Source organism: Corythoichthys intestinalis, chromosome 16, assembly GCF_030265065.1.
Source record: "Corythoichthys intestinalis isolate RoL2023-P3 chromosome 16, ASM3026506v1, whole genome shotgun sequence".
Classification (NCBI taxonomy): Eukaryota; Metazoa; Chordata; class Actinopteri; order Syngnathiformes; family Syngnathidae; genus Corythoichthys; species Corythoichthys intestinalis.
The window spans coordinates 8,779,094-8,923,272 of NC_080410.1; the positions used below are offsets into that span (position 1 = coordinate 8,779,094).

Here is a 144,179-nt window from a genome sequence, read left to right on the forward strand (position 1 = left end):
TACTCACTCTAATAGCTCAAACCCCTCTAATTTAACCAGTCCTCCTTATAACTTCCTTTACATAATCCAATCAAAAATTTAACCAATCAGGTCAAGTGTTCGTCATCCGCCAACCACGCCCCCTGCATGAGTACTGCGGGCCGCAGTAAACTATTCCACTTAGGGAATTCCGCAGTGGGTGCTGGATTTCATTCCAACAAAACAAGACGATACCTTTTCACCAATCTGGTGTCTTACGAGTGTAATCAGTTGATTGCAGTCAGGTAATGCTCATTTTAGCAGAAACCTCATTGGTTAAACTCTCTGTGCTCGATTGGTAGGAACAAAAACAGGATCCACAGCGGCCCTTGTGGACCAGTTTGGACATCCTTGCTCTAAAGTATTCTATTTTTTTCCCCCTTCGCTTATTTTTTAATTTTATCAAATTCAACTATTTGTATGCCATTGACGGCGATAGACATCCAATCCATTTAAACTGGGGGGTCTGGATTTGAATGCTCATCTTTCAGTGCCATTGATGCCGCTAGATGTTTGATGGAAATGGATTGGACTAGTGCCTTCAAGGGCAGCCGATGAGTTAAATGAGTGCACTGTAAGGGTAAAAAACAAACGAAAAAATCTCATAATTTGTGCATGAAAGGGTTTAGAGAACATAGAGCTCCCTCTTTATCTACAATTAAAAAATACATTATTATGTATTTCTATTTAATTTGAAGCTTTTGTATGCATGTGTATGCATGTGTCTGTCTGTGTGGGTTTCCTGACCTAATAGGCATATAAAAATGATTTATACTGACAGTTCTAGTTTCCTATTGCATCACAATGAACAATCATTTTGAAAAGGATCTTTAAGTGTGTGAATCTGCGCCAGTATTTGTGTGTCTAAATGCATGTGTGTTATGCGATAAGTAGTCGAGAATGAAAATGGATAGTGTAATTTGCTCTGCAGTTCAAGCTCTGTTGTTAACTGCTTATGATTATTACACTGCTGCTGTGTCTCATTAAATGATCTCTTAAGTGACACTTTGATTCTGCAATATTTATTTCTTTTAGATATACACATTGACGCTCATGGCTTCAAGAGACCTCACTAGTCCAGGTCTGTACAGAGAAACAATACTAAGCTTTTTTTTTTTTTTTTTTTCCCCCATGTATAATATTCATGTTTTCCTTGTCTATTTTTTCAGAGGCCCACACACATGACAGATTCTAACAGCTCCAACTTCGAAACGTACCAAAAATTCACACGACACAGGCTCTTTTAATTTTGCCTCTAACGTTTATGGTTGTGACAAAAACGAAAGTTTTTTTTGAAAAAAAAAAAAAAAAAAAAATCGCCGTTCATTTCTAAAAGCAAAAACATATAAATTTGCAAATTTCAAAATGTATCTCATCCTGCACTTTTAATCCAATTTACACATTTAAAAAAAAAAAATCTGAAAATCAAAGCACACAAAAATGGTGGTTTTAACCAAAAACGCACAGTTCCACCAAAATTTGACAAAAAATATTTATTTCCAATGGCCCCATTCATGTCCAATGGGAAAAAATGACTCCATATAAACAGGAAATGACCTGAAAAAGCCGCAAAATCTAAAGGAAGTGACCCCGACATGCCCTAAAAGTAATAGGAAATGACCCAAAATCAACTGGAAGTGACCTGTAAATTCCCTAAAATCAACAAAAAGTGACATAAAATTACCTCATTGCCGGTACGGACAAAGACGTCCGATTTGTTTAAACTGAGGGGGCTGGCTGTGAATTCTCATCTTTCAGTGCCATTGACTGTGCTAGATTCCCAATTTGTTTTCACTGTACAGTGGATAGCTACTGAAACGTACCTTTCTCTTTAATGCATTATTTTTTATGGTTGTACCGCATAGCAACCAAAAAAGTGCTCTCTACTGTCATACTCTATTGATGTCAGTGGTCAGTTGGTGTAACTGCAAGTAAATATCCTTTGAATTCAAGCTAGCCGACAACCTCCCACACGTGTCGACTAACCCTAACTTGTGTATAATATATAAAAATTTATAATTAACCATGTGTCCAATGAAATATACATCATGCACCCCCCAGTATATTTTTGAATGTTAAATAATTGTGCGAGTGCACATTTGCACGTTTGTATTACTATATGCATTTAATCTTATTTGTAGTTTGCATTACTATATGCACTTTATCTTATTTTGTAGACTTCAAAAGCAGCAAAGAATAAGGCAGTTTACAGAAAAGCCCAGGAAATTCAACCCAGCTTCAGTGATGGTGACTGTAGTGACAACAGTGATGATGAGTGGCTGCCAGACAACAACAGAGACATTCATGCTTCGGTGTATGAGTCACAACTCGAAGTTTCATTGCTTTTCTTATTCAGGCCTGTGCATTGTGCCTATAGTGTTGAAAGTGTTGAAAATCCCCCCCAAATTGTTGAAATGTATATCAAAGCATAAAAAGAATCAAGGGTTTCTATATTCACAATAGAACACAAGTTAATTCATTTTTTATTGTAAATATACATTGTTTTATGTTGCCTATGCATGTGCACGAGTCCACTGGAATGGACATGTCTGTAATTTCATGATAAAAATGATACTTTTGAAAAATAAGACACTGAACTTGAATTTTCAAGAATAAAAATACATCAGAAAAAAACTTGAAGAAGGATTTCAAAATTCATGCATCACAGGGTTAAAACGATATATCAATTATTGGGTTATAAAGTATCTTTATCACCGTATCGAATAATTCTCACAACCTTACTTAAAAGTGAACCTTGGATTTGTCCCATTTACATCAATTTCTCACCTACGGCACGTTAAGTGCATAGCCCACAGGAAAAAGATGAGAGAACAAAGCCTCAATGATGATGTCAGTGAAGAAGCCACTCGCTCTGTACACTTTTGAGTGAACTCACTTTCTCTTTTTGCTGCTTTTGTGTGTTTTTTTTTAAGTGAACACACAATCATTGATTTGCCTCTTCAAACAATTAACTCTGTTTAAAAGATCACCCATCATCCTGATGCCCGTCACATCAATTCCCTACGTGTCTTACACAGTTAGTTTAATGCATCGTTGAATACCCATATCCGAAAAAAAATATGGAGTGGGAGTAGAAAAGAGAGCTTTGCAAGAAAGGGAAGAAAAAGTGATGGGAGAGAGAGAGATTATCTTCTCATCCACAACCGTCCTCTTTATCAGAGATGCTTTGGAAGATAAAATGGTAGACATGATGGGATGCACAATTGGAGGACAAGACAATGAGGAGAAATGCACAATAGGTATGACAAACAGGAGATGGTGGTGGTCAGTGGCGTTAGCCTACACGGTGCCCTGGGCGATAAGATGCCTTGGAGCCCCCCCCCCCCCAAAAAAAAACAACAACAACAAAAAGAAAAACATTCGCCAAAAACCAACAACGGATGACCCACAAAATACAGCACATGAAGTATACTTAGCACAACCCAACAACCAAAATACATTATTTGCTAAGAATGTTACATTTATCAAACCAATTGAAATGGCAAATTTGTTCAGATGCATACAGGAAGAACTTAATGAAAATGCCTTAAGAAAATACTTAAACGTAATAATATCAAATAATGGTGGTTTGAATACACTACGTGACTAATGTGGTCAATAGATAAACAGATTTAAAGCTACCACAAGAAAACAGAATGCTTAAAAGCTATCAGAGGAAAACGCACACCAAAATTATTTTGAGGCAATGGAAAGGTAAAGAAAGAACGGTTAATGAAGCAGTCATTCATCCACATATCAGAACACCTATTTGCAGACTTCAAAAACAAAACCGAGATAATACAGAAAATCAAATGCATGGCTCTTGCACTAAGACAGTGAAGGAAAGGGCCATAAAAATGGCTGGCAGCATACCTGTGATGAGTCGTGTGATGTGATCGATATTTAACACCATGCGCTTTTATGCAGGTATGTGAACTCAGATTATGTACTTTACCTTTTCAAAAGGGTGCTGTTTTATTTTTTTTTAAATCAGGCTGCATTTTGTTGCACTATGTTTGTTGCCTAGATAAGGGGCACGTTAAGCATATAGTTTTTTTTTTTTTTTTTTAACAAATCTTCAAAATATAAAAGATATCAAAATTTGGATATCTTTAATGCATTTATTTAATTTTATCAAAGCAAAGGGGAACTTTAAAGTAAGGTTGGCCAACCATGTTTTTGAATAATGTCATTGGCTAAACAATTATAAGCATATTTTCATTATTTTTTTAACGCAACCCTTCCAGATTCTTTGTTTAACCCATAGCAACGCCCTTGACAACGAAAATGCTTTTCTTCGGCAATCTTCGGAAATCTTCGGAAATTACGTCACACCTAGACATGCGAGGGAAGGCCACCATAGAACAGTATTGTTTGTTGCATTGCTTCTCGGTAAGATGCCACAGCGGTGTGTGGCGATGTTTTGTTCTCGCTCAAACGAAAAGTTGTATGAGTGGCCAAAGGATAGCAGGGCACGTAAATGGACATCTTTCGTTCGCACGAAGCGAATGAATTTCACGCCATCATCGAGTAGTGTTCTCTGCTGCAAACACTTCGAAGATGCCTGCTTCCTTAACCGGTCTGCTCATGATCAAGGATTTGCCAAAAAGTAAGTGTGATTTTTGGATAGATGACTGATGACTTTGTCAAAGCATAGCTGCCTACTGTTGTGGAATTGAACAGTATACAGGACTGTCTCAAAAAATTAGAATATTGTGTATTCTAATTTTCTGAGACAGTCCAGTATATTTGTCTTTTGTTATTTTGGCCAAATATGGCTCTTTCAACATTTTGGGTTGCCGACCCCTGGCTTAGGGGTTTGATTTTTTTTTTTTTTTTTTTAATGCCCTCCAGTTCAAAATTTTTCTTCCCCCAGAATATTGAGATTTTAAGCTTTCCAATGATGTATCACTCATGCGTATAGGACAATTTTGAAATTTGGTTCAGATCCAAACTTCAAGTCACCTGAGTGTTTTCCACCACATATATTTTTCTTACAATATATAGCTATCTGCATTTTCAGTTGAATATAAAGCAATTCTATCATAAATCAGCTACAAGATGAATATCCAGCCAAAATAAATCCCTTACTAATATTCGGGAATATAGTGTTTTTTTTTGTTTTTGTTTCTTTTTTGTATTTTTTTTTTTACATCTAGCGTCTGGTTGCGGAGTACTCAACGCCACAAACTATCAGCAGAGCACATTTAATTTGCTACATGAAACCGTATAGTTTCAAAGCCTACTGCGACCTTGCAATTCCAAGAGACAGGTCTTTTTCCCAAAAGATGGTTGCCTGGCACGGCCAGACTGTTGTCCCTGTATTTTTCAAACACTGTGAGAATACACTGTGAGACCCAGCTCCTTAACCCTTTAACACCTAAGCCTATTTTGGCCGAATTTATATGCATTTGATGTTGCCTTTATATTTCAAAGAAAAATTTGTTTACAATGGCCAAGCTGGGTCCTTTTTTTCAGGTCACCTTGAACTTCATGTCCAAACTGTTGTTTTCTTCACTGACATTTTAATCCACATTTTGGACCCAAAAAGACAAAAAAAATCCCAAAATCTTTTTTCAAAATTTGTAATGTTGACGTCCTACTGACAACCAAACATGCTCGACCAACCGTTTTGAAGCTTGATCATATTTATTCAACTTGTTAGGTTAAACATTCAATAGAAAAAATAAGATTGAATAGTTCTATATTTGACAATTCAACACAAACAGCAGGTATGGTCATAGGCGTTTTTGGCCTTTACACATACTAAATGTCAAAACAGGTTATATACAGTGCAAAATAGTGAGAAAAAAAATTATATATATCATCTAACACAAAAAGGGTTTGGAGGATATCTCTTTGTGAAGTTAGGTGTTGTACCCATCACCTTATCAAAAGTATATACCTACATGCAATCAAGCTTCTCGAACACACATATACATAAAAATTGAAAAGATTATAGTAAAGAAAAAATATATATAACATTGAAAAAAAGTATTTTAAGAAATATTGACTAGTATTTCAGTTCTATTCAAAATTTACAGGCATGCGACCCAATAAATGTTTTTTTTTTTTTTTCTGCGCACTGACTAAAGCTTGAACAGGTCACGGAGCTGCGTCACACACAACGTCACACAGCCTACTCTTTCGCCGTTTGCGCGCTGCCGTCACTTCTATTTGCCGAGACGCCGACTCATGCAAAGAAAAAGACGACAAATACGGCTCATCTTCCTCCTTGAGTTAATGAAATAATGCATTAGCTTGCGCTAAATGTAGTCTTATATTCATTCTGCACGTTTCAAAGTCGCTCGCTCAAACCAACCGGCCGTTGCTTGCGTCGCATGCCTCCCTTTCATTAGTTGGGGCCTCGTTCGTAAATTTATTAAAAATGATCACATTCGGTTCATCCTTCTTGACATCACAACGGCTCTTGGGATATGTAGTCTTTTGTGCTGCTTTCGGTTTTGAAAAAGGACAAGAAATGATGGAAATATGGAGATAGATACATGTGGTCCATGCAGCGTTTGAATGCATATTTATGAGTGCAATAAAACTATAAACTCAAATGACATTATCTCCCGTTTTTCTTGGTCGATTGACTTCAAATAAAAACTGGTGTGGACATCAACTTCCGCACTTTCAAATGAGACAAACCAGCGGCACGTGGGTGACGTAATTACAGCGTGAAGAAGCTTCAAAGACGATATGCGTAAAAGCGTTGCTGCCGACACGTTCTGTGTTAAAGGGTTAATGACCTCTCGATGCGAACAAAACCATCCGTCCAATCAGATTCAATTATTTGTGTGACGTGTTCTTAACGAGCAACGTCACTCTTGTGCGTCGGAAGTCGTCTCCACAACAACACAGATGGCGAACGGGAGAGCCAAGAATATGTTCCAATCCACGGTAAAATCAGTTTTAAATGACCAAAAACACATCGACACAAGTCATTGACAGCAGTCTGTCTCGCGCGAGCCATGTTGAATAAACTTCTCTGCTCGCGCTAGTTTCTTGTCGCTTTACCAAAGTCACATCCGCCCGTCGCTGATTGGTCCACTCCGCTGTCTTTTTGCTGTGGCTTGCTCCGCCCTGGGAATTTGATCCGCCGGACAGTCGCCAGACTCAATTGCTGGAACATTGGTGAGTCTGGAGTTCCAGGTTAAAAAGATGGCACTGTCGCCTCCACAATCAGGTCGCACTTTCCATGCTAATTTTTTTTTTTCATGCTAATTAATTTTCCACACTAAATAAAATCCTACAGAAATCAATCCCATCTATGGACACTCCCAGACACATAAAGTAAAATTGTGTAAGTTTCTTCAAAATTCCATAGGGAACAAATACACACATCAACACACACGGACAAAGTTCAGTTTATATCTAAGTATAGATTAGTACCGATATAACACTAGTTCACAATATGTGTGACTGTGGTTTCCAAAAGAATCGTTTGTCCAAAAGTGTATTTCGTATTAAGTTTATTTAAGTTGTTCTGTCAAGGGGTTTTCATAAAGCGCAATTGTCTGCCTCCAAAATGTGCTTTTTGGATTACATGCATGAAATCATGCATTTTTGGGGAACAGTACTTTATCAGATGTTGAAAATGCCGCTTGGTTGGCTTCACATTATCCCGAAAATTGCTTCTTTAGTTTGTCAAATTGTAATACAAAGAACAGGAAGTAAAAGCAGAGGACAGAGAAGAAGAGTACATCACACAGATGTTGGAAATAAAGTTGTGGATGCAGCAAGGTGGAAAGTTATACCATCTTTTTTGGCAGATGCTGTCTTTAAAAGACATGGTCGGACACATTCAGCCGTGCAAAGTGAAAATGAATGTTTACATCACTTATTAATAATAAAATATGACATTTTTCTACTTGTTAAACACCATTGCTGTTTGACTTTTTTTCAGATAGTGCCGTTGTTTGAAAGCATATTAGCTTTTGTTATTACGGTTGGGTTTTCATATTATGCTTTTAGCAAGACATTCAACAAGGTGTCCTTCTTGTTGAATTGGTACGTTTTTGTGAATGTTGGTTTGTATCACGCAGCCGACCCAAAAATTCAACTGAAATTACAGTACATACTGCTGTACATACATGCTGCTGTGTACAAATACAGTAAATATAAAGCATGTCTATTATAATTTTATTATGTAATAATTTTTTATCAGTTAATTAATCAGTTTATTAGCACTGTTGTTATCCTAGTTATTTCCCAACCAGTCGGTAACCTGACATTACATTTTGTAGATGCAAATGACACTATTTGTGGTTGTAAAATGTTGAAAATAGTATTTACCGTAATTTTCGGACCAAAAGCCGCTCCTTTTTTCCATTTTGAATCCTGTGGCTTATAGACCCCAATCACATGATGTCACAACTCCGCCCCCCTGACTGGAGCCGCCATATTGTCCGTCAGCTCGTCGTGTTTACACATTACCGCTACGTGCATGCTTCCTATTGTGGCGTATTTTTCTTCTCGTTAACATTAATAATCAAATGGTGAAGGCGTGTGTGGCGGTTGGACTTGAAGTTCTACCGTATTCCGAGAGACCCGAATAGGAGAGCGAGATGGACTGCTGCAATTCGACGAGAAAACTGGGCACCAAACGATCACCACAGACTATGTAGTAGTCATTTTATACCTGGTAAGATGCATTTAATATATATTTAGAGGGTTTTGGGCTGACAACCACAATTAAGATCATTGCGAGGCTAATCGCCGACAACATACAGTTTCAAATTCAAGATGCTTATTTCTTCCGCCATCATTATTTTTTGAGCAATATTTAGCTTGTACCAAGTGAAAGAAGCTGGCCTCGTCTACGGATCATCAGTTAAACAGGGGTGTCCAAACTTTTTGCAAACGGGGCCAGATTTAGTGTGGTAAAAATGTGGGGGGCTACCTTGGCTGATTTACGTAGAACAATATATTTAAACAAATTTTAGCAAGCCCTTCTATGTGTCACAATTGCTTTAATAATAATAAATTGCACGAAAAATTGAGACCATTGAGAATACGGACACACAATGACGGACAATATGGCGGCTCAATACAGCGACACGTCCAGGGCCGGAGTGGGACTCATTTTCGGTCCTGGAATTTCATGCCTCAGACCGGCCCACTCATTTAAAATAATGTTATTATACATACACGTGTTAAGTTCAGTGTTCTCTAAAGCCGTGTACTGTAATTCTGTGTATATAAAATGTGTATAATATGTAATATAAATGTGTATGCATATGTAAAATATGCAGGTCAATTGCATCTAACATTTATCTATCACTTTCAAATGTATAGTTTGATTGCAATCTAATTTTTGATAAATAAATGAGCCACTATTATCATTTGGGCATAAAATGTGACCATATTAGAATTGAAGCTTGCTTGTTCACACTGTTACAATGCCTCACCTGTTTTTTCAACACTGACACCATCAATGGCAGCAATCCCATCCTCACCACTTCCCCCTGTGTCTGCCACTGACATTAAATCACATATTAAAGAAAGAGTCAATTTTGAACATGACAACAATGCATTCTGATCAATTCAAGTCAGATTTATGGAACTTTAAAAATGCCTCGTAATTGATTATATTAATTCTAATTTTCACTCACTGAACAACATGGCAATCCTACCTTCCAGCTCTGCACCTATTGTGTGTTCATTATGGCTAATGCTTTCTGCCACATATCCCTTGTGAGGTGCTACAAGAAGCCAAAGTTTCCACAATTACATATTGTCGTATCACACGGTGCAAGTTGCATTTTATTCGCCATCTGGCCTTACCACTTTCGTGGTAATCCTCTGTAGTTTGAGGCAGCGAGGTCGCTGCATGAAAAAAATTAGCTATTTTTGCGCATTTTGCAGATTCTTTCACGAGTGCTTTTCTCTTTTTAATTATTTTTTTCAGCGCCACCCTTGCTCTTTTTATCAATCCGAGCACCGATATAGCAGCTAATTTGGCTCAATACAGACTACAATTAGGGGGCGGAGTTGCATGCTGTATTTTTCGTCTGCACATGTGAGGATGCGTCTGGGAAAAAAAAAAAAATATATATATATATATATATATATATATATATTTTTTTTTTTTTTTTTTTTTTAAGACGGCCCACAGGGACAGCGGTAACAGAATGTAAGTTATACTCACTGACACTGTCATAAATAAATACCAAACAAAAAAACTATAACAGTGTAATTTTTTTTTTTTATATATAAAACCCGGACTGGCCCATCTGGCCGGCCGGCACATCGGGAATCGTCCAGAAGCTCCCGATTAGTCACTCCGGGCCTGGACACGTCATTGTGTGACGTTGGTGATTGGGGTCTATAGTCCTGTGTGCCTTATTTGTTGATTTATTTGGGTTGATAGGTAACACTTTATTTGTCAGCGGTGTCATAAGACTGTCATAAGACCTTGTCATGTCAAGTGTCATCAGGCAAATTTTGTCACTAACTCCATTTATGTCCAGCTAGGATCTTTTACATCCTTTCAAAAGTTAGATATTTTGCCAGACGACACTAAGGCCAGGTTCATACCGCAGGTCTTAATACACAATTCCGATTTTCTGTCATATGTTTTTTTGGCATGCCCGTTCAGACTGCCTTTATCCATTGAGCCCATTCAAGTATTACGCATGCGCGCTAACTCGCATCCAACACGTGCTGAGCACTGACCCCTCATGCGCAGAAGCATTAAAACAAATGACTACACATGCTGGCTTTACGTCATTCTAGGGTGATCATACTTTGATTTCCAATAAGAGGAAACAAATAACAGATACTGTATAAATAATCCCCTTTTAATATTGTATTCGAAGTTTCTAAGAGTTGATAGAATGCATGCACGCACAGTGCGTGCATGACACGCACACATAAGGTCAGTTTGGCCCACCCGACTCTAGGCCATGTAAGCAATATTGAAATATTGGTCATTTGGCGCACAGAAAGAAAACCGAGCATTCCCTTATCTATTTTTCCATTCTATTTTATTTATGACTGGTCAAGCCCGCCTTCTGCCTAAAAACGGAGTTCAAGCTAACAGTAATGCACAGCTCCATCACCGCCGTCCTCTCTAAATCCCCCGTTCTTTGCTGATGTAATTGCCGCATGAATTCCGATTTGGGAGACGAGAGTTCAGACTGCAGCCACATTCTGTAAAAAAAGGGGGCCCAAAATCAGATTTTAACCACATACGAAAGTGACCAAGATCGGATTTGAAATGGTCCACTTCTATTCATCTTATCCCTTTCAGACCGTCAAGTTAATGCCTTATTCGAGTCGGAAATACACGAAAAAATCGGATTCAGACATTAAGACCTGCGGTATGAACCTAGCCTAAATCTGCCATATGCATTCATTAATCCTTATGACAGTGTCATGTCATAATTATGAGTCTTATGACGCCACCGTCAAATAAAGTTTTACATATTAATATCTTTTGGTATAAATATCACATAATACAGAGAGGACAGCTGCTGCTTATAGTCTGGTGCGGCTTCAACAAATGCCATTTTCAAGTCAAATTTGGTGGGTGGCGGCTTATAGTCAGGTGCACCATATAGTCTGAAAATGACGGTACATCTACATGGATACATTAAATAATTCACAAAGGTACAGGACTAAAAGCCACAATCTTCTTGAAGAAAAATCCATTTGGTTACATTCAACACTAAATAACAAAATATGTATTGACTGGATAGCAATATTAGACAACTTTATGTGTACAGTAGCTACTGTATGCATGTGTATTATGCTTGTTTACCTTTCTCCGATATCTTTAGGCAAAGCCAACTCAACACTTTCGCTTGCACTTGCATACCAGTGTGTACAGGCTCATGTGGTCATCAATACTGAATGAATATGACAAGGCTGTAATTTTAGTTATGCTGACTCGATGGTGATCTCTACATCTCCCTCCTACCCGTCTGGCCTATGATCACAGGGTGGAGTACATCACCTCCTGCCCTCACTAAAGTCTGTTAGGGTATTTAGAATGCAGCTTCTTCTTGGCACAGGTCATAAGGTCTTCACATCATGCTTGAGATGTGAATACTTAATGTAGTCCCAACTCTCTTCACAACACATCATTGTGATTAAAACATCAGCCTGCTGCCTGCACATCACACAAAAATATCCTTTTGTTTTTTATTTTTTGCCATTTTGTGGTAAGCTGCCATTTCTGTTCAACGTGTTTTCTCCTGTTTTGTTTATTGTAGGAAACCAGAGTAGTGGCTGTCTTTTTGATCTGTCTTTTTTTACGATCAGGGTTTAGTTAGGGGGTGGGGTTGATGTGTAGATTCATTTTGTTTGTTGTTTTGGCCTGGGCTTACCCTGAAGCTTTGTCACAAGACTGTTATAAGACTGTCATAATTATGACATGACCCTGTCATGACATTTAATGAATGCGTATGACAGATGTCATTAAGTGTCCTAACCCTAATACCAGTGTTGTTTTCGTCAAAGATGACGATAACAAAAATATTTTGTCAACGAACAATTTTTTTGATGACACTGACATGATAAAAAAATGTCTTGGGAGACTAAAACATAACGAGATGGATGCCAGTTTTCATCTGACAAGAATGAGATGAAAATTCGCATAGTTTCAGTTAGTTAGTTAGTTTCAGTTAGTTAAGTTTACAATGTGTGACATTTTCAAATCGTATGTGTAGTTAAAACGCATTGTATCAGTGTTTGGTCGTGTGACTCATGTGAGGTGCTGGTGCTGCTTACCAGCCAGTGACTAAGCGTCTGTCCACTCTAGGCTCCTTTTGTGAAACACGTGTGTCAGGTGCTGCTTATTTTCTTATCTTGGCCAGATATGCCCTGTTGCTTTAGCCTTTAAAGGTCTGTGCTGAGTGATCATCACACACTAAATGTTACTTGTAGAGTTAGCATAGTTTTCACATTAGCATAGCGTTCGCATTAGCATTTAGCATGGGGAGTGCAGTCTTAAACCCTTGGAAAACGTTGTACATACAGTCCGTGAGGCCCAGTTGAATTTAAGTAACAGAAAATAATGTATTGCTTTATTGCTGAGTGTGTATTATTAACACGAAGATTTTGAAGTCCTTGTAGACTCTACATTCACAGTGTGTGCTCGTCTGTCAAAAACCATTCGAAATTCTTGGAAACCTTTATTTATTTATTCATAGACTAAAACTTTTGAAGTTACCGGCCAAAACATTTTGAGTAATCTTCTACTAAAACTTGACAAAATTTGTCTGAGTTTTTGTTGACTAAAATTAGACAAAGACAAACACATTTCTATATGACTAAAATATGACTAACACTTATAAGTATTTTCGTCCAAAAGAATAAGACAAAAATTAAAAGGGCTGCCAAAAACAACACTGTCTAACCCAGTTCTTAAAATATAATACCAAAGACATTTTTTTTTAAAAATGTCAATATTGCATCAAAAGTGGCATACATTTACTGAATGACACTCAGTGACATCGGTCATAAACCCCCATTCATTTTCATGATTTTATCATTATGAGTTTCTTACGACACAGAGTTCAAATAAAGTGTCATGTAAAGTTTATTTCCAGTTAAACATTGTAAATAGAATATTTGGTGACTAGAAATAAACCATTTGTTTTACACATTCTTACCCAGGGGTGAAAGTGAGTAGAATAACTTGCAGGAACTCCCTGACATAAAGGTCGCCACGAGTGAGAATTATTTATTTATTCATTTATTTATTTTTTAGTGTTGGTGTCGAACCTCCAAAAATCACTGAAATGCTAAGAAAACTGCTTTTGGCAGTTATACCTATAACACACACTAAAAACACAACGGGTTTTGCATTAGGCTACTGCATTACACTAACTGTAACAAAGCATACATGAGAAACTGATTTTCATTCAATTTTTTTTTTCACTGATGTGAAAAATAACAGTTAAAAAAAAATACCATAAAGTAACCCCAACCTCCATCTCCTAATTTTATTTCAATATTAACTACATAAGAACATAGCATGTACTGTACATTAAAATTGAAGATAATCTAAACATTGACCTATGTACTGTATTACTGAAAAAGAAAAGTAACATACATTAACAAAATAAGTACAAATGACTTACATTATGCACAGAGAAATTGAAAATATTTTGAAGATAACGCAAACATGGACTTTTTTATATTATAAGGAAATAAATAAGTAGCCTAACATAGGTAAATTAATAAAAATAAGTAAGAAAATAATAAGTGCACGTTAGCTATATTGCCAAATGTATCACATTTGAGACAAGCATTTCTGGGCCTGTTTGCAGTAAATTAAATAGTTTAAAACCTTATTGTGTTCAATCTCACTTTATTTCAACCAATCAGAGCTAACTAGCCATGCTAATCACATGTCAGTATGTCAACTAATTGAAGGACAACTGGAGTCCAGGCAGGGAGGTTTGCATACGCATATCGATGCAAGTCGAGTTTCTCGTTGGATTCATCAGATACACTCCCTGGGAGAACTCCGTGGCTTCCGTGGAATAAATAAATACTGTAATTTCCCGAATACAAGGCGCACCCGTGTATAACGCGCACCCCAAATTTACTTGTAAAATCTAGGGGAAATTATTGTACCCGTGTATAACGCGCACCCTAGCACCAATAAATAGAAGAATACAAGAAAAGAGAGCTCATGTACAGATACAGAAATGTCATTTTACTACGGTGGCCGAGAGGTGTCAGGCGAAATCCAAAGTCCAAACACTTTGCAAATAGAAAAAAAGCACGAACCCAAATTACAAACGCTTTGCAAAAGAAAAAAGCACGAATGCAAAATGCTAGAACACGATCCCCAATTCCTAAAGCGCGATTGCAAATTGGCAAAAGCACGAACCCCAATTCCTAAAGTGCGATTGCAAATTTGCAAAAGCACGAACCCCAATTGCCACAACACGACAGCAAATAGCTCGTAGCACAATAGCAAACGGCTATCAGCACAGCAGCAAAATCACGCAACACAACGGCAAGAGGATGACCCGGAAGTTTAAAAAAAATAAATAAATAAAAAAGGATGACACTTTATACACTTTAAATGTGCTTTGCGACCATCTATACAGACCTCCATGAAGTTGCCCCCCCCCCCCATCAGACGCAAATTTATATAAAAATGATGTCAATCGTTTGTGATGCAACGGTTTTGTTGATTAGGCTCGAGCGTTTACGTCACAGCAGCACGGGATCATGCGAGATTTGCGACAACGCAACCATTGCGGAAGCATCACGGGACATTTAAACTTAGCGGCAACCAAAGATGGAAAAAAGTAAGGAATACTTGCCAGTTCGATACAGAGACAAACTTGTTACCACGGCGAAGGACAGATATGTGAGCAATTTTAAGGATGTGAACAATGTTGACCCTCACGAGCAAGCCGAACACAAATGGAATAAAGATGTCGACAAGCTTCCACCACTACGCGAAATGGACATCATGCTGTATTTAGTGTTTGGTATATGTTACTACACTCATCAGCAATTCCGAAACTACAAATCGCTACAAAGCTACGAACAGTTTTGCTGGGGATGGGTGCAGGATCTTCACTTTATGACCATAGCAAACGGCAACACATCTTTCTAGCAAAGGTAGGCAATGTGTGTTTACATTAGTCTGTGACCACGGATGTACAAATCTTTTGCTGCATAAAATGTAGCCTGTGTACAAATTCTTTGCCACTCTCTCACGTCAAAATATTACAGCTTTTTCATTTAGCAACGACATGAATTATGTCTTATGAAGACAATGCACATGTATGCATGCTAGTTGTTTAGCTTTAGCAATAGCTAACAACAGGCCGACTTAGGGCGTAAAGTTACTGAAATTTGCGTAAACAAACGAAATTAACTTACCGGAGTGGAAGTGCATAGAGCAAACTCAGTGTGTAACTGGAGAATCAAACGTTATGCCCTTCCTTCTGATCGAGGCCACCCATGCCATTCTTCGACGTTTGGTAAGTTCAGATATGAGCTTTCCCTCGCCTTTTCTCCATGTAGGGATCCGGAAGAAACTCAGTGGTGTTCCGTCGAGCTGTACATTCTCCTTTCTATTCGATCGGTTGTTGCAATTCTTTACCGCACAATAATTTCCAACCATTTTTAAAGAGCGACCTGTGTTGAAATGCCTCATTGCTTATGTTTCTCGCTTCCACAATGGCGATAGCGGCGGAAACCTCGCGAGTGCCACGTCATACGCTCGAGCCTAATACAGTATTATGCTTTTATAGAGATATTAATTTCAAGTGGTGACGTCACTCGTAGCTTTTCCTCAGTTTAGCTCCCGCGGCTAATGGAGCGTACCAACTCTCTCAATCAGAGAGGGGTGTCCGAATAACTAGCACGATCATAACACAAATTTGGGTCAGTTTTGCAGTAAATTGGGGGGCTTGAAATATTGATTTCGAGTGATGACGTCCCTCTAAGTCCCTCATTTACTGCAAAATGTGTTATGATCGTGCTAGGTATTAGGACACCCCTCTGTTATTGAGAGAGTTGGTACGCTCCATTAGCCGCGGGAGCTAATCTGAGGAAAAGGTACGAGTGACGTCACCACACGAAATTAATATCTCAATAAAAGCATAATACTGTATCTATAAAACCGTTGCAGCACAAACGATTAACATCATTTTTATATAAATTTGCGGGGTGGGGGCAACTTCATGGAGGTCTGTATAGATGGTCACAAAGCACATTTAAAGTGTGTAAAGTGTCGTCCTTTTTTTTTTTTTTTTTTTTTTAACTTCCGGGTCATCCTCTTGCCGTTGTGTGGCGTGATTTTGCTGCTGTGCTGTGAGCCGTTTGCTGTTGTGCTATGAGCTATTTGCTGTCGTGTTGTGGTAGTTAGGATTCGTGGTTTTGCCAATTTGCAATCGCGGTTTAGGAATTGGGGATCGTGTTGTGGCAGTTTGCATTAGTGCTGCGAGCCATTTGCTGTCATGTTGTGGCAATTGGGGTTCATGCTTTTGCCAATTTGCAATCGTGCCTTAGGGATTGGGGATCGTGTTCTGGCAGGTTGCATTCGTGCTACGTTGGGGTTCGTGCTTTTGCCAATTTGCAATCGCGCTTTTGGGATTGGGGATCGTGTTCTGGCAGGTTGCATTCGTGCTTTTTTCTTTTGCAAAGCGTTTGTAATTTGGCTTCATGCTTTTTTCTATTTGCAAAGTGTTTGGACTTTGATTTCGCCTGACACCTCTCGGCCACCGTATTTTACTGACTGGTGAAACACAGCACAAGCATAGTACATTGGTAGTTCAAAACATTACCGTAAACTGACAATATGTACGGTAATAATATGATCTGATTACTTGAACTTACCAGAATCCAGGAGAAAACAAAACAGATGTGACTTTTCTTTTAAAGGCTGCTGTATAACTTGCTCGTTTCATCATGATGAATAAATGTTTCCTCCATGGATTGATACAGTAAAATAAAAGTTAGAACATAAGTCGGAAATCCGACAGAGCTCATCGCTGTCGACACTGCAGTAACAATAGGAACTATTGTTATTTGGGTTTGAGTTTCCCGAGGGACAGATATAGTTGACGGACACAGGAAGTCTGTGATATGTTACGTTTGTTATGGACCCAGTTGCGGAGCTGCAATAAACGTTGACTCAAATGAGTTCAAGAAACTAAATTCTGTGCTTTATGAAGAGTGAAAAAAGCAGAATTTAACACAGACGAAATCATTCAACCGAACAGAGTGAAGTATTACCGAAACAAAATGGTGACGTCACGTACCGTAACGGTCGGCAACGGATCGCCGCATACGTTTCTTCAACACAACGCGGCAGTGTCAATAAAAAACATAAATCTGTTTATATGTACAGTATATATATGATATATATATATATTAGGGCTGTCAAAATTATCGCGTTAACGCGCGGTAATTAATTTTTTTAATTAATCACGTTAAAATATTTGACGCAATTAACGCACATGTCCCACTCAGACAGTATTCTGCCTTTTGGTTAGTTTTACAGCAAGGTTTTTTGTGCTGTCTAACAGCGAACTCTTGTGGTCGCTTTGCGACATGGTTTATTGCTTTCTTGCCAGTTCAATATGGCTGCACGACGTCTCGGGCTGATGCCTACATTGTAATGTTGTGCTTATATGATCCTTGGACAAGATTTGTCCGTAAGTATGGTTGTTGTAAAGAATGTACGTATTATGTTAGTAAGCGAAATGTTATATTTTTTGTATGAGACGGTTTTTGTTTATGTTAAGTGAACCTGTATAGAGTGCTAAGCTAACGTTGTTGCTAATGCAATGCTTGTGTACTTTTTTGTAGTAGTTTCACTACGGTCTAAAGAGGACAATGGTTTGAGGCCATTTTATTAATAAATCAGATAAAAAAGGAAGAAGTCTGATTATTAAGGCGTCGTTCACTAGCTGTCTAGCTTTGGAAAAAGTAGACGCTTCGGAGTGAGGACAGCATAGATAGATTTAAATGACAGTAGAGTGAAATGCCCACTACAGTCCTTATGTACCGTATGTTAAATGTATATATCCATCTTGTGTCTTATCTTTCCATTCCAACAAATTATTTTACAGAATATATATATAATTTACAGAAAAATATGGCATATTTTATAGATGGTTTGAATTGCGATTAATTGCGATTAATTACGATTAATTAATTTTTAAGCTGTAATTAACTCGATTAAAAATTTTAATCGTTTGACAGCCCTAATATATATATTTCTGTCTCCATCCCTGTACCTGTGCATAATGCTCACCATGATTTTACAAGTTGATTTTAGGGGAAAAAAGTGTACGTTATATTCGGGAAATTATGGTAATTAGTACAGGTGGAAAAGGATGATGCTCCACAAGCACTTTATTAGACTTGTTATTAACACTTGTGTATGTAAAAATCTGACGATAGTAGATTGTTTTCTTCCTGGAGATGCGTGTGTGGCACCCTGGCAGGGTTTTTTTTTTTCATTGCGGTTTGACAGTAGCCGTCATATTTTCGAATCAAAGCACCATCCCACCTCCAAATTTTATACCGGACCGGCATTCTGGACCGTTCCAGCCCACTTTCACCCCTGGTCTTACCTTTTCCCAGAGGAGGGTAGTAAAACAATAAATTTACTTGAGTAACTTTTTGAGAAAAATGTACTTCTAAGAGTAGTTTTTTACAACGCCATACTTTTTAATTTTACTTGAGTAGATTTGTGAAGAAGAAACGCTACTCTTACTCCACTTCCACTATCTTGGGCTACACTGGTCGTTGCATTTTTCTTCTTTATTTTACATATTAGATTTGACTTCTTTTAATCGCATACTCCATTATACCAATCAGACTCAAGACTGCCGTTCTATGCTCATGCCAGCCTGTTCAATCATGTGGCGTCTTTAAAGCAAGTAAAAAATTAAGTATTCAACATACAGCACCGCCATCAACATGACTCGAAAGTATGGATTTTAATCTCTCTCACAGTTTTTATTTGGCACTGATTGAACACAGATAGTTCCATAATAAGAAATATGTTTTCTCCACGAGAGAGTGCTTATGCTGTTTGGACGAATAATGCTCAATTTCTGTAGATTTTTTTTTCTCTCGCTGGAATTCAATGTTTTTTGTATTTCTTTGGATTAATGTGGTTATGTAATATGTTATAGTACAGTATAATAATAACAGTTCATATAGATAACTTTGTGCTGAGGAAAAAAAAACAAGCATTTTTTTTTTTTTTTTTTTTTTTTAATAAACCTGTCCTGTTCAGCTGTTTGACACAGAGAATGGAAGTCTTAGTGCCCGGGTTGTCTGAACAGTTTTAATGTTTCACATTGAGAATCTGATATACTCCCATTGTGATCATTCAAACTCCCTTTTTATTATGACAAAGCAGCGAACAGGAAGGGATTATGGGGGGACAGAAGAAAAGCAACACAAGAGAAGAAAGAAAAGAAACACATACACAAACAACAACAAGAAATACATAGAACATCTAGACTAATGATTAATATGCTGGTGCCATCGTCAGCGAGATGTATTTCCGGTTTACACCATGTGGGGGCCTATTGGCCAGTGAAAGAGGGGGAGAGGGGTGGGGGTGTCTATAAGCTAAGTGATTGAAAGAGGTAGAGTGTACACAAATCAGTTCTGTGATCTAGAACCCAGTAATCATGTGAATCTCTTATGAATGTAAGCCCGTTGGCGATCAACCCTACGCCGCCCCATCGCCAATCCCGGCACCAAGACCCCCAACCCGAGCATGCACTACCGCATCCCGCAGCACGTGAGCCCCACCGGACGCGCGACAGCCACGCAGACGGGCGGAGAAGCCGCGCGGGAGCCAACCCAGGGCCACGGCCCCCACCCAGCTAGCCAGGGGAAGGAGGGTGGGCGGGGGGTCAAGCGCAGCCCATCCCTCCTCCCGCAGCCCAGCAAAGGAGCCATCGCCCCCCCCCCCCCCGGGATCCAGGGTGGTCCCCCGGGCCACCCGCACACCCATCAACCGGCCTTCAGGGATGGCAGGAGGGGACGCACCACCAACCCCACGTCTATCCCCACCCGCCCGCCCACCCGGGCCACGAGCCACAGCCGCAGCCCCCCAACCGGCACGCCACGGGAACCCCAGCGGCCCACTAAGCCCAAGGCAGGGCAGGGCCCCCCGCCGGTGCAGGCAACACCCCGCTGATACACCGGCGCCCAGCCAGCGACCCGCGACGGAGCGCAGGGCGGATGCCCAGTCAGAGAAGAGGGGAAGGCGGAGGCAGGAGAACGCCGAGGAACCGCCACGGGGCGATGCAAGATTGGAGCCCCGACCCCCCCACCCCACTCCCTGACAGCCCAGGCAGAGGGGAGGCCACACCCCAGGAGCCACACCATGAGGAAAAAGTGTGGGACCCACCTACCACCCTATTACTGTGGCTGCCAGGTTCCCGGCTGGCAGCCATCACCCAGCACCGTGATGGGATTGTGAGGGGAGGGTAGTGCAATGTATGCATTAAAATAGGAGAGCTTAAAAAACAAGCATATTAAGCAGTTACTCACAATGTTACTCATTACTTGAGTATTATTTTTACCCAATATTTTTTTATTCGAACTTGAGTAGATTTTTGGATGACTACTTTCACTTTTACTTGATTAATATATATATATATATATATATATATATATATATATATTATTTACTGTATATTTTGAAATAACGCTATTACTTGAGCAAAATATTTGGCTACTCTACCCACCTCTGCCTTTTCCATATTTAAAACTAGCTACGGACAAGCTAACAGACATGGGCATTGTTTGATGGCTTCTAATTGTAGCAGTAACAACATCCCTTTTTAAAACCTTGTAATTTAATATTGCAGTATCTTATCTGGATTTACATGAACTGCTCTGCTGAGGTATGAAATTGTTTTTTTGTTTTTTTTTCCCCCAGATATAAGGTCATCCTATAGAGAGATGCTAGATAAATCTCATTTGTGTCACATGTTGTCTTCACTACTAACACTAATATGATTTCATTTTTAGGATTAGAAAGTCTTGTCTCATGCAGTAGTTTTTTGGGGGGTCTTGACATTTGGCATAACTGCAAACCTCGTGAGATCCATTACAATAGTGTTGAAATATTCTGCTTCTGCAAAAATAATTACAAAAAATGGATTTTAATAATCTCAACATCCTCCACTTTCATGTATTTAAATACTGCATTAAAGTCGATGGACGTTTTTGTCACATGTGGGTAAACTAGATTAGGTGGAAGTGCCTTAGCAGGTCACGACGGTTCTCATTAAAATGCTGAATCTGTGGCGTATGTATGTAACATTTATGTCTGTGTGCAATTTGCATGTGTGCATGCAGTATAGTGTGTTTGCAATTGAGTGTCTGATCCTCCCTGCTAAGGCCATGGCTGTGTTTGTGTGGCTCTAAATAATGACTCTGTCTAAGCCACATGCCTTCTGGGCTCTCCTGTCCAACCCCTCTACCGCCCAATCCTAGCCCCTCAACAACCCCACACCCACGCACATACACAAATGCTTATGCTGACTGGGTATGGCTGGCTGATTCTTAAATGTCAGATGACTTCACTCCTGGAACAATATTTGTTGGCTCCAGTTTATTTATTTTTTTTCTCCTCTCGTCTTTTCTTTCCAAAGTAACCTGATTAAATCACTTGGTGGTCACTCTTTCCTGATAGATGGACTAAATGTGTTTAAATGAAATGATTTACCAAGACTTAAAAACGTATCTTAATTAATGTATAGTTCCTCTGTTTGTCTCAACTTTTCATGCCTTTTTACGAGCTAGGTCATTTAATCACAAACTCATTTTTTTCCCCTCTCACCTCTATCTGTACCATTCATCACTTCCACAGCCTTTCGCACATGGAAAATGACAGCTGCTATTCTTTTTACAAGCACATATTCACCTTCCACTACCCACAGTTCCTCAGTGACAGGCAGATAACATTATGGACACTGGATTACTTTCTTTATAGAGCCTCTCATCTCCTGCTGCACCTCCTGCTCTCCCACAGTCAGATAATAACTCCTGATAACTTTCATATTAAAGCTGCACTAGACACATATTGGTGTAGTCTAAATTGGGCGTACCACCTAGCTCGCCCATCATGATTTATATAAAAGGACACAGAAGGGCCAAGAATGACAAGTAGTATAATGGCTCGTGGCTATTTCAGCGCCTTACAGCTTACTAAATTGTGCATTTATATACACTGTATATGCCACTAAAAGATGATACAGGAAAAAAATAGTTTCATTTAACTGGCTGGTGTGTACCATCATTGCCGAGAGCCTATGACATTCTGCACATTACTTTCCAGAATGAAGAATATCTTTTTCTTTGACTTTTTTTTTTATACCACAGTATTTTATACTTAAGAAAAACGTATTTTGACCATTTTTAGTAATGTGATGGAGTATGTTTACACACCCGAGAAAAAGTGTCACAAAATGCTGTTTTGACCCCCACCTCATTAAAAAATTGAAAATGCTGAAAAACGTTTAACACAATAGCTCTGCGAGTCAATAAAATTCTTTGAGCAATTAATTATCTTCAAACATATGTAATCTATGAATTCACTTAACAAAATGGGGGTTTCAATGAAATGTATCAATAACAGTGTTGTTAATCTTATTTTAAAAAAGTAGTTACAGTTAGAAATGAATTCTTCCTAAAAGTAACTGAGTTAGTAACCTCATTGTAAGAGTAATTAGTTAAGCAGCAAAGTAACTGACGTTACTTTTCATGTTCTACTCATTATTGCATTATACATTCTGTAACATCCTTTACATTAAATATGTTTATAATTACTGATTGAATTGAATTGATTTTTTCCCTTTGAAAAAAAAATATTGGTCACACTTTTTACTTTTTTTTTTATTTTTTATTTCACCTGTACACAGTAAAAGTGAAATGTTATACAAACTTTAAAATGTGAGAAAAAAGCCATTATGTTTTTCTTGTTGTTCTGAACCCGCACCGAACCATGACCCCCGTACCGGCATACGTACTGACTTGTGTGTATAGTCACACCCCTAATACAGTGGGGCAAATAAGTATTTAGTCAACCACCAATTGTGCAAGTTCTCCTTCTTGAAAAGATTAGCGAGGCCTGTAATTGTCAACATGGGTAAACCTCAACCACGAGAGACAGAATGTGGAAAAAAAAAACAGAAAATCACATTGTTTGACTTTTAAAGAATTTATTTCCATATTAGGGTGGAAAAAAAGTATTTGATCACCAACAAACAAGCAAGATCTCTAGATGTCAAAGAGGTCTAACTTCTTCTAACGAGGTCTAACGAGGCTCCACTCGTTACCTGTATTAATGGCACCTGTTTTAACTCATCAGTATAAAAGACACCTGTCCACAAGCTCAGTCAGTCACACTCCAAACTCCACTATGACCAAGACCAAAGAGCTGTCGAAGGACACCAGAGACAAAATTGTAGACCTGCACCAGGCTGGGAAGACTGAATCTGCAATAAGTAAAACGCTTGGTGTAAAGAAATCAACTGTGGGACAATTATTAGAAAATGGAAGACATACAAGACCACTGATAATCTCCCTCGATCTGGGGCTCCATGCAAGATCTCAGCCCTTGGCGTCAAAATGGTAAGATCGGTGATCAAAAATCCCAGAACCACACGGGGGGACGTAATGAATGACCTACAGAGAGCTGGGATCATAGTAATAAAGGCTACTATCAGTAACATAATGTGCCGCCAGGGACTCAAATCCTACACTGCCAGACGTGTCCCCCTGCTGAAGCCAGTACACGTCCAGGCCCATCTGCGGTTTGCTAGAGAGCATTTGGATGATCCAGAAGAGGACTGGGAGAATGTGTTATGGTCAAATGAAACCAAAATGGAACTTTTTGGTAGAAACACAGGTTCTCGTGTTTGGAGGAGAAAGAATACTGAATTGCATCCGAAGAACACCGTACCCACTGTGAAGCATGGGCGTGGAAACATCCTGCTTTGGGGCTGTTTTTCTGCAAAGGGACCAGGACGACTGATCTGTGTAAAGGAAAGAATGAATGGGGCCATGTATCGAGAGATTTTGAGTGAAAATCTCCTTCCATCAGCAAGGGCATTGAGTATAAGACGTGGCTGGGTCTTTCAGCATGACAATGATCCCAAACACACAGCCACGGCAACAAAGGAGTGGCTTCGTAAGAAGCATTTCAAGGTCCTGGAGTGGCCTATACAGTCTCCAGATCTCAACCCCATAGAAAATCTGTGGAGGGAGTTGAAAGTCCGTGTTGCCCACCGACAGCCCCAAAACATCACTGATCTAGAGGGGATCTGCATGGAAGAATGGCTTGTGAAGAGTTACAGAGAATGTTTGGCCTCCGTTATTGCCAACAAAGGGTACATAACAAAGTATTGAGATGAACTTTTGGCACTGACCAAATACTTATTTTCCACCATGATTTGCAAATACATTCTTTAAAAATCAAACAATGTGATTTTCTGGGTTTTTTTCCACATTCTGTCTCTCATGGTTGAGGTTTACCCATGTTGACAATTACAGGCCTCTCTAATATTTTCAAGTGGGAAAACTTGCACAATTAGTGGTTGAATAAATACTTATTTTCCCCACTGTACATATACAGTGGGGCAAATAAGTATCTTTTCTGTTGCTGTGTGTGTGTGGGGGGGGGGGGGGTCGGGGGGGGGGGGGGGTTGGTGTGTGTGTTTGTGGTTAAGCGACACAGAGAAAGTCTTAAATATCATTCGTCTGTCTGTCAGTGTCGTCTTGGGTCACAACAATATGGCACAAGAGGACAAGAGAGGAGTAAAACTGACAAATGAACCTGTCGATCTCCCACACAAACTTACTCACACACACATGCAGGTGTCTCATACATCAGCCACCTGATGGAAAACTGACTTGCACAAACCAACTGGGAAAGTGACCCCCTGTTTTATGGAGTGGCAAGCACAATGAGAGGATGCAGCAACTGAGTAATGATGAGTGAGCAAAAAACAAAGTCAAATACCATTGGATAGCTAAGTAAAAGTATACCAGTGCAGTTTAGTTACTTTGTTATGAAGGTACCAAAACAACTGCCTCTAACACTTTTTACCCCAACATCCAATGCATTAAACTGCAATTGGTACCCAACTCTGTCAAAAGCTGAAAGGGCAACATTTCACTCACCTGCTGATATTGGAAACCAAATGATGAATGGATGAGTTTTTCTTGGATTATTAATGGTTGTTTTGTCGTCATCAGTATCGGGGAGTATAAAGATATAACGCGCCGATGCTGCGTAATATGTACTTTAGTCGCCAACAGTTGGTCAACCTACCGATAGCCGTTGGCTACGCAAGCCGCTGTGAAACAAGGAGTCCTGTCGACCTTCCCAACATGATGATAGACTTCCAATCATGTGGCGTCAAGTCATCTTCTGCTATGAATTTCAAAAAGTTTATCATTTGATGTCCAATTCATTTGAAGCGAGAGGGTGGCAGCAGATGAATGACCCTCTGTATCTGACCTAGCCATGATATCAATGACTTTATATTCAAGTGAGTATACAACAATTTAGTATTAAATAGTGGATATCTTTTTCAAAATCATGGTATCGGTACATTGTTGGCATTGGCCAATATCTCAAAGCCAGGGTTGGAATCGGTACCAATAGCTAAAAAATCGGTGTATCACTAATGGGTTACTTAGTCATTTGATGTCACACTATCCACAGAGTTGATGCCACTAATACCCCTTTGAGAAAAGTCAGATCAAATCAGGCTAAGAACTAGGGCTGGAACTAATGATTATTTTAATCATCAATTAATCGGACAATTATTTATTCCATTAATCAGTTAATCAGATAAAGGTCACTTTTTTCAATTACCTTTACATTTTAACCCTTGAGAGTCGAAGGACGCGCCGGCGCGTCCTCAGCGCACGTCGTCTTTGAAGCGCCCTCACGTTTTAATTACGTCACCCACATGGCGTTGGTTGGTCTCGTTTTAAAATGCGGAAGTTGCGGTTTACTCTCGTTATTATTTGAAGTCAATTGACCAACTAAAACGTGAGATATTGTCATTTAAGTTTGATAGTTTTATTGTCCTCTCAAAAAAACATTAAAACGCTGCATGGATCATTTGTTTATGTCTATATTTCCATCATTTCTTATCCTTTTTCAAAACGGAAGCTCCATGAAAAAAACACAAATCAAACGAACCCTTTCGAAGTCACAGTGGAAACACAAAATGTGTTTTTTTTTTTATAAATAAAACTGCCGTGCGAGGTTCCACCGAACGAGAGGGAGGAGTGTTCTGAAGCAGCGAGGTGGCGAGCGACGGCCGTTTGGATCAAGCAGCGACTTTGTGTGACTTTGAGAATGAACGGAAAACTAAATTTAGCGCAAGCAATTGTGCTTTTTGATCAACTTGAGGAAGAGGATGGTCTAAATTCGTCATCATCGTCTTCTTCGGAAGAGTCCTCGAGTGAAGATAGTGACGGATTTGAACACGTGGGTGACGCCATCGACGAGCAGAGGTAAGCCAACTCACTTTTTTTTTTTAATGCTGAAAAAGTTTCTTTTGAAAGTTTCTTTTGATATTGCAAGACAAAGTTAATTTTGATGTAATATAAGTGTGTGTTTGTGTATATAATAATAAAATGTGCATATCAGATCAAAGTCATACGTGCTCTGTGTGTATCCCAGGCAGGAATTTATAATTTGTGTTCTTTTTTCTATATGAAGATTAGGGATGTAGCACATATTCATCAGCTATGGTATTGCTATGGTATTCTTTTGTATTGTCATACATATAGATTTCCATTATTATTTATTGCTGTATATATTTTTATTTTATACTTTATTATTTTCATAAATACTGCCTTTTTTTTCATGTACATTTATAGTGACAATGAAAAATCTACATTCACTGCCCGAATAGAAAGAGGACGAGGGAGAAGGGGTCATCACGGAAGAGCGATGAGATGTTAGCGGAGGAGAGGCTGGAGAAGTCAGCGCGGCAAAAGCCGATCACCACTGGCTCAGCCTGCACCTGTGCCATGGAGCACAGAGCAAGACACAGACACTGCCCCACAGTGCAGCCGGTTCACACCCCAGAGACCACCAGGACCTCAGGTGAATCGTGACCATGCATACACCCCAAAAGAACTTTTTGACCTGTTCTTCACCTCATTGACAATGATCAATATGTGCAAACACACAAACCAGTATGGCAGAGTCCGAAAAGGGATTGGGAAAAAGTTTGTGTGGACAGACACTACAGTGGAGGAGCTTGAAAAATTTATTGGACTCGTCTTGTACATGTCTTTGGTTTCACTTCCAACTGTGCAAGATTATTGGAAGGCAAGGAATTCCAGGACGAAACAGCTTTTCGGAGTGGCATGCCTGAAAAAAATGTAACTTGTTTATTGTAAATATTTTTGAAAATACTTTTTTTTCCAATGCTATATCCCCCCCCCCCCCCCCCCCCCCCCAATCAGTCTTCTCAATTTGTGTATATAAATGTGTGTTCAAGATGCTTGATTGTGTGTACATAGTTTTCATCAGGTGATGGGCCGCAATACCTAAACTCATAAAGAGATGGCCTCTAAACACTTTTTGTGTTAGATGGTATATATTTTTTCACTGTTCTTCACTGTTTGGTCTGCTGTATATAACCTGTTTTGACTAGAGCATGTATAAAAGCAAAAAACGCCTATGGCTATACCTGTTGTTTATGTTGAATTGTCAAATATAAGACTATTTATTCTAATTTTTTTTGGTTGAATGTTCATCCTAACATGTTGAATAAATATTATAAAGTTTCAAAACGGTTCGTTACGCATGTTTGGTTGTCAATTGGACATCAATATTAAAAATGTTCACAAAACGATTTTGGAATTTTTGGTCTTTTTGGGCCCAAAATGATGATTTATAATTGGTCAGTGAAGGAAACAACAGTTTGGACATGAAGTTCAAGGTGTCACAAAAAAAGGGACCAAACCAGGCCATCGTAAACCATTCTTTCTTTGAAATATAAAGGCAACTTCAAAGGCATGCAAAATCAGACAAAATAGGCCCAGACCTTAAAGGGTTAATTTGAGGTTGCTTTAGGCATGTTGTAACACTGACCACAAAATGGATGACAATTTCCTTCAAAAATATTTTATTACAGCTTCCTGACTTTACTGTAGCCCACAACTGTACTGTTTTAAGTACATAAAATTAGTTAAAGTTTTTAATAAAGGTTCTGAGTATAAAACATAAAATGAATTTCTCTGTGAACAAATCAGACAAAGGTCCTATTTAGAGATGTCAGATCGGTCGGGTCCGATCACGTCATTTTCAAAGTATTGGAATCGGCAAAAAAATATCTATATATATATACTGTATATATATATATATATTTTTTTATTAAATCGTTTTCTAATTGTATTTAACGTTACAGACATAATATGTGTTGAGATAATTATCGGGGTTTGATTTATTAAATATTTGCTTGGTTGGTTGATTGAATATTTGCTTGTGCTCATATATACCATAAATAATACATATTGCCATATTTTTCTTACGTATATAACCAGTAAATGATTATTGCTTGCTATACCAGATTGTAGTATAATGCTTAAGTGTTACAAAGGGTAAAAGAGGGTCGGGGTGGCTTCATGGCCGCGTCGTTGCGTAACTAGACCTTCCAGGCATCCTCAGCACCTGGGGTTTGGACTTTCGCCTAGCCCTTCGAGGACAATTTTCCATCCGAGGACATCTTCCAGGGCCACAGCGGTGCATAACTGGAAGTGTTTGGACTATTTTGCTGATTGTTTAACGTTGCATAACTAAAAGTGTCTGCATTATTTTGACTGTTTATATATTATTTTGACTGTTTATATGATTGTTTTGGTTGTTTACATAAGCTCTTGCTCCACACACGTGTATCACTTAATTCCACCTACATGCGCACACATATCCAATAAAAACCCACATGGGTGTCGCCAGCTTGCTCTCCCTTCCCTGAGGGCGGCCCCAATCTTGTTTAGGGAAAACCCCTAAATAAAATACCAAGGAGGTTTTTTGTCCTTTAGATCAATCTTGGTGGCTCACGAGTCACATGTTTGACCTCCTTGGCCAAGAAAACTGAGTGTCTTCTCTCCTTATTTTTTGGTAATTTTACAATGTCTACCTAAGGATCTATTTTTGAACTTGACATATGTTACACTCATCCAGAGTCTAAGTTTAGGCATAAAGTAGGGTTATCAAATTTATCCCAATAACAGCGGCATTTAATTTATTAAAAAATGTGTCACGTTATATATTAATGTATGCGCTGGACGACCCTCTCACTCATTGTCGCGCTCAATCTGTACTGACACCGTTTTACCTATATAGAGAGATAAAAGGCAGCGCAACATGAGTAGAGTGAATTTTGGCAGCCTTTGGAGCTAAAGCCTTGCAATCTCTCTCCCTATGATTAGAAATATCATGGGATGCAAGGTGGGGAAGCAAGGTGGCAATTGATCTTTGTCTTAACACCTTAAAGAGCATATGACACGAGAAAAAAAGTCTTAAATGGCATTATTATGTGAATTAGAATCATATTTTGAGACCATTCGACTATATACAACAATTTAGAAAAGCACAGATGACGAGAAATTAGTCTTTTAATCTGCCGGTTAGCCATGCCTACCATTATAGGGCTTTAGCGTCCCCAACAGGTGGATGACGTCAGCGGTAGACTGGGCTCATCGGTTTTACTATTCAGCCCATTGAGGGGGAATTATTCAGAACGAGGAAAACGCGACGAAGAGAGCGGCAAAATGTCATTGTTTCTGTCTCTTTACTTCAATATTTTTACAGGATATTCTTTTTATCCAAGTATTTTCCCCAATTGCTAAATAAATGGCATGTTCATGACAAATAACAGTCTTGTGCTGAATGGAATATAAAATAATAAAGATGCATTTATTCAGGACGACATGGCAAAATTACTCCATAATGGTCAAAAATGTCGACTTCACCTTTACTGTCGCACCTCCCGAACGATATTTTATGACACCTAAATCGGACATATGTCATTTCCCTTCCCCGGCTTCGGAGAATGTAAACAAACCAGAAGCCGTGACAGCTAGCCGACATGCTAACCCGAACCGAGTGATGTTTCAAAGTCTTCGAAGTGGAAAATCACGCATAACTATCCTGGATTATTTGACATGACGACACGGTTGTCGATTGTCTTAGTGGATCGGCAAACCGCCCGGCGGAGAGCAATTTACAGTTTGTTCCCCGGAGGAGGGAGGCTGGATTTGTTGTGCAGCTAAGGTGCTGCTGCTAATGAGCATTAGGAGAGCTTTTTACATGCCTATCAATGATCAAACGTAAGTAGTCCTTCATTTAAAGGAAGTTTGTAGTGTTTACTTTGTAATCGCTCTATTCGTATTTGACATAATACAAAACAAGATGTTTACTCACTTCCTCGTCAGTCCAATGGTCCCACAGTAAATATCCACAGTGAATGGGAACCTTTTGAAACTCCAAAAAGTCGCATACGCCTCTCCCTCATACAGAATGATTTTTCTGCAGCCGTTTGGCTGGCGTGATGCGAAAAATAAACGTATTAATCCGCAAAATCAGCTGAATCCTTCGTCCTCATACACAACAGTACACTGTAGCGTGAAGAGGACGTCTTCTACCGTACACGTCACAGCGCCCTCCTCCTCAATGCAAGACCGAAGCCGGAAGTCACTCATTTTCATGGCGCGGGATTCAAAACACTAAATAAAAATAGCGATCGCTTCCACACACATCCAAGCGGCCCATATCATTCAGGGGCATAAAATACCGCGTGTATTATGAAATAAACATGCTTTTTCGTGTCACAGGCACTTTAAGTTATTTCCCAACGCAGAGAAGATATATCAATTGCTAGCACGACGCACAGTCATGGGTGCACTTCCCATCATGCATTTGGGATGGCCACAGTATCATTTACTGAAAGCTCAACAAATACACTAGCTGGCAATATTTAGTCACAATACACAAAGTCACAAGTCTTTCTATCTGTGGATCCCTCTCACAGAGAGAATGTTAATAATGTAAATGCCATCTTGAGGATTTATTGTCATAATAAACAAATACAGTACTTATGTACTGTATGTTTAATGTATATATTCGTCCGAGTTTTATTCATTTTTTTCTTAATGCATTGACAAATTGTATATGATCGGGAAAAGTTATCGGGAATGATTGGAATTGAATCGGGAGCAAAAAAAAGCAATCGGATCGGGAAATATCGGGATCGGCAGATACTCAAACTAAAACGATCGGGATCGGATCGGGAGCAAAAAAACATGATCGGAACAACCCTAGTCCTATTCGTTCAAATAAAAAGCCCACCTTCTTTTATAATAATTTACAGTCTAAATGGGAGTTTGTGTTGAAAGGAGATTCTAAACTGACACTTACACACTAAAGTGCATAATCACTAACTAGCTTAGCGCTCCTTGTTAAATAGTGGCATCCCATCAACAAAGAATAAAAACAATACAATTGGCTTCATTTACTCACCTCTGACGGAGGCACACTGGTTTTAACAACACAAAAGACAATCTAACTCACGATACTTTGTGATAATTTTGATTCAGCAACCCAACCTGATTGTCGCATTGAACTCTCTCTCTTGCCCTAATCACTGGCGAACGTGCGCACACACAAGCCAGGATCCAAACGGGACTGCTCATAGCTGCCGCCAAAATTCGATTATGAAATTCATTGGCAATTAATTTATTAATCGATTTTAATGGACTAGTTGTTGCAGCCTTACCAAGAATTAAGCATTGGTCAAACGGGACAGAATTGTAGCATTTCTACATATTATTTTGCATATTATTTAATCATCCTTAAAAGAAAATTCACTGCTCTTGCTTATTTGTACCTGCCACCATTAGGGAAAATGTAGATACTCCAAACAAAAAACTTAAACTCAGCAAGCTGGCTCAGTTTTGTGTATTTTTACCTAAAAGTACGGCATCGGCACACTTAACTGCTCCGATTCTACGAGGACAGACTGTAGCACATTCTGGCTTCGAGACAGCTGTCAAGAGCTCATTGCACCCACTCAAGACCACTAGCATCAGTTCATGTGCATTGAGCATATTCTTGTTGACGTAAAATCGCCTTACATGTTGAAAACCCAGGAAAAATCTTGGGTTACTCACCACAGTTATAAAAATCTCACTCCTGAATGGACAGTGAACATTTTAAGCCAAGTTTCTTTGTTCTGCCGGATAGTTAGATGGCTAGATATATATTGGATGGACATAGACTGATAAACTGATGAGTATACACATGAATATTAATAATAATAAACATTTTTTGAAGGTGCCTTTCTCAAGGTCGCCGTACAATCATTTAAAAAACAATTAGACAAATTAAAAACTAAAAACAGTAAAATAATTAAGTATAGAACGTTCAAAACAATAAAATACTAATCTATGAAAATAATTAGCAGAACAGTAAAACACAAAGAAATCAGGGTTTATTATGGATATGCGAGTCTGAACAGGTGAGTTTTGAGTTTCAATTGTAAAAGGGGGTGTGAGGCTGTGTTCCTGAGGTCGGGTGGTAGTGAATTCCAAAGCCGGGGAGCAGAGCATTCAGCCGCTCTGCTCCCCATGTTGCTGAGGCGAGCTGGGGGGGGGGGGGGGGGGGCAGACAAATGTATGGGGGTGGAGGACCTAAGGGCATGGGAGGGAGTTGTAATATGGAGGAGGTTGGACATAGGGAGGTGCAAGGTTTTCTGATGGCCTTGAATGTGAGGAGGAGAACTTTGAACTTGCTGTGGAAGTGGACCGGGAGCCAATGGAGCTGGCGGAGAACTGGAGTGATGAGATGGATGAATGGTGTACGAGTTATTATGCAAGCGGCTGATTTCTGGACCAGTTGCAGTTTATGGAGGGTCTTTTGAGGGAGGCCAAAGAGGAAGGAGTTGCAGTAAACCAGGCGGGAAGTGACAAGACTATGAACCAGGATGGCAGCAGAACGGGGGATGAGCAAGGGGCGGAGGCGGTTCATACTGCGAAGGTTGTAGTGGGCAATCCGGGTAAAATTATTGATGTGTGAATGAAAAGAGAGTGAATTTTACAGGATGACACCCAGGCTCTTAACTTGGGGGAAAAGGGTGAAACAGTGGAGATGTCGATGGTGAAGGGATGGCTATGGTATTTGGATATGGTGGATTTGGAGCCGATGAGGAGAACCTCGGTTTTACTGCTGTTGAGTTTGAGGAAATTTTGAGTGAGCCAGTTTTTTGTTTCGGCGATACAGTTAGTCAGGAAGGTGGGCGGGAGAGAGGTACCAGAGTTCGGAAGTAAGGTAGAGCTGGGTTTCATCTGCGTAACAGTGAAAGTTGATGTTGGATTTACGGAAAATATTGCCAATGGGAACGAGGTAGATGCTGAACAGTAGGGGCCCGAGGACAGTCTGGTCCTCAAGAGCACCTATCCAGTTTGTTTTCCTTTAACACACCTGAATCCAATGATCAGCTCATCAGCAAGTTCTGCAGGAGCCTGATAATGATCCTGATTATTTGATTGAGGTGTGTTGGAGGATGGAAACATAGAAAATAGACTGGATAGGTGCTCTCAAGGACCAGACTTGGGCACCCCTGCATTAGCCATGAATTGTAAAATACATATAATTAGGGATGGGAATTGATAGGATTTTTACGATTCCGATTCCATTATCGATATTGCTTAACGATTCGATTCTTTATCGATTCTCTTATCAATTCTAATTTGGGGGGAAAGAACAAACGTTTTGATTGGCATCGAGTTTGTTTAATCAGAAGTCACAACCTTACAAACTCACAACGAGATCAAAAGAGGCCCAAAGCCTCAATGTTAACTGTGGCAATAAGTGGCAAATACACAAGAATGTGTAACATTTTACTGAAACATTTATCTAATAGAAATAAAAAAATATTGGTATATATAGGCAGATAGGTTTTTGTTCTGCCTTTGGCAATATGTGTTAAAGCAGGGGTCCCCAAACTTTTTCCTGTGAGGGCCACATAACTTTTCCCTTCTCTGATGAGGGGCCGGGGTCAGTTTGTTACAGAAAAAGTGTGACGATTGCAGAAGTGCATAAATGTAAAAAATTATTGTTTTTCAGAAAGCCACAATCAAATAACCCTTTCTGGATTCTTTATAATAATAATAATAATAATTAATAATAAAAACACTATTAATTAAATAGATAATAACCAAATAACCCTCTCTGAATTCTTCAAGGAAAAGGCCAGAAAATAAATAACACGATTGAGAAAAAAAAACAAAAAAAAATCAAAATGGCCGGACCAAATGTGGGGGCGGGCCGTATTTGGGCCGCGGGCCGCGGGCCGCAGTTTGAGGACTGCTGGAGCGCGCATACACCCAAAGAAGAAATGCCGCATCCAAGTGAGTGAGAGAGCCTACGTTCTTTGTTAATGTTAATATCTACAGAGGCAACGCCTGTATGTATCATCTTTTGTGTTGTTGTTGTTGTGTTTCCACTCGCGATCGGACACTTAAATCCAGTTGTGTAGTGGTTTGAACGATGTGCTAATGCTAGCGAACGAATGCTAACCATACTGTTATTAGCAGCTAATCATCGCTGATTTACTTTGATGCAAACCTGTTTGTTATTGGGGACGAAATTGATTTGTTTCATTTCTATTCTTAGTTTCACTCTTCAAGTGATGGTTGAATAAAGTCAGCAAATTATACCAACGTCTTCTGCATCGTCATTTGGGAGTTTAGCTAGCTGTATAGCCGGGACTTTTTTTTTTTTTTTATAGCCAGGAATGAGCCTTAGCCTCTTTGTGAGGACAGCGCAATCGTATTCCCTCCCGATGCAGTTATCTCCACCTTACAATGACTGCAAGTCGCTTTGTTGTAATTTTTCCTCGTGAAGTGAAGACACACTTTCGAGCGTTTGAACCTACGTGCTGTCATTGTTATGTTTATGGCTGCAATGCTCGTGCTTACCCGTCGTAACCTTTCATTTTCACACTCTTTCCTGGTGAAGTGTAGTCAAACTTTGGAGCGAGTGGTTCTTGGCGCCATGCTAGTTTGATGCGTCTGGACAACAACTTACATGTCACGACGCAATACGCGTCTTTAGGAATCGTTAAAGGGATCGTTAAGGCTTTTTCATTGTGATGTCGAGGCCTCGAAACACTCGGAACCGGTTCCGAATTGGAATCGGATTTCGATTCCCATCCCTACATATAATGTATGTTACCATGATCATTGCTAGATACGTGCTCTCGAACACCTGAGTTGGGCACCCAACCACCCAATACCAAAGATTAAATGAGTACATGCTACAGTCTTCAAATGTGAGGGTTTCAAATTGCCCTGGTGTTATGTTTGCGCATGAAAAAATGCGGTAATCATTTTAGCGAGGTAGGTTAACATAAAAGGGCAGAATTCCGAGCTTCAGTTTAGTTTCATCCAGGGGCGCTTGATGTCACTCACAGACGGGGGTGTTGAAGATCATTTTTAGTTTTTCCCATCCTAAAACAGCTGTTTCAGTCCAATTTGTCATAGTGGCCCGTTTTCACCATACAAGGTGTGCACAATGGCAGTACATACGCATGCTGCAGAGTTTACAACAGTGCCTTGCAAAAGCATTCGGCCCCCTTGAACCTTGTAACCTTTCGCCACATTTCAGGCTTCAAACATAAAGATATAAAATTTTAATTTTTTGTCAAGAATCAACAACAAGTGGGACACAATCGTGAAGTGGAACAAAATTTATTGGATAATTTAGACTTTTTTAACAAATAAAAAAATGAAAAGTGGGGCGTGCAATATTATTCGGCCCCCCTTGCGTTAATACTTTGTAGCGCCACCTTTTGCTCCAATTACAGCTGCAAGTCGCTTGGGGTATGTTTCTATCAGTTTTGCACATTGAGAGACTGACATTCTTGCCCATTCTTCCTTGCAAAACAGCTCGAGCTCAGTGAGGTTGGATGGAGAGTGTTTGTGAACAGCAGTCTTCAGCTCTTTCCACAGATTCTCCATTGGATTCAGGTCTGGACTTTGACTTGGCCATTCTAACACCTGGATACGTTTATTTTTGAACCATTCCATTGTAGATTTGGCTTCATGTTTTGGAGCATTGTCCTGTTGGAAGATAAATCTCCGTCCCAGTCTCAGGTCTTGTGCAGATACCAACAGGTTTTCTTCCAGAATGTTCCTGTATTTGGCTGCATCCATCTTCCCGTCAATTTTAACCATCTTCCCTGTCCCTGCTGAAGAAAAGCAGGCCCAAACCATGATGCTGCCACCACCATGTTTGACAGTGGGGATGGTGTGTTCAGGGTGATGAGCTGTGTTGCTTTTACGCCAAACATATCGTTTTGCATTGTGGCCAAAAAGTTCAATTTTGGTTTCATCTGACCAGAGCACCTTCTTCCACATGTTTGGTGTATCTCCCAGGTGGCTTGTGGCAAACTTTAAACGAGACTTTTTATGGATATCATTGAGAAATGGCTTTCTTCTTGCCACTCTTCCATAAAGGCCGGATTTGTGCAGTGTACGACTGATTGTTGTCCTATGGACAGACTCTCCCACCTCAGCTGTAGATCTCTGCAGTTCATCCAGAGTGATCATGGGCCTCTTGGCTGCATCTCTGATCAGTTTTCTCCTTGTTTGAGAAGAAAGTTTGGAAGGACGGCCGGGTCTTGGTAGATTTGCAGTGGTCTGATACTCCTTCCATTTCACTATGATGGCTTGCACAGTGCTCCTTGAGATGTTTAAAGCTTGGGAAATCTTTTTGTATCCAAATCCGGCTTTAAATTTCTCCACAACAGTATCTCGGACCTGCCTGGTGTGTTCCTTGGTTTTCATAATGCTCTCTGCACTTTAAACAGAACCCTGAGACTATCACAGAGCAGGTGCATTTATATGGAGACTTGATTACACACAGGTGGATTCTATTTATCATCATCGGTCATTTAGGACAACACTGGATCATTCAGAGATCCTCACTGAACTTCTGGAGTGAGTTTGCTGCACTGAAAGTAAAGGGGCCGAATAATATTGCACGCCCCACTTTTCAGTTTTTTATTTGTTAAAAAAGTTTAAATTATCCAATAAATGTTGTTCCACTTCACAATTGTGTCCCAATTGTTGTTGATTCTTGACAAAAAAATTAAATTTCATATCTTTATGTTTGAAGCCTGAAATGTGGCGAAAGGTTGCAAGATTCAAGGGGGCCGAATACTTTTGCAAGGCACTGTATATACTACTAGCCTACTACAAAGACAGCGTTCTTTTCACCTACAGTGTGTGTTGTTTTTGTTGTTTTTTACAATGATTGAGTTTTTGTATTGGAAGTAAAAGCGTCTGTGTTTTCTAATACAAATCCTCGCAGCCGGACAACGCAATGACACACGAACACATTTGAAAACTAATAGGTCCAATAAGCCTCGGTTTAACACCCAGTTTTCACAATAAAAAAATTAATTGCTTTTGCAATTACAGCGAGCCCTCGTCAATCCGCGCTTCGAAATTTGCTGTTTCAGTATTATTTGTGGATTTTTGAGGTACTGTATATTGCTCCTTTCACACCTCTGCATTTTGTTATCTTCTTCATCTTCATGGAAGTGCACGTGTTTCTTCGTCATCATCGTCATTGTCAGTCAGGGAAGGAGTCGCCGAACTCCAACGTGTTATTTAAAAATGTTACGATATATGCATGTATACTAGTACATGTACAAATCATTGTTTTCTTCTATAGATACCGCATTTATATCATGATCTTTACATTTGTAGGGCTTAAAAACATTTATTAAAATATACATATAAATATATATATATATATTTTTTTTAATTATACTTTGGGGGGAAAGTGGGAAAGCGTGTCTTATATATAAATATATATATATCTTTCCAATTCTGTTAAATCTGAATAAATACATTGAACACACACGAACACACAAAAAAAAAAAAATGTTTGTAATGTAAATAGGCTGAGCCTCTACTTCACATATTTTCGCGGGAGGGTCCCATTAATCGCGAAAAACGAGGGATCACTATACTTTTCTCAACATATAAGAAATATCTGATTTGATAATTTGCTGTTGACAGCATCCACAAAGACAATTTAATTCCTCAATCCATTTTAATTTCAATTACCTACCAACATACGGACCCGGATAAAGACACAAACACAAGGCTCTGTGGGTTTTTAACATCTCATGAAACAGTTACCCTTCAGCAAAGCGTTTCCCTCCTCCTCTCAACACAACAAGTGACATCAAGGGCCCTCTACTGCTCAGAAAATGATATTTCAGCCCAACCCATCCCATAATTTTTTGAACAGACTTTGAAGCTTCAGGAAGCTGCATTTGGTAGAAATATGAAATAAACAAAAGAACCTTTATCCAGGCTCACTTAGTCTGTTTTAATGTGCAAATACACTCACAAGACACTTCATTTGATTAAACAGTATTCCCCCCCCCCCCCCCCCCCCCCCCCATTATTTCCAGAGCGGTGATAATTTAACTGTTTATTGGTTATTGTTAATCTACTTAATACTGCATTGTTCCGGGGGTGAATTTCTATTCCATTTACCTTCTATCGCTTCCTGAAGGGAGCAAAATATAGAAATAGATACATTTCATGCCATGTTGCACTGTATTGGACAATAGTTTAGACTATGACCACAATCATATTAAAAGTGGCAATAGTCGTCAAGTTTGGAAGTTTCTTTAGATATATGCACAAATACATTATTATTGCATGAATTACACGATTTTCACATTAGCCCATGACTAAAGTTGGTGCCGCCACATGCTAGGAAATGTACTATTATTGTTGCTGAAAGGTAATAGGTCACACCAAGGGTAATCTCTGCAATTGACAGGCTTGACTATGAAACTGTATTGATAAGGCCTCACCAAAGGTATCGAGTGCTCTAATGTAAAACATCAATCATGAATCAGGTTCAAAATTATGCTCAAACAACACTTTGGATGTTGTCTGTACTTGAAACCAAAGCACACGACTGCCTTTTTCCTTATGAAGACGAATGGATTGTTGCCTCAAGCAAAGAAGGAGAAAAACGGCTGTTCAGTTTGACATTGAGTTAGCGTCACTGGTTCAAGAGGGTAAACGTCTGCCAATGTCACCCTGCTCTCAAACTCCTTTTTCTAATTCATGAGCCCTCTAATGAGGTAATGCTATTGAGAGTGTCACCATTAGGACTGTCTGGGTAGCATAATATACGAAAGGGTCAGGGTAATGAGTTTTTCATGGACATTACTAATTGATTGTTTTCCAATGTAGAAAACACCAACATACGTTTAAGTTTTATGTTTTATATATACTGTTCGTATATGTGGTGTGTGTAGGTGTGAGTATTTGTGTGTATCTACTATATGTATAGACAGTCATGTGAAAAAATTAGGACACCCCTTTAAATATTCAGTTCTTTATTAAGACATGTTCACATATCAATGTCTGATCTTGCTTTTCTTTATCGCTGGAAAAGAACGATTTTATTGCAGGTAGACATAAAAAAATAACATTGTTTAACTCATTAAACCAAATATATCAACAAAAATGCACATTCTAACCGAGGAAAAAGTTAGGACACCCTACCACCTATTAGCTAGTGTTACCCCATTTCACCCCCTTAATTTCAGTAAGACTTTTTTAGCCATCTACCCGTCTTTAACATCTGTCTGAAGAAGTTTTCCCCACTTTCCAATGCAGAATACTTTCAGCTGCGAGATGTTTGAGGGGTTTCTTGCATGTACAGCCCGTTTCAAGTCACTCCACAACATCTCAAAGGGATTAAGATCTGGGCTTTGACTCGGCCATTCCAGGACTCTCCATTTCTTTTCAGCCAGTCCTTGGTGGATTTACTGGTATTTTTTTTTTTTTTTTTTTTTGGGGGGGGGGGGGGGGTCATTGTCATGTTGCAGAGTCCAGTTTCACCTCAGCTTTAATTTTTTCACAGATGATCTCACATGTTCCTCAAGCATCCTCTGATACACGATAGAATTCATAATGGATTATATGATGGTCAGCTGGCCAGGTCCTGCTATAGCAAAGCATCCACAAACCATGACACTTCCACCTCCATGCTTCACAGTTGGTATGAAGTTCTTTTCCTGGAATGCTGTATAACGCCAAACATGTCCTCTGTTCTGGAGTCCAAATAATACAGTTTTAGAAGAATCTGTCCAAAGAACATTATTCCAGAAGTCCTGGTCTTTGTCTACATCCACTCTGGCAAACTTCAGTCTGGCCTTCGTGTTCTTCTTGGAGAGCAAACGTTTCATCCTTGCACACCTCCCATGAATGTTAAATTTGTGTAGTCTCCTTCTGATTGTAGAGGCATGCACTTTCACATTAACAGTAGCAAGAGCCTGCTGTAGGTCCCGTGATGACATTTTAGGGTTTTTGGAGACTATTTTTGGCATCACGCGTTGTACTCTCGAGGTGAACTTAACTTGCTTGGACGGCATCCACTTATAGACTATTTTTCGGACAGTGGAATGGCTGATTTTATATTCTTTTGAGATCTTTTGTTTTTTTGAGATCTTTTGAAATCCCTTACCAGACTCATAAGCGTCTACAATCTTCTTTCTGAAGGTCTCAGACAGATCCTTTGCTCTCACTATGGTGTAGATGGCTACAAAAAGTGTCTCAGGTCTAGGGGGGGTAAAAGGGGGGGGGGGGTAACTTAGGTGGTAGTGTGTCCTAACTTTTTCCTCAGTTAGAATATGCATTTTTATATATATATTTGGCTTAATGAGTAAAACAATGTTATTTTTTGTTGTTTACCTGCAATTAAATCACTTTCTTTTGGAGAGATAAAGAAAAACAAGATCAGACATTGAAATGTAAATATTTCTAAATAAAGAACTGATTATTTAATGGGGTGTCCTAATTTTTTCATATGACAATATGTGAATATGTAGTGTAGGTACGTACAAGTATATGTATGTACAGTACAGGCCAAATGTTTGGACACACCCCATTATATGCAATACAAATGAAAGTCCCAACCCCACTGATAAAGCAATAAATTCCATTAATCAACCCTGAAAAAGCATACCTGTGAAGTCAAAAACCTCTGCCAGATGACACTTAATGACATCTGTCATAAGTATTCATGGATGCTCATAAAGGTGTCATGTCATAATTATGACAGTCTTATGACACCACTGTCAAGTAGTTTTACCAACATTGCTAACTACTAATCTACTATTCGTTAATTTGAATTCACTTCATTTTAAACTTGATGTAAAATTTTCAGTCAGTTCACCTAATTTTAGATATATGATTGCAAAACTGACGTGAGCTGTTCAATTGCGTGATGATATTTAGTGTGGTGTTATGTGTTGGTAATTGTGCGTGACTAGCATCTTCTTTCTTGACGCTCAAATAGCCACTTTGAAATCAAGGTGTGCAGTTTTCCATTCTACAGCTATTGCATGTGTTGTATATCATGTAATAATACTGAGGCAGCATACGTATGTGTCCCATTTGTATCATATGCTCAATAAATGGCTGTGAATGTTTGCTTCTTTGTTCTTTTTTTCCGAAAGTAGCGCTACTAATCTTTCTTGTGCATGAAGCATAATTGATAAAACATGCATTATCTCAGCAGGCAGAGTCACAGCAGACTACTGTAAACACACTTAAGCACTGGAAAATATCCAAATGAGTCAAATTTGGGAAGTGAAATGGAAGACTCTGCTAGTTACTCTTGCATGGGCACCCCTCCTCAGATCTTTTCATATATTATTCTACATTTATAGTTCACTTATTCAGTACAATCTCGTTTCCCAAGAGGTTTTTAAATGCAAGTCAAGTAAAAGCTTATGTGTGTACATCACTGACATTACAAGACAAGAAATAGCAAAGCAAATACATGCTTTTCTCATTTGTTTGTATATCTTGAGCCCCTAAAATAATAATGCATGACAGAAAAGAGATGGAGTGCTTCTATCAGCTATGCAGGAAGGGAAAACGGACAAGAAAAGAACATTTTTATCTCATCTCTCTTTTTTTATGGAACAAAATGGCCTTCAGACAGTCAAGCAATGGTGAGTTATTCTTAGGATTATTTTGATTTCGATAAGAAAACATTCAATAAATCCAGACATTAAATATTGACAGACTTTAAAGAATTAATAATTTACTTGACAGTTTCTGCTTTCTTCAGGCACAAGGCCTATGGGTACAGACAAGGCCTAGTTGCCTTGAGATTTTCCATAGAAGCCATTAGTGGGACTCAGTACTCAGCTCAAAGGTGCACAGTAAACACAAACGTGCATAGTAAATAAAACCACACATCCGCAATTGTGTGCACACCTCGTATGAGAACGGGGTGACATAAAGGTCTGGACATCTGTGAACATAAAAAAGTGTTACTTTTTCAGCGTGATGTAACAAGAGTACCCTCTGGAAAACATACACACATTTCACAAATTAACACAATGAAACAATGTCCCAAATGTATTCCTGCATTACGGAACAAACATTTTTACACACATCACGTCCTCCCTGCTCACTGATGCAGAATTCCTTTACTCTTATCACACCGTATGTGTGTATAGTTGTAGTGTCTTTGTATGTGTGTGTGTTTACGTGTAGACAGTCTTCTTCACTAGGGGTCTGAGAATATATTGATATGGTGATATATGGTCAGGGGTGCACATATTTTTTTGCCCAGGTTCTCAGAGGAGGAACTAGAGATGTGACTTGGTCCTCATTGAGCTTGAGAGCCGACCCGCCTGATGCGATAAAATTATGACAAGCTTTAGTTAGAGCCAAATACCTTTTATTAATTATATTAACAATTAATGCCTGATTAACATCAACTGGCACAACAAAATTGCCATTACTTTGAAGTGAAATGTAAAGAAATAAACATAAAAGCAGTGCTAATTCAAAATAAAGGGCATTATGCGGCTCCCACATTAACTCCAAGCCTTTGTAAAAGTGGGATGTCCTCCTCCTCATAAGAGCTCATTGAACGTGCATGTTTAGCTTTGTGAAATGCGAGCAAAAACACCTTTGTCAGTGCATGGCGCTGCTCTTCATTAAATTTATTCCGCCACTTGTCCATAGGGCGAGTGGGGTGCTGCCTGACATCGATAGTTTGCTTAATTGCCACATGCTCTGTTTTTTTCGTGCATTTCAAAGTTTGGATGGCTGAAATTCTTGGACCCAACATAAAATGCGCTGCCGTTATCAGTGATTCTCACGGCAAATTTTGTACCACATATCCGTGTGAGCATCATTTGCTTCTAGCTATGGTACCTCCTGCAGCCACTTTTCAGCAAAAGTCCTTTTTTCGGTAGCTCCGGTGACGTCTCTGTCGTCTGTCTGTCCTTTGACGGGGGTGGGGGAACACGGAAATAATTGCTCATTGGGGCCTGCCTCCGACATTTTGAGAAGGTATTATCTTGTGTCCGCCGCAAATACAGTGGTCAGCCATCAGTACGCAAAAGCGTATGGAAACCGTTGAGGGCCAGCGCGTTTGTATACGTCCAGTACGCATGCTCGCATGCGGACCACTTATGTGCACCCCTGTATATGGTGATACTTTGTATCCCAATAGTTTATCGATACCGTATATCATTTTAAATAGATGTCACTGCCTAATAAGGGAAACAACAGGTTACTACCAAAGAAAAAAATGTGTTTGAATGCAAAAATAAATTTGAAACTCAAAAAATGTATTTGAAAACTATTTTTCTTTGATTGAAAACTTTCAAGTTATTATAGCTATTCAAGTTAATTTTTTTTTGATTGAAACAACTTTTTTGATTGATGTAATTTTGCGTTTGGACCACATTTTGGCTAGGACATTTGTGTCTTTATTATTCAATCAAAATATAAGTTGCTTCAAACAAAAAAAAAATTTTTTTTTTCAAACGAAAAATCACTTCAATCAAAAAAAAAAAAAATTGTAGAAAAAAAGGTTTGAATGTGAAAAAATATTTGAGACTCAGAAATTCACATTTGAACACTATTTTTCAATGAAACTGTTTTCTTTGATTGAAGCAATCCTTTTTGTGTTTGAGCCATATTATGGGTAGGACATTTGTGTCTAAATCATTCAACCTGAATAAAAGTTGCTTCAATAAAAAACGTTTTATCAAAGAAAAAAAATTTGCAAAATATTTTTTTTGAAAATATTTTTTAAATTTGAAATATATATTTTTATTGAAGTGTCGCTTTTTTTGAAAAGCAAAAAGTTTTTGAACACACTTTTTTTAAGTGAAAAGTTTTGAAGGCACTCTTTTTCGATTGAATCATTTTGACACAACTCATTTTAACTTCAACGCTACTTCCGACATGTTTGAGTGGCAGGTGACTACACCAATGGCATAAAAGCATGAATTTTACTGGGTTTTGACTGATTTTGCAAGGCCCACAGAAATTTCTGTTCTATTGCTATATAAACATGGAACCCACCAAAAGAAAGATTACTTTCTTCTTTCAGCAGAAAAAAAGAGACCGTTACGCGACTGGAGACAAAACAGAGGACGAGACTCCGGCGTCACAACGTTGAAATCACGTAAGTCGGGTACGTCGTAAACCGAGGACTACCTATACTATGAAAATGAAATCTACTTTAGACTGCAGATTTATGATTTTTAAAAATGTAACATTTTCCTTTCACGGTTTTCAAATATCAGGGACTTGACAAGGATGCACCAAGGACCCAAACGCTCGATAGTTGTGCTCAAACAAAAGTGTTTATTCTCCAATTAGTAGAGTTAAAAAATGTTAACAAAAATTCACAGCAACAGCTGGACATCAATAAACTGAGTTAGTTCTTCAATAAACAAAAAGACATGGGTTCAAAAACATGAATCGTGATCAAAAAAGTTAACTCAAATGAGGCACGCCACTACCAAAATAAAAGAATCTGACATGATCCAACACAAAACATTAACAAGACTTCCGAGACGTGACAGTACCCCTCCTAGGGGCGGCTCCAGACGACCCATGAGACCGCTGTGCCTCAAAGTCTGATAAGGTCCTTGTCCTCAACGAAATTCTCATGAATCCAAGACCTCTCCTCCGGGCCGTACCCCTCCCAGTCCACCAGAAACTGTCGACCACGCCCACGTTTCCTCACATCCAGGAGCTGCCGGACCGTATAGAAAAGACCCCCATCCAGCAAGCGAGGTGGAGGCGGCGGCTTGACAGGTGGGGCGAGGGAACTCTCCTTCACCGGCTTAATCCTGGAGACATGGAAGGTGGGGTGAAACCGGAGGGACCTGGGAAGATGGAGTCGCACAGAGACAGGGTTAATCACTTTGGCAATCGGGTACGGGCCCACGAATCGAGGTGCCAACTTCCTGGAAGCCACCCGTAGGGGCAGATCCTTGGCACACAACCAGACTCTTTGCCCAGCCTTATAGTCTGGAGCGTGACACCGAGGACGATCCGCTACCCTCTTCATTCGCGCTGCGCTGCAGGTGAGAACCTTTCGTGTCGCAGCCCAGACCCGATGGCAGCGTCGAACGAGGGCATGAGCTGACGGAACCACCACTGCCCTTTCCCCCTCAGGAAACAGAGGAGGCTGGTAGCCGTAAGCACACTGGAAGGGAGACAGTCCCGTTGCTGCGGTCGGAAGGGTGTTGTGGGCAAGCTCCACCCAGGTAAGGTGAGTGCTCCACGAGGCAGGGTTCTGGGTTACGAGACACCGCAGGCTTGTCTCCAATTCTTGGTTGAGCCGTTCCGTCTGGCCATTGGACTGTGGGTGATATCCTGAAAAAAGGCTCGCAGAAGCACCAATGAGCGAGCAGAATTCTTTCCAGAAGCGTGAAATGAATTGTGGGCCATGGTCTGACACTATGTCCTTTGGGAACCCATGAATACGAAAAACATGATTCATCATGATCTCGGCCGTCTGTTTGGCCGATGGTAACTTGGGCAAAGCAATGAAATGTACCATTTTAGAGAAACGATCCACCACCGTCAGAACGGCAGTGTTACCTTGGGAAGACGGGAGTCCGGTAACGAAGTCCAGGGAGATATCTGACCAGGGTCTGGTGAGGATGGGAAGTGGATGCAGGAGTCCCCTAGGCGCTCTGGTGGAAGACTTGTTTCTACAACAAATAGTGCAGGCTGGCACATATTCCCCCACCTCTTTTTCCATGGATGGCCACCAGAATCTCTGTTTAATGACGTACATCGTGCGCTTCACCCCCGGATGACACGTAAGTAGAGACGTGTGAGCCCAATGAATGACCTTGGACCTCACACTCTCAGACACAAACAGACGATCCAACAGGCAGCCGCTGGGGGTAGGACACCCACTGTTGGCCTGCTTGACTATGGACTCGATCTGCCATTAACGGCCCCAACCACACGATTCAACGACAGGATGTGCTCAGGCTCTTTAGAATTGTCTGTAAGTGGAAACAGTCTAGACAAAGCATCAGGTTTAGCATTCTTGGAACCGGGTCAACCGGTTGAATTTGTTAAAAAACAATGTCCACCTGGCCTGACGTGCACTTAGCCTCTTAGCTTTTCTAATGTACTCTAAGTTTTTGTGGTCAGTCCAAACAATGAATGGGTGTTCAGCGCCCTCTAACCAGTGTCTCCATTCTTCTAGAGCCGCTTTAACAGCAAGGAGCTCGCGGTCCCCAACGTCATAGTTGCGCTCAGCTGACGTGAATTTGCGTGACAAAAAGGCACATGGATGAAGCTTCTCTGTGCCAGCAGAGCGTTGAGACAGAATGGCCCCTAAACCCTCGTTGGAGGCATCTACTTCGACAATGAACTGGCGCTGTGGATCTGGAACAGTGAGGACAGGAGCAGACGTGAACAACCCCTTAAGCCGTTGGAAGGCCATGTCAGCTTGAGGGTTCCACATGAAGTGAACTTTGGCTGAGGTCAGGGAATGGAGCGGTGCAGCCACAGAGCTGAAATTCCTGATGAAGCGCCTGTAGAAATTTGCAAAGCCCAGGAATTGCTGAACCTGCTTTCTGCTAGTGGATTTCGGCCAATTACTCACTGCGCTGATCTTGGCGGGGTCCATCTTTGATCTTGATCGATGATAAAACCAAGGAAAGAGATGGTTGTGACATGGAAGTCACATTTCTCGGCCTTAACAAATAGCTTATTTTGTAACAGCCTCCGCAATACCAGTCTAACGTGTTGTATGTGTGTCTTCTCATCTGGGGAAAATATAAGAATGTCATCCAAATACACAAAGACGAAAATGTTCAGGAAGTCTCTCAGGACATCATTGACTAGGCCCTGAAATACTGCGGGAGCATTTGTCAGCCCAAAAGGCATTACGAGGTACTTGTAATGTCCGTAGGTGTGTTGAACCCCGTTTTCCATTCATCCCCCTCACAGATTCTCACCAGGTGGTAGGCATTGCGCAAGTCCAGTTTCGTGACAATCTTGGCCCCCTGTAAGAGATCAAAGGCTTCATTCATGAGCGGAAGGGGATACCGGTTCTTTATGGTGATGTTGTTCAATTGGCTGTAGTCAATGCACGGGCATAGCGTTCCATCTTTCTTCTGCACAAAGAAGAAACCGGCCCCCGCGGGTGAAGATGAGGGCCTGATGAGGACTGCCTTTAGAGAAGATGTGATGTATTCATTCATGGCTTCTCTCTCAGGCCCGGAGATGACGTAGATGCGTCCCTTTGGGATGACGGCACCCGGATGGAGCTCAATGGCACAGTCACTGGGTCTGTGGGGTGGAAGAGAAGTGGCCTTGGCCTTGTTAAACACTTAAATCAAGATAGCAGTGAGGCACTTTGGAGAGATTTGGATAGAGGTCTTGATGACTAATGGTGTCAGATGGCGCTTTACCAATCTTGAAGCAGTTTTTCCTGCATTGTTCCCCCCATTCCAATACCGCACCCAGTCCCCAGTCCATGTGAGGGTTGTGTTTGACAAGCCAGGGAAAACCCAGAATGAGAGGGTATTGTGCCGATTGGAAAAGATGGAACCGGATTTCTTCAGAATGTCCTTCTGCCATTTTCAAGGTAACGGGTTCGGAAACATGCGTTACACTAAACAAGTGCTTGCCACCAAGCGCTCTGGCGTTTAGGGGTTGATCTAAGACCTCGCTTTGTAGGCCCCATTTTCTTGCTAATGTCCAATCCATTAGGCTTTCATCAGCCCCTGAATCAATCAATACACCGACAGACTTGTTACGACCCTGGAAGTGCAACATTGCTTGTGTCATGGTGTGTGAGGGGAGGACAGAAACACTTGAAGGGCTCACCGACGCTTTTCTCGTGCTTGAAGGGTCCGCTTTTGCTGAGCAGGTTGCCATGATATGTCCCGCTTCACCGCAGTAGAAACAGCGTCTCTCCTCGAAGCGGCGATGGCGTTCCTCTGGAGTCAGCTTTGCCCGTCCCAGTTGCATGGGTTCGCTTGAGGGCGCTGGTCTTCCAGAAGGGAAAAAAACTGCAGGTTGGACTCTAGTCGGCTGAACGTGGGAGCGCCTCCCTGGGGGAAATGGCAACTGTGTGTTCTGTTTTGTGTCTCTGATTCGGTCACGAATTCTGCTGTCAATCCGGGAAGCCATGGCCACTACAGAATCCAGGTCGGAGGGAAGGTCTAGAGGAGCAAGGTGATCCTTGATGGAATCAGAAAGTCCATGCAAAAAGGCATCTAGTAGGGCCATATCATTCCAACCGCTATCGGCCGCTAGTGTGCAAAACTCAATAGCATAATCTGAAACACTGCGATGGCCTTGCTTCAGCCCTACTAATGCCCGAGCCGCCTCCCTTCCTGGGGTGGTATGATCGAAATTTTTCTTCAGTGTTTGACTGAAGACCTGAGACGAGTTGCAAATCTCTGACTTACGTGACCACTCTGCGGTGGCCCAGGCTGCTGCTCTGCCCGTCATGTGGGATATCATGAAAGCCACTTTGGACTGTTCAGTCTGGTACATGGCAGGTTGGTGACTAAAATGCAGTTCACATTGTACCAAAAAGGGTCTGCCGTCCCCAGAAGCCCTGGAAAACTTTTCCGGAGCAGCCAGACGGATTGAAACGGTGTTTGCAGGTAAACCTGGTGACAAACGGGTGGCAGCTGTAGGTGATGACCCGGGAGGTGGGCCACTATCAGGGGTCAGAAGCTGTTGGAGTTGGTCTGTAAAAAGGTTTACCGTATTTTTCCGACTATAAGTCGCGTTTTTTTTCATATTTTGGCTGGGGGTACGACTTATACTCAGGAGTGACTTATGTGTGGAATTATTAACACATTATGATATAATTTCACATGTTATTTTGGTGTTTTGCAGTGACACTGATGGTTTTGTAAAGTTGTTAGCATGTTCTTATGCTATAGTTATCTGAATAACTCTTATAGCTATGGCCACGTTCGCGTTCTGCCTTTGGCAGTGTATGTTCAATTGCATTATTGACTTTATCTTGAAATGGATGCATTTAGTTTGTGGCGCTTTCACGCCCACGTGAGGGCGCACTCGCACTTGTTTGTGTGAAGAAGAGTGCTCACACGCCAGAAGAAGACGGACAGCTACGTAGCTCTGAGTGAGTGAGTGGGCGAGTTAGCGAGAGAGAAAAGACTGCTGCGAACCTACTTTCATTGTTTATGCTTTTAAATTATCTCTACAGAGGCAACGCCTGCGTGTATCATCTTTTCTGTTGTGTGTTTTCCACCAGCGATCGGACACTTAGAGCCAGTTGTGTGGTTGTTTGAACGATGTGCTAATGATAGCGAACGCATGCTAACCTGTTACTTATTACTGTAATAGTACCTAATTATCATTTATTTACGTTGATGCGAACCTGTTTGCTATTGAGGACCAAATTGATTCAGCAAATTATACGGACGTCCAGCATTGTCTTTTGGGAGTTCGCTGTATAGCCAGGACCGAGCCGTAGCGTAGGACTGTATATTCACATTTCGTTGTTCATGCACTGTACACTGTACATTTATTTAGCATGTTGTTCTCTATTGTATTTTTATATTAAATTGCCTTTCAAGATGACATGTCTGTTCTATGTGTTGGATTTTATCAAGTAAATTTCCCCCAAAAATTCGACTTATACTCCGGTGCGACTTGTATGTTTTTTTTCTTTGTTGGGCATTTTATGGCTGGATCGACTTATACTCAGGTGCGACTTGTAGTCCGAAAAATACGGTAATTGGTGGATGATCGAAGCATGGAAACCACTCTGTTGGCTGTGAAGCTCCCTGATGCCCTGGTTAACAGCACACCTCGTGTCGATTTAAACGGCCGCCTTGATGTTGCAAAGCATACTTGAGCTTTTCAGTATCGGCTGGGTCCATACTGGTCGGTTTGTACTGACAAGGATGCACCAAGGACCCAAATGCTCGATAGCTGTGCTCAAACAAAAGTGTTTATTCTCCAATTAGTAGAGTTCAAAAATGTTAACAAAAATTCACAGCAACAGCTGGACATCAATCAACAAAAATTCACAGCAACAGCTGGACATCAATAAACTGAGTTACTTCTTCAAGAAACAAAAAGACATGGGTTCAAAAACATGAATTGTGATCAAAAAAAGGGCTTACACAAGGATGTGGCATAGGACGTGGCAGGATAGCAGACAAACCGACACTGGGCAAGGTTACAAGCACGCTATTTATACAGAGGATCAAAGGTGGACAGAATCAGCCTGATTGGCAAGCGCAGGAAGTAAAGTTAACTCAAATGAGGCACGCCACTACCAAAATAAAAGAATCTGACATGATCCAACACAAAACATTAACAAGACTTCCGAGACGTGACAGGAATTTTGTAGATCTTATCAATCTTTTATTTTGTTGTTTTTTGCAGTTTTAATGCAAGATGGCACAAGAGACTAGATTTTTTTTTTTTTTTTTACAAATCTGCGTTTCTGGGGCATTTTCAAGTTTCATTTTCCAAGTATCTATGACACAGACACTACAACATTTGGGCGGGGGCGAATGAACGACTGTTCTCAGTCAAAATAAATTGGATGTCTAGCACCATCAACGGCAGTCAGACAAATATTTAAATCAAGTCCTCCCGGTTTAAATGAATTGGATGTCTATTGTTGTCAATGGCAGGCAATTATTTAAGAAACTCATTTTTTTACATCAACGTTGCATTCATATAGTGTTGCAGTCTGTGAGATGGACTATCATTTTTGACAGATTTTCTGCGACAGTGCAGTTTTTTTCATTTAGAAACATCTTTTTTTTTTCTCTTCTCTAATAGCTGTATCATATGATAGATTGATTTCCTGACCCAAGCATAGATATTTCTTTTTTGCAATTTTGGGACATAATCGTTATCATGGGTGCTGGGGGCATGCTGATGACCCCAAAACGCAGTGTCAGAATAAAATTCATTTACAGGAATATTTATAATTATAAGTTGAAAATTAGCTTTTTTTTTGTTTGTTTGTTTGTTTGTTTGTTTGTTTGTTTGTTTCTGACCACTCTCGAGGGCAATTCTAAATCAGGCTGCTTAGGACAGCTATACTCGCCAAGATCGTCATCCATTGAATATGGTACGCCTACCGGTGTCGTGCCAATGTAGTTACCCCGGTCAAAAATTGTATCCCCTGGGCGGAGCCATATGGAGCAAGATTTGTGACTTCATTATTCGATCAAAAAAAAAGTGATTGATTTCAGTCTTTTTTTTTTTTTAATGAAGCAACTTTTTTTATTGAACTAATGTTTTTTTGCATTTGGGCCACATTTTGGCTAGGACATTTGTGTCTTTATTATTCAATCAAAAAATAAGTTGCTTTAAACAAAAAATATATATTTTCAAACGAAAAATCACTTCAATTAAAAAACTAAATTTTTCAATCATAGAAAAAAAAAGTTTTGGAATGCCCAAAAAATATTTTACACTCAAATGTTTGCATTTGAACACTTGATTTTTAATTAAAAAAGTTTGATTTTAGCAATCTTTTTTTTTGTGTTTGGGCCATATTATGGGTAGGACATTTGTGTCTAAATCATTCAATCCCCAAAAAAAGTTCAAACAAAGAAAAAAATCATTTGAAAAATAAAATTGCCCTCTCCTATTTTTTTTTTTTTTTTGTAAGTAATATGCAAAGCAAATGACCGTCTAAGGTGCTAGTCACATGATCTGTTCGAAAAATAATTTTGACCCATAATAAACATATCTTTTTTTGTTCATTTAATTCATTTTTGTTGTTTGCTTTAATGCTTTACAACCTGTATATAGATACTGTATTTAGGATAGTCAATTACATGCAATGATACTTTTCGGCCACCAGGCCCCCCCCCCTTAAACTCCGCTTATGAGTGGCAGATAAACTGCTCATCCCTGTTGTTCGTTTTTACCTCTGTGATGTTGTTTGTTTAGTCGCCTATTACCAAATAAATTATGAATTTAAATGGATCAACTTTACTCCTTACGTATCAGGAAGTTAACTGCGGTATACTACTCTGGTCGCAAACTGAAGTAGCAGATTAGCTTTCATCTTTTAGCTTACTGGCTATGAATACATTGACAATTATATGAAATTTGAGTGAAAGACTCTTACTCAAGAGGTTGCTGTTATGGCCCGGAGTTATCAGAGTAAGGAAAAGTGGGCCCCTTCCACCATCATTGCTCAAACTGGGCCTGTTTCCTACAACGTTCAGACAGCTGATGGTGTTTGGTGTTGCCATGTGGATCAATTGTTGACAACACCAGACACTACTCCAGAACTATCTATTGATTGTGATGATGCTAGCAGTGTAATTATACCAGAAATGTCTAGCTTACCGGATGTGCCAAAAATACCAGAAATGTCTAGCTTACTGGATGTGTCAAACCCAAACAATCCTGCTGTAATTGTGTCTAATTCAACCAATGCACAAACGGAACCTGAAACGGTATCGGAACCTGTTTCCACAAGTGGAAAATCAGAAGTGACTGTTGAACGTCGTTATCCTGCACGCAACAGGTGACCGCCTGATAGATTGGATTTAAAGCGAATAAGTAATGGGGAAAAAACAGGAGGTATTTTTGTGTTTATTTCTGGGACATGTTATGTAAGGGGGGAGGAGATGTGACATATTTATGTCACACTGCTGTTGCCATAGTGTTCACTTCCTGTGGGTGTGGTATTACAGTATAAAAGGAATCTGTGATGTTTCGGTGACATATATGCTGAGAACCACCCTGAATAAAGAAGTGTTGTTCCATTCAAGTCTCGGCCTTACATGTACTTAGAATAAGGAAGTACAAAACAAATGGTCTAATATTGTGTTAATATGATATGTGGTATTTAAACTGTTTCAATACTGATGCTATTTATTGCTATTTGTTTATATGACCAAATGAATAGAATCAATCTGTTATGGCTCACTCAGCCTCGCCTTCACCTCCTCCTCCCACTCCTCACTGACTCTGCTGTGCACACCTGTCATCAATCACCACACCTGCCTTCACTTCACAATCAACAGCCTGCCACTACAAAAGACTGGTCTGCATGTCATTCAACGCCAGAGCTTCACCTAACCTCACATGGTAAAGTACAGGCCTCTCACGCAACCAAACTTTGACTTATTCATATCCCTTTTCTTCACAGCAACTCCAAGCCATCTCAGCCTTCCAACTCTGCAGTGCCTCCACCTCTCGTCATTCCTTTTTATTTTTTGTTTATTAAACACGCCCTCGGGCTCCTCGTCACCTCTGCCTCCTCATTGCTGCGCTTTTGGGTCGAATATTCCAGCCACCATAACAGTAAGCTCTGGCCTGCTCCGCCACTGGCAGGTCTCCATTCGAGGCCTCTCTGGGATACCAACCCCCATTGTTCTCAGTCCAGGAGACCAAGGCCTCTGTCCCCTCTATTCAAGCCCACCTTCGGCGTTGCCAACGAGTGTGGAGGGAAGTCCGCTCTGCCTTACTGCGTGCCAACATTCGCTCCTGCCGTGGGGCCAATCGCCACCGTACCCCTGCCCCGTTGTATCAGGCTGGGCAACGGGTTTACCTTTCCTCTGCTGACCTACCGCCACAAGTGTCATCCAAGAAGCTAGCTCCAAGGTATGTTGGTCCCTTCCCGATTGACAGTGTTCTGAGTCCCACAGCTGTTCGTCTGAAGCTTCCTGCCGCCATGAAGCAAGTGCATCCCGTGTTTCACGTCTCAAAAATCAAGCCTGTCTCTTCGAGCCCTCTCATGCCCTCTGCCCCAGCTCCGCCGCCGCCTCAGTTTGTTGACGGACATCCCCAATGGAAGGTCCGGCGTCTGCTGAAGGTCCGGCGCTGTGGTCGGGGTTTTCAATACCTGGCAGACTGGGAAGGTTACGGCCCAGAGGAACGCTGCTGGATCTCAAAGCGGCTCATCATGTGTCCCTCTCTCCTTCGAGATTTCTACGAGGCCAATCCTGAGGCCCCTGGTCGGCCGCCTGGGGGCGCCCCTCGGGGAGGGGGTACTGTTATGGCTCACTCAGCCTCGCCTTCACCTCCTCCTCCCACTCCTCACTGACTCTGCTGTGCACACCTGTCATCAATCACCACACCTGCCTTCACCTCACAAACAACAGCCTGCCACTACAAAAGACTGGTCTGCACGTCATTCAACGCCAGAGCTTCGCCTAACCTCACATGGTAAAGTACAGGCCTCTCACGCAACCAAACTTTGACTTATTCATATCCCTTTTCTTCACAGCAACTCCAAGCCATCTCAGCCTTCCAACTCTGCAGTGCCTCCACCTCTCGTCATTCCTTTTTATTTTTTGTTTATTAAACATGCCCTCGGGCTCCTCATCACCTCTGCCTCCTCATTGCTGCGCTTTTGGGTCGAATATTCCAGCCACCATAACACAATCAGTATGAATTGCCTATCTTTGGGATACAAGCTCTAACAATTTTGCACGTGTACTCATAATTTCCAGCTGTTTAACAAACATTTTAGTGGTTACTGCAGTCCCTGTGATCTGTAATAGTGTTGTATCGGTCGCGAACGATTCGTTCTTTTTGAACGAATTGTTTTGGTGAACGAGACCGAACTAATCATCATCTGCACTGATTCGTTCTATGAAGGTGGTGCTTGTTCGCTGCGTGGGAGGGCGTTGAGCAAGCGGCAGCGTCTTCTGACATCGCACACGACCAATCAGACGCCAGCCTCATCGCGGGCAGGGGAGGGACCGGAAACAGAATCAGGGCGTTTGTCACTCACGTCCACGTGTGGCCAATAAGCAGCCAGCGTGCAGGCAGGGGGGCAAGACTGAGTTTTGTCACTTCCCGTTCAGTGACTCGGTCCTCCGGTTCCTGACCTAGCTTGCTGCTAACTTGATTTTCCAGTAATGACTATGCGGTGAATGAATCAGAAAATGAAAGGAAATGACTTTGTCACATATTTGTTAACGTGGAGCCTATCAAATGCTACTCAAACAGACAAAAACACCACACAAATCTAGCGAGCATTGTTTAGAGTAGTACTTTTCTCAACAAACTCGTGACTGCCTATGACGACATACTATCAAATTTACAGTAATTTAAAACACGGGTAGCTACGAGGCAAGCAAAAGCTGAGCTGCGGTCGCGTGACGGCAGTGAAGCGGGCAGAGAACTGTCACTATATGGAGGCTTCATGGCAGCGATATTTACCTCATATGTGCACAGAAAAAAATATTTAGTATGATCACCATAATACTGATTTGCAATGAAACTGTATATACATGTAATTTTTTTCCGAGTGTTTTTTTTTTCTTTTTCTTCGTGTCAGCGTGTCGGGTGTTGGTTGGTTTGACAAATTATGTCAATCCGTCCATCATGTGCTACTCAAGCGCCCAAAAACAAAGCACGCGGACACGGGAGATGTCGCAATATGTCTACATTTTTCTTAACAGACTAATGAGAGTAGAAAGGCGACATCGTAAAGAGCCAACAATTATTTCTCGTCAGCATTTGACGATCTGAGATGCGGGGACGACAGGGGAGCTGACCGGATTATTTTATTTATTAATACCAGTGCAAAAATTCAACACGATCATCTTAATACTAAAAAACAAAAATACAACAGAGCGAGATGTAAATATGATGTGTTGGTCGTTCCATATTCAGAAATTAAACTTTCGATGTATTTTTATTTTCGTGACAGCAAACATGCTGTATATGTGATTGTATGTGTGATCAAGAACCTGCTAAAGAAAGTCCTTGCGCCCCCGCCCCCTACTCCCCTCACAAAAGGAAAATGTTTAACCGTGTCCTAAATCGAAATGCAAGCACGAGCCATGACTTTGAGCCCATAGAACTAGGACAGACGACGCGGAAGTTCTCCCTCGCTTTTGCAGCAGCAGGAGGGAGACGAGGCTGTCTGTGAAAGCAGAATGATACCGCCTGTCACTCATTTCTGAAACTACGACGAGTGGTGCCTGTGTGCAAGAGAGGGAGGGACCAAGCAATGTCACTTCCCGTTCAGTTATACTGCGAAGCGGTCTTTGGTGATTCGTTCGGCAACGTCACTTCCCGTTCAGTAACCGAACGATTCGTTTGGGCGGGGAGGGAGATGAGGGGGGCGAACGATTCGTTGAACGATTTGTTTGAACGAATCTTTTTACTGAACGAACCGGAATGGATTCGTTTGCTCAAGTGAACGACAAATCTCGTCACTAATCTGTAACAAGATCTATCATTTTTTTATTTCTTTTTGACCCAAAGATCATTACTCTTACAAATGGAAGAAATTCAGCCCCCCGGCCAAGCCGCCGGAACAGTGACAGCCGAACCAGAAGGCGACCCGCTGGCGCCTCTCCAGCAAGTCGGCCGGCGAGGCCAAACTCCGCGCGTCCACGCCGGTGTTAACCTTTTGTACTGACTCCATTTTGAACGGTTTCAAGAAGGCTCACCGAAAACAGGTTGACAATTTATCCGTCGACAATGGTCAAAAAACAAGGCAAAACAGACGACGGAGAGGCAATGCTGGATCCAGGGTCAGCAAAACAACGGATACATCGAAATGTCCCCAAGAAGCGACAGTTGTTAGTTAAATGTTCAGTCTTTTGAAAGCTGCGGTGGAGTGGGCCGGGCAGAAGGCGTGCCTTGGTGTTGTCTTGGGATCATCCTTCTGTGGCAGGTTTGGACGGTCCAGTTCATGTGTCATCTTTTGTGGCTGGGTCGTGGTTGCCACGGCAACTGACACATGTCTTGACGTCTCAGGCGCCGAGCTATCAACTTGTTATCCTGGTAGGGCGAGGGTGTTCTGACTCCACCGAGTCCCTGACATCTTCTCCTTACCTTATCAGGCAAGGGCTGATATGTTGGTCCCCTTTATTGTGTCAAGGGGCAAGGAGTAAAGTCTCCCTAAACTATGGTTAAATGCTTTACTATAATGAATGTGTTAGACAAATGCAAACGGTTATACAGTGTCTGCGAGAAAGGTAACTATCCACTTCAAAATGGATATTAGAAATGCTCGCAGCAAGAAGGAATGAGAGTGGTAACCTAGGTAACCCACCTAGGCAACATAAATCACTTTTAGGTCACAACCTACCAGTTGAGAAGCACTGATTAATTGCATAACAGTTACAGTGGTATGTACTGTATATCCCCATTTCTGTCCAAACAAAGTAGAGCAGCAGAGGGCAGGAAGAGGTGAAGGAGAAATGGAAGTTGATGAGCATGAGCAATTTTGATTTTAAATACTGATGGCTAAAAAATGTTGCTCGCTCGCCAGTTCGCTGACAGAAAGTATGAAATATGACTCAAATCCCAAATTTAAAAGTGAACAAGTCAGCAATTGCACAGAAACAAAGTTCTGATTTGAGTCAGGAAATGAAAGTGGTGTCCAGGGATCAAATCAGGGGGTGTTAAGAATTCGGATGGTAAGCAGGCTAAGTCTATTGAAAAACTTGGTGATACTGGAAAAAAACTCTTGCTAGAGACTAGTAAACTGAACAGTCCATGTTCTGGACGCATTGGATTCCTGATACAGTATCATGAGTGCTCTGGCCACTCGACGTTTGTCAGCAATGTCTTTAAATGAGGTAAAAGAAGTCCCAATTATTTCTCTGCAGTCCTCAGCATTCTCTGGAGAGCTTTACAGTCCCTGGCTTTGCATCTTGCAGACCAAACAGAGATGCAGCTGATCAGCACAATCTCAGTGGCTCCTGTTTAAAAAGTGCATGTACGATTCAATACAAAATTTTTATTTTTTTGTTGTTGTTTGTTTTCCCCAGGAGTACAATAAGACAGCAGAGTAAAAATAGACACCATAAACTTGTTTGAGGCCTCTTGGTGTCCCAGGGTTGCTGTATAGAGGATAATGTGGCTGCATGGTTGAGAAAATCACAGTAGAGTTGATGCAGCGATGCTGCTTTTGCACACATACCGCCCAACAAAATAAAGGATGTCTCACCATTAAATCTTAGTAAACCTCAAGAAGGGAATAATAACAGTATATATTATTACAATTTCTGTAAATGTAGATAATACGACAGGGAGCAGTTACCTGCATTTTAAACCTAACACTTTATAATCAACTTTCACTCACGTTTGAGAGGAGGGAATTACATTGTATGAAATGATATACAGTGATCCCTCATTTTTAGTGGTTAACCCCCGACCCCCGCGAAAAATTATTTTATATATATACTAGGGCTGTCAAACGATTAAAATGTTTAATCGAGTTAATTACAGCTTAAAAATTAATTAATCGTAATTAATCGCAATTAATCGCAATTCAAACCATCTTTAAAATATGCCATATTTTTCTGTAAATTATTGTTGGAATGGAAAGATAAGACACACGATGGATATATATATTCAACATGCGGTACATAAGGACTGTATTTGTTTATTATAACAATAAATCAACAAGATGGCATTAACATTATTAACATTCTGTTAAAGCGATCCATGGATAGAAAGACTTGTAGTTCTTAAAAGATAAATGTTAGTACAAGTTATAGAAATGTTATATTAAAACCCCTCAATGTTTTCGTTTTAATAAAATTTGTAAAATTTTCAATCAAAAAATAAACTAGCTATTAATAAACCATAGTTGATGTCAAGAATTACTTACACGATGCTCATGGGTGCTGAAGCCTATAAAATCAGTCGCACCCAAGCGCCAGCAGAGGGCAGCAAAACTCCACAAAACACAATTAACAAGTGGGGATTTCACTGTACTGTCATTTAAATCTGTGTAAGTGGGGCATGTGCGTTAATTGCGTCAAATATTTTAACGTGATTAATTTAAAAATTAATTACCGCCTGTTAACGCGATAATTTTGACAGCCCTAATATATATATATATATATATATATATATATATATATATATATATATATATTCATTTTATTTTATTTTATTGTTATCAATGTATTTATTCAGATTTAACAGCATGGAAAAGAGATACCTATAAAAGAGCTTCTCCCCCCAAAAATCAAAAACAAAAATGAACAAACAAAAAAAAAATTCTAAATGGGTTATAAGCACTGCAAATGTCATATTTATGATATCAATGAAATAAATACATATATAAAAGACAATGATTTGTACATGTATACATGCATATATTTTAATATTTCAAATCAAATAACGCTTACATTCGACTTCAGTGGCTCCTTCCATGACTGACAATATTGACGATGAAGAAACACCTGCGTACTTCAATGAAGATGATGAAGATGACACAATGCATAGGTGTCAAGGAAGCCCTAAGGCCAAGTTATACTTCCGCGTCAGACCTACGCCGTCAAGGAAGAACCGAGTTACGACCCTACGCCGTACCCTGACGCGCGCCTCTCAAATTTTCCAACCTTCGCGTCCCGTAGACGTGTATGACGTGGCGAAAACGGACTGTGATTGGTCCGCTCAGACTGTTGTTTCCGGTTTAGCGCCAAATCACCGCCATTGTAGAATAGAATTAAACATTATTTTCTACACGCAAAAATGGACCAAGCCGACGGGAGTATCATCGAAGAGCAAGTCTCGTCAAGACATTATTGTGATTGCCAAATGGTAAGGTCGGCGATTGAAAAAAAAAAATGGAAGAACCACCGAGACGTGTGTTCGGAATCGAGTGGCCACACGAAGCGGTGACCCAGTCGGCCAAAAACTGCCGACTTTTTATCACTTTATGTCGTATTTTTGGTTGGTGCACTTCATCATTTATTGTGTACATATGTTTGCTGTGAGTCTGTGACTTATTTACGTGTCACACTTCAAGTATATGAAGAATAAAGCACAGATTTGGTGTCAAAAGAGTTGTTTTGATCTTTAATTTTCAATAACACAGTTGCCACACGATACATCATCACTGATTGAGAGTGCCTCGGTGCTATTTATGATAACGTTAAAATCAAGGCTCCCAACGCAGTTTGGGAAGTTCCATAGACGCCAGAAATCTGCTATGGCTTCCCACTGGCTGGTTGTAGGACACGGCAAACAAATCGGGCTGGAGGGTTTTGCGGACCTTGAACACAGTGTTTGACGCCAGTTTAAAGCTAGCCGCCACAGCTAGCTCTCTCCACCCAAGTCTAAAACTCTCTGTGTGGCATCAAAAGTCGGCCAGACCACCTCGAAACAGTCTTCTGCGTCGCCTGCCCCTCAACATTTGTATGTTCAATATTTATTCAGTGTTGATGAGCAGAATATTTACTTTCAAGAGTTCCATTTTGCATTGTTTATTTTTTCTCCAACTAGCGGAAATCAACAAGCATGCCCCAAAACCGTACAAACATAACGCCACATCCCTCTAGTGGCTTGGCGGTGAATTACTGAGCAACGCGTTCCCTCACCGCAGAACTATCAAATTTCGAATGACGCCGTAGTCGCTGCGCCGTCACCGCAACGCGGGAGTATAACTCAGGGTTTAGGTTATGTCTACACTAGGACGGGTAATGGCCTTAAACGTGTAATTAGTTGGACTATACGGCATGTCGGCTACACTAGTATGCCTATTATCCGGATTAGTTGTTAGACGGATAATGTAGGCGGGTAATGTTATCCGCCGCCTATGCGCCGCCTAATATGAACTGCTGTCTCCGTACAACATTCGGATACTCTGGACATCATGTTGTCGCTGTTTTAGTGCGGCATGACAGTATCGTAAACAATGGGGCCGGACGATCACGAAGTGGCATTCCTGCTCCTCTTTTTTTTCACACATTTTTCTTGAACCTTCAAACTACGTCTCAATAATATGCTTCAATTCAGTGCCCATTTGGGGTCCTCCCACAGCGGATGACGAGGAAATGAGTTTTTTACAGAGCTCGTCTCCCAAGTTGTCTCTGATCAGCCAGCTGGCCCCTCCCAACTCAATGCCGACCAAACATGAGTCCTGTATATAATAATGGATAGAGGAAAATTAAACCCTGAAAAGTGACCTGCGTGGTAACCCCAGTCAAAGAGGCGCGCGATCAGTTATACCCCAACGAATCTTTGTCTGTCAAAACTGTCACCACCTCCAGGATCGCCACTTTAATGCACAAGCAGTCCTGGTTGCGGCTTCCAGGAAATATACGCAGCGCCACACCATATGCTTCTATTTCTTATTTTCCAAGTGGTGAGAGCGCAACTGAGCATCGATTTTAACATCCAAAGTAATTTTGTTGTTTTATAAAGATTTATTTCAATCACAGCTCTCCCTTCACTCTTGCACCTGTGTGATGCATTCAATTGCAATCACGAAAAAAAAACAGTGATCACAAAATAATGACAGTCTAGAAAGTGTAGTAATTTCGAAATTTGCAGCGGGCGAGTGATGAGTTTCCAGTTCAGAGGTAAACTGCGCGGGCGATGGCGTAACACATGAGGCTTCTCCTTTCCACGCATGCGTAGTTTGCGCAAATGCAGGCGTACCTTGTAAAAGCGGGGTGGGGGGGGCCTTAAACGCACCTCAAACAAAGTGTGGACAGGTATAAAAATAGTCGGCAAAATACCCTGGAGAAAATTATCTGTCCTAGTGTAGACGTAGCCTTATACAGTACCTCAAAAATCCGCGGATAACTGAAACCGCAAATTTTGAAGCACAAATTGGTAAGGTGTCGAGCCGCTACTCCTCCGCATTGAGAGGAGCCAGTTGAGGTGGCTCGGGCATCTGGTTCGGATGCCTCCTGGACGCCTCCCTGGAGAGGTGTTCCGGGCATGTCCCACCGGCAGGAGGCCCCGGGGTCGACCCAGGACACGCTGGAGACACTATGTCACTCGGCTAGCCTGGGAACGCCTTGGAATCCCGCCGGAGGAGCTGGCTGAAGTGGCTGGGGAGAGGGAAGTCTGGGCTTCCCTGCTAAAGCTGCTGCCCCCGCGACCGGACCCCGGAATAAGCGGAAGATAATGAATGGATGGATGGAAATTGGTAAGGGATGTCTGTACATCGTATCATCATCATCCTAGCTCTCTCATTGGGGCTGGTTTCACGTCCCATTGTGTAGACCTGACCAGGTGACCTAGGCCCCTCCACTACTGGCGGTCTTATGCCAGTAGATTTGCACCCTTCAAGGTAACTCTGTGTTGTTGGAGGTCTTCCGCGATGGTGTCAAGCCATCGAGTGCAAGGCTTTCCTCATGGTCGTCTCCAGCCTGCAGCCTTTGGGTCAAACTTCAGGATGGCTATTGTCGGGTGATCAGGAGGAAGACGGAGAACATGGCCAAGCCAGCGGATGCAGCCAGGCGGGAGGCTCTGGGCTGAGTACATCATATCAATACCACAAATTAATCATCTTGCTCTTACACAATAGAAATATTTTTTTGTACATTTGAAAGCCGATTTGTAATTGTATTTATTTATTTATTGTCATCATCATCGGTATCATTGACAGTGACAAGATGTGATATGATTAACCCGAAGGAAAAAAACGAAGAAAAAGACACGGGCTGAAGGGAGAAGCATATGCTTATCAAGTCCCGTCCCCTTCAACCAAGGTAATCACTAAGGGTTGAACCGATTGGTCGTTTGAGTGGATTTTTAACTACCTACATATGCTTGGCAGGTTCAGATACATTTAGTGGGAACATCTTCAAACAAATACCTTCATGTTATTAGATACTGCGGCTATAAAAAGTGTATACACCTGTGTTCGAATGCCATTTTTTGTGATATAGAAAAAATATTTCACAACATTTTCCACCATTCAGCTCTTCAACTCATGAGCTGGAGTTAATCTCAGCTTGTTACACCCTCCGAGTGTGTGTCAATAGCCTCAGCTACACCAAAGCGCTGTGCAGAACACATAACACAAAACAAATACAACAGGATAGCCATCAGTTATCCAACAAAGTAGGATTTGTGGGATCCTACTTCTTAAAATCTCCAGTGAATCATAAATGTCATGTTGTCACTCATGTCCACTCGCTAAGTTTAAAAGTATACAAGCACTTGTATCACACTTGGTAAGTATAGAGGTACAACAAACAAAAAACGAATCACAACGAAAAAAAATATCAAAAATATGACTAAAACAGCAAATGACCTGCACCTCAAAAGTGCTGTCGTAGAAGTCCAATCCAATTACGCTCACAATTCAGAACTTTATATTAATCTAAAATTAGCATCTATGGGAATATGGGAGGGAAGTCAGAATACAGTACTTTGGGGATTCCCTGGGCAGGGCCTTCTGTTCGTCTGGGATGTAGGTTGCCGGGGGTCAGGACTCCAGCCTGTCACCGCCACGGCCTTTCGTCGTTCTCCTGCTACCGACTTCATTTCTTTTCTACCCAGGCATCCTCCTTGGGCTCCAGTTCAGATCATCAGCTGCATGCCGGCGGGGCAGCCGGGTGTCACCCCCTCCGGGGATCCTTTCTGGGCTGGGGCTCCGGGTAAGTGGGCGTGGTGGGTGGTGGTGCATTCCCTCGTCCCTTCCCTGAGGGCTGGGTAATGGGAACGCGGATGGTCCGGGGGGACCGCCCTGGGTAGAATGACGGTGGCCCCTTTTCTAGAGCTGCAGGGTTCACTGCGTTCAATTAGACACACTCTGGTAGAGAAATTGTCAGTGCCAGGATTAGCGATCAGGTAGCATAGATTAGGATGTCAACATATCCACACTTACAGGTGATTTACATAATACATACATAGTAGAATTGCGTATGCTCCAATTGGTTAGCATTCGTTCGCTAGCATTAGCACATCGTTCAAACCACTACACAACTGGATTTAAGTGTCCGATCGCGAGTGGAAACACAACAACAACAACACAAAAGATGATACATACAGGCGTTGCCTCTGTAGATATTAACATTAACAAAGAACGTAGGCTCGTAGAAGTGTTTCCCTCTCTCACTAACTCGCTCACTCACTTGGATGCGGCATTTCTTCTTCGGGTGCAAGCGCGCTCTTCTTCACGTGAGCGCGTTCTTCTTCACGTGAGGAAGCGCAAGGGGGCCCCCACTTGAGTGTGTAAGCGCCACAAAAACTAAAAGGCATGCATTTCAATGTAATGGTAAATAATACACGTTAACCCAGCAGTCCACAAACTGCGGCCCGCGGCCCAAATACGGCCCGCCTCCTCATTTGGTCCGGCCATTTTGACTTTTTTTTTTTTCTCAATCGTGTTATTTATTTCCTGGCCTTTTCCTTGAAGAATTCAGAGAGGGTTATTTGGTTGTTATCTATTTAATTAATAGTGTTTTTATTATTAATTATTATTATTATTATTATTATTATATTTTATTGTTATTTTTATTTTATTTACTTTCCGTGAAGAATCCAGAAAGGCTTATTTGATTGTGGCTTTCTGAAAAACAATATTTTTTTACATTTATGCACTTCTGCAATCGTCACACTTTTTCTGTTACAAACTGACCCCGGCCCCTCATCAGAGAAGGGAAAAGTTATGTGGCCCTCACAGGAAAAAGTTTGGGGACCCCTGCTTTAACACATATTGCCAAAGGCAGAACAACAACCTATCTGCCAATATATACCAATATTTTTTATTTCTATTAGATAAATGTTTCAGTAAAATGTTACAAATTCTTGTGTATTTGCCACTTATTGCCACAGTTAACATTGAGGCTTTGGGCCTCTTTTGATCTCGTTGTGAGTTTGTAAGGTTGTGACTTCTGATTAAACAAACTCGATGTCAATCAAAACGTTTGTTCTTCTTTTTCCTCAAATTAGAATCGATAAGAGAATCGATAAAGAATCGAATCGTTAAGCAATATCGATAATGGAATCGGAATCGTAAAAATCCTATCAATTCTCATCCCTATGTTCACAGGTAGCATAGATGTCCAATAATGTATTTCTTTTTGTTGTTTGTTCCTTCTCTTCTGTCTGCTCCCTTTCTTTCTGTCCCCCATAACATATTCCTGTTTGCTGCTTCCTCCCAATAGAAAAAAAAAAAAATACCTGGACGGGCACTACACAAAATTCAATTAGGCAAGGCAAGGCAAATTTATTTGTACAGCACTATTCAACACAGGGTAATTCCAAGTTTTTTTTAAATGACATAAAAATCCAAAGCACAATAAAATCATACATAAAAATGACATTGAATCATCAAGAAAGTATGAACAAAAAAATTAAAACAGGAAATAGAAATAACACAAAGTAAAACAATGAAAAGAAAGCCCTTTTCTTTTCGGGTTGAACTGAATGTAAACACATATGAGTGCTGTCACGCCTGAAAAGGAAATAAATAAAGAAAGAAAAAGTCATATAACTTGAAATCGGAAGTGTACGGGCAGTTATGGATACGCTGTGGTAAATAGTAGCGTTTTTAGCCCTGATTTAAAGAATCTAACGGTTTTAGCGCATTTCAGAGCTTTAGGTAAACGTGTTCCAGAGGTGAGGAGCATAGTAGCTGAATGTGGCCTCCCCGTGCTTGACTCTTGTTCTTAGAACACAAAGCAGACTGGTTCCAGACAACCTGTCTGATGCTTCGTAGGGGTCAAACAAATCAAGTATGTACTTTGGTCCAAGGACAGTTTTTTTTGTTTTCAGACCAGCAGCAGTATTTTATGGTCTGTCTTTTTAATTCACAGAAAGCCAGTATAATGATTTCATAACCGGTGTAATATGTTTCCTTGAAGCAGCATTCTTTATTAGCTTAAGATTCCTGATTGATTTTTTGTTAAGACCTGTAAATATACTATTTCAATAGTCCAGCCCACTAAAAATAAATACATGGATAAGTTTTGCATGTCTCATTTCCCTTATTTCTGGCTATATTTTAAGGGGGATAATAGGCAGATTTACTGGCAAACTCTAGACGGCTGTCGAAATTTAGGTCTTAGTCAATAATTACGATAATTAGAGCCTTGAGCTAAGAATCCAACCCAGAATATTTTGACTGGGAGGCGAATGCTGAACACGATTGTACTAGGATGCCAATTCAGGAAAAAATAATATCAAATAAATCACATTGATATTAAATTAAAAACATCATTTGGGGGCATTTTGTAATACATTACACACATTTGTGCAAATGTTGGCAGGTCTCCAGTAACGGATATGTGAATGAGCTCAATCAGCTTTCATCACATTTGACTTTCTTCTCTTCACTCCTCAGTCTGTCTCGGCCCATCTGGTGTCAACCCGCTGTCAGCTTGTGAGGGTGAGACATACACACCAGAGAGACTGCAAAAATTGAGAGTGACAAGGAGGTTATGTTAGCAATGCATATACGAGATTTTACATGTAAAGGAAATGAACATCTCCCCTATTTGCATTGCATTTGAAATGTAATTCATTTTTTTAACTTTATAAAACTGTAATATCAAAGTATAAGATCCAAAAAGATGTCATTAGTAATCCTGCAGAGTCGAAAATTTCGCTGATTAGCTTTTTAAATTGATGAAATGAACTACATCTTCTGTATGAAAACAATGAAAGCTAGCTGCTTTAATAGAGATGCTGTATGTTTGCTTTCAGATAATATTTGTTTTGCTGCTATGAGCTCGATTTGTACACTGCTGTACATTATTATTGATCACGTATATGAAGACTTCTTTTACAAGGTGCTTTGCAACAGTGACTACAGTATACTACTCTTCTTCATTAACCTATATTTCTTTTTTATTCGATCTAAGAAAGATAAATATCTACCCGACATTGTGAGATTGACTCTCGGAGAAAAGTCCCGGTTGGTTTTATTCATCTTTGAATTAATGCACAAATAAGTCATAATAATCACAACGGTGAACAACACCACTCTCTGGGTGTGTTTTTATTCAGTGTCATTTGAGGACATAAATCATGTTTATTTAAGTACTGTAGTCATGTCATAGGGACCTCATGCAGGATGGGGAGCAAAAATGAAGTTCCAATAAGAGGAACCCATTTTGAAATGGAAGAGGAAATTTCAGGAGAACTTGCGTGGGGATGCTTTGCTCTCCCATGTGTCACTTCCTGTTGATTTTTGGTCATTTCTGATACATTTAGGTTTATTTACAGTTTATACCTTGTTAATCTTTGGCTGCCATTGACGACACTAGACATCCAATCCATTTTGGGCAGGAGTCACAGGGAACAGTACAAATGAATTGGACATCTAGTTACCGTATTTTTCAGACTATAAGTCACAGTTTTTTTCATAGTTTGGCTGGGGGTGCGACTTATGCTCAGGAGCAACTTATGTGTGAAATTATTAACACATTATGATATCATTTCACATGTTATTTTGGTGTTTTGGAGTGACACTGATGGTTTGGTAAACTTGTTAGCATGTTCTTTATGCTATAGTTATCTGAATAACTCTTAATAGCTATGGCCACGTTCGCGTTCTGCCTTTGGCAGTGTGTGTTCAATTGTATTATCAACTTCTTTATATTGAAATGCATGCTTTTAGTTTGTGGTATTTTCACGCCCACGTGGGGGCGCACTCGCACTTGTTTATACGAAGAATAGCGCTCACACGGCAGAAAAAGACTTGCCTGGTCCACCAGACTCACCGCTGTTCCAGCTATTGAGTCTGGCCACCATTCACGCGGATACAATTTCCAGGGCGGAGCAAGCCACAGCAAAACAGACAGCGGAGTGGACCAATCAGCGACGGGCAGACGTGACGTTAGTAAAATGAAGAGGGCAGGACGAGGGACTTGCGCGCGGAAGTAAACATACGAAGAGAGCGGAGTTTATTCAACATGGCTAGCGCGAGACAGACTGTTGTCAATGACTCGTGTCGATGTGTTTTTGGTAATGTAAAACTGATTTTACCGTGGATTGGAACATATTCTCGGCTCTCCCGTTCACCATCTGTGTTGTTGAGGAGACGACTTTCGACGCGCACGAGTGACGTTGCTCGTTAAGAACACGTCACGCAAATAAACGAATCTGATTTGTCGATTGATTTTGTACCTGCTCGAGCGGCCGTTAACGGGCTGGTTCCCAGACCTTTCTCTCAGTGTTTGAAAAATACAGGGAGAACAATCTGGGAGAGCCAAGCAAGAAAAAGACGGACAGCTACGCAGCATCTCTGAGCGAGTGGGAGAGAGAGAGAGAGAGAGAGAGAGAGAGAGAGAGAGAGCCCAATTCGTTCCATACTAATAATAATAATAATTAATAAAAATAATTAATATTATTATTATTATTATTTGTATTTATAATTTATTTGTTTTGCAATGTGTAATTGCTATTTGCAATTGTACCTGCAGTAAGTATTAAGGATTTAATAGTGGACTTGGACTGTGGAACGAATTCATAGAATTATAATGTATTCCTATCGGAAAATCCCGCTCGATATACGACCATTTCTACTGACAAACCACGTCCTGGAACGAATGAAATTCGTATGTAGAGGTACCACTATACTACTCACACCAGCACTGTTTGGTCCGTTTTAAACAGACGAGTTCTTTTTCTCAGATAGCATGCTTCGTTTTGTAAATTTGAACATTCATCCGAACTGCAGTTCGGACCAAACAAATGAACTCTGGTCCGTTTAAAAATCGTGGGTCTTGGTCCGCTTTAAGCGCACCCTGCTTTGCTTGTGAATGCAAGTGGACCAGGGTGCGTTCATGCTACATTATGTGCAGGGTCACACCACGCTCCCTCCACTCCGCTTCGATGGAGGCATTTCTTCTTCTAAATTTGTCCAATCAATGAGTGTGCCTTTCGTCCACGTGATACAGCTCGGAAAGTTCGGTTGCCACAGTGTGAATACTGAACCTTTTCAACAGGTCATTTGCAAGTGTTGTTGCAAGGTAGCGCTCCAACCGAACCCTAGTCCTCTTGGCCTAATATGAAAGTGCCCTTAGAAGTATATTTTTCTCAGTGAGTTACTCATGTAAATGTAACTGGTTAAATGTAACGCGCTACTACCCACCTCTGCTGACGATACTTTGAAAATGTACACTTGAATATCTCAACCATATGATAAATGAAAATGTAAAGTCCTCCTACTAGGCCTGGATACAGCTAGCAAGTATTGAGTTAAAATTACAATTTATTTAAACTTCTTTTACAAGCAATAATAAACTGGCTCTAACAGCCTGCTCTGCTGTCAATTCCAATGTGATTTGCAACTTTTGTTGGTCATCAAAGTGCGCAAGTGCAACTTTCAGTTTACTCTAGCGGTGTCCCTGAGGTCGTGTCAAACTAAGCAGGTACAGACAGAGCATGTGGCAAACTTCGCCTAACAGTCTTAAAGTGCTGGATTGGCGGTTCTAAAGCAGGAAATTAGTGGGGGATGGAGCAGAGGGATGAAGCAGAAGACTGAATAATTTCATTCCACACCCAGTGAGGAATAGGTCGGGTCAATTAGAACCACCTTTTCCTCTGACCCTGATTATTACTGCCTCTGTCTGGGACTGCAGCTGTCAGATATTTTGTTCTGGGACTGTAAATAAGCACGGAAGACCATGTCAGCCGCAGGTTGAGCTATGGCTGACCAATGTCCAAGTTAATCAGGATGGAAAGTCTCCCCAACAAGGCCACCAGTGGAGTAGGAGCATGTAATTAGAGCTGGGAGCAATAAACCCTCGCATATACACAATGAGTACAACACACAAAATAGGCACTCATCTGAGCCCTGGTAATTACTCTCTGATGACAAAAAGAGCCTGTCTATGCAGAACCTAGAGTTATTACCTGAAACAGTTATTTAAATAAGGAGGATGGTAACACTGGGATGTCGAGAGGGGGAGATTTGGGGAATGCAATCACATCTTAATGGCGGCGAGAATATTAACAGGGTGTGGACGGAGCCTCAAGGGTAAATGCAAATTTCATTCAAAATTCAACTGTAGGTGGTGAGATGTCCTCACCGTGTGTGTGAGTGTATGAAGAGTGTACTAGAGGTTTTTCCTTTCTTCAGTTCTTCAGTTGTATTCTTCTCTGTTTCATTCATTTCATTTGCACGGCTTCATGCAGAGCAAACCAGGGGGAAGGTACAGCTCTGTGGCCTCATCCGGCCTGTCCATAGTCTCTGACTGTCCCTTACAAAGACTATAAAGCAGGGGTGCCCAAGTCCAGTCCTCAAGAGCCCCTATCCAGCTTGTTTTCCATTGCTCCCTCCTCCAACACACCTGACTCAAATAATCAATAATTATCAGGCTCCTGCAGAGCTTGCTGACGAGCTGATCATTTGATTCAGGTGTCCAGATACAATTCAAAACACATGATATTTACTTTTGAAAACGGTGCTTTTATTTTGATGTGCATGAGTGAGTGTTGTTTTTGTCAATGATGACGATAACGAAAATATTTCGTCAACGAAGAATGTTTTTTTATGACGATAACGTCACGTGAAGAAACGTGTCTTGGGAAACTAAAACATAACGAGGTGGATGCCAGTTGTCGTCTGACGACACGAGAACGAGATGAAAATTTGCCATAGTTTCTGTCATACATTCACAATTTCTGATATTTTTTTATTGTACGTGTAGTTAGAACACATTTAGCAGTGTTTGGTCGTGTCACTCGCTGCGCCTCCTCCCCGGAGTGGATCTCTCCTGACTGTGGTACTCCCCAAGGTTTCTCATTTTCTCCCAAAGACTGGAGTTTTTGGAGTTTTTCCTTGCCGACATGGAGGGTCTAAGGATGGGGGATACCCAGGACTTGAATTTATTTATTCATCTTTGTTGCTTCATTTGCTGTTTCTGATTGTGTATCATATTGCCTCTGCAAAGCCCTTTGAGACAATGTTGTTGTGATCCAGGGCTATACAAATAAAATTGAATTGAATTGAAATTTAATCTAACTTGTAGCGTTAGCATAGCATTCGCATTAGCATTTAGCACAGTGAATCGATCTATTCTTAAACTCATTTTACATACAGTTCATGGCGTCCAGGTGAGAGTAATTAATTGCAAATAATGTGCTGTTTTCCTCCTGAGGGTGTATTATTATATATTATATAATTGTTTGAAACCATTTATTTATTATTCATGAGATAAAACTTTTGAAGTTTATAGACGAAAACATTTTGGGAATTGTCGACTAAAACTAGATGAAACTTGTCTGAGTTTTCGTTGACTAAAACTAGACGAAGACGAACACATTTTGAAATGACTAAAATATGACAAAGACTAATAAGTATTTTTGTCCAAAAGACGAAGACTAAGAAGAAAATTAGAGTTGCAAGACTTTGAATTTCCTTTAGTTTTAGTTGGCGTTTACTAAAAATGTTTTTGTAAAATTATTTTTTTCCATCTCGTTACGTTTTAGTCTCCCAAAACACTTTTTTTAGCTCGTTATCGCCTCATCATCATCATGAAAAAAGTGTTAGTTGACTAAATATTTTTGTTATTGTCATTATTGATGAAAACAACGCTGCCACGTAATGACAATTTCTGTATTTCTGTCGATTAAGCTATCTAGCAAATGATTTAAAATTCCAGACCAGGAATGAATCATGAGTTATGATTGGTGTTGAAAAGTGCATTTAAGAAGTATTGCACTTTGTACACCAGGTTAAAAGTTTTGAGATACTGTCTCATATAAATGAATAGTAAAATGTCTCAACATACGACCAAAGATGTAGAGAGGATTTTTGTGAATTTTGAAAAGTATTTTTTTATATTTCCTTTTAGAAAAAACTTGCTTTCCTCTTTAATAGTTGTACTGTAGAATGTTGTAGATTGAGTTCCTGACCCATGTATCGATTACACTGCTCTACAAGCAAAATGCTTCCTGGATAAAAGTAGTGAGACTTTACTAAATTTGGGTCACTAAAAAAGAAAAAATAGGTCAAATATGTCAACCAGCTATATACAGGTTTCCTGAGCGAAACATGGGTTTTGATCATTTCTGCTTCAACCTGTTTAAACAGAACAACATGAAGTTTGGTTGAAGTAAGCAGTGTGTTGACAAAGTTAAAACTGCAAAATAAAACTATAGGAACCTACGGAATCTCCAAAAATTGATTCAGCACGACGTAGATGAGACTCAGAGACTTTCTGTGCTGTGCTGTCCTGGAAGCGCCTATACATATGGTTGGAAGTGGAATGTTTTCAACAGCGTCCAGCTTTAAAGCGCCATTGTGGATCCCCCTAGCCATACGCCTTAAATCGAAACCAGCAGCAGACAATAAGGATGTGCTTTAAACCTAAGGATTTACTTAAAAGAGTATATGTTTGTTCTCATCACTTCGTTGATCATTTGTGGACAAAATTCTAACAATCTGTGCAGCCTCTGTTCACGTGAGGAGTAGATTGATAATCTGTGCAGCCTCTGTTAACGTGAGGAGTAGATTGATATGCCGGCCACATGAGTGACCAAAATGAGGTGAAATTACAAATAATATTACAGTTGCCGAATGCAGAAGGGCTGATATGGATTTTGTTGTTACGAGGAATGCTACAAGGAATGTACATATAAACAAAAATAGTATGTGATTCATTTATATTGCAGATATTGATCGCAATAAAAAATTTGGACAACATGATTCCATTTCTTGTCTTATTTAAAACGATTGTAGCATGTGCAAAACAGGTCAGTAAATTATAATTCATAAAAATTATTTAAAAAATAATTAAACATTTGCTCCAAAAACGTAGAAATACATTCTATTTTGAATTGTTTCAGTGTCCCAAAGATGTATTTATACTTCTTTTACGTCTTTTCATAAGAGACATCTCATGGTTCTGATTCAACTGAGCTCCAAAGCAGAAAGCTGAAAATCAATTTAAAGCAATAAAACTAGCCACTCGAGGGCAGTAGCGCAGTTGGTAAGACCCGCAACCCGATTCAACGGCAACGAACGGCCGAGCCGCACGGTCGGAGCACCGGCGGAAGAATACCAGGCGGGGGCCGACCGAGCAGAACAACCGAGAGGACGCCTGGGATGCCAGACACTGGACAACCAAGCAAAACGACCGGGATCATCAGTGCGGCAGAAGATGCCGTTGAGTCCGTGCTGCTCGCCAAGCAGACCCCGCAGCGACTCAAAAAAATCCATCTTTATGAGACAGGCGATGATGAGGGAGAAGTTTACCCGGCTGTCACGGCGACAACAGCGTCATCTCTCAGTTAGTTATGTGTAAATAAATTGTTACTTTGCTATCAAAAGCTCTATTTGTCTTGTTGTTTGTGTTATTTTGTAAAAGGAAAACATTCAGATGTTTGGGATGTAACTAAAGCAAAAAAAAAGCTGTGTTAAAGTCAAAGCTATGTTTGAAATGTATGCTTTCACAAAAAGCTCAATTTCTCTGTTTTTTTCATCAGAAATTGGAAAATTGCTCAAAGCTATTTTCTGATACTGATTTCTAAAGAATGGAAAAAGATATGAACTTACTTTTTTACCTGCTGAAAGAAGAGAGTCTAATCTTTCTTTTGGCGGGTTCCATGTTTATATAGCAATTGTTAGGTTTTGTGTTTGGTTTCTCCTTGTGTGACTTGTCCTGTGATTACCCATTGCTCTCACCTGTGTGTGTTTTCCCAGTGTATTCTGCAATCTGCATCCACCTGTGTTACCCAGCTGTTCCTTGTCTCGTTATCCCTTGTCTGCTTGTGTGTATATATGCTCCCATTTTCTGTTCACTCCTTGCTGCGTCATTGTCTATGTCTATGTCCGTCTCTGCCAAACTTCAAGTCCGTTCCAAGCCCTCGTGTACCAGTCCCTCTGATTTAAGTAAGTTTTGTTTTAATCTTGCCCTTTGATCCCCAGTGGTTTTGTTTGTACTTTGTGTTTTTGTTAGTTATAATTAAAACGTTTTTTGAGTTCATTGCCTTCTGCCTCCTGCCTTGCATTTTGTTTCCTGCGTTTGGGTCCACACACACCTGCCTGCCCAGCATTCCCTGACAGAATGACGCAGCCACTAGTGGACCCAGCGGGAAACAACCGGCACCGGCATGCTCGCCGACGGCTTTCTGCCCGTTCCCCCGATTTGGTGTTCCCTCGGCATATATTTTTGGACTCTGATTCTGACTCCGACCTGGATTTTGATTTCACGCCCTCTGTTTCCCCTGGTAATTTTTCTTTCCACCCGTCGCACTTGGTGTCCCGTTCTGAAATCTTGGCCAAAGACTCCTACCTGGGATCCCGTTGGGCCATCTATCGGGGACCCCCCCGGGGTGGTCTGCGGGGACGCCCAGGCTCACTGCGGCCTAATGGGGCTATTCTGCCGCCCCTGCCACCTGAAGGCACTCAGCAAAAGCCTCGGCGTGGCCGTCAACGCCGACGGCGCGCGGCAGTGCTGACGTCGTTGGTTCCCGAAGCTTCCGCGCCGGCTCCCCGCAGTCAAGTGGCTCCCGCGCCGACTCTCCGCAGTCAAGTGGCTCCCGCGCCGACTCTCCGCAGTCAAGTGGCTCCCGCGCCGACTCCCCGCAGTCAAGTGGCTCCCGCGCCGACTCCCCGCAGTCAAGTGGCTCCCGCGCCGACTCCCCGCAGTCAAGTGGCTCCCGCGCCGACTCCCCGCAGTCAAGTGGCTCCCGCGCCGACTCCCCGCAGTCAAGTGGCTCCCGCGCCGACTCCCCGCAGTCAAGTGGCTCCCGCGCCGACTCCCCGCAGTCAAGTGGCTCCCGCGCCGACTCCCCGCAGTCAAGTGGCTCCCGCGCCGACTCCCCGCAGTCAAGTGGCTCCCGCGCCGACTCCCCGCAGTCAAGTGGCTCCCGCGCCGACTCCCCGCAGTCAAGTGGCTCCCGCGCCGACTCTCCGCAGTCTTGTTCTCCCGCCAGCAGACGACTCCGCTGCTGTCCCGCCAGCAGACGACTCCGCTGCTGTCCCGCCAGCAGACGACTCCGCTGCTGTCCCGCCAGCAGACGACACCGCTGCTGTCCCGCCAGCAGACGACACCGCTGCTGTCCCGCCAGCAGACGACACCGCTGCTGTCCCGCCAGCAGACGACACCGCTGCTGTCCCGCCAGCAGACGACACCGCTGCTGTCCCGCCAGCAGACGACACCGCTGCTGTCCCGCCAGCAGACGACACCGCTGCTGTCCCGCCAGCAGACGACACCGCTGCTGTCCCGCCAGCAGACGACGACGACTCCGACTCCGACCCTGTTCCTGGTCCGCACGACGACTCCGACTCCGACTCTGTTCCTGGTCCGCACGACGACTCCGACTCCGACTCTGTTCCTGGTCCGCACGACGACTCCGACTCAGACTCTGTTCCTGGTCCGCACGACGACTCCGACTCAGACTCTGTTCCTGGTCCGCACGACGACTCCGACTCAGACTCTGTTCCTGGTCCGCACGACGACTCCGACTCAGACTCTGTTCCTGGTCCGCACGACGACTCCGACTCCGACTCTGTTCCTGGTCCGCACGACGACTCCGACTCCGACTCTGTTCCTGGTCCGCACGACGACTCCGACTCCGACTCTGTTCCTGGTCCGCACGACGACTCCGACTCCGACTCTGTTCCTGGTCCGCACGACGACTCCGACTCCGACTCTGTTCCTGGTCCGCACGACGACTCCGACTCCGACTCTGTTCCTGGTCCGCACGACGACTCCGACTCAGACTCTGTTCCTGGTCCGCACGACGACTCCGACTCCGACTCTGTTCCTGGTCCGCACGACGACTCCGACTCCGACTCTGTTCCTGGTCCGCACGACGACTCCGACTCCGACTCTGTTCCTGGTCCGCACGACGACTCCGACTCCGACTCTGTTCCTGGTCCGCACGACGACTCCGACTCCGACTCTGTTCCTGGTCCGCACGACGACTCCGACTCAGACTCTGTTCCTGGTCCGCACGACGACTCCGACTCAGACTCTGTTCCTGGTCCGCACGACGACTCCGACTCAGACTCTGTTCCTGGTCCGCACGACGACTCCGACTCAGACTCTGTTCCTGGTCCGCACGACGACTCCGACTCCGACTCTGTTCCTGGTCCGCACGACGACTCCGACTCCGACTCTGTTCCTGGTCCGCACGACGACTCCGACTCCGACTCTGTTCCTGGTCCGCACGACGACTCCGACTCCGACTCTGTTCCTGGTCCGCACGACGACTCCGACTCCGACTCTGTTCCTGGTCCGCACGACGACTCCGACTCCGACTCTGTTCCTGGTCCGCACGACGACTCCGACTCCGACTCTGTTCCTGGTCCGCACGACGACTCCGACTCAGACTCTGTTCCTGGTCCGCACGACGACTCCGACTCAGACTCTGTTCCTGGTCCGCACGACGACTCCGACTCCGACTCTGTTCCTGGTCCGCACGACGACTCCGACTCCGACTCTGTTCCTGGTCCGCACGACGACTCCGACTCCGACTCTGTTCCTGGTCCGCACGACGACTCCGACTCAGACTCTGTTCCTGGTCCGCACGACGACTCCGACTCAGACTCTGTTCCTGGTCCGCACGACGACTCCGACTCCGACTCTGTTCCTGGTCCGCACGACGACTCCGACTCCGACTCTGTTCCTGGTCCGCACGACGACTCCGACTCCGACTCTGTTCCTGGTCCGCACGACGACTCCGACTCCGACTCTGTTCCTGGTCCGCACGACGACTCCGACTCCGACTCTGTTCCTGGTCCGCACGACGACTCCGACTCCGTTCCTGGTCCGCACGACGACTCCGACTCCGTTCCTGGTCCGCACGACGACTCCGACTCCGTTCCTGGGCCGCACGACGACTCCGACTCCGTTCCTGGGCCGCACGACGACTCCGACTCCGTTCCTGGGCCGCACGACGACTCCGACTCCGTTCCTGGGCCGCACGACGACTCAGACTCCGTTCCTGGGCCGCACGACGACTCCGACTCTGTTCCTGACCCTCGCCCCGATGCTGCTGCTCCCCGTTTCCTGCCAAAACGTGGCGGTATGGACAACCGAGCACTACCTCGTCGGGGACGCCCGCCTGATCTGCCTGTGCGGTCGCCCAATGTCTGGCGCCCCGGGCGCCCTCCCGATCGACCCGTGCGATCGGCCCACGTCTGGCGTCCTGGACGCCCGCCTGACTGGCCGTGACGGGCTGGTGTTGCTCCCTCCTCCGAGCAACCTTCTGACTTTTTGTTTCCTCGGGACGTCTGGGATCCGTCCCTTGAGGGGGGGGTACTGTTAGGTTTTGTGTTTGGTTTCTCCTTGTGTGACTTGTCCTGTGATTACCCATTGCTCTCACCTGTGTGTGTTTTCCCAGTGTATTCTGCAATCTGCATCCACCTGTGTTACCCAGCTGTTCCTTGTCTCGTTATCCCTTGTCTGCTTGTGTGTATATATGCTCCCATTTTCTGTTCACTCCTTGCTGCGTCATTGTCTATGTCTATGTCCGTCTCTGCCAAACTTCAAGTCCGTTCCAAGCCCTCGTGTACCAGTCCCTCTGATTTAAGTAAGTTTTGTTTTAATCTTGCCCTTTGATCCCCAGTGGTTTTGTTTGTACTTTGTGTTTTTGTTAGTTATAATTAAAACGTTTTTTGAGTTCATTGCCTTCTGCCTCCTGCCTTGCATTTTGTTTCCTGCGTTTGGGTCCACACACACCTGCCTGCCCAGCATTCCCTGACAGCAATAGAACAGAATTTTATGTGGGTCTTGCAAAATCAGTCAAAATCCAGTAAAACGGCCAGGAGCGAAGGGCCTCCGGTGAAAATGGCAGGGAGTGAATGAGTTAACGAAGGTGGAGCAAAAGTCGAGCCTTCCATCATCAAAGTAGAACGCACATAGTCTTAATATACTGTATGACCATCGACGTACAGAAAGTGTTGTTGTGAGACACATCAATTTGTCTTCCCTTACCTAAAAGTGCTTTCAACCTGTAAACAAATGAACAAAAAACTTGTAACACTCGCATTTATGAGTTTACATAATTGTGTCATCCTACACGTTCTGATTAGCAACAGGCTAGCAGCAGATAGCATGTGTTGCAGCCACAGCATTACAGTAGTTATAGTAAATATTATTAAACATCATCTTAATTATAATCATCATTGTAATAACAATATCAAAGACAACAAGTCGTTTCATGCGGAAGATTTTAGCTTTAGTATTTTTGGAGCACTGGACACATGAAAATGCAAGGATAGGAAGAACATACCATCCATAGCACCAGCAGCAACATGGCTACATAAACACCCGGTTTTTGTAGTGGCACTGGTTTGGTTCCACATCTGCCTTCGTGAACATGTTGTCTTCCATGTCATGATGATGGCAGAGGGATGTGGTATTTCTAAATTGCCTTTTTTGAGGGATTTTGATGAGTAATGTTACTCCAGCTCCACTGTTGTTTTGGATGAAGAAAGTGTAAAATGGAAGTCTCGAGCAGAAATGCGGAAGTAAAGCAGTAGTCCCTCGGAATCTTGTGTGTTAAAATCCAAGCAATTTAGGCGAAATGTGTTGCATAAATCGTGGTGGTTTGGAATTGGAAAAAATGCATTAATGTGGACACATTTCATAAGCGGTGGCATATACTTTTATGTCCATCTCATGTCAGTTGTAGCAACTTGTAAAACTGATACTACATAATTAGACAATTTATCTTCAGAATAACTAACATACTGTAACATTGTAAAAAACATTTATATCGCCACATTGTGAGATAATCATTGGCGTGAGCCTTGTATCACAAATTGGATCGGATCGGGAGGTACTTAGAGGTTCCCACCCCTAACATCTACACAAACAGCAGAATATGATCATGTCAATGCATGTAATCAAAATGGAACACCATTGTGGTGGTGGTGTGGCCTTCGACAATGGTTCCTTTCCCAAATGGCCTCTTTGGAAAATGAATTGCCCACCACTAATGCAGACGGAAATGTGTCACCTTGAGGACATCAAGTGTTTAATTGCTGCAGTTGTTTACATTTAATTATTATTAATGATATATTTGGGTGGTTTGAGAAAGCTTCGTGCCCCCAGGAAAATAGTTGGGACAGCTTTTGTTTCCTTTCTGACCTCACTTGATTATTCGTCAGGAAAGACTATTGGGTCTGCTTCCAATCATGTTAAAATGGGGACGAGGGGTGATAAGAAATGCGACAGAAGTCTTTGATTGGGAGATTAAACTTTCATCAGCCTTGAAATGGGATCTCTTAATGATCGATAAATATTGATGGCTAAATCATCAATATTTTATTCTATCCTCGAGAAGTGATTATCAACTCAAAACTTTAGCGATGTTATTGATATATTTATTCCTGAAATGAGAAAAACTCCATTTGGACTCCAGTTTGGGCAAGTTTATCATTTCTTAATCACTTTGGTTAACATAGTGCAATATGCTGCCCATGATTTACTTTTAAACGTAAAATCAACCGAGTTGGCAAGTCTTTTAATCTTCTTGTGACAATGCTCGGTTTTGATTGACACTGGTGGTGTGTATTGCCTCATATCTGGTGATACGATTTGTATCACGATTCACAGGTCAGGATTTGATTCGGTCCCGATAAATCCCGATACTACACTGTGTTTTGCAATATTTGTATATCAAGTAAAAAACAACAGATCAAAATGGATATAGAAGTAAATCTATTCAATGTATCCTTTAAACCTCATCCAGCACTCAAGTTAACGTTTTTGTTTTATGTTTGAACAACATGTGGCTTTCATTATAACATTTTCTCTTTTGTAGTGCAAACCTGCTTTAGTGCAAACTAGCTCAAGTCCAAACTTTCTTAAATGGAGGGGAAACATTTTTAAAGGATGTATAGCATGTTAATAACAAACACTTATTATTTAAAAAAATGACTGGTCAAAACATTTTCTTGAACATCCAGGAATACCCCAGGGCCAAAAGACCAAAAATAACAGTGTTTCCGTAGTATTTCCTTATTGCATTGCACTGCTTGCATATGGTTTGGCGCTTGTCACACTCCATGCCTCCGAGTAGGCTTTTAATGTATTTCTTGTTTTTGTTTGTGCTTCTGTCTCTCTCTCCCTCTTTTCTTCTGTTCCCCCATAACCTCTTCATGTTCGCTGCTTTCTCCTAGTAAACGAGGTACATTGAAGGATCACAGTGGATGTATGTCATACTCCCACGTGATACATTAAAACTGTTCAGATCAATCGGACACTCAGATTTCCATTCTCCGTGTCAAGCAGCTGAACAGGACAGGTTGAAAAAAATAATAACAAGGCAAAATAAATAAAAAAACAAAAAGGTTTATTTTTCAGTCCATCATTTTTCGAAAAACAGACAACAAATAATCACAGCAATTGCCGGAGACCAAACAAACTGAGCAAAGTCAACAAAGTAAGGCATTTGTTCCAAACATAAATCTTGGTAAACAAAAAAACTTGGTGCGAGGTGGTGACATAGAACGTAGCAGGATACCAGATGAACCGACAAAGGGTAAGGGCACATGCAGACAGTTTATACACCGTGTCACAGGTAGAAACGATAAGCAAGGAGGAATGCCACTACCTAAATAAAAGCAGTGAATACAACATGAACAAACTCAAAACATTAACAGGAATTACGAGACATGACACCTACATATGAACTTTGATCTGGTTACAGTTCTCATTTTTGTGGTAATGTAACTCCACAATTCTGAATAGATCCTGGCCAAGGTTGGTAAATATTATTAGTGAAAGTCTCTGTCTACTCACAAATTCAAAACTATGCATTTTTACTGTAACAATATTTAGAAAATTTGAATTAAAAGTCCTACACGTGCAATTTGATCAGGTTACAGTTCTCTAAGCGTTTACTCATGCTATAGTTTATTGTATCAATGACCTGTTTGTGTCGTGTGTGTTCACAGTTCCTTTCTTTTCATTCAGCACCTGATTGCGCCGGATGGGCCATGCCACACCTGTGGCACATTAGGAATGCTTAATATTTAAGGACGACTACAACTATCTGCAAGTATCAGACTATTGTTTGCTACTTGCCTTTCTAACTGCTGTGCGTACCTCATCGTCCTTCCCGACGTTTCTACGGTCGTGTCCTGGTTTGATCATTTTTACTTTTGTGCTCTTTTGGACTTTGGAGTTAGATTTTTGTAGTCTGTGATATTTGCATCTTCTAGCATGCTCTCTTAGTTGTACTTTGTTATACTCTCATTTTTTTGCGTGCTCCCTTTGTTGTACTTATTAAATAAAAACATTCACTTATTCCTGGTGTTCAGGTCTGTGTTAGGATCCACATCAATGGCTTGCCGTTCATACCAGTTTGCTTTAAAATAACTATATGTTCAAAATCACTACACTGTTGTAATTATTTTACTTTAGGCATATTAAGGGCTTGGGTTATTGTATTGTACAATAGGATTTGTGTCCGAAACAACATCAAATGCTATTTTTTTTTCTCAAGGCACAGGTACAGGTACTTGTGTTGCCCATGGCACCAAATCCCGTGAGACTGCAGTGTAAAGAAACTAGGGCTGAAACAAATATTCGAGCAACTCGAGTTTAAAAACTGATCCAAGTAATTTTATTCGCCTCGAGGAATCGTTTAATTTTGCCAGCTCTAAGCATCATGTTTTGCCCGGAATACTTTTAATGCAGGACAACGCACTGATGTCACGTGCGTAGAGGAAGATGCAATAATACCTGACTGCAGCCAACAGCCGCTAAAAACTACGCCAACGTTGCTAAATTTCTAGTTTTTATGATGCTACAGTGGTAGCGGGTAGCGTCCTGATGCGTCTCATAGATATCACATGTATATAGAACTACTGTAGATACGAAATGACAGACTCGGCGGTGTTAGTAAACAGCCGCCATCTTAAAACAGTAGACTTCTCAGCACTAATAAATAAGATAAACATTACTGTCCCTTGCTCACGTAATGTTAGTCCTGCGGAGGGCTAGGTTTCTATTAATTATGACTACTGTCGATGCGTGGCTAACGTGTCTTATATAAAGGCTTTATTTATTCTGTAAAAAAAAATAGCACTGTAGAGTGATGAGTCTATAAAATAAAAAGCATAATAAAGGTAAATGTCAATTTTGGCTCAGTGGTCATTGCTGGATAAAACACCAAGTAGCACTATAAAGCAGGTATTATACATTTATTTTGAACACTGCAAAAACTATCAGGACTTACAGTTTAGACTAACTTAAAACTAGAACTTAAAAATAGCTTGACACTAATGGAAATTCAATTGAAACACGTGGGGAAAACACTTTTCAACTTTTTTGTGATGTGTGTTATCAAGCGTAATGACATTTTTAGGTAAGAAATAAGATTTTTATTCATTTTTTTTTTTTTTATAAGATCTAGAAGTTTTTAGAGTGAAAGGAGTGAATTAGCTTTTCTTTTTTTTTATAGTCACATCTGAGATGCAATTGTTGGCTGTTTTCAACAATGTACATCGAAAATAAAGACATTGATTGACTGAAAATGGTTCAGTATTAGATTAAATGTCTTCTCTTCTCATGTATATTTATAATTGCACTTTACTTAAAAAATATATATGTTTTATCCGTTACTGGATTAATCGATAGAATTTTCAGTCGAATACTTGTTTACTAAAATATACCGATCGCTGCAGCCCTAAAAGAAACCAGCCGAGATAACTCTCGCGAGATGTTTTGTTACCACAGCAGAGGGCAAGGAAAGGCAGCTTTGCGCTGCCAGCTAGTGGACGGGAGTAAAAGTGCAGCCACTATTGTTTATTTCCACCAAAAACTAACGTGTGAGGATAGATACAGATTTTGAATTGATTTGAGAATTGCATAGTTTCATATCATGATATATCACAGATTTTTTTTTTTTTTTTTTAACAACCTTCATTGACACTATCTTTAAGGTACTATTTTAACAATCTTTGCTGATGCTAATACTTTACACTTCTCAAGTTATTAAATAAGGTTACCAAAATATTAGAAACATCTCTTACTTTGGTCCAATGCAGTTTTATAGCTACTGCAAACACTATAAAATGGATATATACCGTAGATAGACTTTATTGACCTCCTGAGGTAAATTAAAGAGCAGAATGGGACTCATTATGAGAATGGGATACGAAAACTTAAGTGCTCCAATACCATCCCACCACTCGTGTTGTGGTCGTTTTAAACACAGACTTTTTCCTTTTGCAATTTTCAGGATAATTGTACCCATATCTCCTTTTTGTTTTATTAAAAAATGCCCTATTCAGATTGAGTGTGGCAATATTTGTTTGGACTAGGTATGGTGTGTTGTACAAGTTGAACAGGATGTGTGTAATGCCATCCTTTGGATCCACAATGCTACTTTGACATGCATGTTTCCACTGGAGCAGACTTGGGTCATCAGTGGAGACTTGAGTGTCATAGTTTACTCCTGACACTTTCATGAACAATTTTTTTTTAATTTATTTTTTAAACCCTGACAGGGCACTCATTGAACTCACTGGCTGCCATTGGCAGAGATAGACATACAATTTATTTTGACTGTGAGTGGCGAAAGAACATTCGCTCAGTGTATATTTGTTCTTGTTCATTTCAATATCATTAATTTAGTTTAGATTAAGATTGTATCAAATTATAAATGTATTATGAAAAAGTATATCTATATATGAAATACAATAATGATGAATATATATAGTAATGATTACTAGTAATTGAGTTGTTTAAGATGACCATAAATAGTCACTTAATGGTTGTAAATGCTTTTTTTTTTTTTTTAACAAACATTTTTTAATTAATTACCAAAAAATAGACATTTGCGCTAAAGAGTTCAGGTCTTAAGTGTCAACTTCTGCAAATTTTTAACAGCTGTATAATGTAATAGTGACCACTGTCCCTGAAAGTGTTGATATTACTACTCTTTTTAAAATAACAACACAATGACAATGACATTCTTCTGTTTCAACAATCTATCCTTTCCCACCATATGCCCTGTCTTTCTTATATATTATATCCTCTAGTTTTCTTAGGTCTCTGACCGCTGTTGAGGGCAATTTACATTGCTATTTGTATGCAGCAATCGCAAATGCAACTCAGTGACAGCCAATGAACACTTGTTTTTTTTTCATTAATAACTAATCTTAATTCTACAATTTATTTACACTTCCCCCTTGTTTTTTTTTTACAACAGAAAAGGTAATAGTGGCAATCAAAAACCATTTTAATTTTTTTTTAGGTCATTCATTGTCAGACAGAAGCAGCACAGCAAAACGCCACGCTAAAAAATAAGTAAAAATATCCAAACAGCTTTTCTCTTCATCCTCTGTAGGACCATGGCCCCCAACAAAATGTTTACAGCATATAAAATGTGAATTGCTTCACCTTGCTGGCGTTAAAATGGTCTTTTGGACGTCCGCGCAAGTTGATCCATTCTTCACATTTTTTCCTCCGACTTTTTGGTTTCGGGAAACGTACAAGAAAACATCCTTTATATGTCGTAATGTCTAGAGTCGTTTCTACAACTTCCATAGCAGCAGTGTTCAATCGGCATGTTCTTTTTTGAAAGATTACCGTAAAAAACAAGCAGAAATAACAGATTGTATGCGAGAGCGTGTCTATAACGGTTCACTTCCTTGTTACGATGGTGACGTCACGGACTAAAAATAGCATTCGAGCGGTACGCTATTGACCAAGACTATTTATCCCATTCAATAAGAGAAATGTAAATTGAAAGCAGAATTACTAAATAATTCAAAATTCCGAGCACCCTCTGAGACTGCATTAAGACCAGGAGTGGGGAAAACTGAAATGTGACTGGTTGGGAAGAAAAATCCATTCTTAAAATGTATAAAGTGCCAGCATATATGGCATTTAATGCCTCCGGCCAATTCCATAAAGATGGCAACAGTTTCAACAAAAAAAATCTAATTTATATTAGATAACTGGAAGCTAGGCAACCAATAGAATGGCTTTTAAATGAGGATAATAATCTGCTCAAAAATACATTAACACAAATGTGTTCAAGTTGTAAATGTACATCAGGACTTCTGATGTCGTTCAGGCCAGAAAAGCAGGCCTTGCAAAACCTCTTTCCATGCCCCTGGACTTCTTTGCTGTCAATGTGGTCTGCGTCATAAGCATACTTGATTTTAATGCAAAAGCAGAAGTGATCAGAGGGTTTGGTCCAGCATATGTATGTGTCAGGCGTGATACCGCCAACAGCAAGGTCATATTCTCCTATTTTACTTTTTTTTAATTCGATGACATATCTTCTGAAGTGATTTTCAGCATCCTGCAAAAGACAACGTGAAACATTTTGTTTGTGTAGGGTTCAAACTCCGCTAGAAATTACACACTCTAATTAGAAATACTGGAGAAAACAAACAAACAAAAAAAACGTTTAATAGGACATGTTGGACTTTTTAATTGCTTCCAAGGGAGATAGCTCCCCATAAAAGTTTAAAGGGACTCAGCTCGACTAAAATAAGTTATAAAACCAATGAACTCAAATGGACTGAGGATGTAAACTTATCAAATGTCTGCATTTCCAGTGAGTTCAAATATTAATCATGTTACTTGTCATATAATAGATCGTTTTTATTCTAAAGACTTTTTTTTCTTGGACACTGTAAAATATAAGTTGACTTTACTTAAAGGGTACCTCATACTTAAAGACTTGTAGCTCTCATAAGCCACAATTATTCTCTTTCACTAAAATATGATATTAGAAACATAAAATATTGCCAATGATTTAAAATTCTATAATATTTAGTACATGTTTTGACCTACGGAGGGCGCCATGATTTATGCGCGCAATGGACGATGGAGGTAATCGTTTGTGCTATGATTGTGCTCGTTTGTGCTGCAAAAAGTTTCGTTTGTGCCATCATCGTTTTGCAGTTATTAAACATTGTTTTTTAGGTCATCCAGAGTTCACCCAGCCCCCCATCTGTGGCGGAATGGAACCCCGGTGGTGTTAGTGCTGGATTGTGCTGAAAAAAGTTTTGTTTGAACTGCTACGGTTTTCGAGATATTCATAAAAATGTCTAGTGATGACGTCACGCGCAGCCCCCCATCTGCGGCGGAATGGAACGGCGATGATGCCATTTTTTTCTTCGTCGTTAGTGCTGGTTTGTGCTGCAAAAAGTTTCGTTTGTGCCATCATCGTTTTGCAGTTATTAAACATTGTTTTTTAGGTCATCCAGAGTTCACCCAGCCCCCCATCTGTGGCGGAATGGAACCCCGGTGGTGTCATTTGATTCTGCCTCGTTAGTGCTGGATTGTGCTGCAAAAAGTTTTGTTTGAACTGCTACGGTTTTTGAGATATTCATAAAAATGTCTAGTGATGACGTCACGCGCAGCCCCCCATCTGCGGCGGAATGGAACGGCGATGATGCCATTTTTTTCTTCATCGTTAGTGCTGGTTTGTGCTGCAAAAAGTTTCGTTTGTGCCATCATCGTTTTGCAGTTATTAAACATTGTTTTTTTAGGTCATCCAGAGTTCACCCAGCCCCCCATCTGCGGCGGAATGGAACCCCAGTGGTGTCATTTGATTCTGCCTCGTTAGTGCTGGATTGTGCTGCAAAAAGTTTTGTTTGAACTGCTACGGTTTTCGAGATATTCATAAAAATGTCTAGTGATGACGTCACGCGCAGCCCCCCATCTGCGGCGGAATAGAACGGCGATGATGCCATTTTTTTCTTCGTCGTTAGTGCTGGATTGTGCTGCAAAAAGTTTTGTTTGAACTGCTACGGTTTTCGAGATATTCATAAAAATGTCTAGTGATGACGTCACGCGCAGCCCCCCATCTGCGGTGGAATGGAACGGCGATGATGCCATTTTTTTCTTCGTCGTTAGTGCTGGATTGTGCTGCAAAAAATTTTGTTTGAACTGCTACGGTTTTCGAGATATTCATAATAATGTAAAGTGATGACCTCAGTTTTCAGCGCTGCGGGCCGCACAATAGATCAGGAATAAGATTGCGTCCACTGACAGGTTTCAGTGACGTTCTCCGCTGATCTATCGGTTGTTGTCTCCTACGTCATCACGACCACCTGAGCCGCCATCTTTCGTGTATCTCAGTGACCTGGACTACATCCGCCGCAGTCACGTTTGTTTTGTTGAGTTTTGCGGGGAAGCAGCCACGCGAATGTCACATCAAAATGGAAAAAAGCCTGAAGAACGACAAGACTCCTTATGTGGAGAAGCTTGAAAAGGAAGCGAGAGATCGGTATTTGTCAGTTATGACGTCAGTTGTGGTGCTTCTGCCGTGGTCTGAAGACCAAAGATGACTTGTTGCGTGTGATAATGAGAACTGCCCCATTACTATTTAACCTGTGTTGGTCTACACAACATGACACAGCTAAAGACATATGTCAGTTCTGCTCTCTGTGCTCCACTTAAGTTAGTGGTGATTGGTAGTTTGTGATTTGCTTTAACTGACAATTTGGCAACATTAAAAGTACCTGGCCAAAGTAGTAAACTGTCGTCCTTTGTATAAACATTATTATGCGTGTGTGTGTATTGAAGGTAAAGTAATTTCAAAATAAGAGAAAACAGTGTTTTACCATGCATAACTTTAATCAACAGTCAAATGTAATGGCAGAGGCATTCCTACAAGTGTCAGGAAATAACATAACAGATGTGTGTGAAGGCACAATTACAGGACTTGCAGAACAAGCCCACAGTTAACCACAACAAGGGGGGCAGACGCTCCCTTTTGTCTCAAAAGGCGGGAAAACAACCCGGCTGTCCCACATACTGAGAGGGAGCCCCCGGAGATAAAGAGAGAAGACCCCGCCATCCTGCAGGGGAATTTAAACCAATCAGAGCAAGCTAAGAGTAACTGCAGGTATCACATAGCCAATCAATAGTCGATAGGAACATGTATTTGCATATTGTGTAGTATGAATCATTCTTGAGCAACTCGGGGTGTGTGCTTCTCCTGATAGACACAGGGGAGTACGAGGCTGTACTGAGGGACCTGAGACCCAAGTGCTGTATTAGATTTCCTTGTTAGGAATAAATCCACTCGTGTGTGAAAATGCCGGCTTCCTGACGCCTTTCTTTTCAGAACGAATACGCGTAATTGTTGGAAGAGTGTTTGGTGATAAGGTAAAACTTATATAACACTAAAACGGAGTCAGGTAATTATTGCGTAATATTTTAAGGTATGAATGATTCCCAACAGTATATATATATATATATATATATATATATATATATATATATATATATATATATATATATATATATATATATATACATACATACATACATAAAATACAGTATTGACACAAATGCTGTACTTACAAAGAATAGGATTCAAGATGACTTAATATGTTTTATTAAGTACAATCAAGTCACAACAAAATACAAAAAATCAATAACAGCTAAATTTGAAAGGCTGAAACTGTTAGCATACTAAATGGTACCTTTCACGTATAACAGTACAAACTACAAAACAGTTGGGCAAAGGTTTGTAACGGCACCGCAAACATAAAACAATCTTTACAACAATGTGCAATCTTCGCCATCACATGGCAGAACCACGTTAATAGGTTTAGTTCCTGTTAGGATCTTATACTTCTGGCAAAGATTACCAATTACCTGTTCAACATGGATCCTCAAATGTGCCATCTTCCTAGTCTCCTCCACATCTCTACCAGCTAACTGACAGCGACCGTTTGTGAACGCAGGGAGTTGGACCTCTGCACATAACATACCCACGTGTTCTTGAATATCAAAACCTCTGTCAGCCAAGACAATGTCCCCAGGCAAAAGGTTAGTGAGCAAAGCACTGTTCAAGGTGATATGTTTGTCACTTGTGCAACCACCCCAACCTTTTGACATGAAACAAATTCCCCACTTTGGTGTGATTCCAATTAGGTATTTCATGGTGTACTTATGCTTATAACTAGAAAACATTTGCGCACGGGCCTTAATATTTGATGGTTTCTCTGTAATTTTTTTTTTTTTTTTTTAATCAATAATCACTGCAACTCTGCGTCTGAAGGACTCAACAAACTCGTGAGGCATTGTTTTATAGAGTGTTTCTCTGTTGGGCCAAACAATTGCTCGTCTCAAGTTAGCATGTAAAAAGGGCACCATGTCATTGAACACTCAGTACACAGTCTTACGGGAAACATGGAATATGTGTGCAATGTGTAGTGCAGACAGGTCCTAACGCAGGCGCATGAAGGTCAGAAGGAGCATCTGAAGGGCGCTGAAGGCTCCTCCTGTAGCGCACCAACGTCCTCCTCCATCCTCAATTTCTCATGCCTACTTCGTCTAGAAGAGCGGTCCACGTTGGTGGGTTGAACACATGTGTGTCCCAGGCGAAAGGATGGTGCCCAGTCAGGGTCTGCCTCATTTCTTTCATATGCTGGTTTTCCTGCAATTACAAAAGTCGTATCAGTCTTACAACAGGTTAACATTAGTTACTTAAAATGGATTTTAAAGCTTTGTAGTGTGTCTAAACTGGTGGGAACTACCTTCATATGGCACTGATGTGTATGCAACAGATTTTTTTAAATTTATTAATTATTTATTTTTTAAGTTTAACTGATCATTAGGCATAACAAACAAGCAGAAGATTTCTTCTGGTGATTTAGTAGATCTGTAGTCTCCTCCACAGACTGCTTGGTCAAGCATATCAGTAGCCTAAGCGGGAGGTAAATATAGCATTTTTTTCTAACACATCTCCCATACTTATAATCATTCATGGTGTGCTGTTACATCTTCATTAATACCCTTACTTTGTTACCTTTGAACTGTTTTTTTGTGTACTAGTATCATACGGTGAACGCCTGTGGTTTATGCACAGTTAGCCAGTAGGGCTACAGTTAGCCTCTCTTAGACACTAGCGTGGTTAGCCAAAGCAAGCAACACAACCACACGCCATAAGCGTTTAAATGCAGTCAGTATCAGCGTCCGAAGAACATTAACACTTCCAGTTACTTACCTTTATGGAAATGTAGGGAACAGACCGACATGTTTTCAGTTGATGAATGAAAAGCGATGGCCTTTCTTCTCACCGCTGCAACCATTCGAAGCCTCTTGGTCAACTCATCGGAGTTCCATATTTTCTCTTCCAGGCGGGAAATGCTAAAAAAAAAACGTATCCCATCCTTTTTGCATTCGTTTCTATCATGGGACCTAGAATGGCAGTCTTTCAAACAACACGAGTGTACCATTTTCAACGATTACCACGCAGAATGGATGCCGAGCAAAGGATCGCGTCACGGGCTTGTTGTTGTTGTACAATACACGAAAACCCACAATGCATTGCGCCAGAAACGTCACGAGACAAGAACCGATTGTGCGGCCCGCAGCGCTGAAAACTGAGGTCATCACTTTACATTATTATGAATATCTCGAAAACCGTAGCAGTTCAAACAAAACTTTTTGCAGCACAATCCAGCACTAACGACGAAGAAAAAAATGGCATCATCGCCATTCCATTCCGCCGCAGATGGGGGGCTGCGCGTGACGTCATCACTAGACATTTTTATGAATATCTCGAAAACCGTAGCAGTTCAAACAAAACTTTTTGCAGCACAATCCAGCACTAATGACGAAGAAAAAAATGGCATCATCGCCGTTCCATTCCGCCGCAGATGGGGGGCTGCGCGTGACGTCATCACTAGACATTTTTATGAATATCTCGAAAACCGTAGCAGTTCAAACAAAACTTTTTACAGCACAATCCAGCACTAACGACGAAGAAAAAAATGGCATCATCGCCGTTCCATTCCGCCACAGATGGGGGGCTGCGCATGACGTCATCACTAGACATTTTTATGAATATCTCGAAAACCGTAGCAGTTCAAACAAAACTTTTTGCAGCACAATCAGCACTAACGAGGCAGAATCAAATGACACCACTGGGGTTCCATTCCGCCGCAGATGGGGGGCTGGGTGAACTCTGGATGACCTAAAAAAACAATGTTTAATAACTGCAAAACGATGATGGCACAAACGAAACTTTTTGCAGCACAAACCAGCACTAACGATGAAGAAAAAAATGGCATCATCGCCGTTCCATTCCGCCGCAGATGGGGGGCTGCGCGTGACGTCATCACTAGACATTTTTATGAGTATCTCGAAAACCGTAGCAGTTCAAACAAAACTTTTTTCAGCACAATCCAGCACTAACGAGGCAGAATCAAATGACACCACCGGGGTTCCATTCCGCCACAGAGGGGGGGCTGGGTGAACTCTGGATGACCTAAAAAACAATGTTTAATAACTGCAAAACGATGATGGCACAAACGAAACTTTTTGCAGCACAAACCAGCACAATCATAGCACAAACGATTGACATAATTTTTATATAAATTTGCGTCTGATGGGGGGCCAACTTCACGGAGGTGCTCAAAACCTCACCTCGTATGATGATTGGCATGATTTTGGCACATTCTGCTGCTGGTCAGATTGTTTTGTAACAGAGCCGTGGGATGAGTTCCCGACGTTGTACCTGCATCGAAGTCCAGCTCATCAGCAGTGTTTTTAAACCAATCCTAGGCACGTTGCAGAGACCTTGACTTGCTGCCATTTGACAGTTTGTATATCCCACCATTGCTAGTTGCATCATTGCCTTGTTTTATACATCTGTCTGCCTCTCACCGCGGGTTTTCCCTCGTTTTTTTTTTTTTTTTTTTAATTGATCCTGACCAATTGTCACTGAAACTTTTTTTTGTCTCCCTTTTCGTGATGGCGTTTTTTGTGTGTTTAATAAACCCTTGGATGCTATCCATTTGTTATTGTTGTCTGCTATTTGGGGTCCTACCTTACTTCCGCATTTGCGGACCGTGCCAGATTTGTTGGTTTTCATCTGAGGACTTAAGTTACTGATTGCAGCTAATAGAACGATAAACAAAACACATACTATCGATGTAGAAAAAAAATAACATGGTCCTTGTGGTGTTAATGTTCTAAACAGTGTGCTCTTGAACGCTTCCTCTCTTTTTTTTTTCTCCTGCATGCAGCGACAGTGAGTCCGCATCTGTCATTGTCACTAGATGAACACTACCGGTGTTGTGCAATTCCTTCCTGCGCGACGAAACGTCTAACACATGCGCACATCATTTAAAAGCAGCGAGTACTTACTAATTGTGTTTTTATTGAGCCTTTAATTAACTTTTCAATGCCTCAAAATAATTTTTGCATTTGTTTTCCTCTCATACTTTTAAGCATTGTGTTTTCTTGTGGTAGCTTTAAAGCAGATTGTTGATCTGTTGACCACCTTAGTCATGTAGCGCAATTAAACCACCCTTATCTGACATTACTACGTTTAAGTATTTTCTTTAGGCATCTTTAGTCTCTTCACCCTGTATGCACCTAAACAAAACAAGCTGAAAGCGCATGGTAGTGTTTTGGATGTCAAATTCGCCTCATGTAGCACGCTTCGCCAGTGTAGCGTATTTTTGCGAAACACCGGTTTTGTCCTACTCTCGTCTCGTCTCATCCGGTCTCTGCGTTTCATTTTGCTTTTGCTGCTCGTTTTGTACAATATCGACAGTGTTGTCATATTCATTAGTTGCCCAGTTGCCTTAAAAGTAAAATATTTACCAAATTGATGTGACATGAGTAATTTAAGTGAAAGTGCTGAAGAGAGCTCTGGTTGAAGGCACAGTTAACCGTGGAAGCGTGCGGGAATGTTTTTGTCATGCCTTTGTGTTAAAAAGACAGAAATAATTCATAACTTAATAAGTTAGTGAAGACTAGAACTACCAAGGGTGGATCAGTTGATACAAATCATTTTTGTATCCAGAGAAGGGTCATCTGACTCTAATCAGCATATCTTTTGTAAGCGTTGAGGTCCTCATTAGTCACTCCCATTCACACTTGCAAAACCACACGGTTGGATTGCTCCAATTAGCATCTTGAGTCTTTGCAGGGCAGGGCTGCCTGTTTGCGGAGGACTGTCTGACATTACAGCTGTCTCGATCTCTCTGAATATCTAGTTGCACTGTTTCTTGTATGTATGGAGTTAGAATTGTCATATTGCTGATTATGAATGGCTGATGATGCACAGCACAAGTCATTTTTTGCACAAAAAAGCTTGTCATTCAATAAAGAAACTTATGTGAAAAAGACAACAAAAGAAACTGTATACTTTAAAGGGACGGTGTAATAAGAAACAAAAAGAACCGAAACATTATGTGGTGACATATGACACTTCACCCTTTTCCCGGGACTAGGTGTTGGAGGTTGTTGCCGAAGCAATTTTTTCTTCTTTGCGCCCACATGAGAGTGAGCCAATTCCTTTGCAAAACCCACCAAGAAGTCCACCCGTCTCTTTTGCCTTCCGGTGCATGCCTGATACAACACATATGCATTCAGTGTTGCCATGCCAATCATATTGTAGAACATGGCGACGGGCCATCTCCGTCTTCCTCCATGTTTAACAAAGCCAAGGTAGCCCTGGATTTGCAAATATTTAAGATGCTAAATGTAGCATCCAGAGTCCCCCCTTCACACCTAGGCTGTTTGATTGCTTGTTTGAGTAGTGTATTGTTTGACAAAGCCAAGTAGTCAGTTTGGTATCAGGGTCATTTGAAATCTTTCTGGTATTTCTTTGTGGCCCAAAAAAAACTGGGACTTCTAGTGTTAAAAAGGTATAAGTTAGTTAAACTTTAAATATTGTTGTCCAAAGGTTTCATCTGAAGCAGTGTTTTTTTACCTTTGAGTCACGGCACCTTTATACATTGGGAAAAAAATCTCGTGGCACACCACAAACCAAAGATCTTCCAAAATTACTTTCTGTACAGTACATCTAATTATATATATATATATATATATATATATATATATATATATATATATATATATATATATATATATATATATATATGTGTGTGTATACTTACGTAGTGTGAAACTTGAGCCTGCTTAGATGGACACAAAGCCAATATCCTGGCAGGAATTGAAGAGAGTCACACTTGAAGTTATTCTTCAACAGCTCTCAGTCTCTCTCTCTCTTTTTTTTTAATTTTTTTTTATAGGAGTTAGGCTTGAAAAACTCAAAATTATCAGACAGGTGGACTTTAGCAATGTCTTTAACCGCATCAGGGCCGAGCATCTCTCTGACAATGGCTTTGTAGGCAGGTAGTATTAATGTCTCTGCCACAGTGTGGGACTTTTTGGATTTAGCAACCAGTTCAGCAACAAGGCTTTTAGAGCTTTCTCATTTACCTTCGTAGCTTTTCTCAAAAGAGTTGCCTCTTTCTCTGTGTTTTCATGAAGACAGACAAAATAGTCCATAGACTTGATTTTAAGCGACGGGTGTTTTGTTTGGAGCTTTTGTTTAAGCTTGCTTGGCACCATGGCACTGTTGGATAGCTGCTCATGTCGTGTTCAAGATCTGCGCGGATTTCTAGCCATCAGCCACCTTGCTGTGCTCAACAATGTGATAGAATAAAACACAGGGGAAGGATTGACGGTCGTCACGTATGGATAAAATGGAAAGGACACTTTCGTGTAAATCGACACTTGACGAGTCTTATGAAATGATGTACAGTAGACGTGCTGGGGTCCACTTTGTCGCGGACAGCAAAGTGGCTGATTGCTAGAAATCCGAGCAGTTGTTTAACACGACACGAGCAATACCTCACTCATCTGCACAGGACCGAAACCTTACACTGACTCCTTCCTTCCATCCTACTGCATCTCCGTCCGACAACATAAGAAATAAATAAAATGCAATATTGGATAATTTCTCGCGATATTAGATAATTTCTCACGGCACACTAGACGATCTCTGATGGCACACCGGTTGAAACACACTGATCCAAAGAACATTGGGAGTGAGACCTCTCCTTTCCCAGCGAACGTGCATTTATGCTGAGGGCATCTGTTGTAGTTAGCGACTTTAACGCTATCCTTTTTATCCTGTATTCAAGCCTGTTTCTCAGTGCCTGTGAGGCTTAAAACCTCGACGAAGTTGCTCTCCCAGCTAAACCTAGCTAACATTTGTCTTTGTAAGTTTTTAATTATTTTGTATATTGAGTTTGAAAGAAAAATGTGTGTTTTGTTTTTAGCAAACTGTCCATTGATGTGACAGACATTCTGTTATTTTTGTGCTAAGCTACTCACACGTGGAGGGATGCAGTTGAATAGCATTTTGAATGCTTTCATTTGTATATATCAGTTACCACACACAATTTGAGACCTCCATAAATCCAAGAAAAGTACGCCTTGTGTTTGGAGAGTTTCTTTTTTGGGTCACTGGCTGTATAGAAGCACAAGCTTACATGTTGTGAGGACAGCACAGTTTTGGTTTCAGAAAAGTGAGACATAGACAAGGCAGATTTGTGCATGTCTGAAAGAAGGCCTAAAGAACACTGGGGACAAAAAATGATTTTTTCGAATTTGACTTAAGTGAGATACATCAAGTCCGTCATGTTTTCCAGCCTCAAATAACCAATTACTTAACAAATTATTAGCCGGTTAAACCCCTTGAAATGTTGCGTTACAGTACAGTGGGGCAAATAAGTATTTAGTCAACCAGCAATTGTGAAAGTTTTCCTACTTGAAAAGATTAGAGAGGCCTGTTATTGTCATCATGGGTAAACCTCAACCATGAGAGACAGAATGTGGGGAAAAAAACTGAAAATCACATTGTTTGATTTTTAAAGAATTTATTTCCAAATTAGAGTGAAAAATAAGTATTTGGTCACCTACAAACAAGCAAGATTTCTGGCTGTCAAAGAGGTCTAACTTCTTCTAACGAGTTCTAACGAGGTCTAACGAGGCTCCACTCGTTACCTGTATTAATGGCACCTGTTTTAACTCATTATCGGTATAAAAGACACCTGCCCACAATCTCAGTCAGTCACACTCCAAACTCCACTATGGCCAAGACCAAAGAGCTGTCAAAGGACACCAGAGACAAAATTGTTGACCTGCACCAGGCTGGGAAGACTGAATCTGCAATAGGTAAAACGCTTGGTGTAAAGAAATCAACTGTGGGAGCAATAGAAAATGGAAGATATACATGACCACTGACAATCTCCCTCGATCTGGGGTTCCATGCAAGATCTCACCCCGTGGCGTCAAAATGATAACAAGAACGGTGAGCAAAAATCCCAGAACCACACGGGGGGACCTAGTGAATGACCTACAGAGAGCTGGGACCACAGTAACAAAGGCTACTATCAGTAACACAATGCGTCGCAAGGGACTCAAATCCTTGCCTGGCACGACCAGACTGTTCTCCCTGTATTTTTCAAACACTGAGAGAATAGTGTGGGACCCAGCCCATTAGCGGCCTCTCGAGCAAGTACAAAATCAATCGTCAAATCTGATTCGATTATTTGCTTGACGTGTTCTTAAAGAGCAACGTCACTCTTCCGCGTTGGAAGTCGTCTCACAACAACACAGATGGCGAACAGGAGAGCCGAGAATATGTTCCAATCGACGGTAAAATCAATTTTAAATTACCAAAAACACATCGACACAAGTCATTGACAACAGTCTGTCTCGCGCTAGCCATGTTGAATAAACTCCGCTCTCCTCGTATGTTTACTTCCGTGCGCAAGTCCCTCGTCGCGGTTCTAACGTCATTGTTCCACTCCGCTGTCTGTTTGCTGTTGCTTGCTCCGCCCTGGAAATTTTATCCACTTAATGGTGGCCAGACTCAATAGCTGGAACAGCGGTGAGTCTGGAGTACCAGGCTACTCAAATCCTGCACTGCCAGACGTGTCCCCCTGCTAAAAAAAAGTACACGTCGAGGCCCGTCTGCAGTTCGCTAGAGAGCATTTGGATGATCCAGAAGAGGACTGGGAGAATGTGTTATGGTCAGATGAAACCAAAATAGAACTTTTTGGTAGAAACACAGGTTCTCGTGTTTGGAGGAGAATGAATACTGAATTGCATCTGAAGAACACCATACCCACTGTGAACAATGGGGTTGGAAACATCATGCTTTGGGGCTGTTTTTCTGCAAAGGGACCAGGACGACTAATCTGTGTAAAGGAAAGAATGAGTGGGGCCATGTATCAAGAGATTTTGAGCGAAAATCTCCTTCCATCAGCAAGGGCATTGAAGATGAGACGTGGCTGGGTCTTTCAGCATGACAATGATCCCAAACACACAGCCAGGGCAACAAAGGAGTGGCTTCGTAAGAAGCATTTCAAGTTCCTGGAGTGGCCTAGCCGCTCTCCAGATCACAACCCATAGAAAATCTGTGGAGGGAGTTGAATGTCCGTGTTGCCCAACGACTGCCCCAAAACATCACTGCTCTAGAGAAGATCTGCATGGAGGAATGGGCCAAAATACCAGCAACAGTGTGTGAAAATTTTGTGAAGAGTTACAGAAAATGTTTGGCCTCCGTTATTGCTAACAAAGTGTACATAACAAATATTGAGATATACTTTTGGTTTTGACCAAATACTTATTTTCCACCATGATTTGCAAATAAATTCTTTAAAAATCAAACAATGTGATTTTCAGTTTTTTTTCCCCACATTCTGTCTCTCATGGTTGAGGTTTACCCATGTTGACAATTACAGGCCTCGCTAATATTTTCAAGTGGGAGAACTTGCACAATTAGTGGTTGACTAAATACTTATTTGCCCCACTGTATATACATTTTACTGATACGCTGACAAAACGAACATCTAATAAAGTGAACTGAACTGAAACTATCCATTGCTGCGCGAACAGAAAAGCTGGAATCATAATTTTCGCTTTCCTGAACATTAACACAATAACTGTCATAAGCTGCGAGAAAAGAATGATGTCATTTTTCTCTCGCATCCCTGGGAGAGAGAACACATTTTTCTGCTCTTGTGGTTTATGTACAGACCTTTACTGGAGTGAAAGAAGGGTGTGATGAGAACAGAAGGGATACAACAAATGTTTGGAGAAGACAAAGAAGCAGACAAAAAAAGTTCATGCTTTAGTTCTTCCAAAAAAGACGGAGGAGTGGAAAGTCTAATTAAGGATGAGAGACTCCTACTGTCTCCCTCCTTTCTTTTGTTTGCCTCAGCAACTTTTACAGCTCCTACTTTTTCGCCCTCCTCCTCTTTTTTCCCCCCATTTACTGCAGTGGCAAGCACATTCCCCCACTCTGCTCAATGCCTGCAGCATAGAAGAGGGCTACAGTATATAGCCTCTGCTCACGGCCACACACACATTGGTAACTTCTGCATTTTGGGCACGAATAAGCATGCACATGCTTAATCATGTGTTAACGCAAAAAGGCGCAACACCCATACAGAATGTTGCACTGCGTAACGCTCTGCTGGGCAACAGCAGGGGTGCGGAGGACTTAAAGATGACGCTATTCCCTCCCTGATCTCCGCTAATGTGTTTGTTTCCGCAGAGAGATGAGAGAAAAATGAGCAGCAGAGAAAAGAAGGGAATTAAGGGGACAAAAAGAGAGCAGAGTCGGAGTGAGAAAGAGGACAAGTGGGGAGGGATGAAAGGGTTAGCAAAGGCAGTACGGAAAGAAGGAATGAGGTGAAATCTAAAGATCCCAGGATGCCTCAACAAGAACACTATTAGTATTCACATCCCGATCAAACTCATTCTCCCATCGCATCTCTGCTATCTTGTCCATCAGATTTCATCCAAGACTGGAGGGTACAAACGCTTTCCCTTTTTCTCTCTTGCACACACAAACAAGCATTTTGAGGAAATACTTTCCACAATACTTCCCAGGTTGGCTTACATTCTTTCCATAGGTGAATAAAATGAACTGTCTCTGGTGTCCAAACACAAAATCTCAGAAAGACTTACTGATGAATTGTTTTGAAACACACGTTGTGCTCCTTTCACATCCATTACACATCTCACACCTAAGGGGGGAAAAAATCTTGTATTGTAACTTAGCTAAGTTGAAAAAAATAATAACAGCAGAGAAGATACACTACAGAGGTGATTGAGGCTAAAAAAGATTATAAATGAAAAGGTTTAAAGAGCCCGTAGGAGAAATCAATGTTGATATAACGTTCTCTTATTCTACAACATTCATACCTTTTGGGCCTGCGTCTATAGATCGCGTACACACCAAACCAGTTGTGTGATAAAGTACACAAAGGACTACTACACCACTACAGCATGGTCCCAAAAAAAAAAGCAGGTCCCAAATTCGGATACTTGTCATTTCTTTCGTCTTTTTTTTTTAAATGACGCCAATCCAAACTGGGGGCCTGTTCTTTTTAGGGTCACCCTGTATATTAGAAAATGCAATTTCTAGAGAAATTGCATGGATATGCTTGGCTCTGCCTTGGGTCACTTCCTGTAGATTTACAGCCACCTACTATTGCTGAACTCATCCGGAAGTCCAGATCATCCACCTGCAATCTGGACCCCATGCCCAATCAACTAGTTAAACTCCACTCACCCTCCCTGGTCCCGCTAATCTCTGTTATCATCCATTCATCCCGCACCTCTGGAATTGTCCCCGCTTCTTATGAAAACTGCTGCCATCACTCCAATTCTCAGGAAACCTGGTGCTGACTATTCCAACTTCAATAACTTCCGCCCAATATCTAACCTACCTTTCATCTCCAAAATCCTCAAAAGAACAGTCGCCTCCCAACTCCACTCTCACCTATCCCAGAATAACCTCTATGAACAGTTCCAATCCGTTTGCCCACTACACAGCACTGAAACAGCACTTGTTAAAAAAAACAACGACCTCGCCATGGCAGCTGATTCTGGACTCCTCTCCATCCTCATCCTCGTGGACCTATCTGTAGCTTTTGATACCATTAGTCACACCACACTCCTCCACAGGCTATCCACTATTGGCATCACCCTCCTACCCCTCATCCCTGATTGACTGTATCACAGAAATAATATCTGGTTTACCCACAATTTCAACATCTCAAAAAAACATAGCCAATCCCTTACCATTGACAACTCCACTGTTTCACCCTCCCTCCAAGTCAAGAGCCTGGGAGTAATCCTGGACAACACACTTTTGTTTCAATCGCGCATCAATAACATTACCCGGATTGCGCACTTCTCCTTCCTTCACTCCACATTCTACTGCAATTCTGGTTCACAGCCTTGTCAGTTCCCGCCTGGACTGCTGCAACTCTCTCCTCTTCAGCCTCCCTCAAAAAACTCTCCATAAACTCCAACTGGTCCAGAATTCAGCTGCCCGCATCATAACCCGTACTCCCTCCATCCACCACATCACTCCAGTCCCCCACCAGCTTCATTGGCTCCCGGTCCACTTTGGAATCCAGTTCAAAGCCCTCCTCCTCACATTCAAGACCATCCACAACCTCGCCCTTCATACCTGTGCAACCTCATTCATGTTACAACTCCCTCCTGTGCCCTTAGATGCTCGCCTCAGCACCATGGGGAGCAGAGCGTTCAGCCGCTTGGATCCCCGGCTTTGGAGTTCACTCCCACCCGCAGAACCTCAGCCGCAGCGTCCTGACGATCCTGACCTCTGGCTGGATGGTCGTCCTCGTTAACCCCCCCCCCCACCCCCACCCCCGTCTCATGTGGCTAGATGGACCCCCTCTTGTTTCTTCACTCCATTGCATCTCTACAAACTGGACCTCCTGCTGCCAATACCCACCATCAGTCCTGGTGCATCTATAGCCTGTCCATCCTGGGAGTGGATCTCTCCTGACTGTGGTTCTCCCCAAGGTTTCTCATTTTTCCCGTAGGGTTTTTGGAGTTTTTCCTTGCCGCCATGGAGGGTCTAAGGATGGGGGATGCCCAGGACATGAACTTCATCTAATTCACCTACTGTTTCTGACTGTGTATCATATTGACTCTGCAAAGCCCTTTGAGACAACCTTGTTGTGATATAGACCCCAATCACGTGACGTCACAACTCCGCCCCCCTGACTGGTGCCACCATATTGTCCGTCAGCTCATCGTGTTTACATATTACTGCTACGTACATTCCTCCTATGACTGCGTGTTTTTCTGCTTGTCTAAGGAATCACCGCCTAGTAAACGAACCCAAAAACCTTCCTGACAATCATTAACATTGATTCATCTAAATGGTGAAGGCATGTGTGGTTGCAGTAACAGAGAAGATAAACGGTCATTTTAGTAGTTGCTGTGTGCCCATTGTTAAAAGGGCAAATCTCTAAAGCAGCACGGTTTATTTATCTCGGTCCATGATGCGTTTGTGTCGACAGCCGTCAGACAGCGGCGAAAACATCAATATGATGCCAACACGATCGCAGACATCACCAGACGGAGACTACGAAGCTCGTCGCCACGGTCGTGCAGCAAGAAGGTGAGCGCAACAACAGGTGTTGTGCCGAAAAATAGCCGCCCTGCGTGAAATGTCCCCCCTGACGGGAGCGCCCACATGGAAACGACTTTCTTGTTATTTTATTTTATTATTTTACTCTGCTTGAACTAATAAATGTCATACCTGTATGATTGTGATTGGGATATGGTCGTGAAAACCTGTAGACTAATACATTTCTGTTCAAAGATTATTAAGGTTATGTGGCCCAGTCCACGATTTGTTACTAAAATACAGTACTAATATTTTGTGTAATTTAATTATTTAAAACTGATTTTACAGTCGTAAATCCATTACTGTAATGCGTCCATGAAAACATTTGAAGTTTTCACGTCAATAAAGCGTTATAAATAAGCGCTCCCGTCAGGGGGGACATTTCAGGTGGGGCAGCTATTTTTCGGCACACACCGGCCCGTTGTCGATCAAGTTTCATTTTACAATCGTGACAACGGTGACGCTCAGCTGACCAAATGTCGGCTTATATTCGGGCCGGTGCCGATTTTGGGTACCCGACTCCTCATCGTGACATAAACTGGAGTATGATTGGAAATTTTGTGGTCTCAGGACGAGCTCTGATGCACGGGGTGGGACCGAACGGGAGGAAACCATAAAATATGGATCTGGCGACTGGATCGACCGAAGCTTTTCCAAATAACGGCTTTTATGCAACTCATCCAATGAGTTTACAGCGTCTGAAAACACCGGGGCTTCCATAATTTGTAAGTGAATCCACCTTTAGAAACTACGATCATTGAAAATACGGACACACAATGACGGACAATATGGCGGCACAATACAGCGATCATGTGATTGTGTGACGTTGGTGATTGGGGTCTATAGGGCTATACAAATAAAACTGAATTGAATTGAATTGAGGAACACCGACTCACTCCCCCTTTTTCAATCTAAACTCAAAACTCACCTGTTCAGACTTGCTTATCTCTAATAATCCCAAATGTTAGTGTTTTTTTTAATTATTTATTCCATTAGTATTTTTACTGCCATCTCTTTTAGTATTTTAAATTTGCCTTAAACATTCAAAACTTTATTTTATTTTCTCACTTTTTAATTTGTTTAAATGTTATATATGATTGTACGGCGACCTTGAATGCCAGAAAGGCGCCTTCAAGTAAAATGTATTATTATAATTAGTAGTAGCAGTATTAATTTTGGGGAATTTTTCGATCACTTCCATGTTAATTATTGATTGATGGCGCAAAACATTTGATTCCTTTTGACTGGGAGGAGCAAAGGGATAAATGTTTATTCACCTTCCCAGTCAAAATGGACGCAGACTCTCTTGCGATTTCACTTCTAAAGTTTATAGTTGTAAAAACGTAGGTTTTTTTCGACAAAAAAAAAATCCCTTTTTGTATCCAATAGCAAAATTTCAAAATGCATGTCATACATCGTATTTAAATGTAATTCATATAGACACATATCATTCACACATACCAAAATTCAAGAAATAAAGATGTATACGTTTTTTGCCAGAAATGTACAATTCCACTAAAATTTGATAATGCCACCAGTGGGGAAAAAAATGACTCGATATCAACAGGAACTAGAGCCGGGCGGCATACCGAAAATTCACTGTTGCGGAAATTCTTCACGATGATCGACGTAATTTTGACCATGTGGGTAAATTTGGTCATTTTATAAAACATGAAAATATAGTCTTTTCATCCTGCTTTCACTCCGTGTTGTTTGGCTATGTTCATTTTCTTCTAAGAAAGCAGTCAATGTGCTTAAACAAACAGAATATAATCCAACGGTGAAGCCAATAATACGACCATTTAATGACCACGGCTATTTTTCCGTATGTGCTTGCTTTATTCTGTCTCATTACTGTCATAACAAAATCTTAAATGTATCATTGGCAAAAGAGCAATATAGCTTTAATGCGGTTGTGTATGTGTGGGGGGTGCATGTATTAAAAAATGCTCTGGAAAAAAAAAATTGAAACCTTTAGCCATTAACAATAAGTTGTCTGTTTGAAGTGTACTGTTCAAGCTGTAAGTCATTTGTGTCACAATGACGTTTGCACAGTTGTCGTATTGATTTTTATATAATGTTGCATTGTTCAAGTCATACAAGCGGTTATAAATGTTCATTCTTGAATTCTTATTGTTTACAAGATTTTTTTATATACTTAAAGAGTTTTAAAACACCTGGGGAAATGCTAATATTCCATCATTTATCTGTAATCGCTATAATGCCTTTTGGATTCATATCATGCCACTTCGTGTAATTACACACATTTGGATCGATTCTCAAGCTAAAACAACCGGCGCCCGAGATCCCCGAAATCTAGCATAATGTGTGCGTGATGTCACAACTAGGAAAAACCCAGCTCAGTGCTTTGGTCCTGACAAAGTACTGAATGGCGGCGATGATGGCGTACAATTTTGTTTCTAGTTGCAGCGACGAATCCGACATAACGAACGTTCTTCTAATGATGACGAGGAGAGTTATGACCCTTTCTTTGGTGTTTTGGGTTATCAATTTGAGCCCAAACAAAAGCCAAAGCAGCCTAATGATACGATCATTGAGGGGAGCAATCACACTGATGAAACACAGGTGGGAAACACCGAATGGTTTGTTTTGCATTTCTTTTTGTGGAGCTGATACACCGTGACCGCAAAATAAAGTAATATATAGAATAATTATCATTTATTGTGATTTCATAGGTTTTCGCTCTGCCAACAGACACAAATATGAATGTGATTAAAGGATTTGTTCTAGATATTTTACGAGCGATAATTTATGCATGTGTCCAGTCCTATATCCAATGCGTGATATGTTTTTTATTATAAAAGAGTACTCACTCTGGCCATTTCGAGCTTGGCTGCTCCCCTCCTTTGCTTTGCCTGGGGTGGTGGGGTTGGTCTCATCAGTGCCAGTCATCGTACTCTTTCTTTATATATCAGGACATTTAGCTGGCTGCGCATGTATGGTGGGTAATGCATCTGCTTTCAGCAGCAATTTCTTAGCAAAACCTGATTTCATTTGTCCATAGTTCGAATAGCTTTCAGGTGTAAAATGCGCACCACACAAAACCGTGCCGGAGGCTGGGTCTGCAAAATTTGCCCTCTTTGCACGGACGAACTTTTACCCATTGTCTGCGTAGTCCAGCTCGTTTTCTCACATTCGGGTACTAATGAGTACTATATTGCGACAAATGGCTATTTGTACACCACATTGCACGACATGTTTGAACCATTTTAGCGATTTTTTGATAAAACACGAACGCAACTCTCTCGTCGATAAACAACGATGGCATCTGCCTCGACCTTTTGCTTCCTGGCTGTGACATCACAGCCCCATTCGGCTGTTTGCGGGCTACATTCGGAAATGTTCATAATGAATGTGATTAATTTTTTTGTTAACTTTATTAATATTTGTTATCTTGCCAGTTAATCAGAATTAACCCTTTAGGTACCACTAAAAAAAAAAAACTAAATTTAAAAATAACTATCAAAAAACATGTATTACATGTCATTGTACTTTCCTCGCCAAGACATTGGGGCTAAGACTGCTAGACAACGAGCTAAGCTTTAATCTACCCCCCCTCGCTCACTCAGCTGCGCGACTTCTTCGTGGGTGCAAATACGCTCTCCCACGTGTGTGCGCGTGTGCTCTTCTTCGTGTACACAAATACGTTCTTCATGTGTACATGTGCTCATACTCGCGTGCGTACTACCTGCTCTACAACTCCTGCGCCAAAATAAAAGCATGCATCACAAAACAAAGGTCAACAATATAATCAAATACAGGTGTCACCAAAGGGCCAAACTGTCAGGTATGAGACGAAGGAACCAGTTGCGTATCGCAGACACAGAATTTTATTGATGTTGACAGGCAAAGAAAACAATTAGGTCAAGCGGTAATGGCTAGTTGGCATGCAAACCTATGCTGAATCGCTGACGACCTGACACTGAATGCTATTTGTTTGTGCCTTATATACTGTTCTCAATTGTTCTTTGTCACATAATAAAGAGTACCCAGTCCATGTGACGAATGCTTTGTGATGCATTAGTGTGATGCAATATGCTAGTACAGTGATTCATGAGATATATGACAGAATACATGACAGAACCCCATTCTCAAGGGACGGCTCCTGAAGCCCCAAGGATTTAGCCCACCAAGGGCTACTAATCCACCGACCCGTCAAAGTCCATGGCCTCATCTACTGAGGGCATTGGCTCAATCTCCTTCTCGCCAGTGGAGGAATCAACTACCGATGGGAAAGGGTCGGTTTCACAGTCAGATGCAGGCATGGGCTGAGAGCAAGCCGCTTTAGGTCGTCCCCGCCAGACGGACGGCTGGTCCAGATGGAGGCTGTGAAAGTCTGATATTAGGGTCCGATCTACAATCCGCCCAGATGGAACCCACATCCTTTCTTCAGGACCATATCCTTTCCAGTCCACCAGATATTGGAGGCCCCTGCCCCGGCGGCGTGACGTGAGCAGGCAGCGAACTGTGCAGACAGGACCCCCGCCCACCAGGCGAGGAAGGGGAGGTGGTGCTGCATTGGGGACCAGGGGGCTTTCATGGACTGGCTTTAGTTTGGAGACATGGAAGGTTGGGTGAACCTTCATAGACCTGGGTAGTTTGAGCCGGACAGCTGATGGGCTGATGATCTTCTCGATGGGAAACGGACCAACGAACCTGGGTGCCAGTTTACGTGATTCCACTTAGAGTGGCAGGTCCCGGGAAGAAAGCCATACCTTCTGGCCCACTTGGTATGCAGGCGCTACAGTCCGTCGTCTGTTGGCTCTGATGGCATAACCGGAAACAGACTTTAAAAGAGCGGTACGGGCTTGAGACCAGATCCTACGACATCTCTGTACGCAGGCTTGGGCGGAATGGCAGGAAGTGTCTCCCTCTTGGCTGGCAAACAGGGGCGGTTGATAGCCGAAGACAGTGTGAAAAGGAGACAGGCCAGTGGCAGAGCTGGGAAGGGAGTTGTGAGCGTATTCCACCCACAGCAGATGTTGCACCCAAGAATGGAGGTTGCGTGAAGCCATGCAGCGGAGGGATCTCTCAAGCTCTTGGTTGAGCCTTTCCGACTGGCCGTTTGACTGGGGGTGATAGCCTGATGTGAGGCTCGCTGTGGCTCCCAGGAGGCGACAGAACTCCTTCCAGAAGGAGGATGCGAACTGCGGACCTTGGTCAGATACGACATCCCTTGGTTGTCCGTGAATTCGGAACACCTGCTCCATAACCACCTGTGCCGTCTTCTTAGCAGTGGGAAATCTTGGCAGCGGGATTAAATGGGCCATCTTGTTGAACCGGTCCACAACCGTGAGGATGACAGTGTTTCCTTCAGAAGGAGTGAGTCCGGTGACAAAGTCCATTGATATATGGCAGGGGTTGGAGCAAGCCGGCTGGGGAACGGCTGGTGGTCTTGTTCTGGCTACAAGTGGGGCAGGCTTTCATGAAGTCTTAAACATCTGTTCTCAACGATGGCCACCAGAATCGCTGGGAGAGCAGGTGGATGGTGCGTGGTGGTGTGGGTGACAAGCCAGGTGGGAGTTGTGGCCCCACTGGATCACCTGGGACCTCAGATTATCAGGAACAAAGAGACGATCAGTGGGGCAGGCGCTGGGGCCAGGCTGATCCCGGATGGCTTCTTTGACCTGCTCCTCAATGTCGTGCCAAAGGGCTGAACGGTCATATTAATAAGATACTGTGAGGAACCATAAGGTACTGTTTACACGACTAAATAAAAAAACGAGTGGAGACAAAATAGCGGACGAGACCCCGGCATTGTAAAGTCGAAATCACGTAAATTGGGTAACCTGGGGACTACCTGTATGTTGGGAGCTTTGCAAAGCATCCCCACAAACAGAATACATGCGATAGTTTGACATACTGTGTGTGCATATCTATTTTTTCCATTTTCTCCTTTCAAGCGCCTGTTTTTCGTGTTCCTTTTCCATTTCTTTTCCTCGCATCATACAGCCTTTACTCTCACCTTAGATTCTTTGCATACTCCTCTTTACAGTGCTTTTATGTTTACCTCTGATGTCTTGTAAGCGCCATGCCTTCTACAGGTGTCCTTCCTACCATGAGTTTAACAATTTACGCATGGCCCACTTCTCACCTGCACACATGTCTCACACATTTCGTGTTTTATTCATTTCAAACATGTTTGTTTTCTATGTGTACCGTTCATATTGCACATACACGGAATAGTGCATGCTTAATATGATAGGAATGCATGCAGCTAGTCACAGGTGTTGTTATAGGAACATGTTTTCTGCAGCGTTGCACAAAGAAAGTACAGTGCAATTTATGCAAAAGTAAGGCAACCTGGTGACTTTGGACCTACGGTATATGCAAATATATGCTAAGTGTAAAGTGTTCTAACAATTTTACTCCACTTAAATGCAGTATAATAACGAGGACAAATGAATCCAAGGGAGGAAATGGCTAATATAGCAAGAATGAATAATCTGACATTGTTTTTTAAAATGTCCTATTATTGCAAGGGATTCTGAACAAAAATGTTGTGTGGTTGTAGCTGCTCCAGCATTTTTGGTCCAGCTGTCATGGACAATATATTCTGTCATTTTCTTACCTGGGACTAGTACTGGGGGGAAAAAGTACAAATTACAGTGACATCAGTGACACATTGTGCAGGAGCAACATAGAGTCAGTGATTTGGGACAGGTATCTATAAATATTGTACTGTATACCCGTATATGCTGTAGCATAAACTTCTTAATGATATTGACGGGACACGGGGCGCGGGGCCAATTAATACGGGGCCTGCATTGTTGTGGAATCACAGACAAAGAGCTTTTTTCGTTGAAAATTCTTGTGAATAAATGCTTAAATCCTTGAATTATTTATAGATATTGACGTAAAATAGTCTCGATTCTTGGTTAAAAGCAAAACAAACAAACAAAAAACAAAAAGAACGTGCAGTAAGCATTTATTTTATGTAAATATTTTTAAGTACGATGCTAGTCTGTCAGTCAATGTGGCGGCTCCCATATGTAAACAGAGCTTTTCCGGTGAAATTTTTTGTGAATAAATGCCTAAATTCTTGAATTCTTTATAGATGTGGACGTAAAACAGCCTCGATTCTTGGTTAAAAGCGAAAAAAAAAACATGCAGTAAGCTTTTATTTTACGTAAATATGTCGAAGTACGATGCTAGTCTGTCGGTCAATGTGGCGGCGGCTATACAGTCTGTAATCAGAGCTTTTCCAGTGAAAATTCTTGTGAATAAATGCTTAATTCAATGAATTCTTTATAGATATAGATGTAAAACAGTCTTGATTCTTGTTTAAAAGCAAAAAAAAAAAAACGTGCAGGTATCATTTATTTGACGTAAATATTGCGAACTATGAGGCTAGTCAGTAAAGAAATTAGTGGCCGCCATATGTAAACAAAGAGCTCTTTACGTTGAAAATTCATGTGAATAAATGCTTAAATTCCTCAATTCTTTATAGATATGGGTGTAAAAGAGTCTCGATTCTTGGTTAAAAGCAAAAAAAAAAAAACGTGCGGGTTGCGTTTGTCTTTTCCAAGCACAAGTGGATCATCAGAGGTACCCATTCTTGAGAATGATTTACGTATATATTTCATGAGGATACGCTTCCTATGTCATTTTATTTTTGCAATTTTATAATTGCAATTGTGGCTTGTTTAGACACTGATTTACTCCTTGTCTGTCAGTGACGGCAATAGACGTCCAATCCATGTGAAGTGGGTGGGTTGGAACAATGCTGAATCAGTGTTATGATTTCCTTATTTTCAACCTTGGCGCTATTAATGCTTTCAAATATGCTCGTATTTAGACGCAGTCTGGGGCAAACCCTTAGTTAACGTCGGTCTGCTATCTGGGATTGTAGCGTCCACAAGGACAACAGCAACTTGGTGATAATGTACTGTTTCCTGCTGAGTGTGTATTATTTCCAATAGCGTATTGCTCGAATGATATTTTTAGACCGTGACGTTGCCGTCGTTACGCGGAAGTGGGACATTATCGACACGCCCTCGCAAAAAACTATGTTATTTCTGCTTATTTTCTCTGGTAATCTTTCAAAAAAAGAACATGCCGATCAAACACTTCTGCTATGGAACTATTTTATTTATTTATTTATTTATTTTTTTAACCTTTCCTGTTCAGGTGTTTGACACGGAGAATGGAAGTCTAAGTGTCCGGTTGGTCTGAACAGTTGTGATCCCATTGTGATCATTCAACATACCTCGTATATTATGACAAAGCAGAGAACAGGAAGGGGTTATGGGGGAACAGAAGAAAAAAAAAAAACACAAGAAAGAAAAGAAACACAGACAACAACCAGAAATTCATTGAACGCCTACACTATTTCCGTATTGGCCCGAATATAAGACGGCCCCCTCTTTTTCAAGTCTCAAGTTTGAAAAAAGACTTTTTGAACACCAAATTAATTTTTATACAGAAAATAATAACTGTACATCTGAAACAAATAATTATAACATTATATTTGAGAGGCAAAGCATGTTATTTTGCCTCATTCAAGTCTTAATATCTGAACATTTAAATATGTAAACTAAAGTGCAATCACATTCGTAAATGAATGGCTTCTGGTTTTTGAAATGTAAATAAACCAATCTATTGTGATAAAACAACAAAACTGCAATAACTGCATTAACCATCAAAGTGAAGTCTAACTGTAACTAGTCTTGAAACAAATCTGAATAAGGAAAAACATTGCAATAAAATAATGCAAACTGGTTAAACTTGAGAGTAGCTGAGATCTGTCATGACAGAACATCGCTTCAATGATATCTGGCGCCATCTAGCGTCGTGAATGGGTATAATGTCTAGACCGCGAATATAAGACGACACCTTCTTTTTTAGTCTTATTTCAATGCAAAAAACACAGTTTTATATTCGGGCCAATACGGTATTTGTCAACATTATTTCATCAGCTAAAAAACAATGTTAACCCTACCATCGCCTGACACAACATAGAACAACGTTGTTTCAACGTCACTGTCGGGTGTCATCGGTATTTGCAAAGTTAATTCAACACTGTTTATTATCGAAAATTTCAATGTCAACCATACTGATGATTTTGATGGAGAATCAACGTTTAGTTAACGTCGGTCTGCTATCTGGGATTGTAACGTCTACAAGGACAATGGCAACTTCGTGATGATACACACTCAGCAGGAAACGGTACATTATTTTCAGTAGCGTACCGCTCGAATGCTATTTTTAGATGGTGACGTTGTCGTCATAACGCGGAAGTGGGATATTATCAACACGCCCTCCAAATAAACCATGTTATTTCTGCTCATTTTCTCCGGTAATCTTTCAAAAAAAGAACATGCCGATCAAACACTGCTGCTATGGAACTTTTTTTTTTTAAACCTGTCCTGTTCAGCTGTTTGACACGGAGAATGGAAGTCTAAGTGTCCGGTTGGTCAGAACAGTTTTAATCAGGGATGGGAATCGAAATCCGATTCCAATTCGGAACCGGTTCCGAGTGTTTCGAGGCCTCGACATCACAATGAAAAAGCCTTAACGATCCCTCTAACGATCCCTAAAGACGCATATTGCATCGTGACGTGTCTTGTTGTCCAGACGCATCAAACTAGCATGGCGCCAAGAACCACTCGCTCCAAAGTTTGGCTACACTTCACCAGGAAAAAAGGGTGAAAATGAAAGGTTACGATAGTTTAGCACGAGCATTGCCGCTGTAAACATAACAATGACAGCACGTAGATTCGAACGCTCGAAAGTGTGTCTTCACTTCACGAGAAAAAATTACAACAAAGCGACTTGCAGTCATTGCGAGATGGAAATAACTGCATCGGGAGGGAATAGACTGCACTGTCCTCACAGAGACCTAAGGCTCAGTCCTGGCTATACAGCTAGCTAAACTCCCAAATGACGATGCAGAAGACGTTTGTATAATTTGCTGACTTTATTCAACCATCACTTGAAACTAAAAATAGAAATGAAACAAATCAATTTCATCCCCAATAACAAACAGGTTTGCATCAACGTAAATCAGCGATGATTAGCTGCTAACACAGTAATAACAAACAGTTAGCATGCGTTCGCTAGCATTAGCACATCGTTTAAACCACTACAACTGGATTTAAGTGTCCGATTGCGAGTGGAAACACACAGCAACAACACAGAAGATGATACATACAGGCGTTGGCTCTGTAGATATTTTACAAACATTAACAAAGAACGTAGGCTCGTGGCAGTGTTTCCCTTTCTCACTAACTCGCTCACTCACTTGGATACGGCATTTCTTCTCTTCGGTGTAAGCGCGCTCTTCTTCACGTGAGCGCGCTCTTCTTCGCGTGAGGAAGCGCAAGGGCGCCACCACTTGAGCGTGAAAGCACCATAAAAACTAAAAGGCATGCATGTAAATAAAAACAGGGGTCCCCAAACTACGGCCCGCGGCTCCATATTTGGTCCGGCCCCCTGAACAATTCCAGAGAGCATTTTGAATTTTTTTTTGTTTTTTTTTCTCCCTCAGTAGTGTTATTTATTTCCTGGCCTTTTTCAGTGAATAACTCAGAGAGGGTTATTTGATTATTATCTATTTAATTAATAGTGCTATTATTATTTATTATTATTATTATATTATTATTTTTATTTTATTTACTTTTGTTCCGGGAAGAATCCACAGAGGGTTATTTGATTGTGGCTTTCTGAAAAATAATATTTTTTTTACATTTACGCACTCCTGCAATCGTCACACTTTTTCTGTTACAAACTGACCACGGCCTCTCATCAGAGAAGGGAAAAGTTATTTGGCCCTCACAGGAAAAAGTTTGGGGACATTGCCAAAGGCAGAACAACGACCCATATGCCAAAATATACCAATATTTTTTATTTCTATTAGAAAAATGTTTCAGTAAAATGTTACACTTCTTGTGCATTTGCCACTTATTGCCACAGTTAACATTGAGGCTTTGGGCCTCTTTTGACCTCGTTGTGAGTTTGTAAGGTTGTGACTTCTGATTAAACAAACTTGATGCCAATCAAAATGTTTGTTTTTCTTTTTTCTGAAATTAGAATCGATAAGAGAATCGATAAAGAATCGAATCGTTAAGCAATATCGATAATGGAATCGGAATCGTAAAAATCGTATCAATTCCTATCCCTAGTTTTAATGTTTCATATTGAGAGTATGACATACTCCCATTGTGATCATTCAACATATCTCGCTTTTTATGACAAAGCAGCAAACAGGAAGGGGTTATGGGGGAACAGAAGAAACACAAGAAAAGAAAGAAAAAAAAACACAAACAACAACCAGAAATACATTGAACGCCTATACTAACTATTAATATATTGGTGTTATCGTCAGCTAGATGTATTTCTGGTTGACACCATGTGGGGGGCCTGTTGACCAGGGAAAGAAGATGAAGGGGGTGGGGAAGTCTACAGGCTAAGTGATTGGGAGCGGGAGAGTGTACACAAATCAGCTCTGTGATCTAGAACCCTGTAATCGTGTGAATCCCTTGTGAGTGTAAGCCCGTTGGCAACCGCACCTCACCGCCAATCCCGGCACCGGGACCCACCACCCGAGCGGGAAGAATGGATCAACTTGCGTGTATGTCCAAAAGACCAGTTTAACGCCAGCAAGGTGAAGCCATTCTCATTTCATATGCAGCAAACATTTTGTTGGGGGCCATGGTCCTTCAGAGGACGAAGAGGTAAGCCATTTTGATATTTTTACTTATTTTTTAGCGTGGCGCTATGTCGTGCTGCTTCTGACAATGAATGACCTGAAAAAAATTAAAATGGTATCTGACTGCCACTGTTACCTTTTCTGTTGTAATAAAACAACATTAGTAAGTGGGAAGTGTAAATAAATTCTAGAATTGAGATTTGTTATTAATGAAAATTTTGAAAGCGTTCGTTGGCTGTCACTGGGTAGCATTTCTGATCGTTACACAAAAATAGCAATGTAAATTTCCCCCAAGAATGGTCAGGGACATAAGACAACCAGAGGTTATAATATATAAGAAAGACAGGGCATATGGTGGTAAAGGATAGATTGTTGAAACAGGAGAATGTCATTGTCAGCGGCATAAGGCGATGCACAGAGAAAAAAGTTGTCAATAAAAAAGCTAACTTTGGATGAGGTTGGCTCGCCGCTTTTTCCCATCTTTTTCAGCCCTCGACACTAAAGCCATCTCTTTAACTGAACTTTTGTATGTTCTTCCACATCTTTATCTGTGAATTTGGCAACAGGAACATTTTCGGACAGAATTGGTAGGTTTAGCTCAGTAAACATCTTGTTCGTACACTATTTCCATTCATTTACTATTAGGGATAAACGGGAGGTTTACCCGCCTAGCCACAAATGCTAACGTCATGAATATTAATGAGCAAAAGTGCCGTCTTGCTTGTGGTACGCCAATAATCATACCCACCTGGACGCCACGATCTGTATGTAAAAAAAGCTGTTCGAGAGTTTGAGAGGACGCTAGCCATTAGCTTTTGCTTATTGTAAATGCTATGCTATGGCTATGATCCCTTAGCATAGACCTTTAAAGGCTAAAGCAACACTGTATATTCTCTCTCGCCAAGAAAACAAGTCTTACCGTGTGTGCAAGCCTTCATGTGGACTGGAGATGACACACTGGTGAGTAGGGAAGAAGGAGGGCGCACAGTACGTCATGAGTGACAGACACAACCAGACACTGCTAAGATGCAAGCTAACTAAACATAGTAAGTCACACATTGTGAACATCTGACGGAATCTATTGCACATTTTTGTCTCCTTCTCGTCTCGCATTCGTTTTAGTCTACCAAAATTTATTTTTTAGCTTGTTATTGTCTCGCCATCGTCATGAAAAAAAGTTCATTGACGAAATATTTTCGTTGTCGTCATCGTTGACGAAAAAAACACTGGTTGTCACCCCGCATCAAATAGATTGGACGTCTACTGGTGATAAAATAATTGGTGGGAGGCTGCCTAGAGGAAGAGTTTCGACAAATTTGGTCTGGACGCCTATACTCATTGAAATTCACAGCAGAAGGATGGTTGGACACCACACAATTGGACGTCTATCGTCATGTAGTGCTGCTTTTTCTACAATGGCATGCGTAGATGGCGCCCATCTTGGGTAGGGCAACCAGCGGTTGGAAACTACATCTCGAAATGTACATATTGCAAAGCCTCAATACGTTCTTAGTACACCGTGATATTGAGGTCATTTTAGTACTGTATCAAAACAGATGCTAGTATTGGTGTTGGTGGAAAGATACTTTTAAGAGCTTAGTTAGTAGCTGTTCACCAACTTCCCCAAAAATTAAAGACAGCAAAGTTTCTGAATGTTTTTGTTTTTATATTAGGACCTTTTTTAATCCATTAGCAGTGAAATTGGACTAAATAATAGTCGCTTGAAGCTCGCCTGGTTGACAGTATTGTGTGAGGCAAGCATCTGCGGCCCTTCTCTTGCATGTTTAAAGTTCTTTTAAGTGGAGCACTTGCCAGCTGAGCTGCTTGTTTGCCAACGGTAAGGTGCAGGTGTTCAATTGAGGGTATGTGTGCATGCAATGTTGCACATTGTGCACACTCAGCAATCCCGAGCTAGAAGAAATCAAATTTTATTATAGATGAAATTTTAAAAATACAGCAAAGAAATGTGTTTATTCAGCATTCATCAAATTCTTTATGAAGCTGAGTGTAGAAGAGAGACAATAATATCTTGAGGAAATTGCACAATCCTGCCACCACAGTCTGATGTCACATACCCTAGGGGTATTTGGACTCCAAAGATTTTTTGCATGTTTTCTCATATTTATTTATTTATTTTCCCTTCAGGCATCACAAATCCGAACATACAGCATTTATATGTGTTTACAATTACTTCAACCTGAAAAGAAAAGAAAAGAAAAATGATTACAGTATTCATACTGCACTTGTAAAAAAATAAATAAATAAATAAAAAGCATGTTAAAGCATCACCTACCATCCATATTTTATCCGTAGAAAGACCTGACAGAAATGAAGAAATGTGACTGACACCATCAGGACGTGACGGACAAGGAGGGAAAATACTGGCATCTGTAACAGGCCACGGGGCGAGGCATATTGAGCCTATGGGACTCTGTCAACCCAAAGATAGTAATAGGCGGAGAGAACATTTTGCATGACTTGAATGCGGAGGGGTAAAAAAAGCCAAAATCCCATAGGATTACTGTATGTCTTGGGCAAACTAGGTTGCTGTGGGCTTCACATCAGTGTTGTTTTTGTGCAGCCCTTTTAATTTTTGTATTTGTCTTTTTGACGAAAATACTTAGTAGTCTGAGTTATATTTTAGTCATTTCAAAATGTGTTCTTCGTCTAGTTTTAGGTAACAAAATCTCATACAAATTTTGTCTAGTATCAGTCGACAGTTACTCAACATATTTTCGTCTGTAAAATTCAAAAGTTTTTGTCCAAAAATAAATAAAAGTTTCCAACAATTTTGAATAAACATAGACAGACAAGCACAAAACTTCGTGATGATAGGCTAATACACACTCAGCAGGAAATGCAGTACATAATTTTCAATTAAACCCACCTAGATGCCACGAACTGAGTGTATAAAAAAATAAAATAAGTTGAGTGCTTAAGAGGATCCTCGCCATGCTAAAATTGATGCTAATGCTAACACAACAAGTTATATTTAGTGTGTGATGGTCACTTAGCACAGACCTTTAAAGGCTAAAGCAACATTGCATATTCTCACTTGCCAAGAGAACAAAACAAATTTACCATGTGTTTCCAAACTAGCAAGATGAGTGTAGCTTAGCCTTGAACACATCCAAAACTGATGCAGCACATCTCACTTGAGTAAACACACCCAAACACTGCTACTATGCAAGCTGATATACTCCACACACAATATGAAAATGTCCCACATTGTGAACATATGACGGAAAGTATGTCGCATTTTCATCTCGTCAGACGAAAACTGGCATTCGTTTCATTATGTTATAGTCTCCCAAGCCACCACGTTATTAGCATATCATCGTCACGTCATCGTCATGAAAAAAATTGTTAGTCGGCGAAATAATTTCGTTATCGTCATTTTTGACTAAAACAACACTGCTTCGCATAGAGCAAGGGGTTTGGTCTATAAAATATTGGCCATCTATACATGCAGCTAATAACCCTTTAAACATAAATACATTGGACACTCATGATATGAGCACAATAAGTTCCATGACCAAATTAATAACGTGGATTTGCTCGTATCATGAATTGATTTCCTTCAATTGACGTAATGGAATTACTGTTACTGCATGCAACACTTCCGGTGATGGCAGAGAACAGGAAGCCATACATACACTATAATTGCAATGTTCCCTCTGATTTTTCATGTGTCTGAGCAGCAGTGTTGGGCACGTTACTTTAAAAAAGTAATTAGTTATAGTTACTCACTACTTCTTCCAAAAAGTAACTGAGTTAGTAACTGAATTACTCTATAGTAAAAGTAACTAGTTACCAGGGAAAGTAACTATTTCCGTTACTTTAAAAAAAAGTTGTTGTATGTCAAAGAATTTGAAATTTTCTGAGCAGTATTTGAGTCAGTTGAATAGAGAAGAACAGACAGGAAGTTGTGTTATAGAACCTTGTAATATTTATTGCACCTCACCAGCAACAGATTTATCCTACACTTGAAGTGCAACAAAAATAAACAGATTTGAATTGCTTACCATAGATGTCGACAAAAGCTTTGCCCCGGGACATAAATTACGCTTTACATGCACGTTATTTCCTTTAATTTCGACCAACTTGAAATAATGTTTATATCTCCACCTCGTAAAGGACAAATTTTCCTCTGAATGCTCTGCCATCATACTCCTCTGCATCTGTTTTGCGTGTGTTTGTATGCCGCACATGCTGTTCCGGTTTGTGTGTGAAAACATCAGCTCTGAAGTTTGTTTAAAAAAAAAAATTTTTTTTTTAAACTTTAAAAAAAAAAAAAAAAAAAAAAACTTTATTAACAACAAATACACATATACAAACATAGGGCAAGACAATTCACATATAAACAACGGGCTCTGAAGTACGTGCGCTATTAGGTTCGAGCGTTTACGTCACAGAATGGGGGATCACGTGAGATTTGACAACATCGCAGCCATATGGGAAGCAGGTCTGACTTGCGGGATTAAACTTTAATTTGCCAGTTCGATAAAGAGACAAACTCGTTATTAAGGCAAAGAACAGATATGTGATCAAACTTAAGCATGTGAACAATGTTGACCCTTACGAGCAAGCCAAAGACAAATGGAGTAAAGATGTCAACGGGCTTCCACAATTGCGCGAAATGGACATTCTGCTGTGTTTATTGTTTGGTGTATGTTACTAAACCCATCGGTGATTCCGAAATCATAAATCGCTACAAAGCTAGGAACAGTTTTGCTGCGGATGGTTGCAGGACCTGCACATTATGACTGTATCAAACTGCAACTCCATCGTTCTTGCAAAGGTAGGCTATGTGTGTTTACTGTTTTCATTGGCATGAACCTGAACGCACCCCAAGTGTTGGATGACGAAAATCAGAGCACAGTAGACTCGCTACAGCTGGTAGTTTCTTCAATTTATTCTAATTTATTCAAAGTAATAAGAAAGTAAAAAAGCACCGCTTTTGACTGTCAGTAATGGTAACGGCGTTGTAACGGCGGAAAAAATAATTAGTTAGATTACCCCATTAGTGAAAAAATAACACCATTATGTAACGATGTTATTTATAACGGCGTTATTCCCAACACTGCTGAGCAGACACACAAGCTCCCTGAGCACGCTGCCGACCACGGTGAGCAACATCAGATGTGTACACGGTAGCTACACACCAGTAGCACGCCTGTTCAAAACCTTGGATCATAGCAAGTTACATGGCTTATTAAAAGAATGAAATTACAGCAGCAATTTGCATTAGTTTAATCTTTAAAAAGTCAAAAATGTTAATTCAAGAATAGATGTTGTGCAAAACATTATTTGTAAGCAATTTTTTCTTGATTTAGGTGAAAAATTACCAACTTCAGGATGTATGGTCTTAATAAGAACAAATAATATTTAAAGTTATAATCTGACGCATTAATATGTTATCTATTCTTTAGAAAATTATTTGACTACATTTAAGAAAAAATATCTGATTAAGACGTTATAAATTTGCAGTGTATACAGAACAGTTTAAATAAACACAGAAAAAAATCCCACTCAGTTTCATCGCTTGTTCTTCTGTTTGCACACACGGCGACAGCCATTCCATTTTAAAAGAACCGCATTTCTTTTTTACATTAGCTTTATGAGTGTAGTATTGCTGCCCGTTCCTTTCGCCATGATAAGGGCTTGGCATTTGCGTCTCTTAAGTCCACTGCACTGTTGCTAGCTAGCTAACTTGCATGGTGCGAATGGGCAGGGCACATATGCACAACACTGTCAATGCTACAATTGTCTGCGTAGTGAAAGTGAAGTGAACTGTATCATATTATTGGCCAGATACCTGTCGCTCATCGTGTTACGTTGCAAAATCTTACAGAAAACAATTTTGTTGGTCTAATTAACTAGATTATATCAGTTCTAAAATGAGATACTAATTAATACTGTAGCGCTTGCAAAGATTGGCAGCGGAATGTTTCTTCAGTAAATCAGCACGGGAGTGAGGCTCTCTTTTCTCCACCAATGGGAGCTTCAAGTTGCAAAATCGAACGCCCAAATAGAAGTGTCCCTTTGCAGTATCGGACGCACCGATCGGAGTGTCACGCTGACACATCGCAGCGGCGCCGACAATCGGCCTAGGCGCGTTGCCGAATCGAACGCACCAATAGGAGTGTCGAGCTGACATATCACACCAGTGCCGACAATTGGCGTAGTAGCGTTGCCGTTCTAATGCATTAATCGGACAGTCGCGCTGACACATGACTGCTGCGCTGGCAAGTAGTTGTCCTATTGACGCTACAATATGTTTCTGTTGAATCATAGACATCATTATTACTTGACGACTAACTTCGCCCTCACTCAGCCCGGGCCACTGCCATGGAGCGTAATTCTCATACTCTGCGTTCGGCTTTAGTTTGAAACAGGACAAAACTTTAGCCTTTGAAACGTGAACTGGCCTTTAAGAAGTGCAAAGCTCACTAGCTCTCTCCTCCTTAACAACAGTGTAGCCCTTCCCCAAGCTACCGTCATGTTTACTTACCATCCGAAAGTTGTGCATAAATGGGAGAAGTAAGTATAGTGTTGAAGTGTGCCTTAACAATGTATAAACACGTTTGGTTGATGACAGTTCCTCAGCTAATAATCTATTGCATTAGCTAGCTGCCGCGAGCTAACTGCTAGCCGCAACTGCAATGGCAGTATTTAGACATTTTGTTCTATCAAACACAACAGTTCTTTTGGCTTAAAATACAGCACTTTATTTTAAAGAGGGGTGCAAGAGCAGAAACTGCTTTTTCATTCTTGTATGTGTTTTCCGCCATATATAGGGCCTTCATGTATATACGCATATGGCAGAAAACACTCAGGTGACTTGAAGTTCTGCTCTGAGACCCCCAGTTTGGCCAGATTTCAAAATTGTCATATATGCATGTGTGATACATCATTGGAAAGCTTAAAATCTCAATTTTCTGGGAGAATTTTTTTGAACAGGAGGGCATTGAATTTTTTTTTTTTTTTTTTAAATTTAAACAGCAAAACCCGAACTGGAGGTGAGAGCACACGAGAGCAGATGTTAGGTTTTGTGTTGGTTTTCTCCTAGTGTGACTTGTCCCTGTGATTGCCCATTGATTTCACCTGTTGAACCTCCTAGTGTATCCTCCACCCTGCATCCTTCTGTGATCACCTGTTCCTCGTTGTGTCGTTACCCCTCGTCTCTGTGTGTATATAAGCTCCCAGTTTCTTTTCACTCCTTGTTGCATCATTGTCTATGTCAACATCGATGTCGAAGTCCTGTCCAAGCCCTCGTGTATTAGAGATCCTCCGATAAAGTTTTTTTTTTTAACCTTGCATTTTTGATCCCCAGTATTTTTGGTTGTACTTTGTGCTTTTGTTAGTTATTATTAAAACGTTTTTTGAGTTCACTGCCACCTGCGTTTTGTTTCCCTGCATTTGGGCCCACACCACCTGCCTACCCGGTTTCCCTGACAGCAGAATTAAAGACGCCATGATTTTAACGAGATATTATCGCATACTTACCTCTTTTATATCCAAAAACTCCATGTAGCATGTATCACCAAGTGTCAAGACACAGCTGTAAATGGCCACAGCCGGATTTTTGGCAGATTATATGGGTGAAACATGGTAATATAACATGGGTCGCGATGCAGAAATCGCAGACATCAAGGAGTGGTCGAGACGTTCTTTTTCGTATATTTACCCTTTTAAACTTTTTTGTTTTTGTTCTTTGTTTGGATCGATTATTTATCATCTAACATATCGGGGAAAATGTGACAGTAACAAAAAATAAATAAAATTAAGCCATAGTTACGAGGTAAATATCCGCGACTTGTTTACAGACACCCCTTTTTTCATTGTGACATAACTTAAAAGTTTAAAATATGCGAGTGAAAATTTTAAAGTCGTTGTTTTTTTTTTGTTTTTTTTTTAATGGAATATTAGACATCAATTAATGATTCTAAGCAAAAAATGACAGACATTTTGAATACGAAATATAATTAATTACCTTTTTTTTTATGGCTGGGGTAAAAACAAAAGCGGTAGCGCGACGTCTGTAAACGGGGGTTTCCAGGGTAAAACCGGCAAATTAAAAATAGTTCAGGGGCTTAATGGGCCATGAATCTGCTATGGCAGCATATAGACATATTGTTCTATCAAACACAACAGTTCATTTGGCCAAAAATACAGTAGTTTATTTTAAAGAAGAGTGCAAGAGCAGAAACTGCTTTTTCAGTCTTGTCTGTGTTTTCCTCCATATGTAAAATATACGTATGTACATACATACAGAGATCTGAGTCAATTTAGAAAGAATCAGAAAATTTATTGACTGCTCAGTTTTGTTTAAAACTGTGCAGAATGGGGGGGGGGGGGGGGGGGGAGCAATAAAATTTACCGGACTGTAAACAGAAGCTTAACAAGCTCAAAAACTCAAAAATTTAGCTTAATGGCAGATTGCAGGTGCATATCAAGTGCATACCGCCACCTACTGGACAAGGGTGTGCCGCACCCATATAAAAGGCGCGCTGCTACAATGTTGGTTTTTATTGTTCAATATCTTTTTCACCTCCCTAATCTTGCTTGTACTTGTGTTGCTACCTCCAACTGTGTAGTTGCACGGGGCTTATTGATTGCGCCAGAGGTATGAAAACGAAAATATCCATTCACAATGAGAAAAAAGAAAACAAATAAAAGTAATAGGTAATGCAGGTGGCAATTTGAAAAGTAGTGGAGTTAAAAGTACAGATACGTGCTGTAGAATGTAGTGAAGTAAAAGTAAAAAGTACCACTTCATATTTGCTCTAAGGCAGGGGTGTCCAAACTTTTTGCAAAGGGGGCCAGATTTGGGTTGGTAAAAATGTGGGGGGCCGACCTTGGCTGACGTCCTGTACGTAGAACAATATATTTAAGCAAAATTTAGCAAGCCATTCAGTGTGTCACATTTGCTTTATTATTTTTTTTTTAATGAATAATTTCAACAATCTCACAACTAGCCTTTGCGGCGTTCTCTTTCGACTCTCGGGCTCTTGCGAAATACTACTGCTGTGAAATTAAACTAGCTTCAAGTTGCTTCAATTTCTCGCTGCGTATCTTCCCTGTAATCTTGTCGTACATGTCAGCGTGTCTTGTTTGGTAATATCGCCTCACATTGAAGTCTTTAAAAACAGCGACTGTCTCTTTGCAAATGAGGCAAGACACAGTTGTTGCGTATTTTTGTGAAGAAATAGTCCAATTTCCACCTATCCTTGAAGAGTCGGCCGTCACAGTCAACTTTTTTTTGTTGATTGTCGCCATTTTGGAAAATTGGAAGTAGAGGGTCACACGGAGTAATGTTGCTTAGCCCTTAAATACATGTGTAATAAGCGCTCTAATATCTATAACCTATGCAAAATCATGTTTTTTTCTTAACCTGCAGGTGCATGTGTTGACTTGCATCCATCATTTTTTTTCCCAAAAAGAAATGTCAAAATTCTAAATTAGTCTGAAAATCATGAAATTTTAGGTGTATCAAATGTGATACATTTGGCAATAAAGGGTTAAAGTGCTGCTGCCTTTTAGTGGGTAAATGAGGAGCAGCATTTAGTGTGTAAGCTACTTCATATGCTGGTTGCAGTACTGCTGACCAATTTATTAAGTCTGTGTGTGGGCCAGATGTTATTGATTTTATGACAGAGGCTGGGGGCCGGATGACATTTGACCAAGGGCCGCATTTGGCCCCCGGGCCGGACTTTGGACATGCCTGCTCTAAGGTAATGTACAGACAACACAAAAATTTACTTTTTGAGAGAAAGACTTGAATAACGTGGCAATAGAAAGCACCAGAATCGTGTGATTTACAACAAAGTGAGCAAAAACAAAATACCTGTATTGGCCCGAATATAAGACTGTGTTTTTTGCATTGAAATAACACTGAAAAGGAGGGGGTCGTCTTATATTCGCGGTCTAGACATTATACCCATTCACGACGCTAGATGGCGCCAGATATCATTGAAGCGATGTTCTGTCATGACTGATCTCAGCTACTCTTTTTAGTTTAACCAGTTTGCATTATTTTATGGCAATGTTTTTCCTTATTCAGATTTGTTTCAAGACTACAGTTACAGTTAGAATTCAATTTGATGGTTAATGCAGTTATTGCAATTTTGTTGTTTTATCACAATAGATTGGTTTATTTACATTTCAAAAACCAGAAGCCATTCATTTATGAATGTGATTGCACTTTAGTTTACATTTTTAAATGTTCAGATATTAAGATTTGAATGAAGCAAAATAACATGCTTTTTCTCTCAAATATATTGTTATAATCATTTGTTTTGGATGTACTGTAATTATTTTCTGTATAATAATCTATAAAAATTATTTTTTCAAACTTGAGTCTTGAAAAAGAGGGGGTCATCTTACAATCAGGGCCGTCTTATATTCCGGCCAATACGGTATAAGTAAATAATGAAATATAACGGAAAGATTAAATTTGGCATCATCTCTGTGCGTGATGACGTTGCTGTGCGTAAGGGATGCGTCGATGGTTTTGCAACCCTCATGCATGTAAAAGGATAATTCCAAATATGTATTTAAACAAAAATGAGAGAATATTGACCAGCTGGCAAGCAGGTCAGGGTATACCCCGCCTCCTGCCTATAGTTAGCAGGGATTGGCTCCGGCACCCCCACGCCCCTTGGGAGGATAATTTTAATTTTATTGTGTATTAAGTGCTGTGATGTCATGTGTAGCTGACCAATTGATTTCCACAGTAAATGTGGTGACGATGTTTACAGTGACAATAAAGGATTTATATTCTGTTCTATAAGCGAAGATGAATAAATAAATATTGGACCTTAACCATGGCCATTGGGTGCTAAGAGGGGAAAGAAGGTAAGATTGAGTGAACAAAAACTGGTAAAATGCATGTTGAGTGGAGTCATTAATCTTTGTGATGCCAAGTACACTCCTGCTGCTATTTATAGGCTATAGCCTGGACTGCACTGGGCATCAACCATGTTCTCATTGGGAAAATGTGAGGTTACAGGTCAAATGATTTAATGTGCGTGCGTACATGTGTGTGAGGAGAGAGGGAAATTATTTAATTCTGCGCCGAATGTGCCTCTCCTGCGGCTTCATTATCCAAGCCTGAAAATAACGCACTGAGAAAGCAGAATTACCTTTTAATGGGACTTTTTCCAGCCAAACGGAAAGAAATGAGAGAAGGCGATGTGTACACACAAAATGTAAACACTCACGCCCTTAAGTGGAAATAGGGGACTTTTAATCAGCAGTTATACTCAGTGTTCTTTACATGGTCATCAGGGAATTCTTACATAAGTGTAATGTTGTAGCTAAAAAATCAATGAGAGTTGGGCAGGTTTCCTGTGCTGTCGAGGTGCAGGATGATGTACGGCCCTGAATTGGCTGCGTCATCTATCGAGATGTCAGTTGAGCAGATCTGTAGTCATTTAGTTCGAAGATTTCAGCTTTCTTGGGTACTGGAATTATGATGGTTGAAGATCTACAGTACATCAAGACTGGCGCTAGTTGGTCAGCGCGTGGTTTAAAGGCAGTAGAGAGAGACTCGATCAGTCACTGTGTCCGTATATTCATTCAAACTGACAGCTGAATTTTCAAAAATGTTCCAATCTGGGAAGTCCATATAATCCAGTTTCATCTTTGCCTTTTTGGTCCATATCTTCACTATTTTTACCACATGTTCAAGGAGGATTAATGACATAGTTGCAGTTAGACATTTGGTGGTGGCAAATGGCAAAGCTGTTAGATTTAAAAAAAAAAAAAAAAAAAAAAAAAAACTGAAGCAATGTCACTTTTTTGTGCTCCCTCTGAAATTCCGTAATTTTCAGACTATAAAACAATAAGTTTTTCCCTCGTTGTGAACCAGGCGGCATAAATTCCAGTGCATCTTATTTATGTCTTTTTATTATTGTATTATGTAAGTTTGCATGTGCTTTGGTGTAAAAAATGGAGGGTGGGACTTTCAATCAGGTGTACCTTTTAGTTCAGAGATCATGGTAAATTAAAAAACATAAATTAAAGGGAGGGAACCTTTTTCACCGAGAGAGCCAAAACACCCAACATATTTTAAAATATGATTCCACGAGAAACATACAGTTTGAGAGCATTCTGATCACATAATCGCGCCATTTTCTAGAGGATCGGAATCGGCTTAAAAGGATCCAGTTTTTAATTAAAATATTTTTTTTCTTGTTTGGTACTTAAAATTAACTATGATTGACAGATTTGTAGCTTTGATCTTGCTTGAGAAGTTTAGTAGCTCAACGATCAAAGTCACACGTGTCAATCAATCTTTAAACTTGCATAAGTGTGCTGTGTGTATTGTGTAAGTGAGAAGCTGAGGAGTGAGCATCAAAGCATGAGTGGATATGAGTTTCTATGTTCTTATTTCAAAATGATTCACTTATGAAGGTGGCACCATGGCAAATCTTTAGAAAACAACAACAAAAGCCTGACATCGTTACTTGGGATGTTACAATCATTGCCTTCACCATTTGGAAAGTAACCAATAGCAACATGGTGTGGCGCTGCGTATTTTTCTTGGAAAAGTAAAACCCAACCAGGCGGGCATGCATAATAGTGGCTGAGGCAGGTGGATCCTCTCAGATCCGGATCTGGAAGTGGCGACAATTTTAACAGGCGAAAAAGTCATGAAAGTGAAACTGGTCGCACGCTTCTGTGACTTGGGGTACCACGCAGTTCACTTTTGTGGTATAATTTTCCCCTACTCGTTTTTATATACTCCTGTTTCCTTCAGCATTGAGTTGGGAAGGGCCAGCCCCACTGTTGGCTGAGCGAAGACGTAACGCGTAAGACGAGCTCTGCAGTCAAGCCTATCTCCATGCAATCTGCCACGGGAGGACCACCAATGTGCCTGAATTGAAGCATAATAATACAACATACTTTTGAGGGTCCAAGAAAAATGTGTGAATGCACCATCAGCTCATCACAGCTTGTTCATGTCAAGTGAGCCGGCTGGTTCCACATTTAAAACTACGGGTTGGCGGAGAGCCAGGTGCACTAATCAAATATGGCTCCTGATACATCGGTTCCCGACCTCTGAATTAAAGGTTACCTGCTTCAGAAATATTGTACATAGGTTTGAAAGCCCTTGATGAGATAATTATCAAGATGCTTATTAAATATTTGCTCTTATTAATGATTGCTTATGTATTGTTATGGATTTCTGTGATTCCACTTGTTCACATCAGAAGGCACAATAGTGCCCCACCAGCTCATGCAGTGACTTTGAATAGCTGGCACATGAGGGTGCCAGTTTTATTTTGTCATCAGTAAAGGTGAGTTGGATTGCATTGCTAAGTTGCTACTAGCTTAGCGTCAGGGAGATAACCCATTTAATTATTCTTTAGCACGTTGTGGCGAGGCCTGTTAGACTGATAAGCTCGCATCGTGTGCGTGTGTTATGCAGGTACACTGCTGGCCAAAAGTATTAGCACCCCTGCAATTTTGTCAGATACTTACCTATGGCACATAACAGGTGGTGGAAATAACTAAATCACACTTGCAGCCAGTTCAAATGGATAACAGTTGACTCAACCTCTGTTCTGCTTCCTTGTGTGTACCACATTGAGCATGAAAAGAAAGAACACCAGAGAACTCTCTGAGGACTTGAGAAGCAAAATTGTGAGGAAGCATGAGCAATCTTAAGCCTACAAGTCCATCTCCTAAGACCTGAATTTTCCTGTGTCTACCGTGTGCAGTGTCATCAATAAGTGTAAAGCCCATGGCACTGTGGCTAACCTTCCAAGATGTGGACTGAAAAAAAAAATTGACGAGAGATTTCAACAAAAGACTGTGCAGATGGTGGATAAAGAACCTCGACTAACATCCAAACAAGTTCAAGCAGTGCCTCTGGCACTGGACTGCTCGACCGTGTGCATGGCATTATGAAGTCTGAAGACTACCAACAAATTTTGCCGCATAATGTAGGGACCAGTGTGAGAAAGCTGGGTCTCCCTAAGAGGTCATGGCTCTTCCTGCAGGACAATGACCCAAGGGACACTTCAAAAAGCACTAGAAAATGGTCTGAGAGAAAGCACTGGAGACTTCTAAAGTGGCCAGCTATGAGTCCAGATCTGAATCCCATAGAACACCTGTGGAGAGATCTGAAAATGGGAGTTTGGAGAAGGCACCCTTCAAATCTCAGAGACCTGGAGCAGTTGGCCAAAGAATGGTCTAAAATTCCAGCAGAGCATTGTAAGAAACTTACTGTTGGGTACCGGAAGCGGTTGTTCGCAGTTATTTTGTCTAATGGTTGTGCTACTAAGTATTAGGCTGGGGGTGCCAATACTTTTGTCCGGCCCATTTTTGGAGTTTTGTGTAAAATGATAATGATTTATTATTGATTAATGATTTTCTCATTCTCTTTTGTGTTTTTTCATTGCAAGCAAAATAAATGAATAGAGATGTCGATCCCGATCGATCGGGTCCGATCACGTCATTTTCAAAGTATCGGAATCGGCAAAAAAAATATCGGACATGCCTTTTTTTAATATGTATATACTTTTTAATTAATTTAATTAGTTACACTCATCTAGAGTCTTTAGTTTAGGCTTAAGGTAGGGTTATCAAATTTATCCCGTTAACGGCGGTAATTAATTTTTTTTTTTTAATTTATCACGTTAAAATATTTAACGCAATTAACGCATGCGCTGCACGACCCACTCACGCATTGTTGCGTTCAATCTGTAATGGTGCCGTTTTATCTATATATAGAGCTAAAAGGCAGCGTAAAATGAGTAGAGTGCATCTTGGCAGCCTTTGGAGCCTTTTTTTAATTGGCTAAAGCCTTACAATCCCTCTCCCTACAATTAGAAATATCGTGGGAAGCAATGTTGGGAAGAAAGGTAGTAATTGATCTTTTTCTTAACACACTATGTTATTTCCCAACGCAGAGAAGCTATATCAATTGGTACCACTACGCACAGTCATAGTTGCACTTCCCATCATGCATTTGGGTAGAACAGTTAAATGGCTCCAGTATCATTTACTGAAAGCTAAACAAATACACTAGATGGCAATATTTAGTCACAATATACAAAGTCACATTTATCCTTTGAGAATTACAAGTCTTTCTATCCGTGGATCCCTCTCACAGAAAGAATGTTAATAATGTAAATGTCATCTTGAGGATTTATTGTCATAATAAACAAATACAGTACTTATGTACTATATGTTGAATGTATATATTCGTCCGAGTTTTATTCATTTTTTTCTTAATGCATTGCCAAAATGTATATGATCGGGAAAAATTATCAGCAATGATTGGAATTGAATCGGGAGCAAAAAAAAAGCAATCGGATCGGGAAATATCGGCAGATACTCAAACTAAAACGATCAGGATCGGATCGGGAGCAAAAAAACATGATCGGAACAACCCTATAAATGAAGATATTATTACCGAAGCATTTGTAATTGCAATTATTTTCTAGGAGAAAATGAGCATTTTCTGAAGGAATTGCAGGGGTGTCAATACTTTCGCCCAGCAGTGTACAAATATTGTTTATTATTTTCCTGCTAGTTTTATTATGTCATCAGCAAAGCACGTTGTGGCGAGGCCTGTGAGACTGACCAGCTCTAATTGTGTGTGTGTCATGCAGGCAGAGACAATAAAAAAGTCAACCATCCACGTCTCCTGGAAATATTTTAAAACACAACGCAGAGTCCAGGAGTTCGAAGCTCCAAATCGCAGCAGATAAAAAAAAAAAAAAGGGTTACATTGGTGCTGTGAGGTTAAGGTTTAGAACAGTCTTGGATACTGTACTAGTATTGTGTAGTCTACTATTGCATTGTATAGTTCCCTCCCGTTCTCCTCGCAAGTTCCTCAAAAAGTTGGGTGCCTTATCTCCTTATTTTGTGTAATATTTATAAATAATATCCCAAGGATTTGTATTTGAACTTGACAGCCCTCTAAAACAAAATTTGATTCAATTATTATACATACAATACTATTCCCAACCTAAATATTTGTAATATTACTGTATAAAATATTAATTGCTGTCTGATGAAAATCCTCTTGTCAGGCCTAATGACTTTTTAAAATGGCTATGATAATTGTATTCTCTATGCTCTCTGCATGTACCTATAAAACAAAAGATGAAAGAAACATTGATGCAACATAAATATCAGTCCTTCATGGAGAGTCATTTATTGCTCGTGGTGTATTTTCATGAAATATGTTGCGATAAATTTCCTTGTTGCTCTTGAAAAGGATAACAATATAAAAATCCCATAGTTTTCATATATTATAGCTCACAATGATGAGAGCCCTGCACGATGGTCTCCTCTGGGAGTGACGCCTGGAGCCAGTAGTCATATTAAAACTGAGCAGACTTGAAATATGTGAATCACCTGGTGTGAAAAAGACTTGGTATCCCTTTTAATGTTCCTTTTTATGGCATATCATGGAGAGGAAGTTAAAAAAAAAAGCTTTCCAATGAAGTTAGTTGTTGTAATTTTTTTGTTTGTTTATCTAATGGGTATGCATGCAAACTGCTTATTTAAATTTTGTCAAAATAGCTTTCATAGTGATAATTATTGCAGAACGCTGGCGTAAAGACTATAAAGGAATGACAGACAAGCAATAAGGGTATCAGGGTACGTCTACAGTAGGACAGATAATTTTCTCCAGGGTATTTTGCCGACTCATTTTATACCTGTCCGCAAGTTTAAGGTGCGTTTAAGCCCCGCTCCCCCCCGCTTCTGCAAGGTACGTCTGCAAACTACGCACGCGTAGAAAGGAGCAGCCACATGTGTTACGTCATCGTCTGCGCGGTTTGCCTCTGAACAGGAAACTCATTATTCGCCGGCAGGAAATTTTGAAATTTGACATTTCTACACCTTCTAGACCAAGGGAAGTCAGGGAAGCTCAAGTTTGAACTCCAAGACAAGTGTTACCTCGGTAGCTCGGTTAGAGAAATGAATACGACCCCAACCATGGATTGCTTTGCTTCGAAGGCTTTATGAACAAGAGCTCTCGAGTACAAAATGATGTGACCCAGCCAGGAGCTGTGATCACCCAGAAGTACAAAGAAGTACAATAGAGGCTGGACATTTATACTGTTGAAAAGGTGATGCCGAAGCCCACCGTGAAACGAAACTTACTAAGAAACGAAACTCATCATCTCACAAACCTGAGTTTTTTTCCACACAAAAACATCTTTGAGCTGAGACCTTGAGCACTGGTCCCGGCTAGAACGATGATAAGCTCAGCCTGATAAGCCACAGTCGCTCATTGTATTCATTCAGGGCATAGTGGAAAATAAATACAGGAACATAACGGTCCATATTTGGGCATATTGTGAAGGCTATGAGGAGGCACACTCAAACAGATGAACCCATAGGTATGATGGTACATTCACAATGTTCTCATGCAAGAATAACAAAGCATACAAAATATAATGTATAATGGTCGTGTTTTGAGCATGAATAAAATTCTCTTACAGTCAGGAACTCCATATTGTGATCACTGTTTTTTGTTTTTTTTTCGCGAACACAATTGAGCGCATCACGCCGGAGCAAGTGTGAAGAGAGGGCACACTCGGCTTTTACGAGCAGTTGCCGAGTTGTGATTGAAATAAATCTTTAGAAAACCACAAAGAAAGCCTGACAATCATTACTTGGGATGTTACAATCGATGCTCAGTTGTGCACTCACCACTTGGAAAATAAGAAATAGAAACATATAGTGTGGCGCTACGTATATTTCCTGGAAGTGGAAACTGCAACCAGGGTTTGTGCCTAACAGTGGCTCTCCTGGAAGTGGTGACAGTTTTCACAGGTTGAAATGTCATCAAAATGAAACTGATCTAGCGTTTCTGTGACTGTTCAAAATTTTTGATTAGGCTTAGCGGGGGTTTAATTAGTCGTTTGAGTTGATTTGAACAAATTCTGTGCGGTTTGTTTGGTTTTTAGTTATTTTTAGTTTCAGGGCTACGGAGTGGCAAAGCTAGCGCTAGTCGATGGTGGTTGAAATCAACTCCATCGACTAATTAGACCCCCGCTAACTCGAAGATGAAGCCTTATGTCAAAAATTTAATTACCGTATTGGCCCGAATATAAGACGGTGTTTTTTGCATTGAAATAAGACTGAAAAAGTGGGGGTAGTCTTATATTCGCGGTCTAGACATTATACCCATTTATGATGCTAGATATCATTGAAGCGATGTTCTGTAATGACAGATCTCAGCTACTCTCGAGTTTAACCAGTTTGCATTATTTTATTGCAATATTTTTCCTTATTCAGATTTGTTTCAAGACTACAGTTACAGTTAGACTTCACTTTGATGGTTAATGCAGTTATTGCATTTTTTTTAATCACAATAGATTGGTTCATTTACATTTCAAAAACCAGAAGCCATTCTTTTACAAATGTGATTGCACTTTAGTTTAAATATTTAAATGTTGAGATATTAAGACTTGAATGAGGCAAAATAACATGCTTTTTCTTTCAAATGTATTTTCATAATCATTTGTTTCAAATGTACTGTAATTGTTTTCTGTATAAAAAATAATTTGGTGTTCAAAAAGTCTTTTTTCAAACTTAAGTCTTGAAAAAGAGGGGGTCGTCTTATAATCAGGGCCATCTTATATTCGGGCCAATACGGTACATGCGATGACATTTTTCTGTTTTAATTTTTATAGTGAGGCAGTAAAGGGAGAACAATTGGTAAAAAGTAAGTGATAAATAACTTTTACAGTAATTTAGTTACATTGGTAATAAAGTAATCAGTAACTAGATTACTTTTTTGCGGCCTAATCCGTGATCAGTAATTAAATTACTTTTTCAAGTAATCTGTGACAACACTGGCTGTCAGTGGCAGCCAATGAGTTAACAAAGATATCCTCCATTACTATTAAAATGTTTAGGGTTAGGAAAGTAAGGGGTCGTTTACATGGTGACTCTCCGAGAATATGAAAAATTTCAAATTTGCATTTGCATTTGCGTCTCCATTCGAACAATGTCGCAATTCTGCATGAAAACAATGTAGTATTCATGCCAGGCCCTAGGGGGCAGTGCAGATTTACAGGGCGACAGAGAATGATGCACTTTGACCCCACCAAGCTCCCTCAGCCCAAAAAAAAATAGGCCCGCCCACTCGAAGCAATGGCATTTTTCTTTTGGTCAAAAAGACATAAAAATGGAAACATTCAACATATTTAATTTAAAAAATATTATTAAAACAGTAAATTAAAGCCGACATTCCGCCAGATTTGCTGTTTAGCAGCACCGCTGCGCACGCCAAATGTGACGCGTACGAGTGCTGATCTTATCGGCGCGGTCTCGCCTCGGGAGCCTTTGATATGCATGCCGAGGAAGCCCCGCTCAATCCCCCGCAATCGGATTCTTCCACTTTGGAGGCAGGATTCAGAATTTTTCGTCTTCGCATTCCGTCTTCACCGACACCATATGCACGCGAGGCGAGTCCGCTACTCAGTCATTGCGTCTTTGTGTCGCAGAGTCACCCTGTAAACTGCCCCTGAGAAAGAAAGAAGTTTCTGGTGATCTGTGGTAGCACAAAAACAAATAAAGAACTGAGTATTGATACTTTTTCAGTAGGAATACTTTGATACTTTGGCATACGTTTGACACCCTAAATGACCATAGACCCTTGTTTGGCTTGACAATGTTAGATCAAATGTCAAAATAAATCAGGCTATAGCTATGAAGAGATACAATTGAGAAGGTGTTTTCAGATACTGAATCATTTGAATATACCTTTGCTTTATGATCTGAATGTTCTCTGCCCAATTATACAAACATACCATGTTTACACAGTTGAGTCTCCCCTGCAGAAATAATGAGTCCTCAGCCTGCAGGGTGTCCAACTCTGTTCACAGATTTACCCAAAACAAAGATTAAATGATGTGACAAAGCAATAATATCAGAGGGGGGAAAGTGAGCTTGAGAAGTTTTCCCACTCTCTCATCAGTGTCGCAGCTCGCTCCCATGCCGGGTTCAGGCCGCCGTTGTCCCACAGGGACAGCCGTCGTCCGGACAACCAGAATGCATCTGACGGCCAATCAGATGAAAACCCAAGCCCACGTCAGGTCCCATGATATCTGCCCTTCCCGAAGCTTGCGTGCGGGAGAGCGTGCATGCGTACGCGCGTGTACAAACAGACCTGCTGGCAGTTGTGTCCATCTTGGCTCTGTCACCAATACACTGACCCCTCTACAATGATGGTATGTGACACCCCCACTCTTCTGTGCCCTTGTTTGTTCTTTTCTTTAAATGACATCAACACTTAGCCAGACAGCACGCCTTTTAAGTAGGATACTTTTTATTGTACGCGGATAGTTTCTGGTCCATGCGTGTGTACTGTGTTCCCCACCAGCCCGCGGGCGAAAACTGGCGGCCAGTTTTTTGTGGCTGTCATTGATTATGTGGACGATGGTGTTGTGTTAATTGCATCTATGAAAATGTGTTCTGACAGCATGACCAATGTGATTTTAGAACATGAATTAATTGTGCTGTACTGAGTGCGTGTGTATAGGCGTGTGCTGTAGTAGTATGTGTGCGAGTGAGCCTGCGGGCCTGCGCCTGTGATTCTTCCTTCCCCGATGCAGAATATTTGCTCCTTATTTGACCTCAAAGAGTGCAAGGCAAAAACTAGGACACCAAAGCAAGTGCACACACACAGTAGTCAGCATATTCAAATCAACCTGGCTAATCTAATACGCATTGGGATGTGTTGTTTGATGTGACGTTCAAGTTTCTTGTTATGGTTCCCAAAGCGGCGGGGGGTGGGTTTCTCCAGTGCCCAGTTTGATATGATGTCCTTAAACTTTGCATGCTCATTTTGCCACATTCATGATACACTTTCTTTCCTAGAGTCTACAGCGAAAATAAATATATCTTTTATTCAAATGAATCACCCTAAAAAAGCATGAAGGTATTCCGGTGCATTTCACACTACACATCCTCGCTTAGTCGCTTTGGCAAAAAAAACAAAAAAAAAAAACAATCGCAAATAAACAACAACGGTTGACCCACTAAATACAGCTCATGAAGTATACTTCGTACAACATCCAAAGCACAATGCAGGTAGTCCCCGGGTTACAACGTAGCCGACTTACGTGATTTCTACTTTACAACGGCGGAGTCTCGTCCGTCATTTTGTCTCCAGTCGTTTTTTTGTAGTCGCGTGACAGTATCTTATTTTTTTACCTAATTTTATTAACTCATTTGCTCCCAAAAACGTATAAATACATTCTATTTTTAGTTGTTTCAGTGTCCCAAAGACGTATTTATACGTCTTTTCCGTTTTCTTTTTTTACAAGAGACATTTTTGGGTTCTGATTAAATTTAGCTCCAAAGCACAAAGCTGAAAATCCATTTTAAAGCAATAAAACTGGCCACTGGAGGGCAGTAGCGCATTCGGTAAGACCCGCAACCCGATTCAACGGCAACGAACGGCCGGGCCGCATGGCCGGGGCGCCGGCGGAAGACGACCGAATGGCGTCTAGGATGCCAAGTGGCGGACCACCGAGCAAAACAACCTATAGGGCGCCCGGGATGTCAGGCGCTAGACGACCGAGCAGAACGACCGGAACCACCAGTGGAGCGAACGATGCCGTTGAGTCTGCGCTGCTCGCCGAGCAGACCCCGCAGAGACTCAAAAAAATCCATCTTTATGAGACAGGTGGTGATGAGGGACAAGTTTACACGGCTGTCGCGGCAACAACAGCATAATCTCTCAGTTAGTTATGTGTAAATAAATTGTTACTTTGCTATCAAAACTCTATTTGTTTTGTTGTTTATGTTATTTTGTAAAAGGAAAACATTATTCAGATGCTTGGGATGTAACTAAAGCGAAAAATAGCTGTGTTAAAGTTATGTTTGAAATGTATGCTTTCACAAAAAGCTCAATTTCACTGTTTTTTCATCAAAAATTGCTCAAACTAAGCTATTTTCTAATGCTGATTTTTAAAGAATGGAAAAAGATATAAACTTAGTTTTTTTCCTGCTGTAAGAAAATAGTCTAATCTTTCTTTTGGTGGGTTTATATAGCAATAGAATAGAATTTTCTGTGGGCCTTGCAAAATCTGTCAAAATCCAGTAAAACGGCCGGGAGCAAAGGGCCTTGATCCGGTGAAAATGGCTGGTTAATATGACTGTTCTGCCCTTTGGAGAAATGTGTATCAGATTAAAATGTTGACTTTGCTTTGTTGGTCACACTTTTTACAGTTTCTTTTTTTAATTTCACCTAGAGGCTATATGTTTGTAACAGTATACAAACTTTTTAACTTTCAAATGCTGTGAGAAAAAAAGCTTTTTGTTTTTCCTGTTGTACTGAACTCCCACCGAACCGTGACCCCCGTACCGAGGTACGTACTGAACCGTGACTTGTGTGTATGGTTACACCCCTAATATATATAGATATATTTTTCAATATGCGGTCATGTCTTTGCTCTATAGTTGTTTTGATTTTTTAAAAAATCACTCAAGGCTCATGGATATGTCATTCAAAAAAGTCCAGGGGAAGTGACTATTTTTGGCAACAAAAAAAAAACCCTGGATTTTTATCATATTTTAGCATCTACAAGGACAACGCCAACTCGGTGATAATAATGCACACTCAGCAGGAAAACAGTACATTATTATGAATTAATTGTACCCACCTGGAAACGCCACGAATTGTATGAAAAAAAAAAAAAAAAAAGTTGCTCGAAAGTATATAATGACGATCGCCACGCTAAATGTAAATGCTAACGAGAACGTGAATGTAAATGCTAACGAGAACGTGAATGCTGTGCTAACGCTCCAAGGCACCTTGCCTATCATCATTACGTTTGCAACGGCGTCACCGTCCCCTTCCCTCCTCCCCACTCCGGCTCAGCTCTCCCACAGGAAGTTGTAACAAAATCAGACAACTCGTGCTTCATTCAATTAAATTGCATGATCACGCCCCTTTACATCCTCAGTAACGGTAACGGCGTAGCAAAGATGGGAAAAATAATTCATTAGATTACTCACTGCTGAAAAAAATAACGCTGTTAGAAACGCTGTTATACTCTAACGGCGATATTAACAACACTGATTTTAGCATTCGTATTTAAAGTAGTGGCATGATAAAATCTTAAATTAACTGCTCGTATTCCAGTAGTTCGACAGAAAAAGCTTGCACATAAGCCTGTCGCAATATGCAATAAGTCAAATTATCGCACGGTAAATATAAATGAGGGCGGTCATTTTCCCGGCTGCGATTTATCGCCGCACGCATACATATGTGCGTGCGTGCGTGTGCTTCATGCACTCGGAAAATGTGCGTGTTGATTACTTATGAGACTCCAGTAGCTTTCACAGATGTTTATTGTCCATCAACACGCCGAGGAATTAAAGTTCAGACATACAAAATAACGAAACACTTCGACATTAAACATTATAAAACGTTAGCATTGCTACATAGAGGCTAATGGAAAAAAGACAATGTACTATCCACTTTAGTCTGCTATAAAACATTTACAGTCTTCTCCACAACTCAAAATTGTGGTTAAAGGTGATACCTCAAACATGAAAACTCACTGGATTAAAGAATTTTCAAGCGATGCGAACAAAAGGAAAAAAAATGTATTACTGATACAACATGCATGATGAAACAGAAGTGCATTTTGATTTTGTTTCTTTTTACTAAGTGTAAAGCTTATGGTTAGTGGCTTAGCAAACGTACTTCCGGTGAACATTTCAAAATAAAAGCATGTTCAGATTTCTGGATGCAATCGCATATACTTCAGATTCTACACTACGAATAAATTTAAAATGACACCCATTATGAAAAATCTGTTGGGCAATGATAATGTGATGTAATAAATGATAATAATTTGGCTTCAAATTTGTTGCATACGCACTTTGCAGGACATAGATGACAGTCATTTTGGATCAAATTAACACTTTTAATGGGCTCTAAATTGGCAGACAACAAAAATGACACTGGGGTTCTCACCTATTTTATATTCTGCACCCAACTAGCTTTAAAATGACTCATTATGCATTGTGTTTTTTTTTTAATACTTATAAATTTTAATATAGGTTGAGTTTTATTTAAGAATAACAATGTATTGCATTTCAATAGGTGATTTATTGGGATGTATTGTCACTAAATTCGTGGTTGAATAGGTTAAAAAAAACAACAGGCAATAATATCGTATATCGCAATAATTTATGAGACAATATATCGCTAACTAAAATTTGTTATCGCAACAGGCCTACTTGCATATGCACAAAAACAATAAATCTCTCTAGGGCTAAGCATTAGCCCCTACTGAAAAATAGCAACCCATCCCCAACGAGATATTTGTTGCAACAGATGTAAATGCTATAGAAGTAACCTTCTGTGATTATTACTGTAGCTGTCAGGGGTCGCCACAGCAAGTCTCGCATAAATACTCGTGTATACAGTCATTACACCTTTATGATTCAAGACACCCATTTTTTATCAGCCTCTGTATGAGTTTTAGGGCACTAACAAGGTGGCGAACACAGGCCATTTACGAGTAATTATGAACATGTACTGTAAGCAACATGTACAGTACCACTAGCTCATGCTCCCTTGAGAAAGAAAATGTAACATACATGTCCCAAGTAAGTTTACAACCCGTTTTAGGAATCAATGTCTGGTTCCATGCAGGAACAGTCCAAACAATTTGTGTGTTCAAATCAGTATTGCACCTGCTAACGAACTGGTTCCGGCTGCGAGCCTTTTCTTTGTCACCCCTCCATTAGTCTTTTCAGCTTAACTTATTCTTGACCTTAACTCTCATACTTCCGCATTAAATTTCGACTGCCCCAAAGGATTGTAAATTCAGAAAGCAGTCAGACACACACACAGAATGTACAATGCTTCATATTCACAAACAAGGTCAGCATTTAATGACACACACACATTCAGAACCACCTCTGTTGCTGCTTCTGTTGATGCATGCTCTTGTAGTTGTTGTTTAGCTTTCATTTGGATGGAACCTTCTGGGGATGGTAAGCTGAATCAAATATTCATGATAGCAAAGAAAGGAGGCAACAAACTCTGTGAGACTGCTCCTTGCACTGGACTACACACAGGTCGGTAGGTACTGTAGGTAGGTAGGTAGGTAAAAACAGTTAGATAAAAAAATAGTGTTGCTTCGATAGCATTTTGGCTCCTGATGCACATTCCCATATGATTCCCTATATGGTATCAGCGTTTTTTTAATATACAAAACACAGTGGACCCTCATGATATGAGCACAATCCGTTCCACGACCAAACTAACATGAATGTGCTCGTAATCATTAATGTATTTTCTCCACAAGAAATAATTGAATGCCAGTTATTGTATGCAATGCAACTCTGGGCTGTTCTCATTTAGCAATGTAACAGAAGTGCGAGCCAGCCCAGCTTATACTAGGGTGACCAAACGTCCTCTTTTGCCCGGACAAGTCCTCTTATTACGTGCCCTCCAGAGCATCCGGCCGGGTTTCATAAATTCATGAAAATGTCCGTTTTTTATGACTTTTCACAGACCAATTTGAAGAGAATCCCTTTGGCCGCTAGGGGGCGGCGCCTGCCTGCGTTGACATGGCTCCTACTAGTAGGGGCAGGAGAAGGAGTAGATCTTCTTCTTCTTTTTTGTTGGCAGTTTACCCTTTGTTTCATGGGGAATCACCACCATCTACTGACCGTTTGGAGAGAGATCAGACTAAGGAGTTCAATAAGGAGTTCTAAAAGACGTAGCTCCATTCACCTTTCTGTAAGTTTAGGGTGACCAAACGTCCTCTTTTGCCCGGACAAGTCCTACTTTCACGTAGTGTCCTCGTGGTCCGGGTGGGTTTTATAAATTCATAAAAATGTCCGTTTTTTATGATTTTTCATGGGACCAATTTGAAGAGAATCCCTCCGGCCGCTGGGTGGCAGCGCCTGCCTGCGATGAGTCTTGACATGGCTCCTAGTAGTATGGAGGGAAGGAGTAGTTCTTCTTGTTTTTGTTGGCAGTTTACCCCTATCATGAGGCATTACCGCCATCTACTGGGTTGACGATTTGGCCACAACGCCTTAAGTTTTTTGCGATAAATACGTATATAATGGCAACTGTTGACTTCTGTCGGAGCTTTGACTGTAAAATCCCGTTTGGTGTCGGCATCGGTTTTGGCATTGTTGCGCTGCCGATGATTGTAAACTTTTATAGCAAAGTTTGATTTTTGCTTCAGCTAGCTATCAGTAAGCTAAACCGCGCTAGGCATTATGGGAAACGTAGTTTTTAACTGCTACATTTGGAAACATGCTGGTTGAATAGTTTGTCAGTTTATTTCGGTTTTTGTTTGTATGCAGTCTAGAACATTGAATTAGAATATCAGTTGAATGGGAATAACAATTTGCCAAAACAATTGTCGTGATAGTAATTTATAAAAATGTTTAGTTGGCACATAGCCTACTGTGTGTATGTGTATTGACTGGACTACATTTCTATGGGTCTGCATTATATATTATACGTATATACTGTATATATAGGTGTATATGTGTGTATATATATATATATATATATATATATATATATATATTAGGGCTGTCAAAATTATCGCGTTAACGCGCGGTAATTAATTTTTTAAATTAATCACGTTAAAATATTTGACACAATTAACGCACATGTCCCGCTCAGACAGTATTCTGCCTTTTGGTAAGTTTTACAGCAAGGCTTTTTGTGCTGCAGCACAACAGCGAACTCTTGTGGTCGCTTTGCGACATGGTTTATTTTTTTCTTGCCAGTTCATATGGCTGCACGACGTCTCGGGCTGAAGCCTACGTTGTAATGTTGTGCTTATATGATCCTTGGACAAGATTTGTCCGTAAGTATGGTTGTTGTAAAGAATGTACATATTATGTTAGTAAGCGAAATGTTCTATTTTTTGTATGAGACTCTTTTTGTTTATGTTTAGTGAACCTGTATAGCGTGCTAAGCTAACGTTGTTGCTAATGCAATGCTTGTGTACATTTTTTTTTTTTTGTAGTTTTATGACGGTCTAAAGAGGACAATGGTTTGAGGCTATTTTATTAATAAATCAGATGAAAAAGGAAGAAGTCTGATTATTAAGGCGTCGTTCACTAGCTGTCTAGCTTTGGAAGAAGTAGACGCTTCGGAGTGAGGACAGCAAAGACAGATTTAAATGACAGTAGAGTGAAATGCCCACTACAGTCCTTATGTACCATATGTTGAATGTACAGTGGGGAGAACAAGTATTTGATACACTGCCAATGGATTTTCCCATTGGCAGTGTGTCAAATACTTGTTCTCCCATTGTATATATCCATCTTGTGTCTTATCTTTCCATTCCAACAATTTATTTTACAGAATATATATAATTTACAGAAAAATATGGCATATTTTATAGATGGTTTGAATTGCGATTAATTGCGATTAATTACGATTAATTAATTTTTAAGCTGTAATTAACTCGATTAAAAATTGTAATCGTTTGACAGCCCTACTATATATATATATATATATATATATATATATATATATATATATATATATATATATATATATATATATATATATATATATATATATATATATTGTTTTTTTTTTTTTTTTTTTTTTTTTCAAAACTGCATTTTTTCATCCAGAGTGAGGGGGCACACTTTAAACATATTAAAGTGATATAGGCATCTTTGAGTGAACTTCGAGTAAAATTCAAGTATCTTGAGGCCGGGCTCAGTGTCCTCTTTTTTGGAAATCAAAATATGGTCACCCAGTGTAAGTTTATCTCCTGTTAATGTCGATCACGTGTCTACTGTTGTATATAGGGTTATATGTGTACACAGAGATGCAGTATATTGTATGAGTCATGTAATTGTTCTGCGTTAGTTTATTTGGTTGAATGCATTCTAAATAGCTGTGTTTCTTTTTTTTTTTTTACTATAGTTTTTTTTACGATAAATACGTATATAATGGCAAGTGTTGACTTCTGTTGGAGATTTGTACTCGTGTAATCTGTAAAATCCCGTTTGGTGTCGCATCTTTGCACTGCTGATGATTGTAAACTTTTATAGCAAAGTCTGATTTTGCTTCGGCTCCCGTACTCGCTAATAGGGTAGCATTCAGTGAGCTCAGCCGCGCTAGGCATTATGGGCAATGTAGTTTTGAACTGCTGCGTTTGGAAACATTCTGGTTGAATAGCTTGTCACTTTATTTCGGTTATTGTTTGCGTACAATTTAGAACATTGAATGAGAATAAAAATTGAGTGGGAATAACAATTTGTCACCGACAATTGGCGTGATAGTAATTTATAAAAATGTTGAGTTGGCACATAGCCTACTGTGTGTGTGTATTGACTGGACTGCATTTCCATGGGTCTGCATCATATATATATTTTTTATCATTATTCGTTTTTTTTTGTTTTTTTTTTAATTGTTTGATTTGTTTTGATTTGGTTTTTATAGGACGTCCAGTTGTGATAAACTAATTTAAATACAAAGCAAAAGGATGAGTGGACGCAACACATTTGGACGGATTTCATCATTTTGGGAAGGGCGACAAGCGCTCCTTTGTTTTTTATGGTGGCATGAGTAGCTAGCGGCAATCTTGGCTAGGGAGACCAGTAGTTTGAAATTAGATCTTGAAGAGTACATATTGCGCAACAATGGCACGTTATTTTTTTTAACATTTACCGATACCGTTGACATAATTTTAATTCGGTGTATATTAGGCTAGGTTCATACCGCAGGTCAAATCTAAAGCCACAAACATTTTTTGTCATGTCTGTTTTTTGGCGTGCTCGTTCAGACTACCTTTGCCCATTGAGACCGTTCAAGTATTACGCATGCGCACTAATTCGCAGTCCGACACACACTGAGCAAAAAGACCCATATGCGCAGAAGCATCAAAACACGTGACCCCACATGCTGGCAGTCATCCGTCATTCCAGGGAGATCATATTATGATTTCCAAAAAGAGGACACAAATAACAGACATAAAAAAATCCCTGTTTAGGTTTATATTTAAAGTTTACTAATATATCGATCGATAGCATGCACGCACTGTCCGTACATGAGGCACACACATACGGACAGTTAGCCCCGACTCTCGGCCGTGTAAGCAATCTTGAAATTTGCTCATATAGAGCAGAGAGAAAACCCAGCATTCTCCGGCTTATCCTCAACCCATGTTCAAGGCAAGCTAGGCGGTAACGCACAGCTGTACGCTACCGGAACGCCCTGTCTCTCTCGATCTTTGATGACGCAATTGCTGCATGAATTCCGATTTGAGAGTCTTGACAGTTCAGACCACCGCGACATTCTGGAAAAATGTGGCCCAGATCGGATTTAAACCACATACTTAAGTGACCCAAATCAGATTTGAAATGGTCCACTTCTATACGATGTGTCCCTTTCAGACCGTCAAGTTAATGCCTCACTTAAGTCAGAAAAACATGAAAAAATCGGATTCTTACATTAGGACCTGCGGTATGAACCTAGCCTTAGAGGTGGGCCGATATACGGAGTTTTCGGCAGATTAACAAACAAAAAAAAATCTGATAATGAAAATGATTTTGATCAGGCATATGTGTGGTCACCGTTGACTGACAGTAGGACCTCGGACAGACCTCGCAGAAGCTTGAAGGCCGGCTGCTACAGGAGGCTTCAGGCTTGCCTGTTTTTTAAATATTGTAAGATATTTTTTATCTTGCATTAGAATATGTAATGTTGCTGTAGCCTTTTAAGGTGTTTACTGAGTGATAGCAATAGCTTTTGCGTTGTAAATTTAAAGGTGTTGAAGCTACAAAATTGCAGTGATAATCTTCGTGCTTTAAAAAAAGTACATCGGCTTCCAAAATTGGCTTTGGATATTGGCAATCATCTGATTTATTTTTAGATATCAGCATTTGAAAATCCCACATCGGTCAACCTTTAGTATCTATACCGATACTAGTATTGGTATTGGTGTAACACCAGTATATATGTACATCACTATTTTGCTGCCACAACCCTTTCCTAAATGTTGTTTGAACTGGGTTTGGACTTCTCCCACTGTTGGGACGTTAGAAAAATTATTAAGCATAAACATTAGCTTGATTTATTCCATTTATTTATTTATTCCACACTAAGACCATTAACTGTATGAAGATTCCTGTTTGAGCAGAAGTTCCGGGCAATTATGTAATTCATATTTGGCATTCAAGTGTGTCTCTGTTCAATTCCCAAGCAGTAAAAGTTTTACTTGAAAAGGAAAAAATAAAATTGAATATAGAATTAAAGGGTGCATGCTTGTCTCAGTGAATGCGAAATGTGGCAAAAGTAGCCGCATCAAATGGAACGAGGGTGGGAGAGATAGATGCAACTTAAAAACACGAGCCATTAAAGATTGATGTGCTGCTAATTCGGCTGCAAGAAGCTCCTGGCCATCTCTCTTGAAGCATTTTTCTCGCTCTCTCTCTTCTCTCTCACTTGCTCTCTCTCTCACACAGGCACGCATACACCTACACATTAGCCAAATTGTTTTAAAATTTTAAAGACACAACTTAATAAAGAGGAATACATCTATGTTAGAAACAATCAACCATAAAACGGATGACTGATGTGTCACATCTAGTTTTCATAAAGAACCCATCTTTGCCTTGCCATCCAAACTTATGCTTCCCAGTCAACATCTGAAGAGAAGTATACAGATGAATATGGCACCTCAGCTCATTAACGTCATGTTCATTGCATATACAGTGTGACAAGTGAAGACGCATGTATTTTAACTAGCTAATAAATGTAACCAGT

At 40.7% G+C, this 144,179-nt stretch overlaps 1 protein-coding gene across 4 annotated transcripts; it reads left to right on the forward strand.

The window, feature by feature from the left end:
- The first annotated feature begins 15,197 nt into the window (after positions 1–15,197).
- On the forward strand, positions 15,198–55,227 carry LOC130904907 (uncharacterized). 4 transcript variants are annotated; one of them, XM_057818009.1, is made up of 6 exons: positions 15,198–15,618; positions 44,999–45,073; positions 53,832–53,988; positions 54,050–54,204; positions 54,282–55,068; positions 55,130–55,227. In XM_057818009.1, the coding sequence occupies exons 3-5, from the start codon at positions 53,951–53,953 to the stop codon at positions 54,944–54,946; spliced, it is 858 nt and encodes a 285-aa protein (XP_057673992.1). In that variant the 5' UTR covers positions 15,198–15,618; positions 44,999–45,073; positions 53,832–53,950; the 3' UTR covers positions 54,947–55,068; positions 55,130–55,227. The 4 variants fall into 4 exon arrangements, with proteins under 4 accessions (XP_057673992.1, XP_057673994.1, XP_057673993.1 ...); XM_057818011.1 differs by having other exon boundaries at positions 53,925–53,988; XM_057818010.1 differs by lacking the exon at positions 15,198–15,618 and having other exon boundaries at positions 45,069–45,082.
- The last annotated feature ends 88,952 nt before the right edge of the window (positions 55,228–144,179 follow it).

What these genes read in the sequence shown, in the direction of transcription:
- LOC130904907 (XM_057818008.1), top strand. Translation starts at nt 53,799, where the DNA reads ATGAATAGAATCAATCTGTTATGGCTCACTCAGCCTCGCCTTCACCTC. An exon ending in GCTTCACCTAACCTCACATG is followed by an intron (nt 53,989 to 54,049) that starts GTAAAGTACAGG and finishes TTTTCTTCACAG; the next exon opens with CAACTCCAAGCCATCTCAGC. An exon ending in ATATTCCAGCCACCATAACA is followed by an intron (nt 54,205 to 54,286) that starts GTAAGCTCTGGC and finishes TTCTCAGTCCAG; the next exon opens with GAGACCAAGGCCTCTGTCCC.